The sequence below is a fragment of the Telmatherina bonti genome, assembly GCF_933228915.1.
Source record: "Telmatherina bonti genome assembly, chromosome: 10".
Lineage (NCBI taxonomy): Eukaryota > Metazoa > Chordata > Actinopteri > Atheriniformes > Telmatherinidae > Telmatherina > Telmatherina bonti.
Window position 1 is genome coordinate 22176280 of NC_136628.1, and position 103185 is coordinate 22279464.

Here is a 103185-nt window from a genome sequence, read left to right on the forward strand (position 1 = left end):
ATAGCATCTTCAAGGTCTATTTATCATTTTATAATTAGTTCAGTGCTGAGAGTTTCACTGGAGAAGCCTCATTGGAACCGTCCAGCCCTTTTACCTGCTAAATACAAAGACTTTTCTGTCTTTTAAAACCTTGACAGGTCTTCCTACACCACATGAGTCATTCTTCACTTCTGGGATCCCTCAGGTCTACATGCAGAAACTATTTCTAGCATTTTGTATTTACCTCAATGGGAATGTGCAGTCTGTTGTGTTTCAACAGCCACAACAACAACAACAACAAAATAACACACCTACCAGGGAGCCAAAGGGGGATACCCACCACAGGGATCACTGTTTTGAATGTTGTACATTTCTTTATAATGTGATGTTTACATCTAATTTATTAATTGTGTGTATTTTGTATTTCAAACAGGCATGTACTGTGAAAGTCTTCCAGTTTAAATGTGAACCTTCTTATTGCTGTGATCTATTTATTAAGCTTAAGTTGTGGAGAAAAGAAATAGTGTTTGTAACTTTAAAGTGATCTCTAATGGGACACAAGTGGAATATGTGGTGGAGGAAGCAGATATTCTGCAAATATGATCCTCACACGTGCAGTTTTGTGCAAATAATTAGCACCCATGGGCAAATTATACATTCTATTGAAGTGAAAAGTACCACTGAATGAAACATGAAATTAAGACCTGTTAAGATTTGTTCGACAACTCATGAACTGATGTAATTTGTTCATGGCTGCACAAGAGAGTGCATATGATTGTACTTAGATGATGCTTACGGGATTGTGTATTGATGTGTTTCTGTAAGCTATGTAAGTTTATTTTCTTTTTTCTTTTTTTCTTTTTTTTAAAAAAGCAGATTAGCCTTCTTTTTACTTCTTTGTGAAGTACCAATGTAGAGTAGACCTTCCTAAGCCTGTGTTAATCTCCTCATAACATCCTCTGTAGAATTTTTTCAACCAAACATTTTTTTTGGAGGATTCTGTGTTTGTACTTCTGCAAATTACACTCAATGCTCAGCGTGTAGGATTATACTGTTCAGGGAATTCTTTTCTAAATTATCACCTAATCAAACCTTTTTTTTTTCTTTTGTGTAGCTGCTCAACAGAACACAAACAGTGTCAAGATACTTTCCAGGATGACTTTTCACCTCTGTACAATACACATGACAAACCAACCATGAAACGTATTTTAATGCATTCAGTATGTCTAAGCTGCCTCATGTACTGTACTCTGTTGATTAACTTAACCTCAGGGTCTCTCTCAGCTGGCTTTAAACAAGACACCATTAAAGGTTACAGTCTTGTACAGTGAAACAAAGTCATACCTTCACTTAGCTAAAGCTGTTTAAACTATACACGAAACAAAAATATGTAAATAGACAGGGCCAGAAAAAAGAACGTGGAAAAGCCTGTTTTTGGAGTTACATTGCTAAAGGGAGCATAGCTTAGAGCTCAACAACAGTTTAATATTGTTAATAGATCAATAGATGCATGAAAACTGAGTAGGTGGGAGTTGTAGGACTTTAGTATTGAGGCCTAGCACAGATTGCTGAAATTTCTTTGAAGCTCTTTTAGTTACCTGTCCTACAAAGCGATAGATGAAATTTACCAGCACACCTGTTTCAGATGTTACCAACCCACTGGGTCAGCAAACATGTAAAGGACGGTAAGTCTGAGTTACCGGTATTAGACTTGTAAGTAGGTCTGCAACTACTCTACAAGCACTTTTGGTTATCTTAAAAAAGAAAAAAAAAACAGAAACCTTCACATTAAACCTTCAGCATATTTTGTATGATGAGTACACAGCGTTAAATACTAGAAAATAGAAGAATGTCAAGTACAGTGAGAGGAGGATTGTATAAAGACTCTCGAATTTTGTACTTACATTTATAATTTGAAGAATGTCTTTGATCAGTTGTAAGAATATACCAGTGAAAGTCACTGTGTTTTCAAATGTTTGGCTTTACACTTCAATCACATCTTCAAATAACTCCTTAGGGTCCTTCTATAGGCTGCTTTGTGCAAAAACTACAGTCTGCAATGGTGCAACAGAAATATTGTTTACATGTAATCTGTAGTTCCTGGTTTCATCCTAAATGAATTTTCCACTTTTGAACACTGAACTGGTATTGTAACGACCCCTCAATGTGTCCTGTGGACATTTTTGTCTCACTATAAGTTGAATGTCAAAAAATTTACTATGACTAAGTTTTATACAAGTCATTCCTGTGATTTTGCGAAACACAGAAGGACCTCTTGTCTGACCACTTTGTAGCAACCATAAGATATGTAGCATATGGTTGAGTCTCTCCTCAAAATACCATTGGACATTGATTTGTTACAAGAAAATGCACCCATGTTGATCATTGAAATGCTGTCATAGCAAAGGTTTCCAAGACTTGTAACTTTTGCTCTACAATTTGCATTTGTGGAGGTAATCTACTCAATTATTCCTTTTGGATTTTGGCTCAGAGGCAGAATTTGTCTGTGCTGGCACTGATTGTATGTTTGAATGTAAATACATTTATGACATGAGTTGTGTCTTTGTGCACCGACAGAGTAAAACAAGCATGCTTTTGTCTGTCTTTGCTGTTTCTTGTTCTCTAATTCTCTTCTTTTACCTCTCTGCATTTGTTATAAATAAGATGTAACTGTAGTGTAGGAGACTTAGAAGATGAGAAAGAAACTAGTTCATCAATGTAATGTAAACACAGTATGTTGATGATTTTGATTGAAATTTCTGGGGAGAACTCAGTATTAAAACATTTAAGAAAACTGAAGCAAATGGTTGTGTTTATTTGAGAATCTATGCTGCTATTCATTCAACTTTTTAGGTATGTTTAACCGCATAATAGTATGATTCTGAATTGTCACTCAGCTCAGAAAGAAAGGGACTGGTTTTATTTATCTGCACAATTTACACTACAGGTCAAAAGTTTGGACACACTTTCCTTTTAAATCTAATGATGGGAATGGGAAAGTGTGTCTAAACCTTTGACTGGCATTGTATTGAAAAGCTAAAGAAATCTGTGTTTGGTCATTTTTTTCCCCTTTAGTAATACCAGTTGGTGTTGGAAAGCCTGATTAGTCAATGGTATTGATATTGTGAGGGCTCAACTTGTGTAAAGTGATCAACAGCCTAATGTGTGCATGATAAACCCACCCTAGTTAACCTTAAGCAACTCCTGGCTGAGGAACAGGATGCCACCCCACAGTTAAATCTGACCAGTACAAGGAGGAAGTACAAAGCTTTTGTGGATGCATTTGGATCTCCAGCATAGGACCCTCACAGTGCAAGGCGATTGGTCAATATGTGTTCATTCTATCCTTTTTCTTTTTTTTTTTAATTCATACAGGTCAACATTATTTATATTCTTCTATATACATATATGTATAGCCTCTACAATACCCATGTATTCTGTTGACAGGTTATTACAGTGAGAGTGAAATTATCCAACCCACCAAGCAACTTAAAACAGGAGTGATAACCAGCAAGAGAGCATGACAGGGGATTTTAGCAAATTTTTGGAGATTAATACCACGTGTTTACTTGTGTTGCTCATTTCACTAAAGACTGATAGTTACAACATATACTTTGCTGTAACAGTGAACAATGAAGCTTTCCAGCGATGAACGATACAACACCTAGTGCCATAATAAGCGGGAAGAAATATTCAACCAACCAAAACTTTCTTTATTTTATTGATACTATTTATTTGCATATATTTTAACATTTAACAGGCACTTTCATCCAAAGCAAATTTCATTTTTAAAAACTTAGGCATAATTTTGCAAGGTCTTCTGATTAATTCAAATATATCCTTGAAGTTCAAATATATATGAAACTAGAAACAAGTGTGGGAAGTGACAAAAACATACAGTATATATTGGTGGTACTTGAGATTTTACAAATAAAGGGAGTAGTAAAACGGTTCAAGTTGCATTAATGAATAAATATTTTTACATTTTACACTCATCAAAACATTCAGCTGCACAAGATAGCATCACATAGCAACATGAATGATGTTATATGATTTTTACACAACACCATATTAACTGATCCCAATTTAATTCAATCACATGAGGGAAATACACCTTGCCAAATAACACAGTTTAGGATCTTTCTATAATAACTTTTCATGAAAACCTTTATGTTGCATCCTGACCGTTTTTACTTTTGAACATAAATGAATCCATTCAGCAACGGGAGGTTTCACTGAGGTAGCAATCTCACTTTCTCATGAAATGAGACATGACATCCATGGGCAGAGGGAAGATGATGGTGGAGTTCTTCTCTGCTGCAATGGTGTTGAGAGTCTGCAGGTAGCGAAGCTGCAATGCTGATGGAGACTCTGCAATCACAAGGGACGCCTCCTTCAGGGCCCGCGATGCATTCATCTCACCCTCTGCTGCAATCACCTGCAAAACGAGACAGAAAAGTAAGATCAGGTCAGGGATATTAACAAATCAAAGGTCTGCTATTCGAAATAACCCAATGTTTGGTTTCCTTGAGAATTATTCTGTTATAGTGTGTGAGCACTTTATTTGTTATATGAGCATTATGCATCATGTTACATGTCCTGACCTTAGCCCTGGCCTCTCGTGCAGCCTCTGCTTCAGCAGCCATGGCTCTCTGCAGCTGATGTGGCAATTTTACATCTTTTATCTCCACACGCTCCACCTTAATGCCCCAGTGGTCTGTGGCTTCATCCAGGCTGGACTGTTGAGACAGGAATGGGATTATCTCACTGCTGTAACTTATCATATATCTTATAATGCAATATAGAAATGGTATCAGTTTCCATATGGAATAAACAAATGTATTGTTCAAGATATTGGAAAGGTACTTTAAAAGAGCTTTTATGTAATGAAAAATAAATTAATAGTCCTTATCTACAAGGGAATTCTGTACTGTGCCTTATATTTTTATACAGTATATAAAAGTCAGATGAAAACAAATCACAAACTTATACAAGTGGCAATGTTAAAAATGCAAAAAATTTGTCTTACAAGCACAGTGGGCATATGAAACAAAACAGGCTAAAAGTGGTTAGAATTTCATACCTGCATGCTGTGAGCAATGCCCTCACGATCTGACAAGACCTCAGAAAGATTTTTAGTACCCAGGACATTTCTAAGGGTGGTTTGTGCCAGCAGCCGGGTGGAAAAGTCAGCATTTGTCACATTAGCCACAGACGCAATAGGGTCACTGACCCTGAAGTACACCACGCCATCCACACAAACAGTAACTGAGTCCTTGGTAAGAATCTAGAGTGAAAATACGAAGTGAAAATACAAACTCAAAGTCAAATTTATGCATGCACATAGACTTTTAATATCAAATGGTTTCTATGATAGTGAAAATGTTGGGGTTTTTTTTCTGCATATCTCTGTTAAATGACACGTACCTCTTGTGGTGGGATGTCAAATGAAACCGTTCTCAGATCCACTTTCACAAAGGAATCAATGCATGGCAAAATGAAAAAGATTCCTGAGGACACAAAGAGGGAAACCAAATAACATTTACTTTGATTTTTTTTTTTTTTTTTACCAGACATATAACATTTAAATAAAATAACAGCTGATAGACAAAATACATCAATATAAACTAAAAGAAAAGTTTTATAAACATGAGAACTGCACCTGGTCCTCTAGCCTTCCGATCTGTGATGCGGCCCAGTCTGAAGATGACAGCTCGCTCATACTCCTGTACAATCTGCAAAACCACAAACAGTATGCACTCAACTACAATTTCCAGTAAAAGAAATAGTGGTTTCTCCTTCTCAGCCCAGTGACTTTACTCACCTTAAAGCAAAACCAGATTGTGAAAGGGAACAGGATAAATGTGAATAAGCCACAGAGTATGACGATGAACCAGCCAAAGCATCCCAAAGACCCTGTCCGTTCAGCTAAAGTGAGAGACAAATACAAGTAGATTTAAATGTGTTTGACAAACTGTGAGATGCCTAGCCATGAAAAGGAAAGTTTCCTCATAACAGTAAAGAATTAAATATAAATATGTTAATATGCTTGAGTCTGCAAAATCTGAATTAGTGGCTTAAAAAAATTAATATCAGTTGTTAGGTTTCTGTATATTAATAATCAGAATAAGGCTGCAAATGATTTTTGATTCCTTGTCAGTTGAAGGTGATGCATTTTGTCTGTCAATATCAACAACGCAAAAGGTACCAATCACAGGTTTCCACCCTAAAACCCTGGGAAGGCCACACATAAAGCTGTAATAAATAAAGCTGTAAAATTGTGACAACAGGGTAGAGTCACATATAAATACCAGGTGTGTCCACAGTTGTACTTTTATTTAACTTGAGATCATAATAGAGCTCTAGCATGTTTCTATCCAGAGAAACTCCCCCATAGAAAGAGCAAGCAGTAAAGTGTTTACTTATGCAACATGATCTTTTAAGTGCTGCTTTCATAATTAAATGCATTAACTAGAGGGAGGATGTGTGGATCATACTATGTCATCATCCAGCTCCAATAACTCATTAGTGCCTGGTTTTGCAAAAAATAAAAAATAAATAACAGGAAAATATAATATACCTAATCAGAGAATGACAGTCAAATTTTAAAGTGAAGCCTAAATTTAATGGTCAGTTCTACTTTGGTTTGTGTTTCCTGACTCTGGTTATGCATAAAAAAATCAACATCATTGTGTATTTCTAGGTCAAACCACTGGAAATCAATTCAAGAGCAGTTAAAAGCTTCCTGTTGTTCAGTTGAGGAAAATTCCACATTGCAGAACCTTAAAACACACCATGATCACGGCCTCCCTTCAACTGTGTCATTTATTAATAACACAGTTCAAAAAGTTCTGAAGTGTCCATTTAGGCTATTTGAGGATGGTTACAATAAGATAAGATGACACATTGTGAGAAACATTATTTCCCTAAAAGCATAAATATATTTCTTTTTTAATGGCGTGGAGGATTTACAGTAAAACACTGAGTGGAATCTTAAGTTTGGATTATACTTAAATACTATGCAACAAATTCTCTTTTTTATCAATGTATCACATGTGCAGCAAGTCCATATAAAAAGAAAACCTTATCAACAACCAAATTATGCATTTGCATACATAGCAGTTGTACTGTTTAGCTTTACACTGGTCTCTCTTTAGTTGACAATCCACGCAGACTGAAACAAAACTGAAGGAAGAGAAACAAACATAGTCACATGCTTATGGGACCTATTATCTCCTTGGCATGTGATTTCTGTCTCTATGACGATGAAGTTATACTATGCCCTGCGGCAGTGGCTATTTTCCAGCTGCACAGGTGTGCTTTATCTATTCAGGAAGTATTACAAACTTATGCTCTAATATCTGAAACCATAAAAACGTAGAACTAAGAGCTCAACTTCAAGTAAAAATAAAAGGCATTTCCTTTATTTTTCTACACATTTGTAGAAAAATAACAGTCTGTTATATAAAGGATCATCTCATTGTCACTTCTACAATTTCATTGTGCCTACAGCATGTCTGTACTTAAGAATAACATTTTCCAACTCTATTTTTAATTCTAACATATAAGCAAGTTTGCTGGTGGTAATAGTTCATTCAGTAGCACAACCAGTTATGTCACTCTAAAGTGAAAAAGAAGAGAAAAGTGGTTAGACCTACATATCAAGTTTTCTTTGCTTGTTATTCTTCTCTTCTGGCTTTCCATTTGGTCCTCCATTTCCATGTGCTGCTGGCTTCTGAGTGTTACCAGGAAGTGACTTTCTAAAGTGTGTCTACTCAAGAGAAAGCCTGCCTTTTAAAGCAATAATGCAGCAATATAAAGATGTACTTTAGGTGTGGCCATGACACTGAGTTGATCATTAATATGGTGCTATAAAGATGTTAACGTGTAATCTCAGATGTTGTAAAATTATATGTATAACCTGAATATTTTTATGTATCAACCTCTAAGAAAAATCTGCTTAATTTACCATAAATTAATCAGTCCAAGTCTAAAACATGGCTCGTATGCTCAAAGTACATACAATGATTTACAGGATAATATTAAATATTTATATTTTGAACAGTTTTTCTCCCCCTGATGAGTACACTGGCAGCTGACCCTTCAGAGACCTTTAAAATATGACACTATGACATCTCCCGTCATTAAAAAAAAAAAGTTTGTATTCTTTTACTAATTTGCTAGAGTGAGGAACCATGTGAACAGACTTTCACAATTCCCTGACAAATATCAGGTAATTATTCTAATCAATAACACTAAACCTATGGCTTATCTTAAAATAAACAATGATGGCTTTACGAATGCTATATTAGAACAGATGCATAAGCACAAAGGATATAATAAAAACATGAGGGCAAAAAGAATTAGGCAGGAAAATGTCATATTTCATAAAGACCATCCTTGGTTAGGCAAAAACAAGACAAAACATCAAACTTGCAAATAAAAAGAGGATAATGTCAATATTCTTCTTTAGAATAATTCAAAAGAATCAATAAAAATGTTCTGAATATTTCAGCATTTATTTGGCTTTGGGATCAAAACATCCAATGAAGCTGGTATGGTAACAGACAATTCTGACAAAACAAAACCAAAGGAAAATGACAACTATATCGGGTTAAAATAAAATTCAGTAATAAATCAATATTATTTAAAAGACTGAAGACAAATTTCAGATGACATTTGATAGTTTACTAGGCTTGGTGAAGATGGCTCAGCAATCAAACTTGAATGGAAATTTAAAAAAAAAAAAAAGGAAACTCCTCTAGTTCTTATGACAGGGCATTCACATGACTAATTTTCACATGACTGATCAGTAATGTGTTGCACAATCATATACATGTCCTTCATAAGTGTAACATCAAGCACTAAGTCAACAGTAAAAAGGCTGTAAAAGCGCTCCAAGAACCTGTCCTCCAAACCCTAACGCGTTTACATTTTTCATAATTTCTATATTTCATACAGTTCATTTTATTCAAGAGGTGCCCCACACACACTAAAAACACAGCAATACCTACAACAGCTGCAGTTCACCGCAGAAATGTAAAAATGGGTGCAAATACAGAATGAAATACTAAATGAAAACAAATATCATACACTGAACAAATTCATTAACAGTAGTCGAGTATTAGGATTTTTAACTCAGGTGTACAAGTCAGTAAAAGTAGTCTACCCTGACGACTAACAGAAATACAGACCTATACTACTGTATTTTTCCAAGTCCAAATATCAATAAAAAATATATTGTGTAGTGGGAAAAGATCCTCACATAGTCCAGTATGTCAGCTCGAATAATACAGTGACAGAGCTGATAGCTTCATCTGTCCATTTTGTAAACATACATGAAAATCACAGTCAACAGCTCACAGCAATAAATGTGTTCATTAAAATAACTAAACATAAGCGGAGCTGCCAAATGTTTTACTTTAACACATTTCCATCCCTGAAGCATGAAATAATATGTGATAACCCATGTCAAAATATATGTTCATGTTACATAACAATTCACCTGGGTAATTAATCAATAAGCTAGTTCCTTTCCTGTAGCGTTAGGAATTAAACGGTACATCATGGTACTGTCAATACATAATGTTTTCATTTTGTTTTCAGATGTTCTGTAATTCATTGTTCATCAATAAATTATTATATTTGTGGTTAAAAACAGGCAGGTTAGGCTAATGTTACAACCGTCCATCTGCTAATGTCACAGTGCATCTGTAAAACCTAACAACTGTGACAACAGATATTTTACAGTTACTGTTTCTTGTACAAGTAAGCCCATTATTCTTGAACAGATGTAATAATGAAACCATTATCCTGTGTGGACCCTCTAAAAAGGTGAGGCAAGGTAAACAGAAGTCTAATTGCCATCACTGCCAACCCAGCTGAGGATGCAGCCCTGGTTGGAGTGGAAAAGGGGTTCCAGGCCCTGGAGGGTAGCTGGGAAAACTGTTGGGTTGAGGAGGAAAGCTTTCCAGAGCAGATGTAGGATGAGCCTGAAAAAAAAGACAAATATAAAGTTTGTCAACCTGAAAATTTAAATCTTTTAACTCAGCCAGAGGACATTGTGCGTACACAGCTACCTGTAGGAGGGCAGATTGCATGGCTGGGTTGTGGAGGCCGCCAAGAGCAGCCGGGGAGGCAGAGGGAGAGAAGCCTGGAACTGCAGGGAAGGATAATAAGCCAGGGAAGCCACTACTTCCAGGAGGCTGGAGACCACTGCCCAACCTGGAACACACAAAATACTGTCACAATATAGAACACCAGATAAACATGGTCTCTATGAAAAAACAAAATAAAAGAACATTTTTGAACATTTTGGCCTAAAGAAGAATATAATAGGACTGATTTTACGTCATAAAAATATAAGCTATTCCTCTTGATAGTTTTCGATTCAAGCTCAAAAATCAACATGTGTATTGTGTTTGTTCATTCTGTAACAACATTCCCACTTGGATGTTTACTTAAAACTAATCTGGTAAAGCAGTTACCAGAAAGTAGCAGATATTTAACAACCTTACTCTCATCTTCTTCAGAAAAAACACTGATGAGCACATTTCAGTATATACTATATAGTGTATAGTGGATGTACAAATCTGACAGTAAACATCAGGGAGAGTTTGCAAATAACACTGACAACATTAACCAAGACTGGACTGATGCCAAGGAGGACTTTGCGCTTTTTAGGGTCCAGCCCTTATCACATGAAAATACAACTGGAAAATCGATAGCCATGATTTATGAATCCTTTTTTAAGCCATTTTACAAGCAAGTGGAAATCATTGTCACATACTTCGGGTAACCTAGTGGAAATTCTTACCACTAACTGTTGGGCTTTTACATAATTAGAGGCAGATTTAGGAATATCATATCTGTCATTTCAAAGATAAATGTCCTTTAAACGTTGTTGTTTTGATGTTTGTGTAAAGATGATGAAATCATTTTAGAAAATCAGTTTGACATCATTCATTTCATGGTGTCTATGTGTACTTGTACAACCTTTGTAAAAAGTTCACATACCCAGGCTGGAAATTGGAGCTGAAAGCAGATGCAAAACCTGGCAACACAGGGGATGATGATGGAGCTCGGGCCGCAGCAGCTGCTGCTGCTGCTGCTGCTGCTGCTGCTGCTGCCTGCAATGGGGCCACTGATGCTACTGACGATGGAGCAGCTCCAGACAGGCCCATGAGTGTAGACAACACTGGGCTCCCGGCACCATGCCCCCCTGTAACACCAAGTCCAGGGAATGCATTGGGGCTAGGCCCAGGCGGAAGGCCTGGGAATATAGAGGGGGCAGAGGTAAGGCCTAGACCAAAAGCGGAAGCAGCACCGGGGGCACCATTGGGAGCCAACCCTGCGTAAATAGAGGTTGGTGGGTGGTTAGAAATGTTAGAGGTGGGAGGTATTGTAGGCACAGAAGAAGGGATGGTAGCCGGAGGGAGAGTAGAAGACAGGGCCGGGAAAGGTGGCAGGCCTGGATAATGGGACGGTGCTGGGCTGGAAGACAGTGCTTGTAGGCCAGTTAAAGCAACAGGACTAGAGAGAGAAACTTGAGGAGAACCAGTAGGGTTCGACAGACCCAAAGAGCGCACCAGGGCAGCCTGAGCAGCACCCTGCGCCACCAGTGCACTGACGGAAGGTGTACCAGAACGAGATGTGCCTTTAAAAGCTGAGGGTACAGGGCTGTTACTGCCACTGTTACTCCCCCCAGAGTGTCTGCTCAGGGCTCCAGCCACAACAGCCTGGGCAGGATGGACAGGAGAGGGCTTCGGACTGGGGCCTGGCGTGGAACAGTTTGATATAACTGGTGTGGAAGATCCAGGAGTGTGAGAGGACAGTCCAGAAGGGGTGTAACTTCGGATCACTGACCCAGAGGGGTTACCTGCTTGTGGGGGCATCCCAGGAAAGTTGGATCCTGTCTGGTGGTCTGTGGGCTGAGAATATCCTCTCTGCTGAGATGAGCCCATGTTGTTTGCCTGAGATGGGGAGTCTTGGGTGCTGCGCGAAGCAGCAGGGGTGCCTGGCCGAGAAAGGCCATGGAAAGGGGAAGAGGAAAAGGCCCCACCACCGGGGACAGGAGTTCCACAAGGGGTGCCTGAAGGGGTGTGGGGTTTAATAACAGATGAGGATGTGGGTGTGACATGACCACTGGGCGTCTGAGGTCCTGCTTTAATAACAGATGGAGATGGGGCTGGGGAAGGGGAGGGAGCATTGGGGTTGTTTGAGGGCACCATGCCAGGGAAAACTGGTGTGATGGGGGTTGTGGGAAGGGGCTGAGCAGGCGACTGGGGTGGGACAGGAGTAGAAGGTGTGGACCCATGATGAATTAGAAGGGGACCACTGTTGACTCCTGGTGTGGTGTTCTGGGGGTTGCCTGGTTTGGTGTAGCCTGGAAAAAAAAAAAAAGTAGATTAGAAATAGTAAAATAAACAAATAAATCATGATAAGATTAATTACTACAATTTTTATGGACTGCAGTGTTACAATGAACCAAGAAAAATGCATTTCAGTAAAAGAGGAGAAAGATGAAATGATTTATTTATCTGGAATGTTAAAAACAGAGTTCATTCCATGACATTAGCAAAAGGGGTTAAAGCCCAACAAACTACTGAAAGCCAATCCATTCACATACAGCAAATAAAGAAGAAGAAAAAAGCAAAAAAAAGTAACAGCCAGAGCATCTATTACAATAAAATAAATAAAAATGCTTTCCTATTCAAATAATGTATCCCTCTCACCTTGGGGAAATGTTTATATACAGTGATGGTCTGTTTACCTCAAATCAACTTTTAACAACTCAAACCATTATCATGCAAACATTTCATTTTGCCCATTTGTCAATTTTCTTTGATCTAGAGTCACTATTCTGACTCCCCAAAGGCCTTTAATGATCCACAATAGCATTAAAAAAAAAAAAAAAAAAAAAGGTGGGTTTGTCTGCAACTACTTTAAACCCTGCATTTAACTGAACCTAGTACAAAGACAAGTTTTCAAAGCTTGAAACACTTCTACATCTTGTTTATTTATGGAAATTTCTGAGTCTAAGAGTCTTACAACCAGCAAAAACTTACAACCTGTAAGTTTCTTAGTCATTTTGAACCAGTCAGCATAGAAAATAAAATGAGAATGCATTTAGAAGACATAAGCTAATAACATATCATCTTTGCATTGCATTAAATTAAAAAAATGTAAAATTGCCACTGTTAAAAAAAAAGAAAGGTGACTGAGTGAAAAAAGGGGCTATCCCAAAAGATGCATGTTAAATACCAGCATAAATCAGAACTCCAGAAGGAAAAAAGACTTTTGGAATTGGTTTAGTCTTTTTCAGTGCATGTAACATAAAAAAAATGCATTGCACCGACTGACCAGAAAATCGATTGTTTGCAAGATGTGCCTCAACACACAAGCATTATAAAACAACAGCTGTGATATTGAGTCAACTCTCACAGCTGTGGGTTAACTCCAGTCCAAAGCAGAGGGTTTAATCTATGCTGTGGGTGTACAAGTGGTGCATTGGCTATTTCTACTTTTTCACCAAATCTCATTCACTAGAAATTCTACAAATAATAAAATCAAATGTACTGATTAAACATGCTGTGATCATAATCTGATAAAGAGGAATAATATTTAATATACAGTATAATATAATTTCTGAGTTAACTTTTCTGGTCATTCAGTTTGCGCCAATGAAAGTTAAAAAATAACATTCTCCCCCTGACAAAGCTACAAACTGGAGAAGCAGAGAGCAGCAGCATGCCAGCAAGTTAGGCTGCAAGCTTCAAGAACTCTGTTGTCTCACACACACACTTGCTTTAACTGAGTCGTACCTGCTACTTTGTGGGCAGAGCTGTAGGGGGGAGGGGGCACGTTGGCTGTTATAACCCCTCCTACAGAAACAATTCCTGCGTTGTTGTATGCACCTGAGTGGCAGTTGCAAATATTAAAAGTGTCCACCATGTGCTAATACACATACAAAAGAATCACACAACACACCCCACTACCAACTGTACCTCAACCAATCCCAGATGGCATTAAAAAAAATAAACCCCACTATGATTTATGTGCACTACTCAGAGCCATAATAGAAAACTGCTCAAAACGGTTTAGTTTTTTTTTGTTTGTTTGTTTTATCACTTGATGTAACACGAGTTTCATACAGGACAGATTATGTCTTCTTCTTACTTGGGGCGATGGTGGCATGAGGTCGGCATGGCGGTATTGGGTATGGAACAGGCCGATGAGGGTTGTAGGTTGAAGGGAACTAAAAAGAAAAAAGACAGAAGCTGTTAAACACAGATGAACTAAAACTTTTTTCTTTAGACTGTAAAAATATTTTTATAAAAAATTAAAACTTATCTAACTGTTTAAATGATAAATAGCCAATAAAGAGCAAATGTTTTAATATTGAAAAAGCTGAAAAACTTGTGCATGTTCATTTAGAGTTCTTCCTCTTCATTAACTAACATAGCACGGCTCTGCATGAAGGATGTAGATTAATTACTTCAAGTTGTGTAATTAACACTTATCTTTTCTATTGGGAGTTTTTTCTTGAAGCATTCAGGCACTATTAGATCATCTAGTCTATTATTTTCTATTCCAGTGCTTACAGGTTTGAAGGGTCCAATAATCCTGGAAGCAATTCCTTTCCCCTCCATACTGTTAGAGGCATCCTCTTTCTTCTCCACTTCTTTTTTAACAGGAGGGATTCCCTGTTAGGATAAGCAAAATCCATTATATTAAAAAAAAAAAAAAAAAAAGCAGCCTTTATTCATATTAAAATCCCAAGAAAAAAATTCTGTATTCATATTCTTAAACTAGCTCTGCTCAATTTACTTATTTTCTTTGTCAATAGGTGTGTTTCCATCTTGCTGGAAATAGACTGTTCCAGCATGACTAACAGAAGGTAACAAGCATGGGAGTGCCTGTCTAGAGTGCACAGGACATAATGCAAAAAGCAAAGAGTGAAAAAAAGCCATATTTGGGGTATGGGGCTCCTTGATGATTGATATTTATATAAGCTCTGAAACAATGTCATATGTATTAGAATATGCCACAGAATCAACAAGTTAAAGGTAGTAAATCAGTAACAGAAAATGAATATACACCGTAATTAATCAAAGACAGCCTGCTGATCTTACATTTTCCATTTTTCTCCCTTTTCTCTTAAGCTTTTTTTTTCTTTTGCAGCATTTATTAGCAAATAGCTTAAGAAGGACAAAGGTCAAAGAAAGATAACATGCAGCACCCTGCAGTGGGTCAGAACTCAAACCTAGGCAACGAGCATCAAGGAGCTTTATCATCTGTACACAGAGTACCCAAACAATCAGTTCCACTACATAACATTAAGACATTTCACTGTGGTGCTGGAAATATAGTAAATAGACTGCATTTTTATTGTGCTATATTTAGTAATTTGTCAAAGTAAATATGAGGATAGTATTTTCAAGGACAACAAAACATGTGGTCTGGGAGAGTCATGTATCAAGCCTTCAACCTTCTGCCTGGCTGATGACAGTTTTTCCTCCTAAACTACATCCACCAGAATGGAAGAATCTTAACAAGGAGCAAAAAAATTGAGAGCAAAAGCTGCTGACAGCTTTGTTGTCACATACCACCCATCTGGAGCCTTCAGTAAAGTGATGTATGTGTGTAAACAGATATGAAAAGAGCACTAGGAGGTTCAGCGTAGAACTTGCATATACTTACAGGAAATGTGCCAGTGACCAAGCTGGGTCTGCCTTTGGGGTATGGATTTCCCGGTATCATTCCACAAGAGGAGATCATGGCTACAGGAGCCTTGCACCCAACCTTACAGACCTTATGAGACAGAAATTAGACTTTTTTTATTCCAAATTACGCTACTATAAAAATAGTTTAGTTTTACTTGAATTCCTATTTATTTTTACACAACCAGCCAAAAGTTTGGACACACTTAAATACAAATAGTAAATCTTCATCTACATACAGCTTCTAAAAATACTTGTTTATTTCCTTCATCAAGTGAGCATTAAAACTCAAAGTTAACCATCTTTATCCCTACAGGGTAACTTAGTTTGATAGTCCTCAGTTCATACTACAATAACCACCTTCAAAACAAATCATTAGGAATATAAAAATAAACAACCCCAAAAAATAAAGTGTGGCCTGTATATCATAATCTCAAGATCTGAAAGATAAGAACTATTTATGCCATCAGAAGCTATGAATCAGTAACTATTCTGAGGAAATGTTTTAAAATGATGCACCCACCTGCTCCAGTATCCTCCGAGCACGCTTCTTCTCAGACAAGTGTATACGAAACAGATCCTCAACTGGACGATAATTTTGAGCATCTGAAATGTTCCTGAATGAAAATAGAAATAATGGATGCAAAACAACTTCGTCAACAGAAGCAAACAGAAAAATTTGACATTTAAGTTCCAGGTGCGTAAATGCATTTTAAATTTAACTCACAAAGCTATTAGTTCCAGGACTATGAGTCTGTCTTTCGAGAAAGTGAAGCAATTCAAGATATTTGCAACTTTGGTTGTGGGGATGGCAACCATTTTCTATAAGGACCGAAAAAGAGAGACAACACATTTAAAAATCCAGAACAGATTGGTGAAACATGTGACTGAAAGTCTCACACACTTACCCATCTTTACATGAACACTCATAAGTTATGTTTCCATATGTTTTAACTAATTCTAAATTAAAATATTTGCAAGTTAAAAACATCAACTTCGAGGCTTCAATCACTCAAAGTTGCATTTACTTACATGCTGTAAAGCTTTCACTGCTTTGATCTGAGGTTCTGCCCATGAGAAGTACTTCAGAATTTCAATCACCTGCAAATGTTTATGACATTGTTACACCTTGAAGATAAATAAGAGCAGCAATTATCTGGTGCATAAAAAGCAGGGAGGATTATCAAATTTGGATAGTAACTTCTATTCTAATAAAGGTGAAGTTTAGTCAAAATGCCCTTTATTGAATGTAAACATAAATTGTTTGACAGTATTAACAAAAAAAAAATAAAAAAAATACAAGTATTATGTTTAACAAGATTTATCTGATCATATGAATCACGTGTATGTTCAGCAAATTCATATATTTGTGGATTATTGTTTATGTTGAAAGATACTTAATAGATGGTTAAGATATATAGCGGATTCTGGGTGCACATGAGAGAGGTAAACATGCCACGCTGTGCCGCACAGTACCTGCTCACTGGAAAAATATCCGTGCACCTGCTCAATGGCTCTGATGCGTTGGTCGGTCAAGACGCACTAAAACACGAATAAAAGGATTAGCAAAGCCAGGGAAATGTAGTTAATCCAAATAAATATTATTGATATTAATACCTTTCTTATCTCATCCAAGACGATGTCAAATGATTTCTTATCCATGTTTACTGACTTAAACAAACCTCTATGTCAACAATAAGGTACTGTACTATTAAATAGTAAGTAGTAAATAGTAAATGCACCGTGGCAATCATACAACAGTGGCGATCAAGTAGGATATTGTTATTTCTGGTTACTTTTAATAATTTCAATGATCCGGTTTCTGATATGAATTCATAATTGTACAATAGTGTCGTTTAAAGCAATGTCTATTTGAAGGAGATTGCTTAAAAACCGCATGGTCCACATAGTCCTCGGGTATTTTATGTTTTCCAGCAGTAAACGATGCTTCCAAACAAGAGACTCTGTCTGCAGATCAAATCCTGTCCTCAGCTAACAACAAGCTAGCTAGCTCAAGCTACCTCTATTCTGAGCACAACACGATTAAAAAAAATTCATAAACAATGCGAAACAAATATTATCGCAGCTGTTAAGTCAAACCTATCTTAGGTATTTATCCACTGATACTATAACAGAGAGGGCAGCACATAAATTTAATAAAAATGTACAAATAACTCGCAAGGATTTATACGATTCTAGCTAGCTTTTGACAGCTGGCGCTGGCGGCGTCAACAACAAAAGGACCCCAACGAAGCAAGTGGTCAGAAAATATGCTGCGTAGAAATAATATAAAATAACTTAAAATTACCGTAATTTTTTAGTAATATTACCAGAAAAAATCTTTAGAAATTATAGAAAATCATTGATAGGTAAAATGGCTTTGTCAATTTTATATTGTAAAAATAATTGTAGTTATTCCAAGCAGGCGATTTCAGGGCAGTTTTGAACATAGTCCAGGAAGTAAATATGGACTGAGTGGCTGCAGTTGAGTAAAAAATAATTCTACTCACAAATAAAAATGGACCGATTTTCCTGGTCAAATGGACTATTAGAAATCAATGAAACTTTAGTTATCCAGCAGCGAGGTGTCAGACTGTATGACGGTGATGATAAGGTACATGTTTGTCTTCCAGTGACTTCGCTTTTGGTCCGAGACAACACGGCAGCAATTTTGTGCTAATAATAATAATAATAACGATGATAATAATAATGATAACCTAAATTATTAACCAAACACACAACTATCTATTTAAATCAGATACTGTTTTATAGTTTTAGGTGATTACATATGCTGTCTAAAGTTATTGTGACTCGGATCTAAGTTCATCTAAGTACAGTAAATCATAACGTGAAGTTCCTTCGTGTCATTTCTGCAGGCAAAACTGGATGTTGGGGTTGCCTTGTTGAGCACTCATCGGCTGATCTGGAGGGACATGAAGAATCATGTGAGAAAACATTAAATTTGACTAGATGTGGTTGAAGCTCTTCGTATAACTTTGAGATTTTCATTGAATAAAAAAAAACCTAATTACGTTTAGATTTTGTGCTGGAGATGTTATTGACAGAATTGCAGCTAATTTTATTTTTCTTTGTTGTTGTCATATTGTTTTGCTTTGCTTGATAATGGCAAGGCATTCCGTTACCATCAAAACAATCAACACAGTCCTCTTGATTATGAACAACATATTTGTATGTTTACAAATAGCTTTTGGGCTGCCATTTTTCAGCAACAATTTTTATGAATTGTATGTTAAAATGCCTCCATTCAAACTGTATCTTTAGCCCCTGCTGATTTTAGTTTAAGAATCAAGTGTTGCTTTAACATAATGCTTCAATTACTTTTTCAAACTACATTGCTCAAGACTATGTTGGAATGCTATTTTATTAATATTCACAATGCAGTGTTCATTAACAAGATTACTAGGACCACTGCCTATCATCGAACCGAATCATTGAACCTTAAAAAATTCTTGTAAACAACTTGGCATGGAAACATTGGCTCTTGAAGATGAAAAACAAATAAAGGAAAAAAAACTGCCATAGTGGTTAATGAAACAAAAAGGTTAACATTTTGGGCTATTAGAGTTTTGATCTGAGTCTTACCAATTAGGAAATAATGACCAAAGTGACAGCAAGGAGGCCTTTCAACCTAAAAAGAATAAGAGTATTGCCAAAGAGGAGTGGTCAAAAATCCCAGTTTTTACATGCAAAATGTTTGTCAGAAATTGAAAGATTGCTGTTATTTCAGTGATTACACAGTAATAAAGTAAGTTGTAACTTTGGACTCTGACATTTTTCATAGAAAAAAAAAATCATTGACCAGCCTGAGGAAACCTGTTGATCAAATACAAATGAACCAAAAATGCCAATTTGGTTGGATTTAAATAATTCTGTAACTTATTGTCTGATCTGATTTTATGTGAAAGAATGCTGTTGTTCCCCGTCTCATGATATTTGATGTACTAACCCTCATTATGATTTTCACATTTACATTCCTATCTTATAGGAGTGCTGCATAGCCATGCCCCTCTCTCAGATCATCTTCTTTGAGGAGCAGGCTGCTGGAATAGGAAAAAGGTACATAGACCTTGTGGCATAGACAGTGATTTTTGGTAGCACTTCAAGGCAAAACAAATTTATTTATATTGCTTATCCCTCCAAAATGAAAAAAATTCCTTAGTCCAGGTGTAAGCTTTTAGAGGACCTGAGGTGATGAATTGTTCTTGTGTTATAGAGTCCAACTGTCATCATGTTGCCACTTACCTGTTATACCTGACACGTGGAATTTAGGACTTTAAATAATTGTTGCAAAATGTGAGAAAAACAAACTGCCCTTGAGTCCAGATGTTTTGAGTTGACATAATTTCCAAAGTTCAGATTGAACTCATACTAATAGGTACAAATATTTCAGTTGAGTAGAAAGAAAATGTCACCGTCTAACTTATGTTTATTTTATTTTTAAGTGCAAAAATAGTTATTCACCTACATCCATCGTCTGCCAACAAGGAGCCCGGACCCTACCAGCAAAGCAAGTACTCCTATATCAAGTTGTCCTTCAAAGAACATGGACAGATTGAGGTAGACTTGCTTGTGCACAAAGTTAACAAGCTCTTTGTTTTCATTGTTTGTATCCTTTCTTCACTGTTGTCTTTCTTCATTACCTGGAAAATGTAGTTTCACAGGAGACTAACCGAAGAGATGACCCAGAAAAGGTGGGAGAATACACCAGTTTCCCAACCCATTCCTGCAGGAACTGGACCTCAGGTTAGAGGATTAACATTCATCTTGCCTATTTTTTTTTTTTTGTAACGTTTTGCATTCACGGATACTAGAATGTAATAGGAACTGATTTCTCATAAAAGTGTATAAGTCAAATGGGTTTTATATAGTTGTTACTAGCTGTTAAAGGGCTTGCCACTAGGTGGCAGTGTTGTCACTTCATTCTCAGGCTTTTTTGATAAATTTGCAGCAATTACTGCCTTTCAAAAGCTTTTCTGTAGCCATATGCATCAAATTAAGATTATTTTCCCTCTGCAGCTGAACTGTTGGTTTATGTGATTAGACTATGTAATTTGCTTGCAAATGGAATTACACTTCTTTTTGGTTTTTATTTCTTTCTTCTTTTTTTTTTTTTTTAAATCAAAGCTATAAATTAAACATCCCCAAACATCCCTTATGTCCCATAAGAGCTACAGATTTACAATGAATCAATTGTGCTGTTTGACTCTTCTTGTCCTCTGAGGCTTGTTATCAACTTTCAGATTGTTTTTCTGTTTGACATTCGATTGTGCTTGTTTTTCTTTCCTTTGTGGGCATGTAGGCAGGAAGGACTCGCGCGGTAGGGATTGTTGGCATTGAGAGGAAGATAGAGGAGAAAAGGAAAGAAACAGACAAAAACATATCTGAGGTAAATACTCCCACACTGAATATACAGGTTAAATTCATATGAATGACCTTCCTCAAGACACTTAGCTGAAGTTTTGTCATTGTGACTGAAATCACTTTGAATAATCTGCATTGAGTGTATGAACTTAGTTACAGTCATTTAGAGTTCTTCTTAATTCTGATTCTAAAAGAAAGATGAGTCAGTAGAATAATTTATTGTAATTCACATGAATAAAGGCGATGAATACCTTCTGCATTTTTTCTTTTTTTAATGTTACATGAAATTCCTTAACAACATGGATGGAAGTGGTACTAAAGCAAAAGAGGGCTTAAAGCTGAGCAGATAAACAACCAGCCAAACACATTGTGTCGGTTATATGGAATGATGTCTAAGTTGTTTTTCTGCCATAAAGGGTTGTGATGAATTTAGTGCTAAACATTTTTTTTTGCCACTATTAACCTTTTAGCCTCTGTTTTTCAGGCCTTTGAAGACCTCAGCAAGCTGATGGTGAAGGTAAAGGAAGTTTTTATTTGCACTGCCACATTTTCCTGTACAACAGAATTACTCACCTTCTTAAAGTCAGAGGTCATATTAATGTGTTCAAAGGGATAAAATGTTTATGAATCATAATTATAACTCAATTTGATTAAATACAGTGGAACTTGAAAAATGTTTAATTTTTAACAAACAGGCCAAAGAGATGGTAGAACTGTCCAGATCCATTGCCAACAAGATCAAAGACAAACAGGGAGACATAACAGAGGATGAAGTAAGAACTTAACCAACACCATCAAACTGAAAAATACGCATATAAAGGAGTTTGATTGTTATGAAAAGCTGTGTTCTGTTTTTCAGACAATCCGATTCAAGTCCTACCTCCTCAGCATGGGTATTGCGAACCCTGTTACCAGGGAAACACATGGATCAGGTACACACTATCATATGCAACTGGCTAAGCAACTGGGAGATATACTGCAGGCACCTCTAGAGGTAAGTGGGAACTTTGTACCATGGTTTAAACCATATTTCTTTACTTCCTGCTCGGTTTTCATCTCTTCATGACCCCCCCCCCCCCCCCCCCCCTCTCTCTCTCTCTCTCTCTTCCTACCACTCCCTACTCTCTCAGGAGCGTGGAGGTATGATGGCTCTCACAGAGGTGTATTGTCTCGTCAACCGTGCTAGAGGGATGGAGGTGACGCTCACATTAATATTCTTAGAGATCAGCTGCAGTATTTAATTGATTGTTTGAGTTGGCATGACCCTGAATGTTCCTTCAAACTGAATCAGTGAAATGACTGAATTAAATTATCTGTACATAAAATCAGCACACAGACAAATTTGGTTACATTTTTGTTCTCTACCTGCAGCTTTTATCTCCAGAAGATTTAGTAAATGCGTGCAAAATGTTCGAGTCGTTGAAGCTTCCACTGAGGTGAGTGTGACTTTTGTTTGCATTGTATTATTTGAATTATCTATGTGCATTACATTCCTGTGATTATAGACCAAGCTGTGTGTTTATTACATGGGGCTTGGCCGGGTCCTGCCTCACAGAGGCCAGGCTCTTCCTGCCTGGCTTCCTGTTGTTGGAAGGGGTGTCCCGGCCTCCGCAGCTGTCATTTCCTGTTACTTCCCACGGACTCAGAAGAAATGCTGGCCCATTCCCCTGCTGGCCTGCATTGCTAACCTGCATGCACCTAAACTGCCTCAGCATGAAACTGTTGACATGGGACTTAATTTCTCTTTGTTATCTAAATGTAAAGTAAGACCAGAAAGAGAACACACCACATGCTTAAGCAACATTGAAGCTAAGTCTCATTTCACACGTTCCATATTACTTATCAGTTTAGATTATCAGATTATGTCTGATAGTGATCAACAATATCAATAACATGTAAATTAGGGATGTGTTACCATATTTGCAACTTCTATATAATGCTGAGGACTGCGTGTGGAAGAATTGGGAGGAAACTACAAAGATTTCTTAGTCCAACTTGATTTATGTGTAAATCTTAGTTTTTGCCATGATTTGTAAAAGGAGCAATAAATTAGGAGCCTCATTTCTACACATCATCATTCATCAGGTGATTTTCATTGGCCTTTATGATGAAACGTTGGCATGGAGCCTACAGAATATGAGGCTTATTTATTTCCAGGTGCACTAATTCATAGCAGGGAACATTGCCAGCAGATCTGGATTTGCACGTTCTCTAAATCTGATTAGTTTTTATGAATCCTCCCCTGGTTTTTAAATGAGGCCCCTTTTCTCCGTGCGTGACAGATGCACCCACCCTGTTTCTCCTTGATGTTTCTTGTTTTCTGTGTAGGCTGCGTGTGTTTGACAGCGGTGTGATGGTGGTCCAGCTGCAGTCTCACAGTGAAGAGGAAATGATAGCCTCAGCTTTGGACAACGTAAGCTTTAACCTTCACAAGAATCATGCAACAACGTGTTTCCATACTCATGAAAGCAGTTATATTTGAAGCTGTTTTCTGTCTCTGTGATTCATCCCTCCCATCTGCAGGTGTCGGAGAAAGGGTCCTTGACAGCAGAGGAGTTTGCCAAGCTTCTGGGTCTCTCTGTTCTACTATCTAAAGAACGGTATGATTTGTCACATTTGCACACCAATTACTCCTCATTTCTCTCTGTTTTACTACTCAACATTCATGAAACCTTGTCAGCAGCCTCAGTCATCTTTCACATTTATACCTTCTTTTTTTTAATGCATTATGTATTACTGTTTAATTTTTATTATTTCTTCATGCTCTATTCCTTCTTCTTCCCTCAGGTTGCTTCTGGCAGAGAAGATTGGCCACTTGTGTCGAGATGACTCTGTTGAGGGTTTGAGATTCTACCCAAACCTGTTTTGATGTTTATAATTAATGTTATGAGATAGCACTATTCCACTCTGTCTCTGCAGATAGATGCATTAAAATAATCATCAGACATGTGCAGCAGGGGACTTGTTATACTTGCTACTCTCTATCACTTCCATTCAGGTTGTGATTCAACAGCTGGTGTGCTGTGCTGTTAGTTGTGATGCACTGCAAATTCACATAGTACCTTTTTTCCTCTTTTTTTTTTTACCTAGATCTCAGAGCAAGACTTATCCTCAATGATCAGGTTTCATATTTGTCTAAATTGAAGCAAACAGTTCTAGCTTCATCTACCTGGTTGGGCAGCCATTGTTATAAATTAGTTCAGAAATATGCATCTGATGGTATATAGTTATCCTAAATGTACATTATCTGTAGTCATAGTAGCGTCACCAGCATATATCTTTTGACAAATAGGCTCACAGCTACTGATATCTGTAATAGATCACGTTTTCCATGTAAAAGGTTTCTGTAATAAAAGGTTAAGGACTGAGACAACGTGTCCAAATCTGCAGGTTTCCATTCATCCGAATTCCTTTTATTATCTTCCTTTTATTATCTTCTTCCTTCTTATCTTTTATTGTCATTTCAGTTTTGTCCAAAAAAATTTGTGTCCATTCTGAGGTGTGTCACATGTTATAACACATGTATAGTGTGACACATTACCAACTATTTTTCATTTAAAACTTTTAGATTTTTGATCTTCCAGGTGGGACTCTTTTACTCTTGAATGGAGGCAAAATAATTTCATTAACAGGCAATGAAGCTTTATAAATGTCACTTCTGTTGTTTTACTATACGGTATAGGCTTTTTAAAGTAACTACAAAAGTAGTCATGAAGGTTTAAAGTATGAATATTTTGTAAAAAGTACCTGAATAAGTGATCAGAAATAAAATTTATTGTTATTGCTCAGCATGTCACATTTGTAATTTTGTAAATCTCCTCAGGGCTTTTTACTCATAGAACAGAAATGTTACTTTTCACCCACTGTGAACTGAGCTCCACGGTGGTGGTGGAAGGGGGAAGGGGGGGTCATCTCCAGAAAAGCTTCCTGTTTTCTCTTTGCCCTTGCCAAAGGAGGCCTGCAGAGCTGATTAGATTACCCTGCCATGTGGTTCACTCATTGATCGTAGATGAACTCAATTAGTTCTGGAAATCGTGAGAGCTGAGTTGAAGCAGGTCCCATCGTTATAAAGAAGGGTTCGTGCGTGACACTGAACTTTTTGTGAACTTTTTTTTTTTTTAATAGAATCAGATTTTGCTACCATATACAGGGGCTGATACTGTATGCTATTATACTGCCTTATAAATTATTCATCTTCTGAATATTATACTGCCATAGCTAAGATTTCAGGAGTTTTAAGTGAACCATTTCCTGAATGTTAACAATACATGACTTGTTAGTCAAATCTGGAAGTAATCTTATTATCTGAGAAGAATATTTAGTAAAATGTTTTACTGTTAACATTTCTAAATCAGCTTAAATGCTGAACAGCAGGATGAATATCCTATTCATTTTATGTGTAATCAATTGGAAGCCCGTTTTGGCAAGAAATAAAGTGTAACTGTACATTAAAGGCATGAACTTCAAATCTCAGTGGTGCATTTCACATGTTTTTTTTTTTTTGTTGTTTTTGTTTTTTTTCGTGAGAACTTTTCACAGGCACCTGCAGATTTTTGTTTTATTTAGTAAAATTGATCTTCTGAATGAATCACTTCACATGATGCAATGTCTTAACAGGAAAAGAAGCTTTCATTCATTTGTGGAATAGTTTTCTCGCGCCAAGTTTTGGATTATCATCTTTTTTTCTGATAGAAGAAAATTAGGCCCTCAGTAAAATAATAAAAGCCAACACATATTTATAGGTTTAAAGAAGCTAATTCACAGTTAAAAGTTTTGCAGAATTGTAGACCAAGAAATGTCAGTGGTCCTTCCGTATTTTGGATGGTGGGATTGGATATTTAATCCGCCCCTGCCATTGACTGTCAATGTGAGCCGACCTTTAAGGCACGCGCTCGAAGCCTCGGGTCCGCGCGCGGCACAGACCTCTGAACACCGTCCCGCTGACAGAGACTGAACTGTGGTAGTGGGAGCAGGCAGAGGAAACCTCGCGCTACTTGTAAATGGGAGAACTATTAACCCACTGTGGGTGTTGCTGTGTTGGAATAAGAGAAATGAAACGTGTAAAGACAACACGACACGTAAGTAACTTTATTTAAAAAGGTAAATATCGTCCACGCCTTTGTTCATCTGATGCCGATGTACAAAAATGAGATTTTGGCTGCATTTCCCCCTTTTTTTCTTTTCTTTGAATGGTTATTATCAGTGTATTAATCAGGTGTTTCTCTAATAATTTGCTATTTTTCTCATGATTTAAGTAGTGTATTAAACATGATTTCATATTATCCACGTTAAGTCAGAACATTGACAATTTGCAATTCTGTTTTTGGTTTTTCTTTGTTTTTGTTTGCGTGTTTGTTTGGTTTTTTTTCAGTGGAAAAAGCAGAATCAGTCCAACTCGAAGTTACTGCACTTCAGTTATAAGTTAGGCTACATAAAAATTTACTTGAATGTTTCTGTATATTTAGAGATTTGACACATTCATGAATATATATGTTGATTTTCAGTGCGCACTAAACAGCACGAAAAGGACAGAAAGTAAAGTTTAATTAATTATTTGTTGTTACCTTGTTTCTGTGTAAGAAATCATAGCTGCAAATGGAAAATGTCTATTTCCCTTAAAACTGATTACATATTTGTCTGAAAAAAGATCAGAATGAGCAGCGAGTTGATTGTGAATCATGCCTATAAAAACCTTGCCAAGTCTTCTAACTGCTACTCGGCTTCTGACTCTTTTTTTATGTTGTTTATGGATTGGGTGATTGAAGTTTGAAGAAACTAGACATTTGCAATTCAACAAGCAGGGTCCTCAGTATCATGTGGAAGAACCAACACAGCACAGCAGCCATACACACCACCTCCTAGTCACGCTTCTCTGGGATGGCATCCCTTTCATCAACCAGCATTTGTCACAAATCACCCAGTGTGACTTTATTGGTGACTCTGGCATGAATAGCACACCCAAGCTGATCCTACAAGTGTTCAGTGGGGTTGAGGTCAAGAACGCAGGCAGACCACTCCATCCTCTTATCTCTCAAATAATGGAAGTCGTATCTGATCCCACTGTGGAGGTGAGCATTGTCCTCTTGACTGGTACAGGTCCTTTATAAGTTAATATGGTGTGGAGCAGACACCAACTTTGCTGTTGCAATGGTGAGGCATGTTTATAGCACTTTCAGGCAATTCAAAGTGCTTTACATTAAACAGCATGTAGGTACTGCTAATCAGGCATTTGACTGACAGTTTGGAAAAAGAGTCAACTGTAGAATAAGCTGTTCGGCTTTGGCAAAGAGGACTTGGTGCAACACATACCCTCAATGCTTCTGTTCATCCCACAAATGCATTTTGCGTACAGTTATGGTACTATTTAAAAGTAAACTAAACAGGCTTTCCAGCTGCAAATGATTTATTGCCAGTCAATCTTGATCCTGACTTGTGCAAACTCCTTTCTGTGTGAAGTTTTTATGTTCTATTAGTGGGTTCTCTCCAGGTACTCTGGATTCCTCCCACCGTCTGATGCATGTTAGGTTAATTCAGTGGTTTCCAAACTTTTTCTGCAGGTCCCCTTTTCATCGACAACAATAATGTGCCCCTCCTCCCGTCTCATGAACCAAAGAAACATACTAAGAAATGCGTCTTTAGTTTTAGTGGCTGTATTGAAGGTAACTAGAATTACAATTGTGTCAGTATTATTATCCATTCATATGCTTCAGCGTGAAAAATTTTAAACCAGGAATCTCTGCACACTACTTTAGGTGAGCGGAGTTTTCTATGTGACGATGCCAATTTAGTAAAACAACTTTGCTATATATGATAGTTGGATAGTTTATTTCTAAAGTAACCTGCAGGCTTTTCTTTGTGTTCAGGATGAAAAGTCCCCAAGTGGTGTTGTAACTTGTTTGGCTTCATACTTCATTATATTAGATAATGTTTTGGTACATGCAATAGACTGCATTCTCATTATTACCCACCACTGATTATTACTATTACTGGTCATGCTGGGACCGATATGCTCCATCATAGTTTGTTAATTTTTTTATTACTTTAATTCTCTCTTGTTGATTTATCATCGTTTTCTGTGAGTACTTTTACAAATTTGTCCAGTGCCAAAACTCCCAAGTTTTGTTTAGCCTTGCTGCCCCCCATTGGGAAGCAATGGTTACTCTAAATTGTCCCTAGGAGTGAGTGTGAGCGTGAATAGTTGTTTGTCTCTTTGTGTTGGCCCTGTGATGGACTGGCAACCTTTCCAGGGTGCACCCTGCCTCTCGCAGGCAGGTTAAAAATCTTTAGATGAGCTAAAGATTGCTGGGATAGGCTCCAGTTTCCCTGCGACCCTTATTTGACTTAGCAGGTCAGAAAATGACTGACTACTGACTGATTGACTTGTCATGATCACCTCTGACTTGACCATTAATGGAATATCAGTTTCATTGATATTCAATGGGGACCAAGATCAGGTCATCCAGCCTTGAATCATCTGTTTATGAGGAAACAGTTAAGATACTCAGAAAGTTCACTCAATAGACTGAAAAAAAAACTTTTGCAGCCAGCCAAACAAGTATCTAGCTTTTTGTTTTGGAACAAAGCCCTCCTGGGGAATTTCTCTTGTGTGATGATGGCAGCTCCTTGTATCCATTGTGAGGATGAAAGGAAGAGGAAGACGCACCTATAAATCCAGAAAACTCATGTTTGCTGTTTCATACTCTTGCTTTCCTGTTTCCCATACTTCAGAATATCTTTGTCCTGTCTGAGACTGAAGTCACCATGTGAATTATCATTATCTGTCTGTTTGTTTATTCATTTGGTGTGTGTTGTGTGAGCTTACAGAAGCAAAGGATGGTGGAATAAGACGGTCATGAAGTGTAGAAGAAAAACGAGGCACAGACATCGGAATGCCACAGGCTGTCTCACTGCTGCCCTTCCTTTTAGCACTCATGGGATACGGTGAGTGTGACAAGGATGACCATCTTGATTACAATCCATGTTTGAAGAGGCAGGATTTTATTTTAGTGGTTAAAGTATAGAGAGGGATATAGAGCTGTGTAATGTACAGCAGGGTTATATTTTCCCCTTCCATTACCATCTTTGTTCTGTGAGGATTTACATACTTAACTGGACAATATCTCTTATTGCTCTTACACTGTGCTAACATACTTATAAGTAGCATTTATTATAGTTGTTTCATTTATAGTCTAAATAACATGTGGGTCTGCTACTTTTAAAGCTTATCAATTGTTTATGTGAATAATCGGTGTGTCTAAAAATGTATTATTAGTTTATTTATTTATTATTTAGTCAACTCCCCCAATCCTTGTTGTGTGGTCAGTAAGCACTCTCTGAGCTCTTTCTAAAATTTATCAAGTAAATTCAGTAGCTATAATTGGAATTCCACATTACTCACCATACTTCCTTGTCAGCTCAGACAACTAAAAAAGGGAGTTGAAATGAAAGAGTCAAAAGGGGCTAAACTGGTGACATAAGTTACCTAAAGTGGGCATCTGGGCAATAAGTATAAATGTCCTTTTCTCTTTATGTCTTTTTTTACTTTCTGTTTCTCTGCACTCTTTCTTGTAGCTTTCGCAGGGCTCACTATCTGGCCCTCTTTCCATGTTGCTCTTAGCAACAGCAGTGTTTTTGTGGACCTCAGCAGTAAATCCAACAGCAGCACCATCAGCAACATGAGCCTCTCCCTAGTCAACATGGAAACCAACACCACCATTCTGACCAGGACTATCCACAGCAAGCGACTGGTCGGCAGGGTGGAGTTCAATTGTTCCTGCTTCCTGTATGCAGGAACTTTCCGGTTCCTGCTGAAGCAGACCAGCATCACTGCTACCTCTCAAGGAAATGGAACTGATGGCAGTCACACTGAGAGCACAACCTGGTGGTGGAGTTCGGAGCTACAAGTTCAGTGGCCTACCTTTCACATAGCTGTGGAGAGAGTAGGAAACCACTCAGGATCTTTTCAGGTAAGACAAACAAAATCTTAATTTTGGTTTATTTTACTGCAAAATATAATTGAAATAAAATCTTTCCCTCTTGTCACTTTGCAGGTTGGAATATCCACTAATGAGCACTTTCAGACTTGCACCAGTGGAATTGACTCTGCACTTTTCTTAGAAGTTAGCTACATGGAATACAACCAGATAGGCCGAAACACCATCGACAAGGTTCGAGCTCGCACTCAAAAACCAATCAAGCCCCTCCGTTCCCAGAGTGTTGAACTGTCCTGTGCCTTCCCATTTACGGAAAGAGACTTCGTAATAGTGGCTCTTCGGTCCCCTCATTCAGCACAGGAAGTGAAGAGCTCTGGACCTCTCTACTTGTCTAGAATATTCTCCTATAAACTGCTAGTGGAAAATGCTAATTCTTACAAGGGTGGCTGTGAAGGGAAGATGATTGTTAAAATGATAAGCCCACCTTGTGCTCATGTCAATGGGAAAGTATTGCTGTACAGCAATCCAGGTCTTGGAAGAAGCGTCGCTTTATCCTCTTCAGTGACGGGGTTTGGACCAGAAGAACCCGCTGCTCCTCCTCTTGCCTTTAACTGGCTAACACAAGGGGAGAATGAGACAGAATTCAATTGCTCTGTGTTTTACCCAGGAAGGAATAAGTACTGCTTCCGCTTTGTTTTCAACTTCAGTCGCTCTCCTAGTCCAGCACAGACTTGTCTGGTGGTTTATAGGAGTGCAGGTGAGAGTTTATTGGTATATCTTTTAACTTTTTTGCTATATGTTTATTGAGATTTGGTCACTTTATGATTCCCACAGCATTGTATCAAACAAGCACAGTAACAATTTGTCTTTCCTTTTTTTTTTTGTAATATAGATACATATTGTGGCTTTTATGGCTCATTGGAATTTGGATATTTAAAATCATAATCACAAAATCATAGGTGCCAATCTGGTGTTAATATTTTCACTTAAATCTGCAGAGTCATGGGGGCCCTGGCAACCATGGAGTGTGTGCAGTGTGAGTTGTGGAGATGGTGTGAGGGAAAGAGTGCGCGAGTGTTTGCTGCCCTCAGGTGTGCAAGGGATGCAGTGCACCGGCATGATGAAAGAACAGTCCATATGCTCACTAGAAGACTGTGTTGGTCAGTTTCTTCACATTCTACTTTAGTTTTTCTTAATTATTCATTGTCAAGTAGTTCTAGAGTTCAAAGTCTCATATTTGTCCCTCCAATATATTGCAATTGTTCTATTTCCCTTGTTTGCATCAATTTATTAGCAATAAGCTGAGCTCTCTCTATTTGTTGTCCTTACAATTCTCAGTCTTATCTACTGCTACTCCATCTCTACCCCCTGAGCATGTTGGAGCTACAACTTTGGGTGGAAACATGATCGTTGTGGTTGGAATTTCCCTCTGCTTGGCTGTTATTATGGCCACTGTTGTGGTGACTGTGTGGAGGAAGCTTTGCCATACCCCTCAATGCAGCTCAGTCCACAGAGGGTCCATACATTCCCCAGGGGTGCGCAAACTATCGGATGAGGCCTCCATCTGCGGACACAGCCTCCAAAGGCCCAGTCTGTCTGATGGTCATGGCCCTTCAGGGGGTATGGTTGCTAAGAATGATAGACCTTCTCTTGGGTGTTCACCTCTTTCACCGACCCTGGTGCTTCCAGTCTCACAGGATCCTGAAAGGTTGTCTCCCACGGGCCAGAAGGTGTTGCCAACAATATTTGGGTGTGTTTAGATTTTTATTGCTGACATTGCCCTGAAATAGATTTTGTCATTACCTATTCTTGGTTAAACAAAACACCTTGTCTATCCAGGTATCAACTGGCACAGCAGCAGCTAAAGGAGATGAAGAGGAAGGGCTTAAAAGAAGCCACACAATTGTACCATGTCTCTTCAAGCCCTGTCCATGACACAATGGTAGAGACATCTGCCTCACCCACCAACTCCCCTATTCCTACACCAACTGGATTTGCCCATTCTACCCTCCCTTTGAGTCATCAGGATGCTGATAACCACCATTTTTGTATTGCAACTCCTTTGTCAAAGCTGCAAACTCAAACTTCAAGGGTCACACCGGATAGGTTGAGTCCTAGAGTAGAACTGGACTTAGGTCCTCCTGTCTCATCTCATGCAAGTATGGGGCGCTTCAAATGGCATGACCGCACTGCTGACTGGGTGGAGATGGTCGAGAGGAGCGGGTTAACAGGTCTTGGAGGAAGAGGAGATGCTCCAACAGGAGCCACTTATCACAAGAATCCAAATTTCAGGCGGACCTCCAGTTTTAATGACACCAGACTTCAGCCGACATCCTCGGTTCAGTCAAGGCAGTTCAGAGAAAGGAGCATGACACAGGTCACATATTCCCTTTTTATTAGATTATCTTATTTCATCACATTTCTTGTGTGGATTATAAATGGTGTTGGTGTTTTTGTTCAGGACTATTAAACTTCTGGCCACATGTTGTCCTTCTCAGGTGGGATCTCGGACTCTTCCAGAGGGAAGTTGTTGGAACAAAGGAGGATGGGAGAAACTGCCACATCCTTCTTACCCAATTCCAGAGCATGGATTGTCAGAGTGGGCTAAAGCCAGACCCCAGAGAAATGACCAGAAGCAGCCCTGGATTGAGACACCACTCCCCTCTCACAATAGTGAAATCAAACATGCAGGAACCAACACAAACTGCTTCTCAACACCTGCACAACAAGTTAATGCAGATCTTGGTGGCACTGGGGAGAGAAAAAAGGCAGGTGAGCCTAGAGGTGGAGGTGGACAGTCAGTCTCAGGGATTGGGGGTCCAGTCATAGGACTTGGTAGGTCTAATGGAGTAAACCAGTTGAGTGTGGATCGGGCTGAGCAGAACTGGAATCGTCGTGGCCCCTCACCTATTCAAAGGAATATCCTTGCTAGGAAACTGAAAGAGGCTCAGTCCTGCTCTGGAGTCAAGGGGCGCAAGCGCAGCTCCAGCTTTAATGCCTCATTGTCAGAGCAGAGGAAAGGTAGCTGCCGCTCCCTGCCAATGTCTGGAGACTACAGCAGCAGTGGAAACTCTCCCTACAGGCTGAGTGAGGCAGAACAGAGAATGCTGGACTTGGATCTGTCCCCAGTATATGTACAGGAGGAAGAGTAAAACACTGGTTTGTAGCACCATATTTGAGAGGAGCTGCCATTGAAATTTGCATTTATTACTCTCCACCACCCCTACACTGATCCCCTTTCTAAGCAAATGTGTCTGTTCCCACATATCAAGTTGTATTGTTTTGTAACACTACAAACCTCTCTTTGAGGATAGAAGTGAAACATACATTATTAGTCAAAAGTTTGGACACACATTCCCGTTATATCCAATGAGAAAGGGTGTCAAAACTTTTGACTGGTAGTGTAGGTAATTTAAGCGTTTTTCTTTTTTTTTTCAATTTGTTTATAAAATAACTCATTGATTCTTTTTCTTTTGTGTATTTGGCTTTTTAATTCCATGTAATAATATTCTTTGTAAATCAATGTATTTTTGTCATTTTTTTATATTTTTCTTTGTACCCATCAGTTGTACAGTATTTAACTAAACCAGTTTCACATTACATTCCTTTATTGTTTAATCTTTCTGCAGTATTAAACATGGGACAAATCAGTAACAGAATTCACAAAGCCACAGAAAAGAGAGGGCGAATCTTGTTCTAAATGTCTCATCTGCTGTTTTAAGCATGCTGTGATGTACCACTTTGCTTCACTAGGAGAACCACAATTTACAGTTTAGGGATAAATTAAATGGGTGATATAAGCTGTTTTCTAAACTTTGTACAAATTATAGTAAGAAATTGTAACAGTTTTTCAAGATAGTAAAGTTGAAACATCAGTGAGGCAGTGATGCTGAAATGCTGTTTGCTTATGTGCCAGAGTACAATGTACATGTAGAGAAAGAAATAAGTACTGGAGACTGCATGATACAAGATACTGTGATATATACTTTTTATAATAAATTCTAAATATGAAGCAAATAGAGAAATTAAAATTTTAACTGAAACAAGACAAAGAGATCCTTTTTCTTAACTCTTTACAAAAGAATATGCAGCATGATGATTTTAGATTTCCCCTGCTCCACTTCCGACAGTATCCAAGAAAACCAGAGGTCGCACCTTCATGGTGGTGTGTTTAAGGGAATACCAAAGACCTTTCCAGGTACCCCACACCACACCATTGTCATACTCGGCCTTGTACTTTCCCTTGCGGTAGAACTTCCCATTTAGATTGGCTGCATGACATCTGCAGAAGGAAACGTTACTAATGTCAAATTTCAAAATCCAGTACAGAGTAAATATTTTAGCAAAAGCAAGGCGCTTACCTGTTGAACCACCAACCTGCTTCGTTTTCCTGGGCACAGCTTCCCTGAAGAAAGCGGTCATTATCCTGCCAATCAACACCATCATTCAGTTATCACAAAACAAAACAATCTGTACCTCAATGAACAGTAAATAGGCCTTCATGATTAACCTGATCCCTGGTGCTGAACTGCATCCCACTGAGGCAGGCAGACCACTGCTCCACCATCCCCCCACCACCAGTCAGAGCATCACCAGCTTTTCCACTGTACTGCTCATACTGGAGGCGGTATTTATCCTGAAGGGAGGAGGAGAATAGGAGTATTACAGAGGATCATAGTACAGTTAACATTAAAGTGGAGTCAATTAAACCAGATTTTCTCACAGCCTCATCAGTGATCCTAAAGTTCTCATAAAATGCATGACTTCTCTGTCCTTCCCAGTCCATCAGATCAATCTTGACCAGATTATTATCTTGAGGCCAAAGAGGGAAATAACACAGCTGATAAGAACATTATATGATACGATTTAAATATATCTTTGAGTAAGTTCCTAAAAGAAGCTGTATTTGTGTTGGGATTGGGGTGATTTCTGACCTTCTGACAGCAGACTATATATGCGCTCATTGCCCAACCAGAACTCATCATTCCAAAGTTTGAAATCACCAAAGCCATCTCTGTAGTCCACCCAGTCTCTAAAATGAGAATAAATACATTTAGGCAAGGCAAGTTAATCTATATAGCACAATTCAACAACAGGGTGATTCAAAGCGCTTTACAGAGTATGTAAAACGTCAGGAAAAAAAATAGATACATCATTTAAAAGTAAAAACAAGAAAGCAAGGGAAAAGAATGAACAATAAGTAAAGAAACATACAGATTTGAAATTAAAAGTAACTCAAAATAACTAAATAAAAAATACTGAAATGCAGCTGAGAACAGGAGGGTTTTCAACCTTGATTTAAATAACCTGAGTGCTTCAGCTAATATGATGTTTTCTGGGAGTTTATTCCAGACAACTGAGCATTGAAGCTGAATGCAGCTTCTCCATGTCTCATTTTGACTCTTGGACCTGATAAAAAAACAAAAAAAAACAGATGCAGATGACCTGAGGGGTTGAGTAGGTTCATAATGAAACAGGAGGTTTCTAATGTGCTTTGGTCCTAAACCATTCAGAGCTTTATAGACCAGCAGCAGAACTTTAAAATCTATCCTCTGATGGAAAGCAGCCAGTGTAACGACTTCAGAACTGGACTGATGTGGTCTACTTTCTTGGTTTTAGTGAGGACTTGAGCCGCAGAGTTCTGAATAAGCTGCAGGTGTCTAATAGATTTTTTTGGAGGACCCGTAAAAGCACTGTTACAGTAATCAAGCCGACTAAAGATGAAAGCATTTGGACTAGTTTTTCCAGGTCTTGTTGTGACAGCAGATCTTTTATCCTTGATATATTCTTAAGGATGTCCAGGTGCTCCAGCTTCCTCCTACCATCCAAAGACATGCATGTTAGGTTATTTGGTTACTCTATATTGCCCTGAGGAATGAGAGTGAGGGGTTATTTGTGTGGCCCTGCAATGGACTGGCGAGCTGTCCAGCATGTACCCTGCCTTCGCCCAAAGACTGCTGGAATAGGCTCCAAGCTTCCCCGCCACCCTTAATCGGATTAAGCGGTTCGGATGATGAATGAATAAATGAATATTCTTAAATTGATAGTAAGCTGACTTTGTTTTTTCCTTAATGTGTTTTCAAAATTTAAGTCTGAGTCCATCACTACACCCAGATTTTTGGCCTGGTTGGTGGTTTTCAGGTGTATAGAAACCCTGATTATAGGTAGTTCCATAGTCAGAAACGTGGCTCTAGAGACACCGGGGACCATAGTCAAATGCATTCCTGGGGCCAGAGCGGGCGACGTCGAATCGTATTTGAAACTGCTGGCTAAGGCTAAACGTAAATACCGTAAGATTGTAATTCACGTCGGAGACGTAACGACACCCGGTTACGCCAATCGGAGGTCACTAAAATTAATGTTGCTTCGGTGTGTAACTTTGCCAAGAGCATGTCGGACTCCGTAGTTTTCTCTGGTCCCTTGCCAAATTTAATCAGCGATGACATGTTTAGCCGCATGTCATCCTTCAACCGCTGGTTGTCTAGGTGGTGTCCCGATAACAACGTGGGTTTTATAGATAATTGGAGCGCTTTTTGGGGAAAGCCTGGTCTTATTAGGAGAGATGGCATCCATCCCACGTTGGATGGAGCCGCTCTCTTATCTAGCAATATGGACTCTTTTATTAGTCAGCTAAATTGACAACTCAGGGTTGGGATCAGGAGGCAGAATTGTAGTCCTACACACTTTTCTGCAGCTTCCCACCTGCCGCCGCCCACCCAAAATCCCATTCCGACCTTATACAACTTCCCAGCAGTAAGAATTAAACAACACAAAAACACTTCTGTGGTTAATCGTGAAAACCTCATAAAAATAAAAACAATGGATCTAATAAAATCTGAAAATAAGACAATAAAGTGTGGCCTACTGAATATTAGATCCCTCCCAAATAAGTCTTTATTAGTCAATGACTTGATAGGTGATCACCACATTGATTTATTCTGTCTTACGGAAACCTGGTTACAGCAAGAGGATTATGTTAGTATTAATGAAGCTACGCCAGCTAACTATTTAAACTTTCACATTCCTAGAACTACAGGCAGAGGAGGAGGTGTTGCAGCTATTTTTAAGTCAGAATTTTTAATTAATCCTAAGCACAAAACTAACTATAAATCCTTTGAATTCCTGACATTAAATTTATCTCATCCAAAATGGAATTGAGAGAAACCGCTCCTTTTAGCATTAGTGTATCGCCCACCTGGACCTTACTCCGAGTTTCTGACCGAATTCTCTGATCTCTTGTCTGACTTAGTGCTGACTACTGATAAGGTCATTGTACTAGGTGATTTTAATATTCATGTTGACGTTGAAAATGATAGTTTAAACATTTCCTTTAGCTCTATTCTAAACTCAATTGGGTTTTCACAAAATGTCAATGGAGCCACTCACTCTCATGGTCACACTCTTGATCTTGTTCTAACATATGGTATTGAGACTGATAAGCTCAAAGTATTTCCTCAAAACCCTGTCTTGTCCGATCACTTCTTATTAACCTTTGAATTCACTTTATTTGATTACTCACTGACCAAAAATAAATTCTACTATAGTAGATGTTTATCAGACAATAATATTACAAAATTTAAACAATCAATTGAATCAATTTTTTCACATCTACCATGTGTTAGCATGACCGAGAGTCCCCCTTTAAGCCTTACTCCTGCTCAGATTGATCAACATGCTGATACTATAACAGCTTCAATGCGTACAACCTTGGATAATGTTGCTCCCCTAAAGAAGAAGAAATTAGGTAAGATTATGAAGGCTCCCTGGTTTAATTCCCAGCTTCGAGCTCTAAAACAGGCATCAAGGCGTTTGGAAAACAGATGGCGTTCATCAGGACTAGAGGAGTCTCACTTAACCTGGAAAGAAAGTTTAAGCGTATACAAAAAAGCCTTACGTATGGCAAGAACAGCTTATTATTCATCATTGATAGAGGAAAACAAAAACAACCCTCGGTTTCTTTTCAGCACTGTAGCTAGGCTTACTAGGAGCCGGAGCGCTGTGGAGCCATGTATTCCTTTCTCACTTAGCTGTGATGATTTCATGTATTTTTTCAGGAATAAAATTGACACTATTAGAGATCAAATTCACAATACTCTTCCTTCTACCTATAATGTTGAGCCTGTTGTGGTCTCCGAAGCATCCTTAGAACCAGGATCAGACTTGTGTCTAAATAGTTTCTGTCCTGTCCAACCCTCTGAATTAACTAAAATAATAGCTTCATCTAAACCATCCACCTGTATCTTAGACCCTCTCCCAACAAGCCTCTTTAAGGACATTTTCCCTTTAATTAATACATCACTACTAAATCTTATCAATATGTCTTTAGTGACAGGATATGTACCACAATCATTTAAAACTGCTGTAATCAAGCCTTTACTTAAAAAGCAATCTCTGGATCCAGAGGTGATAGCAAATTATAGACCTATATCTAACCTCCCGTTTATGTCCAAAATTCTGGAGAAAATAGTTTCAGCTCAGCTACATGCCCACCTGAGCAGAAATAATTTATGCGAGGAGTTTCAGTCAGGATTTAGAGCTCATCATAGTACTGAGACAGCATTGGTGAAAGTTACTAATGACCTTCTTATGGCCTCAGACAAAGGACTTGTGTCCGTACTTATCTTGCTTGATCTTAGTGCTGCATTTGATACAGTCGATCATAACATTCTGTTACAAAGACTAGAACAGGTGATTGGAATTACAGGTACAGCGTTAAGCTGGTTTAAATCATATTTATCTGATAGACTTCAGTTTGTTCATGTAAATGACAAGTCCTCCTCCCAAACTACAGTAAGTCATGGAGTTCCTCAAGGTTCTGTACTTGGACCAATACTCTTCACACTATATATGCTCCCTTTAGGCAAAATTATTAGACAGCATGGAATAAACTTTCATTGTTATGCAGATGATACTCAACTATACTTATCCTTTAAACCAGATGAAACAAATCAGCCCAATAGGCTACAAAATTGTCTCATAGACATAAAGACTTGGATGTCTAGAAATTTTCTCCTCTTAAACTCAGATAAGACTGAAGTAATTCTCGTTGGATCTGAAAAACTCAGAGCTAAATTTTCCGGTTTTGTAAAGAACCTGGATGGCATTACTTTAGCTTCCAGTGCTACAGTGAGAAACCTTGGAGTAATATTTGACCCTGACCTGTCCTTTGGCCCACATATTAAGCAGGTTACTAAAACAGCCTTCTTTCATTTACGTAATATAGCCAAAATTAGGGACATTCTGTCTCGGAGTGATGCAGAAAAACTGGTTCACGCTTTTGTTACTTCGAGACTAGATTACTGTAACTCTCTATTACTGGGCTGTCCTAAATATGCCCTGAAAAGCCTTCAGCTGATCCAGAATTCTGCAGCCAGAGTCCTGACCAGAACCAGCATGAGAGATCATATTTCTCCAGTTTTAGCCTCTCTTCATTGGCTGCCTGTTGAATCTAGAATAGAATTTAAAATCCTTCTCCTTACATATAAAGCCCTCCACAACCAGGCACCACTATATATCAAAGACCTCATTGTTCCTTATATACCAAGTAGAGTACTTCGTTCGCAGACTGCAGGCTTACTTGTGGTTCCTAGAGTCTCAAAGAGCCGAGCAGGAGGCAGAGCCTTTGGTTATCAGGCCCCTCTCTTATGGAATAAGCTCCCAGTTAGTGTTAGGGAAGCAGACACCCTCCCCACCTTTAAGACTAGGCTGAAGACTTATCTTTTTGATAAGTCCTATAGCTAGGGATGGTTAGCATCCCTTAGTTATGCTGCTATAGGTTTAGACTGCTGAGGGACATTTCCTGATACACTGAGCTTCTTTCTCTGTATCTCTCTCTTTTACCCCCCCCCCCCAATAACAGTGTTGCATCATTAACATGTATGTCTCCTGTCTCAGCAGGTCTCCCTGGCCGGGAGTAGCAGTTCCTGTTGTCTGTTGTCTTTCTGTCCTCTTCCCCCCACACAGCAGAGGCAGATGGCTGCCTGTCCTGAGCCGGGTTCTGCCGGAGGTTTCCTTCCTGTTAAAAGGGAGTTTTTTCCTTCCCACTGTCGCCAGTGTGCTTGCTCAGGATGGGAGATTGAGTTGGACTCAACTCAATCTGTTGGTTTCCTTATATAGGCTGTTATGAATTGGCCTTCATTATGTTTTCCCCTCTGTCTGTAAAGCGTCTTGAGATGGCATTGCCGTGATTTGACGCTATATAAATAAAGTTGAATTGAATTGAATTGAATTGACCTGCAGTTGTTTCTCTTTGGCTCCAAAGTCAATCCACTCAGTTTTGTTTTTGTTTAACTGAAGAAAGATAAGGCACATCCAGTCATTAATGTCCTCAATGCATTTACCAAGGTCTTGTACAGGTCCTCTGTCTCCTGGTGACATTGTAATATAAATCTGTATGTCATCTGAGTAGCAGTGGTAACTGAGGTTGTTATTCTGCATAACCTGTGCCGGTGGGAGCATGTAGATGTTAAACAACAGAGGCCCCAGGATGAAACCTTGGGGAACTCAACATGTAATTCTTGTCTGCTCATAGTACTTCCTGTTTTCTAAGTATGTTTTGAAGTATGTTTAGGACAGTGCCAGAGAGACCCACCCAGCTCTCCAGTCAGAGTAATATATTGTGGGCAACTGTATCAAATGCTTCACTGAGGTCCAGTAAAACGAAGACAGACATTTTTCCATTGTCTGTATACAAAGATATGTCATTAATAACTTTGGGCAGAGCAGTCTCAGTGTTGGGGTGCTGTCTAAAACCTGACTGGAAGACATCATAACTGTTGGTTTGTGTTGAAAAATCATTTACCTTGAGTGGATCTCATACAGCACCTACATTGTCATTCAGAGCCTTGATTATATTTGTTTTACTTTTCATTTTTTTAAAATACCTGTTGAAATCCACTTTGCCATGCCTTCGTCTTTGAAACACCGTCCACCCTCCTCCATCCTCCATATCACAGTAGACTAAAAAGGGCTCCTGTTGTAATTTGGGTCTGATGCGATAAAAACCACTTGGTGGTTTCCGTCTGTCAAATAGTTCAGAGCAGTCTAGGAGGAGAGGATTGGAAAGGTTTTAGAGAAAGCGGATTATCTTTGTATTTATTGTAACTGCCAAAATGCAAATGTACTATTTCTGTATAAAATCATGTACAAACCCTGTCAAAATAAAATAATTTGAAGGAATTCCCCAGTGTGTTATAGTTTACACACCTAGATCTGGAACAGAGTATGAAATAGGCACACAGCTTGGACTCATTTTCTTACCTTTGTCATGGACAATCAAATTTCCAGCTGGTGGAAGGGGTTTTGTCAGCGTCTTATCCAGGCTATCGCTGCGATTTACCCCAGAAGCTGAGTCAGTTTTAGGTTTACCATCAGTAGCAACAGGCTGAAACGGTTGGAAGTATTTGTGCATCTGCAGGTGCTCAACCTGCCAAGTCTTGATCAAAAGTGTATTCTCCAGTTTCCTTATGCTTCTTCTGAGAGCCACAACTTCTGGCCCACATGAGTCATTTGCCTTAAATGAGAAAAACATTTTGAAGGTATAAATAACATTTGTTTTCAAAATGATTGTTCTACTTAGGGACGGGACATTGTGTAAGCTACATACTGAGAGCTGTGCAGAAGAGCCCATGGTTGGCCAAACCAGATACAACAACAGAAACACAGACATAACTCTGCGAGAGAACTCTTTCACAGCAATATTTATCTGAAATGATGGAAATATTTATTGATAAAAATTTAATAAAAATCAAACCCATTTTGAGTATTTATAAAGTTTCCAACTTACCTCCATTTCACAATGCTTCCACTTGTTTTCTCGAGGATCTTTGTTCTTTTCCATTCAAACATGTCAGGAATATTTATAGGCTGGGTCAGTTCTGCATGGTCCACATTAGAGGATTCACACCCCAACAATTTTGCCAAACTCTGAACTCAAGCCAGCTGGTCATTTTTACTCTTTTAAAAAGTTGGGAAGGTGAAGCTGTTTTCAAAGCTGTCAGTGTCCTTGTGGACAGAAAGTACTGCATACCTCACAAAGTGTACCAACACAGCTGTCAAGATAACTTTTTTTTTTTTGTCTTGATATGAAAAAGTTATACAGTCAGAAACAAAGTAGTTTTCAAATCAACATTTCTCCTAAGCATTGATTAAAATCTGTCCTTTTTAAATTAAGTTTATTAATTGCACATCAGGGTCAACCAGGGTTGACTATAATATACATATTTTAAAATAACATGTGACTTGTTTGGAGTGGTTGAAATCCATTTGAATAAGACAAAATAACAAACACTAAAATGTTTATACATTTTCTATTTCATACAATTACTGTAATATTAGCTCAGTAATTTAGTGTTCTGTAAACTTTCATTTGGAGGGAAAATGTCTCCATTATGTGTTGTTTATTTGTTTCTGCATTATTTAAAAATATTAAAAACAGGGTTATGCCAATTGCTATCAAGTGAGAAGCAGGGTATGTCGTCAGTCCATCACGAGGCCAACACAAAGAAACATCCACTTACAAACACATCGAGGGACCAAGGAAAATTTTAAAGCACAAATCAATCCGTCATCCATGTTTTTGCACTGCAAGAGGAAGAACTTGGAAAGAACATTAGCAATTTTTATACTAATAAATTGAATACTTTTCTTTATATATATATATATATATATATATATATATATATATATATATATATATATATATATATATATATATATACATACATACACACACACACTCACAGCGACAGAGAAAGAGAGAGATGAATCCAAACTAAATCTGCTAAACTTTCATCCACCACTTTTTTTTCTTTGTTGTTGTTTTAACACCACTCCATGTTATGAACCTGTCTTGGCTTTAAGTGAGTGGGAGACGATTGGTAGTTTGTAGCTTTGGCAAATATTTGTGTTCTCAAACATCACACTGCAATACATCAGGAGATTGATTCATTCATTCACTATCCCGACCGCTTAGTCCGACATAGGGTCGCGGGGAAGCTGGAGCCTATTCCAGCAGCATTCCAGCAGACGAAAGGCAAGGTACACCCTGGACACCTCGCCAGTCCATCGCAGATATATCAGGAGATGTTTTGTAAATACAGATATTGCAATGATGGCCTCTGCTGGCCAGTGGGAAAAATGTAAAGTTGAACTTTCTGTCTTTTTTTCTTTTTTAACATAATACCAAATTGATCATATATGCAGGACCAGGAGGGTCTTCATCCCCTGTTTGTAGTACCTCAAACATAAATGAGTGGCAGAAAACTAACCGTGACCAGACTTCCCCACCAAAGTGCAAGAGCAATTTCCTGGTAATATTAAGTAATATAATGTGTACCTCATAAAACCATGTGAACTACAATCCTGCACAATATGAATGCTTTATCTTTCTGCAAGAATAATCTAGCTATGTTTCCCTTTGTTTGCCAAAAAGTCTTATTTGACATAAGCAACCGTAGATTTAGGTAAAGAAAACCTCAAACACAACTATTTTGGGGAATGTGTGTAACATTTTAAGTGTTTAGGAATGCACAAATTCAAACCAGATGTCAGAGGAGTGAGCTGAATATGGAGGACAGCGGTCGGTTGACCTACTTTTCAAGCTTCTGGTAATTTAAATAACTCGGCTGGATGACTATATGGTCAAACTCAGGCAGATTTTGTTGTGAAAGTAGGTTGAGGAGGAAAGATGAGTGATTGTGGAGCCAAAAAGAAAAAAAAAACAGGGCTGATCACTGAAGCGCAGGAAGTCCAGGAAGTACGAAACTACAACGTTTGCACAAAAAAAAAAAAAAAAACCCGAGATGAGTAGTGGATGGAGAGGACAAGTCTACCCGGTTAACCTTTGAGCCGTCTTCCTCTGTGCCACAAGAAGTCACAAGACAAACTGTCGTATAATTTCACGGATGACAGTTGTAACGGTAAGCGGGTGCGACTGACTGTTTCGTGGGTCATTTGCTGTGAAATCTTAAAACTCAAAGAAGACGGCGTGACTGTGGAGGGTGATTACACCGATGGTGGTCGGTGCAGCTGAATTTTGTGCTTCACCTTCTACCACAGCCTTTATTTCTTCCTGCATTTTTTTTTTTTTTTGTTTGTTTGTTTTGTTTGCATGAAGGGTGAAATACCGCAGGTATGATTTGGAAGTGCAAGTCCTTTAAATAGCAAGAGAAGAAATGAGCGACATATAACTAATTGGTGTTTTAGGGCACATTTTTGACGCTTTTGTCAAAAAAAAAAAAAAATCAGGACGTTCAGGACAAAGCAAGAGACACACACATCATGTCTGTCTACTTCAACCCTGGGTCAGACTCAGGAGTAAATGGGTGAGAGAAACACATTTGTTTAAATAGTATGTGTGAATGTGCGTGTGTGTTTTCTTTCATTAAAGCAGCCTGGAAACATGTTCTTCTAATGATCTTTTCTGCTTTTCAGAAACGTTGCAAAGATGGAAGATGCTAAAGTGGAGATTGATGATGGAAAAGAAGGGACAATGGTGTCAAACACCCAGTAAGGCTCTGCTGGTCAGCTCTGCATTACAAACACTTCCATTTCATCTGAACTGAATGAAAATCCTGACTCCTCTGTCCAACCTTTGCAGCAATATTCGTGAGAAGATTACCCCGTATGTTATGTCCTTTGGCTTTCGGTGAGTCTGCTTGTTGTGAGCTGGTTGTGAATTTTCTTCTGGCTGGTTTGTGTTTGGCCAAGTTTTCTTTATCTTGACACCTGTCTTGTTTTCTACAGTGTATTTGGAGTGGTACTGATTATCGTGGACTTTGTCCTCGTAATTGTGGACCTTTCACTGCCAGCAAAGAGCAGAGACGTTGGAAATGCTTTAGAAGCCATATCTCTCACCATCTCCTTCTTCTTCCTTGCTGATGTTCTCCTGCGAGTGTATGTGGAAAGGTGAGCGGAGAAGAAAGAGGTCTTGCATTCAGTTTTGTATCAACACTACAAGTCATGCGTGATAGTTTAATTATTGTGTTCCTGCTTCTTTCAGTCATTTTGCTTATTTTGGACTCCAGGAAGAATATTTTGTTTTTAAGAGTGATTTGTGTTACTAATAAATGCGGAAAATATTGACAATGAAGCTTGGAATCGTATATGTCCTGACATATCACGCTTTTGTGTGAGGAACAGGAAACGTTTGAGAAAGTGCTGCAAACATTCCCAGTTTCCTGTGTCAGCAGAAAGATAGTGTCGTTCACTGTTGAACAGGAAGTTCGGAAGAGAGGCGTTACAGGAACTTCATGGCATGTTTTAAAGTGGTTCTGGAAGATGCCAGTACTGAGTCAGTGAGTCAGTTAATTTGTTCATTGTGTAAACCAGTTTATTGTTGTATCCTGTCTTGGCCTCCCTGCAGTTTCAAAGTGTACTTCAGCTCAAAGTTGAACATCGTAGACGCCTGCGTGGTTGTAATCACGCTGGTGGTCACCATGATCTACACCTTCAGTGACCTGTCAGGGGCCAGCCTCATCCCTAGGTGTGTGTTTTCTCCTGTATAAACAATTACTCACTTAGAATAACAATTATGTTTGTGGTACCTGAAAGATTTTTAATATGGCGATAAATATATTACACTCAGAAAAATGGAAAAATAATTCAAACTATTAATTCTGTTGAAATCACATATTATGTTTCCACTTCTGCTAGCTGATTGGATCCTTGTAGGACTGCTGGCTGCACAGCTGTTTAGCTCTCACTCATTTTCATCTTTGCTTGCATCACTTTCTTCACTTCACTTCTTCACTTTCCTTAATATTTTGCTGAATTTACAACATCTTTGCACCTGCAGCTTTCAGACTTTCTTCTTTCTCATTCAGTTATAAGTTTCAAAATAAAATAATTATGCAGCTGATGCTCTGAAAAGATGAAATGCAGACCATAACTTTATTTGATGCAATAGCAACAGCGGCAAAGGTTCAATAGTGTATTCAGAGAATTGGCTGGTATAGAATCATACACTTGGATTGGCACAAGTAGGAGCGGGAAATTAAGTTGTATTTTTCATTCTACAGGATAAATCACAGCAGATTAATTACACTTTGAGCACATACTGGTCTTGTTATGAATTATGTCATACGTTACAATGTTAAACAGAATAATGGTTATAAGAGTTTTTCAATGGTTTCTGTACCAGGGTTGTGACATTCCTGCGCTTCTTGAGAATAATAATCCTGGTGAGGGTTTTCAGACTGGCCGCTCAAAAGAAAGAGCTGGAGAAAGTCACCAGGAGGATGGTAAGAGGATCATCCAGGAAGCGTATATCAATGGCAGATGTGATTAAAACCCTGTTTGGGTTGTTGGCAGTCCTGCAGAACGTTGTGGAGTTAGCATTGGATAACTTTTGACGAGTAAATTTTTTTTTACTTTTGTTAGATTTCTGAGAACAAGAGACGTTATCAAAAGGATGGATTTGACCTTGATCTGACGTATGTCACCGGTAGGTGTCACAGCTTTGTGCTTTTATAAGGTTTTTTGTTTTTTTTTCTTTGTTGTCATTTTGCACTACCTTAACTGAATTTGGCATGTATATTGTTTTAAAAAAAAAAAGAAAAAAAAAAAGAAAGACACTTAAAGAAGATGTACTTTGCTTACATCTATTCCCACCTCCTCAGATCGTGTCATTGCCATGTCTTTCCCCTCCTCTGGTAAGCAGGCCTTCTATAGGAATCCGATAAAGGCAAGTTGTGTCAATCTTAACATACATAAGTCCATCTTCTCCTCTTTTTTTATTCACAAAAATCCATTCTCAGTCACTCATTCCTTCAATAATAAACTGCCCTCACTCCTTTCCAGGAGGTTGCAAGGTTTCTGGATACTAAACATGAAGACCACTACAAAGTTTACAACCTGTGCAGTGAGTAGGACTCCTCTAGTTATAAGTCCTGAATATCTTATTATGTTAAACAACACAGATAATCACAGTTTTGTTTTTGTTTTTCCAGGTGAGAAAGGCTACGACCCCCAGTTTTTTCATTACAGAGTTGAACGAGTGTTCATCGATGACCACAATGTCCCTGCTTTGGAGTGTGTAACCTTGTCTTATTGTGTTTGTCTTAAATCTTTTCTAATCTTGCATTTAAAACTTCTTTTCTAGACTTGTTTATGCAACACAAAAATCTCTGTGAAGTGTCCCATCCATCTATAGAAAGAGGATGCACCAGAAACTTGCTCTCCAGGTTTACTGTGTCAGTTGGCAGCTCATCTCAGTGTCTGTGCTGGTTTCAGAGACATGCTGAAATACACAGCAAGTGTAAGGGACTGGATGTCTGCTGATTCAAAAAACATCATTGCTATTCACTGTAAAGGAGGAAAAGGTGGTGTTTATTGATTCCTTCACTTTTTTTTAAATCATTGGAAGAATTATCTGACTCTCTAATTTTTTAAAAATTCTTATTTCTACTTCCTTTCCCAGGTCGCACAGGTACCATGGTTTGCACCTGGCTTATAGACAGTGACCAGTTCGAGAGTGCACAGGTACATTTCTGTTAGAGATTTCCTCGAACCAGGGTTAATGAATAAACTTAGCATTTTAAAACGAGGCCACTTCCTTACGTTCATTTCTTGTCCTACACCAGGACAGTCTGGAGTATTTTGGCGAGAGGAGGACAGATAAAAGTCGGAGCTCCAAGTTTCAGGGGGTGGAGACTCCTTCCCAGGTAAGAACAGTCTGCATACAGGGCAGGGCTTCAGTGGCGTTTTGAGTCAGAATTTTTATCTTTCTTAAATTACAATGAAACACAGCATTTGTAAAAGTCCTATATTTCTGAATAGCTCCTCACAGTGGCAGGTGGATGGATGGATAAAACATTTTTCTCCAGTTTGGGCTCATTTACTAGATCATTAGTATGTTTACTCTGAGAATAATTCAATTCAATTCAACTTTATTTATATAGCGTCAAATCACGGCAATGCCATCTCAAGACGCTTTACAGACAGAGAGGAAAACATAATGAAAGCCAATTCATAATAGCCTATATAAGGAAACCAACAGATTGAGTTGAGTCCAACTCAATCTCCCATCCTGAACAAGCACACAGGCGACAGTGGGAAGGAAAAAACTCCCTTTTAACAGGAAGGAAACCTCCGGCAGAACCCGGCTCAGGACAGGCAGCCATCTGCCTCTGCTGTGTGGGGGGAAGAGGACAGAAAGACAACAGACAACAGGAACTGCTACTCCCGGCCAGGGAGACCTGCTGAGACAGGAGACATACATGTTAATGATGCAACACTGTTATTGGGGGGGGGGGGTAAAAGAGAGAGATAAAGAGAAAGAAGCTCAGTGTATCAGGAAATGTCCCTCAGCAGTCTAAACCTATAGTAGCATAACTAAGGGATGCTAACCATCCCTAGCTATAGGACTTATCAAAAAGATAAGTCTTCAGCCTAGTCTTAAAGGTGGGGAGGGTGTCTGCTTCCCTAACACTAACTGGGAGCTTATTCCATAAGAGAGGGGCCTGATAACCAAAGACTCTGCCTCCTGCTCGGCTCTTTTGAGACTCTAGGAACCACAAGTAAGCCTGCAGTCTGCGAACGAAGTACTCTGGTTGGCATATAAGGAACTATGATGTCTTTGATATATAGTGGTGCCTGGTTGTGGAGGGCTTTATATGTAAGGAGAAGGATTTTAAATTCTATTCTAGATTCAACAGGCAGCCAATGAAGAGAGGCTAAAACTGGAGAAATATGATCTCTCCTGCTGGTTCTGGTCAGGACTCTGGCTGCAGAATTCTGGATCAGCTGAAGGCTTTTCAGGGCATATTTAGGACAGCCCAGTAATAGAGAGTTACAGTAATCTAGTCTCAAAGTAACAAAAGCGTGAACCAGTTTTTCTGCATCACTCTGAGACAGAATGTCCCTAATTTTGGCTATATTACGTAAATGAAAGAAGGCTGTTTTAGTAACCTGCTTAATATGTGGGCCAAAGGACAGGTCAGGGTCAAATATTACTCCAAGGTTTCTCACTGTAGCACTGGAAGCTAAAGTAATGCCATCCAGGTTCATTACAACTCTGGAGAATTTAGCTCTGAGTTTTTCAGATCCAGGTCTTATCTGAGTTTAAAAGGAGAAAATTTCTAGACATCCAAGTCTTTATGTCTATGAGACAATTTTGTAGCCTATTGGGCTGATTTGTTTCATCTGGTTTAAAGGATAAGTATAGTTGAGTATCATCTGCATAACAATGAAAGTTTATTCCACGCTGTCTAATAATTTTGCCTAAAGGGAGCATATATAGCGTGAAGAGTATAATTCAATCCAGACTGCAGTCATACTGTCTTCTGATTATATATTTGCAAACAGTAATGAAACCCTGTTTAGAAAACTTGCACACTATGAAAATGTTTAACACTATAATTTAATAACACAAAGACATTAATTAGAACATGAACAAAATGTAGGAAAAGAACAAACATGCTCATCTTGAATATGACATTTAAAGAATAATTTGATGTATTGTTTAAAAAAAAATGCATTATACAAACTTTACATATGGATTCAACTATTTTGAAGGACTGCCTGATCTAATTGCTCAATTTTTACCAAATCTTAGAATGTTTCTCTACTTAAAATTGCATAAAATTTGTGACAGAATTTCCGAAGGTTCAGAGAATTTGGACAAACTACTGTATACTTATTAGCTGGGATTGCAGACCCTCAAGTAGCAATCCATTTAAAAAAAAGGCAAGATTTTTATTTTCAATGGAAGTCGCTGTTTGGGGCCATGTAATGCTTCTACAACCCATGGTCAATAAACATGGTTGGTTTCAGCGTCCACAAATGCAAGTTTAAAACCAGCCTTGCTTAGAGATTCAGAAATGCAGCTGTGGTCTTTGAGTCCGATCTCAAATGGAGTGCTGCGCTGAGTAACTGAGTACTGTGTAGTCCAAGGATCATCATCTTGAGTCAGTTTTCTGCAGGTTTTCAACCTCTCCCTGCTGCAGCACACCTGACTCAAATAAATGTTTGGGTTGTGGAGGACTTGACAAGAATCTTTTGGAGAACCATTTTATTCGAACCATTTGTGTTGCAGCAGGAATGCATCAAATGCATGTCGGTGCGCCGCTCCGTGGCTGCTGTCTCAGTTTGCCTGGTGCTGTCAGATGTGTGTTTTTTCTGCTTTTACATGAGTTATACTGGAATTGATTTCATTGTGCCGGGACGCTGGTTTAGTGACAATATATCATATTCTGACACTGGCCCAAGAGGCCTGAAATTTGGGATCCCTGGTGTAGTCTTTTTTTTTTTTTTTTTTTTGCTTTTTGTTTTGAAATGTATAGTCGGAACAACTGAATATGTCAAATTTTACTTCCGTGTGAACCGCAGAGCCGATATGTGGGGTACTATGAGATTATGAAGACCAAGTTTAACAGACAGCTGCCTCCACCTAAAAGCCTCAAAATCAAGAGCATCCGTATCCACTCCATAGCAGGTAAAGCCGAAAGCATTTTAGATCACAGCTACAATACACCAGCTAGGCTGTTCTGTATCTAAGTGCTCTGTTTTTGGTGTCCAGGTGTGGGTAAAGGTGATGGTAGTGACCTGAAGATGAAGATTATTGTGAAGAAAGAGCTGGTTTTCCAGTGTGTGTGTGCCAAACAGGAGAACTGCACTGTAAGTTTCACACACTCCATGTTATGCGTCAAGATGAGTGTGTCAGTAAACTGATTGTGATTATTTGTAGGTGTTTCCCGATGTGGGCAATAATGCAGCAGTCATCAGCCTGCTGAATGGGCCGGTGGTGGAAGGAGATGTGAAGGTTATGTTTGAATCAAGTGCGGTGAGTGGCGCTTATGGATTCAGTTTACAGGTTTTAGGAAAGCTAGTGTGTTTCCAGATTACCTTCTGATAAGCATTTTCATTTATTTTCATCACTAGGGTCTTCCAAAAGGATATGAAGATGTTCCCTTCTACTTCTGGTTCAACACTTCCTTCGTAACAGACAAGTATGTATGATTTGCTCGGATTCAATTATTTCTGTAGGTCAGAAGAAGCCAGTAGCTCTGACTATGTCTCCTTTCTCTCTATACTACCTCCAGGCTGTTTTTGCCCAGGGAAGAGCTGGACAACCCACACAAACCAAAAACATGGAACCTGTACAAGGAGGACTTTGGTGTCACTATGACTTTTTCAGAACCTGAATAAAAGAAAAGTGACCAGAAACAGCCTGTAGCTTGGCTGGGTTCTGAACATAAAAAGATAAATTGAACACTAATGAATGAAAGTTCAATGATAAATGTTGACTTATCATGTCTGCAGAAATGTTCGGATGAGTTTTGGCATGTATGAAGGATAAATAAAGGATTCCTATTGAACAACTTCTAACCTTCATTGCATTGTGTCCGATGGGTAAATCTGAATACTATTTATTGCTCATGAAATTTACCTGCTTCTGGTTTGTTAAAAAAAATAGTATTCCTCTCAAAGGAACATGTAGGTTGACATGGGGTCTAACTATGATATAAAGCATGTTAAATATATGTAGAATATCTTTAATAATCTGACTTGTGTATTCTTGAATTAAACATTACATTAAAACAGTTTTGTCAGACACTACTGCTTAATATAAAAAAAATTTAAAAAGCTAAATAAAAACACCAGGCACAGGGTTCCAGAAGAGATATTACATGGTCAATATGGTCAAAGGTGCTTCATTTTTTAAAATATTTATAAACCTGAAATTAATGTTCAAGTCGGTGTGTTGCTGCAGGCATGCATAAATATATGTAAAATAGAAAATGATTTAGAACTGAACTTCGAAGTACATCTCAGAAAATTAAATTATGAAAAAGTTTATATATTTTAGATTCATTTCAGAGTGAAACATAATATTCAACCCTTGAAATTTTGAAAATTGTGGCTTATTGATAATGAAAACCCAAAATGCAGTGTCTCAGAAAATAACATTGTGAAAAACTTCAACCTTAGAAAGTCATGATGTTGCACCCTTAACTAATTAACTCAATACTTGCACTGTATGTGTAATGAATCTGTATATGCGTTTCCCATTCTAAAGTGAGTAACACGATTTTGAACTATTTCATAATATGTAGTTTTCCAAGATGTACCTGTAGTTCTCAGGTCACCAATTCTGTTTGCGTTAACCAGAATGAGACAAATGCTAATCACACCTCAAGCTAAGCTTGCAGCACTGGAGGAAACTGCATTTGATAGCACTGCCACTCTGGTTAGAGATTTGATCTCAAATGCGGCAGATTTAGTGTGTTTTTCGTTAAAGAGGAATTTGCAAGAAAATGGGAGTGAATACATTCTTTCTGAATTAAAATGAACAGGAAATCAAGTTTTGAAAAATAACCTGAGCTGATGGAGGACTCAGTCATTGATAAAAGGAGCAAAATACAGAAGCATACATGTAAAAATAAAAAAAAATAAAAACTTGTTAAGAGCTTTCTCTGCTGTAAGACAATTGTTTGAATATAAGAAAAAATCATATGCAAATAACTCATCATACACTGGTTCATTTCAGTCTTTTACAGCTTGCCTTTCAGAAGCCACTTTCACAACAAATCTTTTATTTTAGGAACTCCAGCACCTAAAAAGGTTAAGGAATTTCACAGGATTTCCCAATACAAAATGACCTGCACAACAATTTTTTTTTTTTTTTTTTTTTTTTTTTTTTTTTAATTTAGTCATACATACAGTGTCTTAACATATTACTCATTTTACAAATCATGCTACAATTCTAGGCCGTAAGGTTTTTTTTTTTTTTGTTTAAACACCAAGCCCATCACACTTGTTCTGACCAATCAAGAGTTAAAGTGCAAATAGAAGTAAACGTCAATGAACACTGATAACTTGGGTTTAAAGATTTCTCTTGAGGCACATGAAAAGTTGACCTTAGTCTCCACAATAGTGGCTCAAATTAATATCCAAATTATGAAGAGTGTCAATTGATCACTTCACCATCTTTAAGTTCTAGTAAATCTTAACAGTAACCTAGTTTAATACATACTTTGTGTGTCACAATTTACTACATTTGATTTTGTAAAGCTAAAAAATTTCAGCATTTCATGCAGCAAGAGAGCCTTAAATGATGGCACATTTACCCATTCCCTCATTAACAAAAAGGCACAACAGGCAAACTTAAGACAGCCCCTCTACAGCAGGGGTGTTAAACTCTGTTCTCGGGTGCGTTCGGAAACAGAAAAAAAAAATACCTGCAGGTGGCGGCCCTTGAGAACCAGTTTGACACCAGAGCTCTATCATAACCAGTCTGTGCATTTCAAGTAAAGAGAACATCTTTTAAAAAAAAAAAAAAAAAAAAAAAAAGGACAATTTCAAGCAGCCACAACACAAAATTGACATTACAATACATCTGTAAAATCCAGGATCAGTTGAATGTTTAACACTGACAAGAAGGCTTTTAACTGAAGAGTCAGGCTGGATTTCCAAATCTACAAAAAGACATTTTTGGCTCATATTTGGTCATATTGCTTTTCTCCCACCAGCCTCAGTCCAAACTTTCACAGGTCAACAGAGAGTTTGTCTTGCAGCCCGGACCAAGCTTCCCCCAAAACCACTGATATGGTCACACTTCTCTAGCTCATCATAACGCCCACTTCGCAGAAAGCAGAGCACTGTAGTCTTGCAGGCCTCTTTGCAGGACTCTGACACATGTCCTTTGTGCCTGAGGTACCAGAACTTCTGGAAGATATGGTCATCGTTGATAAAGGTCCGCAACAGCTTATCATAATCAGCGGGAAAGAGACTGGAAAGACCGTAAGCCTTTGTGGCACGATACAGCAATGTCCATTTGGGGTTCTTTTCTGGTTCACTCTGCAACTCTGGACTGTGGTTTGCCTCCGTCAGGTTCAGGATGTAAGTTTCATGGTCAAGGACCAGCCGAGAGCTGCCTGGATAATTCCCATCAACATAGTAGACACGGTACCCTGTAAAGTCATATTTTAGATTAAAGTGAGCACAAGTCTCCTAAAAATGAAGAAGTCACTCGTGTAGTTATAAGACTCACCTGGGTTAAGATTCACATAAGTGGTGACACTGGGGGCAACAAATGCCACTCCTAATGGGCGGATCATGTTGTTCTCATCATAAAACATCTGGAATTCATCCAAATGTGTATGGCCAAAAAACTGCCCAGTGATTGTACTCTCATATCTGAAACCAATAAAAAGGATTTAGCACAGAACTGTACCACATCTCTAGAGGCTATGCAAAGAAAGAAAAAAGGAAGTGAAAACTAGCAGTGCCATTTATCATTATGCTTTTCAAAATAATTTACATAAACACCTAAAATACAGGGGAAGATTATATAAAAAACATCCACAAATCATCCACAACCCCACTGACTGGCAAGAACACATTTTATCATTCCTTCCATTGGTGGTTACTTTGAACCTCAACAAAATTGAAGGCACTAGTGTGATTCTAAAAGTTGCATCCTTCAGCCTAAAACAACCATACCTGTTGACAATATGGTAGTAATTCCAGCTCCAGCTGCCAAGACATAGTCCAGGTGGAATGTGACCAATGATATGCACCTGAATAAAAAGAGTAAATGACATTTCAGTTTAAAGCATAAAAAAAAAAAAAACTTGCCTTCTGAAGCCTCAGCAGCAACTAGCTTAAAAAAAAAAAAAAAAAAAAAAAAGCCAAGAAGCCTCTTGGGTAAAACCAAATTCAGATTTGGTAATAATTGCATGAGCTTTAGCCACAATAAAAATCCACTATCTGCATTAAACAGACCTTCTCTCCCTTGTTCTCACTGGCCTGGAGAACTTGGACCAACCACTGCAGCTGGTTAGCAGGATCAGTAGAATTCACCATCAGCCAGAAGTTTTCATGTGCACAGAAGTTCATGTTGAGAGAGACCACCCTCAGACCAGGCTGAATCTCCATTGTATAAAATCCTCCATATCTGAAAAGTGACCAAACACACCAAAGTCAAAATGTCCCTACCCGGTGGCCTGATTGTCAACGATCATTTAAAAACAACAAAACATAAATTTAAAAAAAAAAAAAAACACAAAAAAAAAAAAAAAACCTCAGAGTCTTCAAAGCCTGCTCTGGCAACCATGGTGCCCATTCCTTTGCCATTGTATCATAGAGCCATGCAGAGGATCTGTTGCCATGAACAAAAGGTGGTGGGAAGCTGTTCACTGGTGTACTTTCATGGTTTCCGATAGCAGGGTAAACAGTCACATTAGGCCCTAGGTGTCTGGACAGAGGAGTAAATTAGCCAGCTAACAGTTCCAAGAACAAAGAACATTTTATCATCAGTGTACAAGAATAGCTACTCCTATCTAATAAAGTCAACATTAACTCCAAACATTACTTGTGGATGAGCCTGGAGATGACTGTAAGCTCCGACAACTGTTGACTCCTGGTTTGTGACCAAACATTGTGTGCTGGTATGTCTCCTGTCCAGTATACCCAGTCCCAAGGTCCAGTTCTGGCAGCATTTTCAAGGAGATTCTCCACAGTGTGCAGAGGAAGGTCACACTTGCTGTAGGTTCCCCAGTATCCAGCCTCCCGTCTCTTCCAAGTGGGAGTGCCAGAGTCTTTTCGACAACATAGTGGCTCCTTACAGTCTGCAGCACTGCCAGCTTTATACTCCTGTCAACACAGAGGTCTTCAGGACTTGACCCAAACTAATCATGTGAGCAAAGAACGACTTTACTGGGCAGTCCAAAACAAGTCTGCCACAATTCTGTAAAGTAAATCAATAACTTCAAGCTTGTTTATGTAGAGCATGAGCTCAAGAGCACAGTTCAGTGACCTTGAATTTAAAGCTGACGTGCATAAAAACGCAGTTTCATGTAATTTGATGAACTGAAAAGATTTTCCTGTATTAAACAACATATTAGCACTTAGTGTATGGGACCAAGTTTGATCTCACTTTGGTTCACACTCACCTTGTCCCAGTGAATGTCTGTGATAAACAGGACTCTGCTCTGCGGAGAACCAGGTTTGGGAGGAGAGGGCGGTTTAACTGGGGGTTTCGGATCCTTTGGCAAAGTGATGTTCCAGGGTGCATAAATGTCAAATTTGCCACACGAAGGGCCCACCAACAAGGCACATGCTTCAGTGGGCCAGAGCAAGGACTCCTGCAAAGCCCTGATGAAGTCGTCTCTGAAAAGCTCCGTTATTTCTCGACACACCTGCTCGTCAGCCAGATGGAGATGGATACACGCTTCGCCTACTGCATGGGCCACTCGTTCCTCATTTGTGTCACTCTGAAAATTAAAGGATGGATAACAGGATGCAACTGTTAGACACGCTTTAAACTACCGTGTCTCAATAGGATGTCATTTCAACTTCCTACAAGTAAAAAAAAAATTTAACTGATTTAGTCAGACACTTAACTTGCAAGACCACAACTTCCCATTAACACTACAGAACAAAACAAGTATATTATTTAAACTTAAATGGGAAATATTAATCCACCCTAAAAAGAAATAACAGCAGTTGTTGAACAATGCAAGTACTTTGAGTCAGCTACAAAATCAAAGTTATTTGAAAAAAAAAAAAAAAAAAAAGTGAATAGGTGTGCATCTTCCTCTGAGGAAGGAGAAACTTGGACACACGCCACATCAACTTTATAAAAATGTTTAACCCTGTGCAACAGCAGTACAAACAATGGTGTGAAGTCTTGTTAAATGACAACCTAAGACACTGTAGCTGTCACACTATATCGTCTATCCTTTGTACCAAGAAACACTACAATGCTTACAGTTATCTGCTCAATTTGGGAACTAAAACATTTAGAGGTTGTAAGAGAAACAAGAAAATCGAGAAGACCGACTCATGGGTTCCATTTCAGGATCAAAACCCATTTCAATGCAAGTCGGCATTTAAAGTTCAAACTCTTTGATGGCATGACAGAACCCAGTTTTAATACAAGACCTCGAGAGTGATCACACCCACAACCAAAACATATGCAATTTAAAAAAAAAAAAAAAAAAAAAAAAAAAAAAAAAAACACACTTAAATGACTTGCAACAGGGAAATTGTCATTACTGGGCTGACTTAAACTTACACCCAACTAGGAAGTACATAAAAAGGAAATTATGAAATATATTAAACTATTTTTAATAGACCATTTTAGCATCTGTATTTTAGAGACTACACAAGCTGTAAAATTTACTCGACTGAATGGGATTTAAAAAAAATATCCCATTGGAGTTACCATTTTAAATTAAATCACTTTGTTAGTTTAACTTAATCAAATTAATTACACATTTTTTGGCGTTGTAATTTAAATCGTTAAGATAACTAAGTTTTTGTTTAGTCGAGTGGATATTTTTCAGTATCTAAACTTTAAAGCTTCTTCTCGGAATAAGAAACGTATTAACTTTACCAGAAGTGCGATGTCAAGGATGGTGAAGGCAGCTTTGCACAGAGGACAGGAAAGGTTTCTCCAGTTAAAGCGGAGGCCAAAGCGGTTGAACTGGTCCACGACCACAGGCCCTGGTTGAACTGGTGGCTGTGCTGGAATACACGACCCAAACAGCGGCAACAAGACGAGCAACGAGCAGGTCATCAACCCCAATGAGGGCAGCAGGGTGGGCAGCCTCATTCTGACTGCAGGTGTCCGCCTAGAGCTACTTGCAGACAGAGTCTCTGAAGGACATAAAAGCAAACACACACACACGAAACAAACAGCAAGAAGCGTCAAGGAAGTAACACTCATTTCCACTGTAGCTTAACAGTTTACCATGTTAATATGACTCACTTACACCCCCACAGAAAGAGGAGAGTCTGTATGTGAACCGACAACAGCCTGCTAACAAAGTAGCTAACTAGCCTGTATTCTGCCACTGTACCTCCAAACAAGCCTGGAGTGTCGTCGTCTTCCCTAATAGTTGCCGGGAGAACTCAACACAAGCAGGTTCCGCTTAAACTTGTCCACTTAAAACCAAACGATAGCAGTTTCACAAAACGGTATTGATGAGCTCAGCTGGGACTGCTGTTGCGCGTGCTTGCTGCTCGCGCTTTTGTAAATGTCACAGTCAGTCAGCTGACTCGTCACGTGGCAATGTTTTTTTTTCCCCCCAGTTAGACATTTCCGTAGTTAAGTAAGAAAAAATATATAATTTTGGCTTATTACACACTGACATGTTTAAATCAATGATTTATTTGTTTTATTTTGGAATATTATGATTTACAGCTTGCAAAAACCCAAATTGCAGTTTATCAGAACTTTAATATTGCAAAGTCATTGGGCCAGACTAATCAGGTACTTAAATGAAAACACCTGCAGAGGTTTTCTTAGTCTGGGTGGTTCAGTGGGTTAAACAGTCAGTAACTAGCATCTGAGGAGAATAAGCCACAACTGCAAGGATGCTGCAGATCACAGTACTGTAAACATATTAATGGAAAGGTGAGGGGAATAAAAAGTTCAGTAGAAAAAGAGGCACGAGCAAAAGGGATAAGTGGAACCTTGTAAAAGAAAGCCAGTTGCTCTTTTCAAAGTAAATTTTGAATTTCATTTAGAAATAATGGTCTCACACTTCCACAACACAGTGAACCTTGAAGGAAATGTGCTACAGCAGCAGTAGACAATACCAGTTCCTCTCAGCTAAGGCTACAATTTACACAAGGTCACCAAAACTGGACAACATGAGACTTAGGAAAAACCATTGCCTAGTAAGAAGAGTCTCTATTGCAGCTTCAAGACTTACATGACAGGGTGAGAAGAAATAAAAATTAAAGCATGAATCCATCCTGCCTCATATTGGTCGTTCAAAGTGGAAGAGAAATGTATTTTTTGGCAAACTTTTGGGCCTTTTAGTACTGCTAGGGCATAGTTAAAATGCCACTCGGAGTACCATTGCTGACCATATCATCTTTTTAAGACCACACCTTTACCCATCTTCTGATGGCTACACGAAGCAAACTGGACTTTTACACGTGATAAAGAATTGCATTCCCATGATCTCCAGTTTAGACCAGATCTCAAATCGAAAGGAAATTACCAGCATAGTTATTATTTCCTTATTATCCTGCCACAACCTCTCAAGGCTTTACATACAATTAGTAGCTGGTCCAAAGACAGTAACTTCAAGAATGCCACTGTAAACCCATGTTACACCCACTTCCTTATACTCTAATTATCTCTTGTTTTGAACACAAATTTAAAACACACTTTTAAAATATTGTTAGATTGTTAAGCATCTACTTCCTGAAAACTTTCAGCCCCATCTTGTGGCCCACCATTGACAAGATTTTACTCACTCCATACAGCTTATTTCACGCACCTGTAATCTATGGTATGATATAGCTAAATATCCATAACAACTGCATCCAGGTAAAAAGAGAAAAAAAAAAAAGTTTTTCAATAAACGAAATTCTAGCAAATGTGAAAAAATTTCCATGAATTAAGTGGACTTAGAAAAAAAGGAAAAATTTAAAAAACACGTACAATTTGTCATAAATATAAAACATTTATTACATAGTTAAAAGCAAACATGTATAAAAGCATTCATTCTATACATGTTTCTTTGGATCTGTTCCTGTCCTAATCCTCACTGAAGAAAATTCATGAAGAAGAAGTTTCAAATATTTTAGTAATGACATTTCATTTTTACAAGAGCAACATCATTTAGGCAAGATCATGTAAACCTCAAATTAATTTATACAAAACAAGCAACGTACATGGAGTTCAAATTGTGTGTGGCTACAGTGGTTCATGGCAATATTTACAGTGGATTAGCAGATACATGACTGAAGTAAAGCTAAAGAGTGGTTTGATAATGAAACACAAGAGCAGAGCTGGACCAGTTGCTGCTGAGGCATTCACTTGTCCTGCATTTTCTCCAAGATGGGGACGATCATGTCAAACTTGGGTCTCTTGGCCGGGTCTTCGTTCATGCAGAGCCTCATTAGCTTACAGATATGAGGTGAGATTCCAGGTGGAATGGTTGGCCGAAGACCCTCAAGAGCCACCTGAGTAATGAAGGAAAAATGACATTTAGTACAAGCCATCCGTGTGGATGCAAAGAATGCAATGGCCACATACTTTCATGCCGATTTCCATGTGTGAGAGATCAGCAAAGGGAACTTCTCTGGTAACTAACTCCCACAGTAACACTGAAAAGCTCCACATGTCAGCGGATCTTCTGTTGATGTCTTCAGGCCTCTTCTGCAGCGCTGGAATTAAGAGAAAAGAGAACTCTTTCAACAGGATGAGTAGCACTGAAGAGGGACTAAATTATACAGTACGGTGCATCATGTTGGGGATTGAATGACTCATAAAGTTAAAGGCAATGTTAAGAGGACAATAGAATGGACGGTGTGTGTGTGTGTGCAAAAATACAGCATTTAAATACCTTCAGGGGCCATCCAGGCGGGGGAGTACATGCGACCAGGACACTGGAAGGAGAACTTGGCATCTGCCATGCTTATTCTGGCTGTCATGTCCTCGTCAATCTGCAAGCCAACCACGTCACCTTCTTACTCACCAAATGTCTGAATAAAAATTAATTAAGACGTTAAGTTTCTAAAAGTGTTTGCTTACACATCGGCATCATCTTACCATGACATGTTTACTGTTGAGATAAAGTCGTGAAACCATTGGCTCTAAGGTGTGGAGGAAAGCCATTCCACTGGCAATGTCCAATGCAAACTTTACTGCTTGGCTTTGGTCGACAACCAGAGCTGAGAATGAAGAAGAGGGCATGAGAAAGATGATGAGAATATTCAGATTTTAATGCAATGAAACAGATGTTTCAATGTTAAGTGACTGGCTTCTCAGATTCATCAGTGAAGTGTTTGGAAACAGGGTGACAGATGTATGTGAATTCCTGCGTGTGCTGCACTCTGCAGTGGCATTTCTCTTCTAAACTGCTTTGGGGCAAAAGGAAAAAAAAACTTGTAACATAAATTATAGCAGTTGCACACACATGCATGCAAAAGCAATTTACTTACTAGTGCCTTGGTGGAGTATGTTGTAGAGGGACCCATAGGGCATGTAGTGGGTAATGATGATGGGGTGTGGAGATGGAGGTGACTGACAGGCCCCAAGAACGGGAAGAATGTTTGGATGTGAGAAGATCCTGAACATGAAATAAACAAAATATCTGACAGCCATTTATGATCGAGTCTTACCACTAAGATGCTATCATTTAAAAACTTAAAACTGTATGCTTACCACCTATAGCCATTTTAAGTTTAGCTGAGCTGGTTTCACGTTTTCATATCCAGTTGCAAGGTCTAATATAACCTGAAGATTTTTTTTACTGCATTTATCATAGATTTAAAGATCAGGGCTGTCAAATCATTAACCAGTTAATGATGCATTAATGCAAATTCCATTTAACAGCAGTTTTGTTTTTGTTTTTTTTAAGTATCAATAATGCACACACGTAGTTTCAAGAAGTGAGACAAAAATGCAGTTGTTTTCCTGGAAGAAGTGAACACAGAAAGGCTCTTTTACCCAGGCAGTTTAGCTTTAAAGCTCTGCAAGATGGCTCTCTGAACAACACAAAGGTCCTTCTTATCTATTTTCGATATGAACTGAGTTACCACCGTAGTACTTTCCTTCGAAAATATAACCTGCTGTGTGGCGAACAACTGATTCAGAAAAGACAGTCTGTTATGGACGGCTTCCAGCAGAGACATCATGGTAATTCTACTAGCAGCAACCTTTCAACCGCTGGTCTGGGTAAACTACAGAAGTTGGAAACGCTTAAAGAGCACTGCAGGCGGTCTACTCCTGTTTATACGTTTGTTTATAAATGAAGGTGAGGCTGTCAGAAGCTGTATGAGAGAGACTGGATGTATAAAAGGGATTATGTGCACGTTTGAGTAAAGTCATTCAAGCTCAGGTGAGTAAATATAACAAGCAATAGATAAAGTGTCTTTTTCTATAACTGCAGGTACAGAACCGTTAACAGGAGTATTAAAAAAAATAAGTATCCTGTTATAGTACATTTATTAACAGATAAAAATCTATTAATATGTAATTAATTGCGAATTAACTGAGTAACTCCAGCAATTAATCTCTATATATTTTTAATAACTAACAACCCTAATAAATAAACCTTTTTTTTTTTTTTTAAAAAAACAATAAGAAGGAATAGAAATTGGAAAAAAATTAAGCAAGAACCCAAAGCTCAGATTTGAATTAATCAAGTCCTGCCCTGTGTAAGTATTTTAAGGCAAACGCCGTGAGGTCTTCCATCCTTGCAGTCCTTACATCCGGGTTGGCTACACTGTTTACATAGTCCATCCCTGACGACTCACAAAGTTCTCTTCTGACCATGAAGTCAAACAATAGATAAGAGTCTATCCAAATGGTCCTATTTGCAATGATGTTAATGAGCCATTTGTTTCATTCATGTGTGTAAAAGCAGGGTTGCCTCATAAACATGCGGGTCAGTGTATCACGAGGACCAGGACTGAGAATCACTGCTCTAAAACCTTTTTAACTTAACATATAAACATTCTGATGAGTACTTTTAGGGCAAGGATGTGATGAAAAAGTCATGAAAAGATAATAACTTTTTTACTTGATTAAAAAATTTGACTCTGCATTGGATCCATCTCTAGATGTCCCAGAGAGCAGTGCACTGCCATGTTTAGGCACCTATAGAGCAGTTGGGAGGGGTGAAGGGTCTTGGTTGAGGGCATTGCTTTACCTCTGTCAGTAAGAGGTCATGAGGTTTAAATGTAATGAAATGTGCAACATAATACTGCCGTGACCATTCTTGTGATACTTATAAAAACTTTGATATGTAAATTACCTGAGCTTTGGGTGCTCTTCATTAAAGTCTCTGCTTTTCCTGGTGGTCCAGTCTCTCGGTTGCAGCACCTTTACTACTATTTCATCCCCTTGCCATCGACCCTGCCACAACTATAAAGACAGCACATAGTCCAGTAAACAACTGGGGAGCTGAAATAGACTGGTATGCAGCAGTAAACAACAGAGCAGCTGACCTCTCCAGACTGATTTTCATTGATCTTTGCCAGGAGCGAGAGCTGCTTATAATCAATACCAGCCTGCTTATTGAGGGTACCATTACCTGTGGGAACAAAGAAACGTGAATAAAAACATGCAAATCCTGATTTAACATAATGATTCATCCCAACTGTGTGAGAAGAGAGCCACCCACGGGGTCGTGTCCTCATGGTCCCCTTCCAGAAGGTTTCCTTGTATGGGATTTTGGTCATATTCTGACCCATTTTCTCTGCCTTTTCTGCAAGTACAACATCAATTAAATTAGAAAAAAATCATGTAAAAGATCTTTGGTTATTTCAAAAAAGGAAATTTTAATTGTGTTCAAATTCACACAAATAATCTATGACCTTGCAAAAGCTGACTTAGGTGAGGCTTGGCCTTGTCCAGAGGTGTCTGCCCATACCTGTTGCATATACACACCTGGGCCCCGCTGGCTACTAAGTACTAAAACAGAGATCAGATTGTAAGAAAAATTGTTTGCATTAAATGTGCAGATGCTGTGAGCAGTCATAATCTTGCTGTAATTGCCACTTCTGGCCAGAAGAGGGCGTTTTTAATCAGCCGATAATGTCAGAGGAGTTTGTCTTACTGCACCTCTGCAACTTCATCTTGACCCCAGAAGCAGGCGTAGTGGAGTGGAGTGTTTCCATGCTCATTGACCGTGTTGGGGTCAGCTTTGCACTGAATCAGCTGGCATTCACATGTCAAAAAGTTAGACAGCAGGACAACAAATAAATCTGCAGGCAATGCAGACACAGCATGCAGGGTCCAGCTGTATCTGAGAGTGTGTACCTTAACCACGATGTCTCTGTGTCCGTGGCTGGCAGCAAGATGTAAAGGCGTATCATCTCCACGGTTCATCACGTTGATGCGTGCGCCTCTCATGATGAGCATGTCAACAACTCCACTCCTCCCTTCCCTGCATGCCCAGTGGAGGGGGCTGAAGCCATGGTCATCACTGACACACAAGACAAGCAGAGTATGAAGGGCGAAGAAGCTGTTTACCAGAGAATCTCAGCTGTAATGTGAGCGCATTCGCGTCTAAACTGGAGGAAAGGTTTAGGTGTCACAGTACTTTTCTGCAGTATCTGGAGCATCCTATTTTAGGAAGAGAGCTATTCTGTTTCCATTTCTTCACCAGCTGAGTTAGGAACCAAAACTAAGTTGTGATAATCAAATGAATGGCTCATGAGCAGACCTCGGTGGAGCTGAATTACACGTGGATGAGAGAATTCAGCCGTTAGTCAAGTTGGAGAAGGGATGCATCTAAAAGTAGCAGGATAATAGCTCTTGAGGACCGGACTTGGGCACCCCTGCATCATACAATTTGTCCGGGAGCTATGTGTAGGTCTGAGAAAAAAAAAGTGTCATTTTGCAAATGAAGGCACCTCACTGTCAAGACCCACGTATGTGAGAAGTTGTCCATCAGCAAAGCTGAGGACATAAATAACAGTCAAAACTGACATAATGATATTAGAAGTCAGTCTGGTGGATGAGCTCAGGATTTTTTCCATATCAAAAGAAAACGTTTTTCTCATCAAACAAACAACTCTGGAAAAAAAAAGTCAGAGAACTTCAGAGCAGCATTCCTGTCAGAAAAAGTTAAGTTCAATCTGTAGCAGCGGGAACGTTTACAATGGCTCGTGATCTGAAGCTGAGAGTATGCTCAGAAAACAAAATGGAAGCTTCCAAGACTTCAAGCGGCTTCAGTTCATTAATGATGTGACACCAGACAGAGGTAATCTACAGGATTCGGAAGTCTGGAATAGGATGTACTGTCTGCTTAAACTCAGCTATGATGATTGGATGGTGTTTCACAGAAAAAAATGGGCAGAAAGAAACTTGGGAGTTTTTGAGGGCAGAGGAAAGAAATGTTCAAATCAAAACAAAACTAAAAGGTAGAACAACCAACAAACAACTACACACAGCTGCAGTTGGCAAAGCAAGAGGAGAACTCACTGAGGTGTGTGAGTGTGTGTGCAATAAACACTTCAAGCAGTCATCACTTCCAAAACATTTGTGACAAACTGATGGAAATGAGAAACTTACTCATGAAGTTTCATCCAGTTTTGGTTTAAACATGTGTATAATACTTCACAGCAACAAGTTAAGTTATATCCAGCTGTAAATTTTTAAGACAACGACATTTGGAGATGAATGCAAACCACTGCATTCCTAAAGAATATGGGCACTTTCTTAATAGCATTAATAGCTGACAAAACACCAACTGTGTGGCTCCCTTTTCGTCCCAGTCACACAGGTTCTCACACACCACCTACTAATCTTTATTTAGACTTAAGCACATGCTTTTTTTCTTTGCCTGTAGCCTATATCCGATGAGTAGCCTAGTGGTAAATATGTCTGCACAGATTGGAATGCCTGCTAACACAGACATTCACCGTGTACATAGCACTGCTGTGGCCTACATGAAGCCAGGCTATCACCTCAGTGTGACTGGTCCCTTCACCCAATCCAGCCCTTTACACCAACTCCCTGCAAAGCCACAAACTCTGCACTATGTTTAACAATGAACCTCCAGCGGGCTTGTAGGAAATAGCAACAGTACTAGCTCACACCAAAGTGAAATAACAGTCAGCCACATTCTCTGTCAATTCTGATCCAGCACTGTGGACAGACAGCTCATAGTCTGACCAACCCTCTGTGCTATAAAAAGTAACAAGAAAAAAAAAAGACTCAGGAATGACATGGTGGAAAATGCATTCCCTCCAAGTCTCCCTTTTTTTTCCCTCTTCATGCATTTTCCTGTGTCGCTGGCTTTTGGAAGCAGATCTCAAAGGACATTTAATGCTTGTCTCGCTGCTTTCACATTCTACTCTAGTCTCCCAACCCATTTCCCATCAGCATATAACACTTTTATCACACATTTTTGGAAATGAGGGTTAAAAGGGGCCTGTCTGCATAGCTGAGCTTCTTCAGGGTAACAACCAAAGAAGGCCTCCAGCACAATGACTAGTTTCTGAAATGTTTATGTGGGACTGCCTGAGAAGCTCTGTCAACGAGGGCTTGGCCCTGTATGGAGCTGAACAGAGGAAATAGCCTTGCCTGTTGCGTAGTTGGCTAGAAGCCCTCCAAATCAGTGTCAACAAACTGCACATATATGGTCTGGCCCAAGAATGAGATAACCAAGGTCTTAAGCTGTGAGGTCTTCTGCAGATATGATGTAAACCAGAAAAAAATGCTTCAGATGTTTCTAAACAATTAGGAAGTTTTGAAAGACTGGGACACAAAATCACCATAACAACTTTACATTTATCACGTTTTTATGACTTATGTATGATGTCAGCTTGTGAAAAAAGAGGGATATCTTTAATATCTTCATTTTTAGTTTTCAGTACATAATACAATACAGAAATCCAAAGTTTGTCAGCGTCTCTCAGTGTTATGTGGGATGAGTTTAAGACTGTATTACGTTATCTGAGTCAATTCTGTCACTACAAAATGTTAGTCAAATCACCCAGAGATTTTATTAGCATTTTTCTAGATGACATCACAAGAAGAAACACGAGAAAGAAGCACATACTGGACTGAAACCACTGCAGCTGAGTGATGCTGAGCAGCCGTGCAAAGACAGCACAATATGGAAACTATTTGACCAAGGATCACTCTGTCTCCACACACACACACACACACACACACACACACACACACACACACACACACACACACACACACACACACACCAACTATCCATACCAAATGTGGTGTGGTTTCCTTTGTAGCCAACACTTTATTTGTCTTTGTTAACTGGATTTTTTTTTTAGCATCCACCAGCAGTCAATTTGCAGGTATTTTAACACATTTTTAAATAAGATGGACACATCTACAGATTTGCTTACCCCAGATTGAGGTCATTCTCCGTGTTGTCCAGCCACAGACGGACAGCAACAGAGTTCCCTTCTCTACATTGTGTAAAGATGTCATCCATGGCTTTGATCTAGGCTGATGGCTTGCTCTTTCTGTCTCTTTTAAAACCAGGTACATAGAGCCTGTGAATGGTGTTAAAGACTGTTAGTTAGGTTTCCCTTGCAAAGAAAACAAAACAAACAAAAGAGTCAAGTTTTCACCTCCTTTCACAGATTATCAGATTACACTGACAATCTTTTAACAAAATTAACGACTTCAAACATTTCTGAAATCTTCAGTTTTACCGAGCACCATTTTTAAAGTTGATGCTTTTAGATCAGGCAAATGTGTGCTTGTAAAAATGCAACTTTTAAACTATCTTCTGCACAAGAAAAAGCATACGTATATACCAGAATGACAATTTTAAGTGTTATCCCACATTTCCTTTTGGCTTTATCTTCCTAGCTTGTTTCGGATGGGCTGGCCTCTTGGATCACTTTGAAATCCATTGTGCTAGGTCAAAGTTAAGTTCGTAAAGAGACCCTCGTTTACAGTAACAGCAACACAATAAACATGAACAGAAACATAAACAAAACGCAGCAAAAACTCTTACCTGACAACTTCCTGTCGGAATATACGTATATTTTTATTTTTCCAAACACCCCCCCGGAAAGTTTGTCGTCTCCACTGAAGTCTGAGTTGGGACTGGTCGGGTTAAATCCACGCCCCGCTCCTCTACGACTCGATGCGGAGGACTTCTGCTGGAGAGGAGCTCTGCCCCCCGGTTAGCCAGCAGCCTGGCACACCGCTGCAGCAGCGCCTCCTGCTGGAGACAATGCGGTGGTACAGCAATGCGTGGAGTAAATTTGGTTTTTATGTATCACGAATGAGTCATGGCAAAAAGTTTGGGCCAAAAACGCTTGGAATATATAATTTACACCACATGAAATGCTGTTGAAAAAAAAAAGATTAAAAAGACACAAACTATGAAGTGCAGGAAATGATAATTAAATGGCTTGTTTTGTTTGTCTATTTTTCACACTTTTAACATCAGAATTAGAAAAATAGAAAATCTATGCTGTTTTTCCAGTACGTTTTAATAGTGTGCAATTTGCTGAAAAAAATAACTACTGCTATTGACTATGACTATGATAAGACTATCATAAAAATGATCCACTGTTTTCTAATTCATTCTGAAGACTCAGAACTTCTTCTACGAGCCTTAACTGTAGTTGATCCCTGATATCACAGCATCTGAAAGATTGCGGTTGAAGAGTGGAGACGCTAAGCTGGTATAACATCGGGGATCATAACTTTTAGGTATGAGGCCACGCATGTGAGATCATCTTGATAGAGGAAGGACAGGAAGGAAGTAATGGGAAGAGACAGTAGGATTATATGTGACAAAGGTCATGAACTGCATTTATGCTCCCTGAGAGCAAGTGGAATAAATTAGAGTTAAAAAGATCTCACAGCAGGTTGACCTTTCCATGTACTCAAATGTAATCAATGGTGCATTTAAATAAAGACATTGTGAAAGAACAGGGCAAACCTAGTTTATTATTGGAGAGTAGTTTTTTGTTTCTTCAATGTTTGGATTGGACAGTACAGTTATCAGAACTGAGCTGCCTGGGTACTTGAAGTTCAAACTAAAAAAGCTTTTATTTTGCAGTATTGCAGACTGGTGACTGATCCCTGCAGAGCTTTAAGGGGCAAATATTCGTACTGAACTACAACCGCTATTTGACTATAAAAAAGGAAGAATAATTTCTTTGTTATTTTGCTATCATCACAAAATCAACATAATATTCATCACTAGTGATGTTAATGTTATTTTACTTGCTATAGCAGTTCACTGGGAACGCCTGCTCAATCACATGAAATCAAAACTTCTTTATATCATATTTCATTTATGACTCCAATGAATTTATTTAAAATTTAAAAAAAAAAAAAAAAAAAAAAGCCAAAAAAGGAAAACAATAGCTATTATAATTTAACAGTGATATCTTAAGATTTCTTTGCCGTTAGAAAACTCCTCGAAAGATTTTTAATTTTAAATATGAAAACAGAGAAAAAGTAGTAAAAACTTGGATGTAGAAGCCAGATTGCTTCTTAAATATGATAGGTAATACATGTATAATCTGCCACTACTGGGTTGCTTATCAAATGAAGCTGTTTATTTGGAGTTTGACCACCAGCACCACTACTGGCTTGACGGTGGGGGAACCTTTGAGGGTCTCTCTTGACCAACTATGCCTTTTGATAGAGATGCTGCAGGAGCTGCTATCAACACATTCTCTGTAGAGGGTGCTGAGCTGGGGCGACCAGAATCTATCTGCCCTCCCGATTCAGGTATGCGAGGGACTCGTGCTGTATAGGAAGGTCCAGCTTCATTAAGAACTGAAACGCTTAAAGTTTCAGTTTGAGGTGTGAGTGGTGTTGTCGCTGACAGTTTGACCTCTGTGGAAGTTGCGTCAGGGGGAATAGCTAATCCTGCTGACTTTAATGCTGAGTCAGGGATCTCTGGTGCAACTTCAGTCATTGAGGGAGGCAGGTGTGGAGGCTGAAGTGAGGTGATGGGGGAATCGAATGCTAGTGAAGCCTCTGAGGTTGTAGTCTCAACAGCTGCAGATGCTGCTGCCACTTCTGCTGCCTTGCTTTCCATCTCCTCCATCCGGCGCTGCACCATCCGAGGCATCAGCTGCACATATGTGCCCATCAAGCGATGGTTAGAGCGGATCAGCTTCCCTGCACAGCTGTCCACACATCGTTCCTGAACACACAAAAGGAAGCCGTGTTAGTGCAGCTACAGAATGTGTCGGTCATTAAATTTACAGCCATTTGGAGAGGTTTGGAAGTAATGAGTACAAGCAATAGAAGTACTTGAGTACTCATTTGTCTATGAACTTCTAACTCTATTCAACTACATTTTACCACAAATGTTTGTACATTGAAATTCTTGAATGAATCAAAGGGGGGATTCATTTGTGCCAGGGCTATCTGGGTAACAATGTATTCATTCAGTGATATATTAGTATAGTGTATCTGCCTTAGAAATAAAAAGCTGCCATTTTCCATGACTTTTACATGAGTGCTGCTTTCAAGCAACACTCAAACTACTGACAAGTGGTTTATTAACAGTGAGCTGCAACTGCTACACCATTCTCCTAATGATTCCAAGCTTTTGTTTCAGGACACACCTGTATGCATCTGCATCAGTTGCTTCATTCAGTCAGTCAGAGTGGTAAGACAGCTGAGTAACAGGCAGATTGAAAGAAATGAAAGAAAATAAATTGCAGTAGCAAAATGATAATAATTACATCCATCCATCTTCATTTTTAGACTTTACAAATTAATACTAACTTAAAAACAGATCTGGTGCAGATTTTTTTTTATGATATGGTAAATAAAAAAGCTGTTGCACTGAAGTTCAAACCAGGCTGTAAAAGAAGCTTCACTGAAATATGTCTCAATATCTTTTAACACGAACTAATGAAAAATAATTAACCTGCAGCCTATAAAATGTATCAGTCTTATAAACCTGCTACGTAATGAGTGAAATGTGGTCAAGATTAAAAGCAGCCAGAGATGGCTGCATTTAAGTAGCTTGTTTTATTTTTTATATATATCTTTTATTGAATACATGACTGACAAAATAATCAAAGAAAGAAAATAAAAATCCTCTCTGCTTTATGAACTAATTTTATCTGAGTTTGTCTGAAGGAAGTGCCTCCACTTTTTCCAAATGTTTTCACATTTTTCAAATGATTTTCTCAGGAATAGTTATTCACTCCAGACCATAGATTTTGTGTATTATATCCTTTCATTCTGAGATAGTTGGAGGTTCTTCTTGTAGCCATTTCCATGTGATGGCCTTCTTACAGGCTGCTTGTAGTATTTGAAGTAGATAACGGTCTTGTTTCTTCAGTGCGGTTATATTACCCGAGTAAAATGCGCTAAAACTATTTTCCAGTTGTTTCTTCATAATCAGCTGAATAGTCTTAACCACATCTGACCAATAAGGGAAGATTTCAGGGGCATTCCCAGAAGATATGAAGATGTTTTTGTTTTGAAGTGCCTTAAATCTGGGGGTAATAAAGAAACGCATTGTGTTCTTCCAAGTGAACTCCCTTTACAAATCAGAGCTTGAAGTAGTTGCCATGGTTTTACAAATATTTAACCAATCTTCTTCAGTTAACTCTATTTTAGCATCTTTCTCCCATCTGAGTTTAATGTACATTAAAGACTTTTTCTGTTCCATCGGCAGTGTTAAATAGGTCCTAGAGATATGTTTTCTGTTTAGTTTCCCTTTGTAAGAAGCCTGTTTTAGATGTTGACTGTTAGACTAACTCAGTACATATGCATGGCTTGTGCAGGTTATTTTCATTATACTCTTGTATGCATAGAGTATGCAGACATATTCTCCACAGACTATCAGTTGCTATACTCAGTGATATAGAGTCCTATCTGTAAGAATTTAATTTCACAGTGATAGTCATCAGCTGGGTATCAGATGAAGAAGTTGCAACCTGCCAACATGGGAGATTGTAATAAGAAAAGTCGATCTTCCTGCACATTCAACGTTTTTACTTGGACCTTCCTATAACAGAGACTGAGCTTTCTGATGCTTTTGTTGCCTAAATATGAGTAAAGACCACTAGCATGACACAAAACTGATGTTTACCAGACAGCAAGATATTTTGATTGTCGTTTAGGAATCAGAAAATCAACAATAACAGTGTAAACATGTTTGGTCGTTCACGGCGAAATTAACTTATGAGGGTGGTAAAACACAACAATATCAGAACTGCATTTCTACTTATATTATATCCACAATCATATGTCAGCGTAGTTGTGCCTTCTTCTTTCCCAGTACCTCGTCCATGGTGAGGTTTCTGTAGTTGAAGTTGCTTGAGCATCGTTGAAAGCAGATTTCAGTCATGCGGTTGTAAACCAGGAGGAAATCTCGCAGCTGCAACAGACGCAGAGATTCAGTGTCAATATAAAGCGATATTCTATATTAAATCGTTTTCAAATAGCCTGCACTGTGACTTACGTTTCTCAGCTGTTGATCGTGATCCATCTTATTATTTTACTGCTCAGCTAATACACTAGCATGAGTCTATCTGCTGCCGAATCCAGAATATGTGGAGTTTAGTAATTTATAGATGGATGAAGGAAGAAATCCACAAAATTTAATTTACACGAGAGTTTCAAATGTTCACCAAGTGCACCTAAAATGAGCTGATTCGGGTAGTGGGTTAGAGCAACATGACATTCACATGCGCGCCGCCATGTTTTGAACGAAGATTGTTTCTGCTTGTAAAGACATCTCACTCCTCACCAGCTTGTGACGCTGTAGAACTACAGCGTATACTGTATATGGACACAGGACAAAACCAAGCAAATATATACATATACATATCCATATATATATATATATATAAAACTCAGAGTTATATATATATATGTGTGTGTGTATATTTATATATATATATATATATATATATATATATATATATATATATATATATATATATATATATATATATATATATATATATGTACATATATGTATATACATATATAAACTGCTTAAAACTGCTTAAAAACTGCTTAAAAAAACATAAAGGGAACCTTAAAGTAACACATTGTAGATCTGAATGAATGATATTTTTTTAGTAAATAATTTGTTCTTTCCATGCTTAAATGTGCTGACAACAAAATCCCACAAAACTTATCAATGAAAATCAAATGTATCAACCCATGGAGGTCTGAATTTGGAGTTATACTCAAAACTAAAGTGGAAAAACACACTCAGGCTGATCCAACTTTGATGTAATGTCCTTTAAACAAGTCAAAATGAGGCTCAGTAGTGTGTCTGTGGCCTCCGCGTGCCTGTATGACCTACCTACAGCTCCTGGACATGCTCCTGATGAGGCGCAGATGTTTTCCAGAGGGATCTCCTCCCAGACCTGGACTAAAGCATCCGCCAACTCCTGGACAGTCTGTGGTGCAACTTGGCATTAGTGAATGGAGCGAGACATGATGTCCCAGATGTGCTCATTGGATTCAGGTCAGGGGAATGGGCGGGCCAGTCCATAACATCAATGCCTTCGTGTTACAGGAGCTGGTGACACACTGCAGCCACATGAGGTCTATCGCTGTCTTGCATTAGGAGGAACCCAGGGCCAACCACACCAGCATATGGTCCCACAAGAGGTCTGAGGTACCTCATCTGGGTACCTAATGGCAGTCAGGCTACCTCTGACGAGCACATGGAGGACTGTGCGACCCTCCAAAGAAATGCTAACCCACACCATTACTGACCCATTGCCAAACCGGTCATGCTGGAGGATGTTGCAGGCAGCAGAACGTTCTCCACAGCATCTCCAGACTCTGTCACATCTGTCACATGTGCTCAGTGTGAACCTGCTTTCATCTGTGAAGAGCAAAGGGCGCCAGCAGCAACTTTGCCAATCTTGGTGTTCTCTAGCAAATGCCAAACATCCTGCACGATGTTGGGCTGTAAGCAGAACTCCCACCCGTGGATGTCGGGCCCTCATTCCTCTGGCAGTGCTCCTCCTGTTTCTCCTTGCTCAAAGAAGTAGAGGCAAAGAAATTAACTTTGTGGCTACACCATGTTGATACAGGGTCGTGGGTCAAAAGAGACCTAGAATTAAAAAAAAAAAGATTCTAAAGAGTAAGTAACTGTCATCATTCATAATTCTAGGTAGCCTATCCCTCAATGAACTTGTTTTTAACCATAAAACATTCTTATTTTAGTTTTTACTTCTTTAGATTCTGAATAAAAAACATTTTTAGTCTCTACTCCTCTAATACACTACATGGGCCAAAAATGAGCTGTATCCATTTCTATGTAATTTAATGTGTGTTGTTATGATGTTTTTGTTTTTAAAAAAAATTGTATTAATTGTACAAATCAAGTGAATATGTTATTTTTATTTATTTTTCTTTCTTACTTTATAAACAAATACAACTATTGTATAATAGCTCAAGTATCCAATCACACACACATTTATTACGCCATCTGACATGGAACTATCAAATTAAACTTTATGTCATATTATACATGCTTTTCAAGGCACACACAGTATGTGACATTGAATGCATTTATCATTCACTCCTCAGTCAAACTTGGTTATGCTAAGCTACATGTGTAGCCACATTCATTTACATTCATACACCAGTGGACAGATTACAGATAAAGTTCAGTTCAATAACTGCATTTTCCTGTTATTCACTGTTTGTGTGACAAAATGACAAATAAACATGTTACAGCTTTTACATACAAAAATGTTTGGTCCCACTCACTGCTCAAGTAATGACTTGAAACAAATGGTATAATTGTATTAAGTTGTTTCACTTTTAGTCATTCTTGAAGTCAGAATATGAAGTCAGTCTTCTTCATATTGGTCATTTTTTTACCCATGCGTGTAAACTTGACGCCTCAAACATAAAAGACAGTGAAGGATTCCATCATTGGCACGCTCAACAGCACATAGGTCCACTTACACCCTGAAACTTGTAAGTTCACAGTTTTTTTTATTTTTTATTTTAGCGCCGCCTTTAAAACAAACAGTCTTCATAAAAATGGAGAAGCAACTTCTAAACGTGTACACGAGCCAGCGCATGTGAAACTAGACTACAGACTTTTTAACAAACCACCCAGACTGGTAAGTCACAACTCTTCACCCATGAAAAAAAAGTACTAAAAGCAGTGTGTGCTAAAATTTCTCCTATTTTCCTTCCACAAATACACTGATCTGTCATAAAAACATGACATTTATACATGACACCACTGTTGCTGGCTTCATTCAACAAAGAGATGAATCTGCAGACTAGACTGAAGTTTGCAGACTGACAAAGATCCTGCGCTTCACCACCTCTAATACAAGATGATCATCAGCTTCCTGAAACTGAACGAGGAAGCTGCCTTTCCCTTTCCGTCAATCACAAGTAACACAGCAAAGTTTCTTATCATCCTCTAAATTCCTGGAAACATAAGTCTCAGAGGACCTCACATGAACTTTAAACATCACTGCTCCACCTATGGCACACTGGTGTAATTTGTTTGCTGCATTGCAGAAGACAGAAATGGTCTTTAGAGAATAATCAAAACAGAAAAATATAAATGAATTAATTAAGTAATTAATTAAATACACAAAATGGAATAATAAAGAATAATTACTTCTCAGATGCAAACATCGGAGGATATTCATGATAAACAGCACATTTGTCCGGCTAAAAGCATTATGAGAGAATTATATGCATGCTACCTTTTCCCTCTGTTGCCCTCTGGGAGCTACCAGTGTGTAAAGACTTACACTTTCAACAACAGTTTTTATTTAAGTGCCACGAGGGAACTTTAACTCTGAACTATTACTATTCATCAGGGATTGTGCAATAGCACTGCACACAAACAACTGGCTTCTTTATTTATTTATGTCATTTCTTCATATTTGATTCCTTTTTATTATCCACTAGAGCAATATTTTCTTTTTCTTTTTGCACAACATGCAATTCTGCATTGAACTGAGTTCACTAGCCTGCAGAAAGTGGGTTAGTAATTTTGTTTGTTTCTTAATGCAACAAGCAATAACATGTACCATTCAATAATAAATGGTTAATAAAACATATACTGAGCTATTTTCTTTTTCTTTTTTTTTTCTACCAGAGCCATTAGAGGTGCCTTGTATTTAGTCTGCCTAACCTGACAAGATAATGTAAATTTCTTAGGCACACTCTTAATCATAATAGGGCACCAGTGGTTTACAGTCCAGTTTAAGCAGATGATGCAACAACACATATTTGGAGGTGCCCCAGGTTTTAAGGACTCAGCAACAAATTTTACTATCTCTCATTTCACGTCCTGCAGGGAACTTTTACATGTCATTACACCACTCTCTTTTCTTAGTTCTTGCTATCTCCTCCATAAAATGCCCCCAAGGAAGTTTAAAAATAAAGAATACAAGAACACCTGTTAATTTAAAGCACAAGGGGAGTTTCAGGTCACTATAAACCAACTTTATTGTAGCCTTCAGGCACCATGGGGACTGCAGGCTGCTATAAACTAACTTTACAGTGGCTTCGGGATAGTAATTCTACAAATCACAAACCTTGCTGCAGGGAGCAAGAGAGTCCCTGCATACAAGTGCAGCAGCTAATATGCAATTGTGGAAGCCATGGTATCTGAGCCACAGAAAATCTATCCTTTCTAAAAGTGACTGCTATCATCTCAAAGCAATATTTATATTACTAATAAGACAAGTTTCATATGGGAAATCTACTCGTAAAAAAGAAAAAAAGCCTAATTAGGTTGACCGAAGCATTCTTTTTAGTTGCAGAGCCAAATGATGAACACAGCGGGAAACAGTTCCTTTGAAGACCATTTCTGTAACAAAAAAAAGAAATATTGTGTTCATTTGACAAGTTAAAAAATGTCCTCCTTTGCCAGCCAGCCCTATTATCATAGCTTTAGAGAATAGCTTAAACCTGTCTTTTGAACACTAGATGCTCTTCTTCAGCACATTAAATTACTGTTTCAAGGCTTGTAGGAGAACATTTAGTGCATTCAAACACATTAAACTGTCTGTCAGCGATCATGTCTCACCGCCACTTTTCTATGACTCATATTCCTTTGTTTTTTTTGTAGGAAATAAAGGGGAAGTACCCGAAATGATTTTCCTTTTACCATTCATCATGCCTTTAAACTGCCCTTTCAAAATACATTAAAGCTTAAACTCATCCTAACCGACCAGAGAATAATCCTGTACCTAATGGCACTTGCAGAGTAATGTCATCTAGAGATTGATACAAACTGAAAGATAGAGCTCCCAGCAACGCTTTCTGGTGTTAGAAGATGCTATTTATTGATGACTGCTTAGAATTAGCAAATATTTATACTTTTTTGGCTGTCAAAAAGAAAGTGCAAAATCACTTGTGAGGGTCTTTTTTTAGTGTCTTTTTTCATATATGCCTGCAACAGTTACATCCAAAATGCCCCAGGCTGAAAAATTAATCCATCGAGGGGAAGTAGGTCATTGTCAGCTTTTGCAAAACTGTCAACAGTGTGCTGCAGGCCACTGACTGCTGAGTTCACATCAGAGTTCAGTTCTGTCAGCAGGCAGCAGGGCCATAAATGATCCTGCAGAGTAGGGATTACAGTGGGGTGGGATGGGGGTTGAAGGGGAAGAGGGTGTATTATTTAGACAGATGGCGCATTAGCCCATAGATTAGATACATAATGACCTTTATCATAACTCTGATGTGAAAAATCCTCCACTGTTGGCATTTACTGTGTAAAACAATGTGCCCACAGGGGAGATACATTTACACTGCCTGTGTCCATACAAAGCGGAGCCCGTTTGATGATCTTCATGAGAATAATAATGCTGTCCTAATTCTTGACAGTTTTTGAGGAGCCCTTCTCAAGTGTGCACAAACATGTAGAGTCATTCAGACAACGATCGCCTCCACCATGGAACACAGATCTTTTTCCTTCACACCTTTTTATGAGATATCTGCTGATGGATGATTATGAGACATCAAAACAGTGAGTTTTTTTTTTTTTTTTTTTACGTCCTGTGTTGATTTGATGTTTTCCCCATGTCGCTCTGTAAATTGTCAAATTTCCGCGTGGTTCTTGACCTCCAAATGTCACACACAAGACTTTCCTTTTACTTTTTCACATACTTTATTACATCCTCTGCTTTGAAAGGTACACTTTAGTTCCCCAGTTGCTCAATGTGACACTTCAAGAGACTGCCTGCATTAAAAAAAGGAAATTGCTCAACTCTGTGAAGCTCACCAAGCACTAAAGATTATTTGGTTTTTAATCTTACGCGCGCACACACACACACACACACACACACACACACGCATGCACCAAAAACACAATAGTTTGTTTTTTTCAGGTGACCTAGAATTAAGTTCAGAATAGTTTGATACAAGCAAACAGTCTTAATATGATACTAGCCTATCTAGTTAGTTACTATCACTGTTAAAGCTGTTCATGAAATGATCTGTGCAGTTTAGGTTTGTTTCTACTCCTGAGAGCTGTGCAGATACATTCCCATTGCTACCACCATGTTTATCCATTCTTTCCTCTTTCTCTTCATCTCCTTCCCATTCTCTACTTTCTCCCTTTTTGTCCCCTCCTATGCCATCCCAATCTGCATTCTCCTTCTCCATGTTGACGCTCCTCTCTCTCTCTATCTCCTCTGTCTCCTGGGCTATCTGTTGACTGTTCAAGTATATGCTGCTGTGTGAAACCATGGTGCTGTTGTCTCTGGCAGGAAGATGAGCGTCCATGTCTGCATCAACCTCATGGAAAGCATTCACATCAGGCGTGAGGTGGTCTGGCAGCTGATCCTGGAGTTTGTTACATCCCTGCTGCTGGCCTTGCAGATGACGAAGCTTCTTCCTGCGTTTCTTCGCCATCTTCAGATCAAGTGAGGCATAATTCAGGTCAGGTTCTGAAGGCTAGTTTCAGACAAAAGAAGGTAACTTGGTTTAATCTTCTTTTTTTTTTTTTCAACAACACACTTATACACCGGATTCAAGATTCTCGTATATTTGGTTTTGTCTGATTTATTTTTAGAACGTTTTGCGCACAGTTACAGGTGTTGGTTTGCAGTATTTTTGACCACAATGCAACTCGGATGTCTGCTGCTTTCCGTTTTGAAAGCACAATCTCACAGTGGATTAAAGTGGTCTGTGCAAATATTTCTGACACAAAATGCAATACGTATTTAAATGTCACAATATAATGCATTTTGGCAGGAAAGCAGCTAAATGCAAGGTTAACATGCATCCATCATCCAATCAACTGAGCCTGCATACCAGAAAATAAACCCGGTGGTAATAAAGAGGTTAAGTAAAAAATATTGCTTCATACTTTTGAATATCAGTCATTTTAGTTGTTTACTTGAAGTAACATTTACTGTCACACTTTACTACTTTACAATAAAAATCCATCCTGGTTCTGTCTAAAGTGTTAGTAATGCGCAGAGAGCTGAAACACAATTTAAATGTCCACTACTTTTTTGAGACCCATAAAAGACAACAGCATGAACAATGTGTTTTACATGTCTTCATAACACCCCTGCTGACCAAACGACAGAGGAAGCAGAACCATCAGTATGTTTGAAGCCTAAGTAGCAAAAACCGAGTCAAAATTCATCAGTCGTCTTATAAATGTGTATCTGTAGCAATTTTTTTACCACCTGAAGTAGCATCTCATGGCCAAATCAGTTCTGTGTTAATACAGCTGATTAAAAAGAACAAATTCACCAACTACCATCTAGTTCCACATACTCGTAAAGACTTTTGTTTTCTAAATCCTCTGGGCTTTGTTCAAGGTGGACAAAAAAATGTCATAAATTCCAGATATAAAAAAAAAAAATCAGAAATGGAAAGTTTAATAATTAGACAAGTAAAAACAAATATAAAGATTTTTATTAGTTAAAGTATTATAAAAATATTTACCTTCAAATATTGTCTTGTACGGCGTGCTGTCATCATCTCATAGCATGCCTCTGTAGAGCATGTAGTGAAAAATATTTGTCATTAACTTTTTGACTAAATAATACAAAAAGGCCATTAAGAAAAAAGAAATCTGATTTAAAACTAATCTAACACAGTTTTAGGAGTGGAACCTGCTCAAAATTGATCCTTAAATTTTAGGAGTGACAACACATGCTAGAAATAAAATGTTTTCAGCCATACTTGAAATTTGCGAGTATATATTTCGCACAACTACATATGAAGTTTTTGGTTTTTTTTCTGACAAAACAATAAAACATTCCAATAAACCATTTAACTTCCTATTTGTTGAGTCATGCACTGATAAACATATTTACATATTTCTCCTTATCTATTACAGGCGATAGAAAGCAGGTCTGTGCTCACCACTTTTATCTGTCACGATATTACCATAGATTGGATTTTCCTGTTGCTCATCATGATTGTGATGATTTTCCTGCTGCCCTTGATGATTGAGGTCATGAAAATAATGCCTTTCATTCTGTGACAGGCTATAGAAAGATATGAAAGAACAAATTATAGCTAATTTCTGCAATGGGTTTTGATTTGCTGCTGTAAAAAGAAATGAAAATATTGAATAGTGAAATTTGTGTTTTTACTTAATATATATTGGACTAAGTAGCACTTAGTAGCTACATGTACGAAAAACAAAGCTTAAATTAGAAAAGTGAAAACATAAAAAAACATACGTTTCTCCCTGGGAAATGTGTGGGTTGTAGCATTCATCAGCATCTGTGTAAACAAAAGAACATAGAATATCTTTAGAAAATTTCCTATATACAAGAAAAGCACAATAGAAGTGCCCCCCCCCCCCAAAAGAAGACCTTAGATTTACCTCTGCTTAAAGTGGCTCGTCGTTTGAGTTTGATGAGAAAGGCAATATTGAAAGAGAAGGAAATCAACAATGCCACTGATAAAAACGCCACAGCCATTATAGGCAATTGACATTCTACAGAACAAAAATAAAATACTGATTAGAAACTTTAAAATATTTGACAGATAAAATACAAGGATTGGACTCTTAATATTTTTTATAAAATTTAAAAAAAAAAAACCTACTATTTTCTACACATGACTTTTAAGCTAATGAGAAATGTGAGAAAAGTAATAAAAACTACTGAAAAACCCTGTTCCAGTGTTATAAAACAAGCATTTTAAAGGCAGAATAGTTCTGGCCTTATTGGTGCATTTTAAAACCACTAACACAACTATTGTGAGTGCAAACACCTGAAGGAATCTTCCTCTTTCCATTTATCTCAAGTAAAGCATGTTGACGATTTACACTCTTCCTGCTACATTTTAGGTTTGATTTAAAATGTAAAAGGAGTTCTGTGTAAGTAAATGGAAAATAACTCACGAGCAAACACGTGAGATCCTCAACATGTAACAAATATGTGTAGTTGTGAGTTATTTGAATCTTAGTCTTTACTTTCCTCCTTTGTTCTGCCATGTTTGTGATGTGCTAGATGAGCTGTTTTCGTAAGATTTTATGATAAAGGTTTTCTTTCTTTAATTACATTTTGATATTTTTGAAATAATTTTTTTTTCAAGTGCATATAAACAGGTATAAAAATGTACAATTCCTAAATTTGTTGTTATCTTACCTGTCGGAGACATTTTCCAGTCGTCTTGAACTAAGCAGGGTGTCTGTTTGACACAATAGTTGTTGGGCTACAGGGCATCACTGTGTTTCTTCACTGATGTGTGCTGTGCTATAGTCTATTTTTACTCTGCCTGAGCTACTCTCTGTTATCACGGTGCTTTGAAAACTGGCTGCTTTTCAGTTACAAACAGGAAGCGATGTAACCTCATTCTGAGGGAGGCTGTCTCGGAGCCACTGTGGGATACAGTATAATTACAGACAGAACTGTGTAATATTACATAAACTTAGATTTAATTTAAAATTGCCATGAAATTGAATGTTAAACTAAAATAAGTGTATTCCAATATGTGCACACCAAATATCATCAAGGACAAATGAAAAAAAAAAAAAAAAAAATTACCTTGAAAATAAAAAAAAAGAAAACAAAAGTTTTTGCAAGCCAACAAAACCCTGAGTGTTAATATAAAAACCTGATAGGTATTATGTCCTAATACCAAGTTCTTAGCCATTAACATTTAATAAATATTTGATCTTTTATTCTACTTGATATACACATCCTGACGATACCATTAACAATAAGCACTTACCTAAATTTGGTCTGAGTACAGCCAAGCAGAACTTTACACACCATAACGTGTAAATGCACGAGGGTTCAGAATTATGCTTATCAAGAATTTATATCTTGTATCCACACAGGACCTTGTGGTTTTGCTAATGTGGTTGGAAAATCACAAGAAAACTGGTGTTGTGAAATTTCTTGCAGTACAATGATGTGCATGTGTGCTTTTGTGCAGGTGAAAAAAAAATATTTTTGTGAACTAAATAAATTATTACAGTAGTAACAAGTAAAAATCTATTTAAAAACTCAAAAGCTGCACTGTTGGCATTTCTAAAACCAGTGTTTTTACAGTTGGGTTTGATAGTATAGCTAGCGGTTGGTGCGCTTGAGCCATTAAGCCACTGTGGTTTGTGGTTTCAGCCCCACTTTGTGAGCCAAAATGTCACCCTGGTAGCTGTGGACATCAGTGGTCTTTGATACTGAGCCATTTTTTTCAATTTGTGACATATAAGTAAACACTACAGAGCTCCGGTAGAGGAGGTGTTTTGGGCCTCTGGGCAGGAAACTGTAAATCACAGGTTAAGAAAATGAAAACCAGATTTGCAGTATCACAGCAGCAGCAGCAGGTCTTAACAATGTGCAGGCAGTTAATAAGCCATGTTGCACATCAAACAGTTTACAGCAGCATGCAACACAAGTTGCGAGCTGAAATCACTGTTTCTGAGCAGGGAGCTTGTATTTGTTGTGCAGTAGTACAGAGTACAGAGATCTTAGTCATATTTAAATCAATTTTTATTTTCAAGTCATCAAAACATGCTACAAAATGAAACAAAACACATTCATGAATGTACTTTTTGTTAGATTAAAAACAAATGAAAAAAAAAAAAGATTACCCCCCTCCAAAACAAAAAAGCATAAACACAAACCCATGATTTCTTATCTCTTGATTGTTTAAAACTGTTCACAAATAAAAGCAATACCCTTTCTGATAATACAATAAACCACTTACAACAGGCAAGGTTGGCACAATTCAACAACAGGGTGATTCAAAGAGCTTGAATCTCCACAAAGTTGGTCATATATGGTTTTCTGTCAAACATATGTTTGTTTAAGATCTTTAGCTTCTGCAACCGAATTGCACCGTGAAATGGGGAAAGACTGTCTCCAGGCTTCACTTTGCCTTGCAGCGGTATACTTGATAGGCGGTGGAGGAGGTTTGAACGACGGAGGCATGTCCATTCTACAAAGAGAAAAAGTGAAAGTTTAAACACTAAGTGGCAACATTACTATAGAGACTGCAAAGCTTGCAGGTATTTGGGGTCATGTGCATCTGTTGGAAAATATGTGAGATGCATCTTTTTCATGTCTTTGTGGGTCATCGTCACAAATGAGTGTAAGCAGGTGTAGGAGAAAACTGAAAGGTTTTACTTCTTCTTGATGATTTGTCTTCTGCAGATGAAGCCAATCACAATGATCACTGGCAGCAGCGGAATGACAATAAACACCAAGAGCAGACGACTCTGTCTGGTCTGGTCTCCTCCTGCCGATTGCAGGAAAGAAAAATATGTTTATTTGGAGGACGGAAACAGCGACCAACATGTTTATAACAAATAGATCATTCTGCTTTGGCGAAACCCAGCAGACTTAATCAAATGCTCATTGTAAGTGGAGAGCTACAAAGAGAAACTTTTTGCCTTGAGGCTTAAAAGAGTGTTTTTGCAATCCTCTCCCCCAGTTGGTTGTGCACCAACTCTAGATGCTCCTCCTAATGAGTTTCCCACCTCAACAAGGCATCTAGCCTGAGGCAGAGAATACTGGCATTTGGAAAGGTCCAACTTCTGAGGAACATGCTGATGCTGAGAGCACAGAAACTGTGGCTAATATCCACCTGTGGCTTTTCAGGTTTTTGGCTTTTGAGTATTTACTGTAACTCTGCTGTTGAGCTGTTATTTGTTGTTTTTAAACCTGTTTTATTCCTTACTCCGCAGCCCTGTGGCCTTGCCGCAATAGCAAGAAATAAAGTAATCTACCCTGTCTGTTCTCTCTGAGGATGACAACGTGCCCTGAACAGTCCAGTAGCACTGCTAACAAACATATTTCAGAGGAGAGGGCGATGTGAATACAGTGAGGTATACACTGGTAATACAAAAGAAAACATTGTGGGTTACATACATTTTTTTTCCCCTCTATACTCGACACTCCCAAATGAAAAGGAAGTGAGGTTTATTAAGTATTACCTTTGATTTCAGTTACACTTTGTGTGCTTCTGTTGCTCTCTGTTTGGATTGTAACTGGACGTTTGGAGTTTTCCGACATGCTTCCTACAGTGCTGGACTCCTGTGTGCTGACTGAGAAAATGTCTTCAGGTTGTAGAGTGTAATGCGTGGACTCATTGCTCATTCCGTCTCTGGTCATATCCTGTGTTGATCTGTCTACAGCAGTGATAAGATTACTTGAAGTAGTAGAGTTGAGAAATAAGTGGTGGGTGGTAGAGTGTGTGGCAGGGGATGATGTAACACTGATAGGTATTGAAATGGTGGAGGAAGTGATGTGCTCTACTGCCGTGAGTGTGACACTGCTGGTGTTTGGAAGAGTGGGCCTATTTACATGTGTTGAAAGCTCAGAGGTGACTGATTCGGTAGGGCTGCTGTGTGTTGATTTTGTCAGACTCTTTGGTGACACTGTCCCATCTGAAAATAGAAAACAAGGGATAATGATAAAATATCCTGTCGGTAGGCAGTGCACCGCATCATTCTGATTTTGTCTCTGCTAAATAAAACATGAAATCCTTGAAATTCTTTGCATTCTGTGATGAGGAAAGTGACACATGACATTAATCACATAGAATTCACTAAATGCATTTACTCATCCATTTTCTTAAACATTTAGTCCAGTTAAGGTTTGTGGGGAAGCTGGAGAGTATCACAGCAATCAGACAAAAGTCGGGGTACACCCTGGACAGGTTGCCAATCCATCACAGGTCAGTTAATGCAATCAACTTTAAAGAATTATTTGATATGTTGGGAAATATGCTCATCGGTAACTCTACTCTTAAAAAAGGCAAATTTTGAAATCAGTACCATTCTGTTCAGTAAAATCTATTACAAGCCAATTACACAAAAGTCTCTTTACTGGTATATGCTTTGGTTAATATGGTTTTTATACTTAAAGAATAATAACGCAGTCTTTGAAATGGGGGTGCAGAATATCAACTCTTTCTCCAGACATGGAGATAATCTAGAATTACTTCACTAGAAGGTTGAACTGCAAGAGATGGTATGCATTTGTAAGACCCCCCCCCATAAAAAAAAGCATGTAGTGTTAATATTATACTTTAGTATAACTATGAGACACATAGGGAGGTGTCTCAAACACCAACGATATGGAAACAGCTAACCTTGCACTGCTTTTCAAAAATACTGCATAACATGCGGCTGCACGGTGGCGCAGTGGTTAGCACTGTGGCCTCACAGCAAGAAGGTCGCTGGTTCAATCCTTGGCTGGTTTGGTCAGTGGCCTTTCTGTGTGGAGTTTGCATGTTCTCCCTGTGTATGCGTGGGTTCTCTCCGGGTACTCCGGCTTCCTCCCACCATCCAAAGACATGCATGATAGGTTAATTGGTCGCTCTAAATTGCCCCTAGGAGTGAGTGTGAGTGTGAGCATGAGTGTGGTTGTTCGTCTCTCTGTGTGTGGCCCTGCGATGGACTGGCAAGCTGTCCAGGGTGTACCCTGCCTGTCGCCCAAAGCCAGCTGGGATAGGCTCCAGCTTCCCCACGACCCTGAATTGGAATAAGTGGTTCGGAAAATGAATGAATGCATAACATGCTGAATTCCCGTGCAAAACAAGATATGCTAAATACTCAAGTTCTTGTTTACCAGGGAGTTGTTTACAAGAATAATTTATCCTAGTCTGTTCTGGTTGCATGGCAACTCCTAGTAAATATGCTGGTACACAATTCCTTCTATGATAATGTCTCCCTCTCTTTATTTTTTTTTTTGCATGTGCTTCTAAAATGTCAAAGTTCTTCAAGGAAATCCACAATGGATCTAAATTCTATATATAAAAAAAGAAAAGAATTATGGGTTATGTACCACCAAACTTGAGTAAACCCGGTGCACTGGGATACATTGTTAAAACATGGCTCAAGTTGGCATTTATGACCACCTGCATAATCAGTAGAGTCTGAATCATCCAAGAATTTAGAATTAAACAATGAGCTCAGACTCCTGGGGTAAATGTATTGACATGAATTGCAAATTCAGTAGCCAGCTGTCTCTTGTCCTGGTTAACTGGGCTATTTTATACCTCATTTAGTCCTTTTTTTTGGCCATTCATACAACAACACAAATCTGAACAGCTCAATGACTAATCAGACATGCAGAACTGCATGGCAGTGTTACAACATTGTGTCTATTCAAGTTCCACGTTTCAGTGTTTTTCCAGACCTTCACTTGCTGCACTTCTACAAACTGTCCAACAGACTGTGCTCTCACCCTGTGTGATCATTATTCAGAGCTGCCGTGGAGACTCTGCTCAGTGTTTGTTCTCGTGGTTTGAGAAAAGATACAGAGGGTGAACAGGAAGGAACTTTGTACGTCAGTATGTCTTGTATTTTCTCGTTTGTTACACATTCAAAAACTTATGAAACTTGAACACAGGATAGCAAGTAGACCGCTGGGGATTTTTTTTTTTTTTTTTTTCCCACCTGAGTGCAGCCCTTTCAAAGCAGTATATCAACAGCAGTGGGAGATAACAGGCAGTTTTTTCTTTCTTTTTTTACAATTAAAAACAGAATTCTGTTTCAGCTGTGCTTGGTTCAGTATTCACACTAATCCCATGGGGCAACTCATTTGAAGAAAATAATTGCGAGCTACACTTATTTAAGTTTAGTAGTTCTGAATTTATTCATAGTTACTGCTGCATTCTCATGGCTGGCAGCTTCAAATCCTTTGAATCTCTCTCTCCTTCCTTTCAGCTAATTAAAAATTAAAATTGAGTGAGCTACAGCATAATAACAAAAGTTCAAGTATCAGCTCTCTGGTCCAGTGCAGTTTATTAACAAATTCAGTCTCTTTGGCCCTCTGTGAGATTGTTAATCCAGCCCTGAGGAACTGATGAAATTGAGTCTGACACAAAGAGGCAAGCGACTGCAAAGAAACAGGGAGGCTCACCTGTCCTTAAGCTTGTGGTTGCTGTTAGCACTGTGATGTTAAAATCTTTATGCAGGCTTTTGTCTCTTGTGTTGACTGTCAGTTTATAAACCCCTGCATGAGCATCTGTCACCTGCCAGAGCTCTAGATATTTAGTCTCTGACACCAGTTTCTTGTCCTGGGGCAAAAGAAAGATCATGCAGCACATATATATAAAAAATATATATACATCTTTCATGTTGACAAGATTGTTTTCAACATATGCCAACTGAGGGAAGTGAAATTCACCAAAATGTTGAGGTCGGCTGCATGATTGCCTTCAAATCATGCTATTTACTTATTCTTTTCTCTTTAATTGTAGTTTTATTTACCTTGGTCCACCGGTACTGTGCAGCAGAGAATACTGTGCAGGTAATTGTTGCATTTCCTCCTTGAGGAATCTCAACAATGCCCTCCACATCGCACCTTAGGTTAACATCATCTGGGGATTAAATGTGACAGAACTTTGAATCCTTAACGCTACAGCAATAAAATAAACATATCCAACCACCATTGTTTTATACACCATATATGCAAGGAGATCACGCTATCAATATTATGATCAGAACCTCTGCTGAATTTACAAGAATGGGAAGAAAAAGCTGCATTTTTCCAGTCGACAAGTGTTTGAGAAAAATAAACCAGAGAAGAAAACTGAGATAATTGCCTTGTGGTAAGTACAGTTGCAGTTATCTTGTGCATTTGCTTAGTAAATTCTGTTGAGATTGGCAGAAACAGCACTCTGATGCAATGAGGAGTAACATAAAAACATATGCAAAGGACAATATCAGTTAATCCAAATGCTAAATTCTCTCTGGATTGTATTCTGGTTGAGATAGTTAGGTTTGGATATGCAGGTTCTCGACATCTTCTTACCTTTGACTGTTAGTTTTGTTTCACTCAGAACGGAACCAAAAGGGTAAGTTGCGACAACACAAATATAAATGCCACTGTCCCGTTTAGTCACCTCAGGAATGTGTAGATAAGAACCCATTGTCTTATTGTTCTCAATCTGGATGGACACATTAGGCAACATCAAATGTGGTGGATAACCAGGGGTGTACACAGCAAGCTTCGGCCCCTCCTTTTTTCTCCATTCAACACTGACAAGCGTGATATTGTCAAGATTTTTTAGAAGGCAAGGAAAGGCAACGTTCTGTCCCACCACAGCATCCAGTGTTTCATGATGGAACAGCTCAACATCCTGAAGCCCTGTCAGGTAGATCAGATACTGTTAGAAGCAAGAAAAGTGAGAAGACAAAATCACTTGCTCTTTGAAGTCGATAGTACAGACTGCTCTCCACTGGGATGCAGACAGATAAAAAAAAATGGCAGCGTTTTACAGAGGCAGCTTGCCACACCAGAAGTCAATGTATTTTTCAAACCACTAGTAAATATCCTATCTTTACTGGTATATTGTTTGAGCAAAAGCACATCTGGATGTCCAGGATTACCTTGGATAATAGAGGCAAGAAGCAGAAGAGAGAAAACGATCCCAAGAGCATTTCCAGCCATGTTTGGGCTCCCCGAACTGATTACAGTCAATCAGGCCTAATCCATGGAGGGATTTAGCAAAGGCAGAAACAGTTGACTGTCATCTGAGGTTGAAGAACAGGGCAGACTGTGAGGCAGTGAACAGAATAACCTTTCTGTACAGGAAGTCATGTGTCACATGTGTGGAGTTGAAAGCTTCATGGAAACATATTGCATGCAAAAGTTTGCAGTTGAAGTTAATCTTTGCTGTGGTTGCTGTTGCTTTTCAGGACGTTTGAAACCACTACAACACCACAGGAAAGCAAACTAAACTACACAAAAACATTCTTAAAATGTGTCTTCAGATATTCTCATGTTTAACAGCAGTACGCTCTGTAAAAGTATAATGTATTATGACCTGTTTAGACTTTAAGCTTTGTGCCTTGTAAACAATGTGATCAATGTTGACTTGATCTTTTTCTAACATCAAAATTACAGTTCTCAGTCAAGGATGTCACAATTTTCTGTATTTGTTGAACAAACTAGTGATATGTTACAATATCTCTTTATAATAGCTGCCTGCATAACAACCAGGCGGGCTTACTGGTTTTTTTTTAAATTTTTTTTAGCTTGTTTTATATGAACAAACCATTAAAATAAAATCAGGTTCTCAAAAACATAAAAAAACCCCAAAAAACATAAAAACTTCTAAATGGTCAAATATACTTAGCTGATAATAAAACTTGGAAATATAATATTCTTCGTTACTTGGTTTATCTTCTTTGAGGTGTGTGAGACTGAACAAAAGAGGGACTGTGTATTTTCACATGTTTTGGCTTTATACTGCTATTACATGAAATCAATGATATGACTTAAACATTTTATAAACTGATTGTATATTTGGCATTTACTTCACTTCCTGTGCTTATTATCTGAACTTCACTCTGAAGTGCCCCATTAGAGCTAATGCAATACAGAGTCATGCACATGTTACATATAATGTATTAAAATTTTATTTAATGCATAAATTAGATCATTTCAAAATATAGATTTCATTTTCTTACTCTGGGTTTGGTTATTATGAACTAGATAAGCCTGAAAAGTAAGATTAGAGTGAGAAATTCTTAAACAAGGTATAAAATGTTACTATATCTTTTGGAAAAATTACTCTCAAGATAATTAAAGGACCAGCATATTGGCTGCAGTGACATCCTGTGGCAAACAGTTCAATATCCCTTGCACCTCACTTGTTATAGGAGAACTGGTCACTTAGTGTTCACCTAATTGAAACAGTGATTTTCGCCCATTGAAAAATAATCTTTTTAAAAAATTGCTGCATCCACAATTCCTTCTAGATTTTCCCAAAATTTAATGGAATTTTTAGACCAAGATTTATCCTCAGAATCACAAAGTTGCAAACATACAGACAGACAGATAGCATGACCTCCTTGGCGGGGGTGGGTTAAAACTCAGATAATGCCTGCTTTGCCTGTTATGTGCTGATGTAGAAACATGGCAAGACAACCTGGTGGACTGGGAAAGAGAAGGACTCGGCTTCGTTCAAGAAAATAACCTGCTTTTTATCTTGCATTTACACAGACAACCAGCTTAATGTTTAGTGTAATTATTCATATACTGCTTGTGTAAAATGCAGGGAACATATAAAAAAACTCAGACTAGATAAATTTGCCAAATTTGTAGGAGCATTCAGGTGAATCTGAATTTGCAAAAGAAAAAAAAAATACTGCAATGGTAGGATAACTTTAAGGCCCCTTAAACATGCATGCTGTGTCTTGTTTTCACAGATTTTTTAAAAATCTCTCTTTAGACCTTACATTCAGTGACATTTGTCCTGATGCTGTCACCAGTTACAGCTTGATAATGCTGAACTATAAGTTCATATGTGCGCAAATGAAGCTTTAAACAAATGGAAAATACTTGAGACAGCCAGCATAAACATGCATATACATAATTTAAAACAAGTATGTTTCATTACTTTACTTAAAGGTAATGATGTGTTTACTGCTTTCATGCCATTTTCAGAAGTCAAAACAGTTATGAATAATATATTGCATTTCTGCCAATAGATTATTGTAAATAAGACGCAGAGGAACTTTAAGATTTAAAAACACTGTTAGAATTAGTCTTTGATAAATGATTAAATGAATTACAATGTTTTCATGGCCTTTTTTGATATATGATGTAACTAAGTAAAGTATCATAAAATGCCATTATTAAAACAGCTTGCCCACCTTTCATGCGTTTTATTTCTACGATGCACATTATGAGCGCTCACCTTCATTTATTATAAATAGTTCCTGCTGACCCTGCACTACATTTAGATGATTGATAATTTTGCAGTCATATCCTGCATCTGACCTTTATCACTTACTGTATATTAGGTGACTCCCATCCAGTAGATTTCTATCAGTATTCTGCCAGTGTTTTATCAAAGTGTAAGGGGACCTTGCTGCTTCGCTCTATTTGATAAGGGCAGCATTACTTCCCCAGAGAAGCATGGGAATCTCAAGGATTTCTGACAGGATTTAATATCACTTTGATTGCTTAATTCAGTGGTCCAAGAAGAATGGTGAGAGCATAATAAAGAGCATTTGACCAGTTAGCATTATTACAGCGTCTAATAGCTTAGCAATGTTCCTGACACGAGAAGTTAAATAGGGATTATTCTCACATTCTCACAGCTGACAACTAGATAATGATGTTGAAAATCACTGATCTTAGTAGGCTCTGTTCATTGCTTTCTTCAATGTGCTGAGAGAGAAAGAAAATGATGTAACCTGCTGGTTCACCCTCCTCTTCCTGCACACACAAGTGGTAATAGTTCCACACTGATGTCCCGTCTGCTCAGGAAGTCTCAAAGGCTATTCAATACCCCTGTGACCTATGGCAAATTACACTTCATCCAGCATATAGCATCAAAGAACTAATTGTCAACTCTGTGAAGGTATTTGTGTGTGTGTGTGTGTGTGTGTGTGTGTGTGTGTGTGTGTGTGTGTGAGAGTGTGATGTGCATGTTTTCCTGTCTATTGACCTCAAGGGAGTGTGTAAGACCAGTGGTAGTACACACTCACACACTGCTGTGCACAGCTCATTCTAACACATTGGCTTCTCGGTTTTGCTGCGAGCACAGTGATATCTCTGAACAAGTGTGATTTTTTTAGAAGACACGTTTTTATTAAAAATGACGCTTGTTGAGCAGACCTGCCCCAGGAGAGCATTTTATTGTGCTGTTCTACATCTAGGTTCAGCTGAAGTGACTTAGACATTCTTCTCTTCTGGGAAAAGATAATTCACATTCATCTGTTTTCTTTTTTTAAATTATTATATGAGTTTTGATTGTGGTGCAGGAGAGATCCACCTTAAACTATAACCGTCAGGCCTATAATTTAAGGTGTTCTGCATGATGACACAAGGGATTTGTAGTTTATATAAATATATTATCTTATATAAATATATTAAATATATTATATTATATAAATTAATTATCTCTGCCAGACTGTTCGGTTTATTTCTATTCAGTTTGTTTGTATACCGTCAGTCCACCACAAAAGTAATCTTGGAGCACTCTTCTGAGAAGTAAAAAAGTTCAATAGAAATCCTGTTGTGGATTTTTTTTTTTTTTTTTTTTTTTTTAAGTGTAAGTGCTTTACTTAGAAAAAAAAAACAACCTAGCCATGGAATTCTATTCTTAAACTTGTCTTATCTTCCCCCTCAAAGGTCTATTAAAAGGATTCAAATAAACCAAGTCCAACTACGCCATTTAACACCAGCTAAAATCAATTTTAACAGACATATTTATGTTATTAATTGTAGTGTAGCAGCTTAAAGATTAGGTCTCTTGGATTATAAGTATTTCCACATTTTCTAAGTGGAGGAACCTTAAATGTTTAATTTCAGATAATTAATTTACAGTGTTTAGATTCTATTTCTGGCAGTAGCTCATGGTGGGCGTGGGTGGCCTTGGATATGCATGTGAATACATCTCACAGGAGGCAGACCCATAAATAGGCTGATTATAAGGTGCCCCTCTACAAATATTTAAATCATCACTTTCTTACAAATTCATGACAGAGATATAGTCTGCCGCCTCGCTGCAATTTCGTGAAATACAGCTGTACCATTTTGGACTGCAGCAGGTGACAGTTGTCCCAACACTTTTCTGCTGCCTCTGAAAACTTGACATAGAAGCATATGAAGTAGTTTTTTTTACCTGTTGTTGGTTCTGGCTGAAACTGGTTCTACAGCTCACAGCAGATTTCACAGAAATCAGAAGGAGGATTGCTGTTGCCAGTCGCCGACCAAAACAATAAAGTCTCGCAGGATGAGAGACTCATGGAAAAAGTAGCTAAATGATATGAAAGCCTTGTTTAGACCTGATGTGAAGATGCGATTTACAAGCAGACAAAGCATTAAATGGGTGTGAGTGACTCCAGATGTGATCATTTTGGAACATCCGTGGATTGTCTCTGACATTTAAAGCTGAAAATACTTATAAAATTTTAATCATGACTCTTTCGTGGAAACAAATTGAAGGGTCATGCCTGCTTTGACATGACTCTACACAAGCAGGACACACTGCACATGTGCTGTTCTCCTGTATTATCCCATGTATTTTTAAACAGTTAAACCTAATAAAGAACATTAATTCTAACTGTACCATGAAATTGAATGACTAAGTCATAAAGCACATAGAAACACTATATTAGAAAAAATGTCACTATTTCTTGAAGTGTCATTTAAGTTTAGAATCCATACATCAGCAAGGAATGAGTTAAGAATTAGCTTCCAGCTTTGTCATGCTTTGTCGAGCCTTTTCTGCAGCTGCAAAGCATTTTGAGTGTTTCTGGGTAGTTTTGCCCTCAGTTATGTCTTCAGCAAGCAGAATGCATCTTTATCAGACGAAGGTGAAGTGACTGATTTAGACTTGGGAAGACATTCAGTGTGTTTACCTTTAGAAGCTGCTGTGCCACTTTTGTAGAATGTTTTGGGTCATTGTCTGTCGTACCATGAAGCATCCAGTCAAAGTATTCATTTGTTTCTGTGAGATTTGGCTGAATCTGAGCAGACAGTATATGACTATTCCCTATATGATTCACTGGGCCACTTCTGTCATACTGTCTGCTTTAAAACATGGGCTGCTACAGGCTTTGCACATGCTTGCTCTGATTCAGTCCATATAGATTTCAAGTATTTTGATTTACGTAGAAAACACTGTACTGTGATAACAGAACTGTAATAGTTAAACATTAAGAAACATTACAGATTACAGTAATATTCATCAATACTTTTATGACGGCAACTGTTACTTCATTTATATTTAATAGGGATGTCATCTACATGTTTTCTGCAAGTAGGCTTGCCTGACCATAAGAAGGGGCTGCAATGGCAAGACCTGACACTCCACTTACATTCTGACAGTTGAAAATGTCAGTACGGGTGCTCTGACAGGGATTTTCAGCATCTCCACCATTACTCATTTATATCTCATGCATGTAAAACGATGTTTAATTAGTTGGATATTGCAAGATTTAATTTAACTGCAGGGGTCTGCAGATAATCTCATGCATCTGCGAGTTTGCTAAATGCTAATGTCATTGTACTTCCAATGGCAACCAAAAAAAAAAAAAAAAAAAAAGGTTTAATGATGATATTTAAGGTATTTGATAGATTCAAATGTTAACCAGGGACAAACTGAAAATTTTGAACCAAATTTAGTTAAACATAGGGTAAGAGGTGTCTTCCTGGAGCATTTTTGATATATTCTTTACATCCTGATTGCAGCCAATTAATGAAAAGCTTTAACACACACAAAAAAAAAAAAAAAAAAAAGAAAAAGTTTAGAGGCTTGGAACACACTTGTAAAGGCAACAAAGCGAGAGCCAGAATTTGGCTAGCTACATTAGCTGGTATTATAATGGTTCCCAAACTTTTTAACCATGACCCAAAAGATAACGTAGGTTGGTGTTCACAACACTGCAATCATCTTGGGATCATCATGAGGATCAGTTTGGGAAAGGCTGGTTTAACCTGCATATTCAAATCATTATTAGTACAGGGGACAGAAGTAAAAATATTTTTTTGACTAATCACATAAATACCCCCAAAGTCTCTGTCTTTAGGAATGTATGGCAGATTACTATATCAAAATAAGAAAGACACCTCGGAACAAGCCCTGCATGTTTCTGTTCTTTGGAGGAGTGGATTCTTGGGGAAGTCTGATGAAAAGGGTTTGGACTTTTGAATGATGTACTTTGAAAATGTAGCTGCTCAAACCCTTTTCCAGGATCTCCTATTCTATTTCTGAAGTGTTTTCATTATCAAACAAATGTAAATGTTTGAACTAAGGGTGCTTTAAAATATCTAAACCAGCATGTTCTCAATATTCATTTGTTTAGTTTTTTCACATCTTGACCGTTAAGACAGTGTCTGTCTAAATGAAAAGATTTTCAGTTCAAGACTACTTTGATTTAGTGATTTATGTATTCACTTTTCTAAACTCCATGTGATGCTCACGGACACGGTACATTCTGAACCGGTTGCAAAAATGATTCAGGGATAGAAAGACTAACATCACACCTGACCTGGAAGCAAAATCAAGAGAAAGCCGGTGTTGTGTGGTGGGTTCAAACCAGACATAAGAAGACACAATATTTTGGGGTTGTTGTTATCATCCTTATTTTAGGAGAAGTCAGTGACATTTTGTGAAATTCTCATGTTTACAATGATTGTTTTCACCTTTTCCAGCCCTTCTGAATTGTTCCTTTTATGTGTGTTCATGATTTTCCTCTTTACCGCCAACAACAGGGAAAAACTTTACTGTTTCTTTTTAAGGACAAATGATAAAAAAGATTTAAAAAAAATAAATAATATATATATATATATATATATATATATATATATATATATATATATATATATATATCTCCAACTTTCTGACAGTATGAAAATTGGAGTCCTTGGGTAGTGGGAGAGGGACTGACGGAGACAAATTGAGAAAGCCATTGTGTGGGATAAAAAAAAAAAAAAAAGTTTTATAACCTGTCAGAACTGTACACAATGTACCACAGAATGAATGACATACAACACTGAATGGTGTATGGGGGTGTGGGGTGGATACCAACAACAGAAATCTAACAATTATTAATTTCTGATTCTCTCACCCACAAACATGACTCAATGAGAAAAATTCAGCCAGACAAAGACTCGAGCAACTGTAGTAATCAGAACTAATAAGATAACATAATATTCAAATTCTTTTACCTATGATTGCTTGCACTTAACCAGTGGAAAAAAAAGATACGAAGCACTGATGTCATTTTGATGAATAAAAAATATTTTTGTGAATGTGATTCTAATTATGATGGGACATGACAGACGAAATGAGCCCACTGCGATGCTTGATGTTCCTTTCTAACATTGATAGAGGAACCCTGTTCTTTATCAACCATGAAACAAAGTTCAAAGCTGCACGATCCCTGTCCGAGGATGCAGCAAACTGTTGAAATGCGTGTTTTGGAAAAGGAGAGCACAAGAAAGGAATAATTTGGAAACCCATCTTCACATTTTTTTTCTAAATGTAGACAAGTCATTATTAACATTTTTACTCATACTTCATTACTATAATGAGCTTGAATGGCTGCTTTACTATTATTATTATTACTATTGTTATTACTCTGAAAATGAAATGGCATTCAATTAAAATTAAAATTCTAAATGAAGGGAATTGATGAAAGTGAAAAATATGATAATTTTTTTTTTTTTATCATAGATAACCCATAAACGCTGAATAAATGATCATTTGTCATTATTTAAAGTTGTTGGATATGTTGAACAATGCCTCCATATTTTCCTAAATGAGAATTTATTCCCCTATTTGATAAAAAGCTTTAAGACAGATATAAAACTCTTTGACAGAATCTTATTCACTAAAGTCTGACTAAAAACAAGAGGAGAAGAAAGCAATTGGAATAAACTTCCAGCAGGACCTGATTCCCTTTTGCTTGATTTGCATGAACAAAGCAGACCAAAGTAGGAGCAGAACAATATAAAGCTGCACAAACAGAATCATAAAATTCTCTCCAAGCAAGAACTACAAAGTAGCAGAAAAACAACTCGTTACACAACCCAAAACTGTGAGGAGCAGTTTAATGTGATTACACAAGCCGAATGAGGACTGTAACCGAGGAAGAAAAAAAAAAAAAGCACTAAAATGATTTACATAACAAAAAGAAAGATTTAATTGGGCAGACAACTTCATTTTAGCTTCAAATCACTTGCTTTTTTTTGGTCCATCCTTTAATTGTTTGCACAATGGTTCCTTCCATAATAATGGAAAGCTAATAATAAAGCTAAACTTAGAAATACACTGTTGGTTGTCTGAGCGCGAATCAGTGTCCTTTAAAGCCATCAAAATGCCAAGTGAGAGCTGGTAATCCCCAATTATCCCCTGGAAATGAGTAAAAATATCTCTATCAAACATAGCACAGAGGGTGAATAAAAGTGAATGTGACAGAAATCTAGCATTCATGTTGTTTTCCTTTTGCCGCTTTGCACGACAAAAAAAAATGGCATCCATCCACTTTCCTCCACTGATGAGGAGGCGTTTATTTGTGTACATCTAACACTGGTTTTGTGCTCATGAAGCCACTAAAACAAGCACTTTAGATTTCCTCTCATTAAAAAGCATGCCATTTTTGTTTATCTTAGTTCTCTTTCTTCTGGTTAAACACCCTTGAGTGGGTGTGCTTCTCTTTTTACTGTCTCATGCTTACACTGATCACTCTCGACAGCACAAAGACTTGGTCAGTTTGTCAGGTTGTGCTTTTCCTGGTTATTATTGCAATTTCTTTTGCAGTCCCACAACAATGGCACGTAATGATCCATGTTCTCATTGTGACGTGAAAGTGCCTTAAAGGAAATGCAAAGTAGGTTACTGGAATTCTTCATTTTACTTTAAAACAGAGTTGTCTCTCTGATGTCTCAGGGCTTCTTGCTTGAACAATGTTCTCCTGGGAATCTGATTTTTGGTACATTGAGTAAGAACTAACTCAACAGATGAGATCCTCAGGCTCTAAATGTTAGTTCCCCCCTAGAATGGTATACATAGCTCAGTCCCATGTGTACTCCATTACTTCAACATATAATGGAGTCTGTTGCTGTCATGATTATACCCCATTTATTTGGGCTGAATGTGCCCAAACTGTCACAGGACAATAAAGAGGAATATCTCACAAGCCTGCATTTATTGTAAGAAAATGGTGGGTGTACTGAGCTTCAGGATTATCTACTAGCGGAGTAAAATTAACAATTAAATAGACTTAAATCCCAAGACAGTATCTTATTTACTCAGTAAATCCTTAGATGTGGCATTAAATGAGTGAGTCAGTATTGGAACAAAGACTGTGTTAGTACCCCTGCTATGGCCTGCTGCTCCCATAGTTTGCATCTATCAAATTTATCGTCTAGTTTAATATCAGTGATTTTATGGGCCTTTTTAAAGTAGCAGGAGGCAATTGTAATTTCTTTTAATGTTAAAATCTACTTCATTCTACTTTTTCATTCCAGCAGACTGAGCAAGTTAAGGTTGTAAATCATGAGCAATCCATTTATTGTTCTCATGTGTTGGATGAGAAACAGATTTCGTTAAACCAAGGTGCATATTGCATTTAGTTATTAGACTCACTGGAGTTATTAAAAATGGTCACAATAGCTGGATCATCCAGAAGCTGAAAACCTCTGACAGGTGAAGTGAACCACAGATATTTTCTTGTAACAATGCATTGTTCTGCTGGGAAATCCTGAAGTCTGACATCTGTTCACTGCGAGAGTTTCTTTGACATGAATCACCTGTTTAAACATTGGCCTTTTCATACTTCCCTTTTTTGCACTTTGGCATTCTGTTTGTAAAATGTGAAGGTGGAGAGGGAAAGCCAGAATTGGCCTGCTTTTGAGCCAACAGGGGAGGTAGTCACAGAGCCAAACCAAGATGTGTGTGGCACAGTGCTCTAAGATAGGTACACTTCTGTCTTTCCTCTGATTCTGCAGCTGAGCACTGATACAGCTCCATAACCGCTATACTAATGGAAAATGTGTCATCTGAAATTGAGTCAGTTTATTGCTTTAACAACTATAAATAGATGGATGCCTGCCACAGTCGGGTAGTGTAATTTTACCTAGATCAACATCGTAATTTGTAGGTGAATTTTTTTCATATAAGTTTCATGGTTCACCTTATCAAGAATTACTGCTTTTGTGAAGGTTAGAGACAAACTGCCAGTGTAATGTTCTTTTTTATAAGCAAGATGCACTACTTCAAGTGTTCATACATGATTTATCACAACAAACTTTTTTTCTGGAGTAAAACTTGAGGTAAAATGCAAAACAGTAATCTTTTTTTTTTTTTTTTTTTTTTTCAATCAGTATTTAAGCTAATAAATTAGATGAATAACATTTAAGTGTCAGGGAGGGTAATGTATTCAATTATATATGCAATCATATGTGGATAATTTTCTTTTAATAGGGACACTAAATTAACACTGATTTCTGGACACAAACAGCATCCCAAAAAGACCTTGTTAACCCTTGCCCTTGCCTTGCCTTTCACTTACTTTTCCGCGTCAACTTTTTTCTATCTATTACAAAGACATGCCCCCATAATGAAATAGAAATTTCCCATTATATCCACTTGTACTGATATGTTAAATGTCTGTTACTCATAGAAGAAGGCCTCACATCAGAGTAGCTTAAGCCTAAGGTTATAGTATCTCTTGAGCAGAGAACTTGTCTTATATCTGGGTAATCCTCCTTCCTGACGTAAAGCTCTATATTGCTGATCATAAATTGGAGTGATATAGTTTGTGTATTTTAAAAAAGCCTATCTGCTAATCATCTAACGACTGGACAGCAAGGCTCTGGTCAGAGTCTTGGATAAGATCAAGCTTTTCTGTGATTGAAGGAAACATGCATTCATCACATCTACTGACGTGTCCTCTGAAAGTGTTAAAGAGTTTCCTGTCTCCACCTCAGGTTGGAACCCCTCCAGACTTCTGTCGATCAGATTTCTGAATGGTTTCTCCAATTGCAATTGTAATACTTTGTTCATTTTTCACTCTGCTCAATAAACTTTGATAATCCTTTCCACAGTTAATCTTTTTAAATAGTCCAGACTCTTCGTCCTTTGACTGTTTTGAATTTTTCCACAACACTCACGCCATGTGTAATACTGGAACCGGACACATCGCTTGTATCTGACAGTTCTCACAGGGGCATTCTGTCTGTAATTATCTATAATGACATTTGAGAGGGTTTAAGATTTTGACAACTTGTCTGGGAACCCTGCAAAAGCTCACTTTGGGTCAAGATTAGCACAGGAGGTTGCATTTACGCCCGTCATTTGACTGAAATAGTGACAAATAAATTAGGTCAGATATAGAATGTGCAAGTTCAGTGCATATCCTAATAGTTTTGTATGTCTGCTTCCACGTATTTTGATGGCAGGGGAGAAGAAAATAACTGTCCAGTTTTGCCTCTCCATTCTAATCAAGCCATTGCAGCAATGTTTGTACAATCATGTTGTCATCCAATGTGGGCTATTTGTGATTGTCTTTTGGTGTGTCCCAGTTGATATTCAGTGTGTTGTGGCATTAGGAGAAGCATATGTTTTTGCAAAGTACTGTGATAACCGAGGACAGGAGGGCAGTGGCCCCTCTTACTTCAAGCAAAATGGGAACAACAAAAGCAGTCCTATTTTCCAAAATATTCTATAATGATGCCACTGAAAACTGTGCCGACTGTGTAGACAGTTTTGACTTCTTGTCTTTCAGATATCAAATGGAATCAAGGGACCTGTAAGGTGTCATTTCAGTTTACATCTTTTTTTTTACAAGTATATGATTAAATAAAACGGTTCAAGGATCGTTAAAATTTTAATGTTCAGTCATCTGAACTTCAGGAGTTTTATCTTTATTACAATGTCATTGTACATCTAATTTTCAGTCGTAATCACCTGTGCAAAACTGGATCTTGAGGTTTTTTTTCTTAAAATCTCCTGCTGTCTTTGCGTTAATTGCCTCCGCCAAGGAGGTTATTTTTTCGCTGGAGTTTGTTTGTCTGTTAGCAACATTACTCAAAAAGGAAAGGATGGATTTTGATGAAATCTTTAGGGTATGTTAGGGGTGTCATAAGGAACAAATTCTGAAATTTTGGTGGAGATCTGGAAGAGATTGTGGATTCTGTTTTTTAAATAAAAAGTACAATGCAGACGCTGAGGCACTGACTACCACGTGATCGTATGCAGTGGGCGTGTGCGCAATGCACATAACTTTGACAATGATCGGTCGATCGGTATGACCAACCCCTCTTTCTAATTGTGTGATAAGGTAGAGTCCAAAGACTTTATATAAAAAGATGGACATAGCCTCCGTGACGTCAACCATCGGTTTCTGAACAGCTGAATTGAAGCTCGGTGGTTGTTTCTTACCATCACCATCTTGACAGAGGCATGTGTGTTGTCTTGCCCAGAAAATACATATATGGGCAAAGAGGAAGAGCTGAGAGGGGAGCTGTGAGCGCCATGGTGGATGATTGACATCGAGGGAACTCCGAGCTTTCTGTAGCTAAGAGCTAACCCCGAGCTAACCCCGAGATAACGGGAGATAACAGGAGCTAACCAGCTAACGGAGGTTAGCGGGCTAAAGCTAGGTCATGTTGTTAACCGGCTAAAAACTGCGATTGTTCTACGTTCTTCTGACTTGAAGCGGGAGATCGGGTACCTGTCAATCAAAAGGACACACCCCTAAATATGCCGAACTTTGAGATTAAATTACTTTTAAACGGGTGAGTTACAAAAAAAATTCACTGCCCCCCACAATTATCATGAAGGTAAACCTGACCTATTAACCGAAAATGGAATTTTGAACCAGGCTGCAAACATGTTTATTTCTGCTGTAAAGTTGGCCATTTTAACATGGGAGTCTATAGGAATTTGCTCTGTTTTGCATCCCTCATGGATGAGGAGGGAACTGCAGTTTTATGCACGTCTGCATAGGCTTCACCTTTAACCGCCGGAGGCTTCGTCCAGCTTTCATAAACGGTCTATGGGAGAATCATGTTGATGTCATCATAAATGTGACCAACTGGCACCGACAAAGCAGGAAATGTTTGCGACTCTGAATGACTGACACCTGTTGTCGTCCAATCAAACTGATGTAACCAGGGCTACATCAGTTTGTGATTTTGTCTACTCCCGAAGTACAGTGGCAAACATAGTTGCTTTACTGAATGTAGTTTTATGTCGGTGGAATAAAGTTTTGGAGGCAAAAGGTAAGACAGAATATGTGATGATGTTTTTCAAATGTGATGGATAAATTCGGTCTTTTTTTTACTCTGGTTGAGTGAATCTTGGTCATAGCGACATTAAACTGGCATGTATGGAAAAAGTAAATGTGCTATAATTTTGGTCTTCTTTCATATAATTCTGAAAATCTAAAGTCTGAAAATTACATGGATTCTTCCATGCTATGATGTTTGCTTGTAAAATGTTATAAATCAGCAATAACAGTAAATAAAAGGAAGGTAATGATTCTACACCATGAACGTGTCAAAGTCTACAATGTTTTAACAGATCTTGGTGTTTCATATTTCACATTTTTCAGGCCCATTTTAAAAACTTGTGGTTCTGTTTATACTAAAATTAAGGTCATTTAGAAGGCTGTAGTGCCTACAACTTATGCAACTTAGGAAGGCTACAATAAATCTGAACTGTTTTGACTATTTCAGATGAAAAAAGAAAATGCATAAAAACTACTGCAACAAAATCTTCAGACTTACACATCCGTGTCACTCCTGTGGCATCAACAATATTTGCGTTGTCCATATGATTTTTAGACTGCAATTGCTGCTGCAATGGGTGTCTAGCGAAAACTGAATGTGTACTTAGTCACCTACAATGGCCTAGCTGTTCAAAAAGCTGCTTAAACCTTCAGCGCTGTAAAAAGTATTAAATAGATTTGAAAGAAAAAACAAACAAAAAACACAAAACTTAAAAAACACAAGGCCCAATTACCATTGCTGCAACCTACATCTGACCAAGAAACAACCTCTTGTGTTGCGTAAAACAGTTTCTTTTCTGGTTAGCAGTTATCATCTGCTGTAAATAAAACTATTCAAAACTGTACTCACCACCAAGTCATTAAAGCTTTTCCCAACTCTGTGCTCTGCAACTCTTGTGTCCTCCAAGCACTTCTTGCAGGCACCTTGCATTGTCTGTTTGAGCTTAAGATTTTTAAGTTCTGCTATCTCAAGACATCTGTGTTTAGTTAAGACAAAAAGTTCTGGTGATAAGTCATGCACTATTAAGTTAGGACATTTTTTTTTAAACTTTCATTTAGACCAAATTATTCAATTAAATGATCAACTCTTTATGATTTTTATGCATTAAAAAAAGAAAATTTTGGTCATTCTATGCAAAAAAAGTTGTTGATTTTGTTTTATTTTTACAAACCCCATGAATAATTTTTTCAGAATATTGCTTTTAAAACTTTACATGCAATTTTATTGCCAAAAACTTTCAGAAGTGAAAGGCACTTTCACATTCTCAGTCTGAATGACACCCATAATTTCGCTTGTGACAATTACAATTTCAAAGTAAGCAATGTCAGCACAGTGAAGCTGCTGTCACACAGGCACAGACCACTCACAAGTCAAATTACATAGCACAGTCTAGTAGCCTGATTTTCTAAATGTGTTACAACTCCAGTTCTACATAAAATTATAATGAACATCTACATCCATTGACAAAAATGACTGAGTCACTGCTCATTGAGGATTTTCATGTATCAGTGTTACAAACAAAAAAAGCAAACAAACATATAAAAGATTACTCTAATTAAACTGAGAGGCAGTCATGGAGTTTCTTAGAGTAATATTCAGTTATAAATCGCTCATTTTCATGA

The 103185-nt window shown here is 38.2% G+C and overlaps 9 protein-coding genes across 12 annotated transcripts; 3 read left to right on the forward strand and 6 right to left on the reverse strand.

Annotated features, from left to right (window-relative positions):
• Nucleotides 1–3993: 3993 nt before the first annotated feature.
• On the reverse strand, nt 3994–7702 carry stoml3b (stomatin (EPB72)-like 3b). Its single transcript, XM_079247083.1, has 7 exons — nt 7638–7702; nt 5804–5907; nt 5642–5714; nt 5407–5489; nt 5063–5266; nt 4584–4718; nt 3994–4417 (listed from the first exon to the last, which is right to left on the reverse strand). Exons 1-7 carry the CDS (start codon nt 7699–7701, stop codon nt 4229–4231), a joined length of 852 nt encoding a protein of 283 aa, XP_079103209.1. The 5' UTR covers nt 7702; the 3' UTR covers nt 3994–4228.
• Nucleotides 7703–8584: 882 nt separating this feature from the next.
• On the reverse strand, nt 8585–17840 carry proser1 (proline and serine rich 1). Its single transcript, XM_079247923.1, has 12 exons — nt 17319–17840; nt 17178–17243; nt 16734–16802; nt 16429–16523; nt 16225–16318; nt 15682–15792; nt 14583–14684; nt 14158–14236; nt 13803–13895; nt 10996–12364; nt 10059–10203; nt 8585–9971 (listed from the first exon to the last, which is right to left on the reverse strand). The coding sequence occupies exons 1-12, from the start codon at nt 17361–17363 to the stop codon at nt 9846–9848; spliced, it is 2394 nt and encodes a 797-aa protein (XP_079104049.1). The 5' UTR covers nt 17364–17840; the 3' UTR covers nt 8585–9845.
• A 333-nt stretch (nt 17841–18173) lies between these two features.
• vps36 (vacuolar protein sorting 36 homolog) lies at nt 18174–25012 on the forward strand. Its single transcript, XM_079247612.1, has 14 exons — nt 18174–18315; nt 18578–18646; nt 19708–19778; nt 20165–20279; nt 20376–20465; nt 21022–21108; nt 21568–21600; nt 21779–21856; nt 21943–22077; nt 22214–22279; nt 22455–22519; nt 23412–23496; nt 23607–23683; nt 23871–25012. Exons 1-14 carry the CDS (start codon nt 18220–18222, stop codon nt 23950–23952), a joined length of 1149 nt encoding a protein of 382 aa, XP_079103738.1. The 5' UTR covers nt 18174–18219; the 3' UTR covers nt 23953–25012.
• Nucleotides 25013–26046: 1034 nt separating this feature from the next.
• Nucleotides 26047–33987, forward strand: thsd1 (thrombospondin, type I, domain containing 1). Of its 3 annotated transcripts, XM_079247302.1 has the most exons (8): nt 26047–26161; nt 28908–29024; nt 29655–30049; nt 30134–30773; nt 31015–31176; nt 31355–31766; nt 31856–32393; nt 32515–33987. In XM_079247302.1, exons 2-8 carry the CDS (start codon nt 28973–28975, stop codon nt 33166–33168), a joined length of 2853 nt encoding a protein of 950 aa, XP_079103428.1. In that variant the 5' UTR covers nt 26047–26161; nt 28908–28972; the 3' UTR covers nt 33169–33987. The 3 variants fall into 3 exon arrangements, with proteins under 3 accessions (XP_079103428.1, XP_079103427.1, XP_079103429.1); XM_079247301.1 differs by lacking the exon at nt 26047–26161 and having other exon boundaries at nt 28478–29024; XM_079247303.1 differs by lacking the exon at nt 26047–26161 and having other exon boundaries at nt 28478–29024; nt 29874–30049.
• A 130-nt stretch (nt 33988–34117) lies between these two features.
• fgl1b (fibrinogen like 1B) lies at nt 34118–41684 on the reverse strand (the record flags this gene model as incomplete). The annotated part of the gene is made up of 8 exons (XM_079247400.1): nt 34118–34298; nt 34378–34442; nt 34527–34652; nt 34740–34828; nt 34951–35048; nt 40900–41059; nt 41276–41528; nt 41622–41684. 8 exons carry the CDS (start codon nt 41682–41684, stop codon nt 34118–34120), a joined length of 1035 nt encoding a protein of 344 aa, XP_079103526.1.
• Nucleotides 41685–43807: 2123 nt separating this feature from the next.
• Nucleotides 43808–51245, forward strand: tpte (transmembrane phosphatase with tensin homology). 2 transcript variants are annotated; one of them, XM_079248067.1, is made up of 18 exons: nt 43808–43935; nt 44450–44524; nt 44616–44663; nt 44762–44923; nt 45381–45500; nt 46158–46257; nt 46397–46460; nt 46636–46700; nt 46817–46877; nt 46966–47047; nt 47249–47337; nt 47436–47497; nt 47599–47679; nt 50345–50450; nt 50535–50632; nt 50703–50798; nt 50897–50964; nt 51058–51245. In XM_079248067.1, the coding sequence occupies exons 2-18, from the start codon at nt 44463–44465 to the stop codon at nt 51161–51163; spliced, it is 1470 nt and encodes a 489-aa protein (XP_079104193.1). In that variant the 5' UTR covers nt 43808–43935; nt 44450–44462; the 3' UTR covers nt 51164–51245. The 2 variants fall into 2 exon arrangements, with proteins under 2 accessions (XP_079104193.1, XP_079104192.1); XM_079248066.1 differs by lacking the exon at nt 43808–43935 and adding an exon at nt 44229–44340.
• A 1486-nt stretch (nt 51246–52731) lies between these two features.
• On the reverse strand, nt 52732–57947 carry smpd1 (sphingomyelin phosphodiesterase 1). Its single transcript, XM_079247925.1, has 9 exons — nt 57823–57947; nt 57357–57619; nt 55912–56232; nt 55332–55612; nt 55041–55214; nt 54743–54914; nt 54461–54537; nt 54009–54154; nt 52732–53928 (listed from the first exon to the last, which is right to left on the reverse strand). Exons 2-9 carry the CDS (start codon nt 57573–57575, stop codon nt 53510–53512), a joined length of 1809 nt encoding a protein of 602 aa, XP_079104051.1. The 5' UTR covers nt 57576–57619; nt 57823–57947; the 3' UTR covers nt 52732–53509.
• Nucleotides 57948–59510: 1563 nt separating this feature from the next.
• On the reverse strand, nt 59511–67548 carry ilk (integrin-linked kinase). The gene is made up of 13 exons (XM_079247118.1): nt 67435–67548; nt 66815–66964; nt 63750–63915; nt 63552–63647; nt 63305–63401; nt 63112–63195; nt 62936–63021; nt 62743–62852; nt 60926–61053; nt 60534–60655; nt 60328–60427; nt 60018–60148; nt 59511–59944 (listed from the first exon to the last, which is right to left on the reverse strand). Exons 2-13 carry the CDS (start codon nt 66901–66903, stop codon nt 59795–59797), a joined length of 1359 nt encoding a protein of 452 aa, XP_079103244.1. The 5' UTR covers nt 66904–66964; nt 67435–67548; the 3' UTR covers nt 59511–59794.
• A 1278-nt stretch (nt 67549–68826) lies between these two features.
• Nucleotides 68827–72098, reverse strand: timm10b (translocase of inner mitochondrial membrane 10 homolog B (yeast)). Its single transcript, XM_079248290.1, has 3 exons — nt 71878–72098; nt 71698–71793; nt 68827–69594 (listed from the first exon to the last, which is right to left on the reverse strand). The coding sequence occupies exons 1-3, from the start codon at nt 71902–71904 to the stop codon at nt 69025–69027; spliced, it is 693 nt and encodes a 230-aa protein (XP_079104416.1). The 5' UTR covers nt 71905–72098; the 3' UTR covers nt 68827–69024.
• Nucleotides 72099–103185: the final 31087 nt, after the last annotated feature.

Excerpts from the sequence above, each read along its gene's own strand:
- proser1 (XM_079247923.1), bottom strand. The coding sequence starts at position 17,363 with ATGGATAAGAAATCATTTGACATCGTCTTGGATGAGATAAGAAAG. Across the intron at positions 17,244-17,318 it reads TCTTGGATGAGATAAGAAAG|TGCGTCTTGACCGACCAACG; the intron begins GTATTAATATCA and ends TTCGTGTTTTAG. Across the intron at positions 15,793-16,224 it reads CTCGGAGGATACTGGAGCAG|GTCTGTAAGGTTGGGTGCAA; the intron begins GTGGGTGCATCA and ends CTGTCTCATAAG.
- tpte (XM_079248066.1), top strand. The coding sequence starts at position 44,297 with ATGTCTGTCTACTTCAACCCTGGGTCAGACTCAGGAGTAAATGG. Across the intron at positions 44,664-44,761 it reads GTTATGTCCTTTGGCTTTCG|TGTATTTGGAGTGGTACTGA; the intron begins GTGAGTCTGCTT and ends TGTTTTCTACAG. Across the intron at positions 50,965-51,057 it reads ACTTCCTTCGTAACAGACAA|GCTGTTTTTGCCCAGGGAAG; the intron begins GTATGTATGATT and ends TACTACCTCCAG.
- timm10b (XM_079248290.1), bottom strand. The coding sequence starts at position 71,904 with ATGGATCACGATCAACAGCTGAGAAAC. Across the intron at positions 71,794-71,877 it reads ACGATCAACAGCTGAGAAAC|CTGCGAGATTTCCTCCTGGT; the intron begins GTAAGTCACAGT and ends CGTCTGTTGCAG. Across the intron at positions 69,595-71,697 it reads GAAACCTCACCATGGACGAG|GAACGATGTGTGGACAGCTG; the intron begins GTACTGGGAAAG and ends TTGTGTGTTCAG.
- smpd1 (XM_079247925.1), bottom strand. The coding sequence starts at position 57,575 with ATGAGGCTGCCCACCCTGCTGCCCTCATTGGGGTTGATGACCTGCTCG. Across the intron at positions 56,233-57,356 it reads TCCTTGACATCGCACTTCTG|AGTGACACAAATGAGGAACG; the intron begins GTAAAGTTAATA and ends TTTAATTTTCAG. Across the intron at positions 54,915-55,040 it reads CAGGCTTTGAAGACTCTGAG|ATATGGAGGATTTTATACAA; the intron begins GTTTTTTTTTTT and ends GTCACTTTTCAG.
- vps36 (XM_079247612.1), top strand. The coding sequence starts at position 18,220 with ATGGACCGATTTTCCTGGTCAAATGGACTATTAGAAATCAATGAAACT. Across the intron at positions 22,078-22,213 it reads TACTGCAGGCACCTCTAGAG|GAGCGTGGAGGTATGATGGC; the intron begins GTAAGTGGGAAC and ends CTACTCTCTCAG. Across the intron at positions 22,280-22,454 it reads ACCGTGCTAGAGGGATGGAG|CTTTTATCTCCAGAAGATTT; the intron begins GTGACGCTCACA and ends CTCTACCTGCAG.
- ilk (XM_079247118.1), bottom strand. The coding sequence starts at position 66,903 with ATGGATGACATCTTTACACAATGTAGAGAAGGGAACTCTGTTGCTGTC. Across the intron at positions 63,196-63,304 it reads CCTAAGTCAGCTTTTGCAAG|AAAAGGCAGAGAAAATGGGT; the intron begins GTCATAGATTAT and ends TTGTACTTGCAG. Across the intron at positions 59,945-60,017 it reads ACATGGAAATCGGCATGAAA|GTGGCTCTTGAGGGTCTTCG; the intron begins GTATGTGGCCAT and ends TTCATTACTCAG.
- thsd1 (XM_079247302.1), top strand. The coding sequence starts at position 28,973 with ATGCCACAGGCTGTCTCACTGCTGCCCTTCCTTTTAGCACTCATGGGA. Across the intron at positions 31,767-31,855 it reads GTGTTGCCAACAATATTTGG|GTATCAACTGGCACAGCAGC; the intron begins GTGTGTTTAGAT and ends TTGTCTATCCAG. Across the intron at positions 32,394-32,514 it reads GAGAAAGGAGCATGACACAG|GTGGGATCTCGGACTCTTCC; the intron begins GTCACATATTCC and ends TGTCCTTCTCAG.
- stoml3b (XM_079247083.1), bottom strand. The coding sequence starts at position 7,701 with ATGGAAATGGAGGACCAAATGGAAAGCCAGAAGAGAAGAATAACAAGC. Across the intron at positions 5,715-5,803 it reads CAATCTGGTTTTGCTTTAAG|ATTGTACAGGAGTATGAGCG; the intron begins GTGAGTAAAGTC and ends GTGGTTTTGCAG. Across the intron at positions 5,490-5,641 it reads TCGGAAGGCTAGAGGACCAG|GAATCTTTTTCATTTTGCCA; the intron begins GTGCAGTTCTCA and ends TTGTGTCCTCAG.